Here is a 132,713-nt window from a genome sequence, read left to right as displayed (position 1 = left end):
AAGCACAGGGGTGGCAGCATCATGTTGTGGGGATGCTTTGCTGCAGGAGGGACTGGTGCACTTTACAAAATAGATGGCATCTTGAAGGAGGAAAATGATGTGGATATATTGAAGCAACATCTCAAGACATCAGTCAGGAAGTTAAAGCTTCGTTGCAAATGGGTCTTCCAAATGTACAATGACTACAAGCATACTTCCAAAGTTGTGGCAAAATGGCTTAAGGACAACAAAGTCAAGGTATTGAAGTGGCCAGTGTGTTCGAGCAAGGAGGCCTACTAACCTGACTCAGTTACACCAGCTCTGTCGGGAGGAATGGGCCAAAATTCACCCAACTTATTGTGGGAAGCTTGTGGAAGGCTACCTGAAACGTTTGACCCAAGTTAAACAATTTAAAGGAAATGCTACCAAATTATAATTGAGTGTATGTAAACTTCTGACCCACTGGAAATGTGATGAAAGAAATAAAATCTGAAACAAATCATTCTCTCTACTATTATTCTGACATTTCACATTCTTAAATAAAGTGGTGATCCTAACTGACCTAAGACAGGGAATTTTTACTAGGATTAAATGTCAGGAATTGTGAAAAACTGAGTTTAAATGTATTTGGCTAAGGTGTATGTAAACTTCTGACTTCAACTGTATGTGCATCCTTCAAGCACACCCTTCTCATTAACCTGTGGTGAGTTATTCACAATTTATGATGAACAACTAAGGTTGTATATGTAAGATGGTTAAATAAAGAGAAAATTATTGATTATTATTATATTATTATTTGTGCCCTGGGCCTATAAGAGCTCTTTGTCACTTCCCACGAGCTGGGTTGTCATAAAAACTAATACTCATTCATATGTTTAATACATGTATTGTATAGTGTGTGTGTGTGGCAGGCTTTAAATGATGCCAAAAAAACAACATTTGAGAGTGAGCTGACCCTGGTGCTAGAGGAGGTATGCTAGGAGGGCAGAGGAGACGAGGTTATGGGAGGGGAGATGAGCAGAGAGGAGAGGAGGTAAAGGGAGAACGGAAGAGGAGGTTATGGGAGATTGGAGATGAGCAGAGAGGAGAGGAGGTAAAGGGAGAAGGGAAGAGGAGGTTATGGGAGGGGAGATGAGCAGAGAGGAGAGGAGGTAAAGGAAGAAGGGAAGAGTAGATTATGGGAGGGGAGATGAGCAGAGAGGAGGTAAAGGGAGAAGGGAAGAGGAAGTTATGGGAGGGGAGATGAGCAGAGAGGAGAGGAGGTAAAGGGAGAAGGGAAGAGGAGGTTATGGGAGGGGAGATGAGAGGAGAGGAGGTAAAGGGAGAAGGGAGAAGGGAAGAGGAGGTTATGGGAGGGGAGATGAGCAGAGAGGAGAGAAGGTAAAGGGAGAAGGGAAGAGAAGGTTATGGAGGGGAGATGAGCAGAGAGGAGAGGAGGTAAAGGGAGAAGGGAAGAGGAGGTTATGGAGGGGAGATGAGCAGAGAGGAGAGGAGGTAAAGGGAGAAGGGAAGAGGAGGATGCGTACAAGTAAATGTTTGGGGATGTGAAAGTACCAGTACCTCTCTTTTCTCTATGTGATGGCAGACAGGGAGGTTGAGTGAATACAATCGACCACAGAACCAAATCAGTTCCACAGACGTCCATGTCGCCCATTTCCCTCCTCTCTCCCTTCGTCTGCCCATCGCCTGTTCTGGACCACCTCTGAGAGTCTGGGCTCTTCCTCAACAGAGATTTGTGGTCGCCTTAATGTCCGGTTTTCTTGTCTGTTTGTGGCTTTGTGGCGTCAGTGTGTAAATCTATTACAAATCTGAGACCACAGAAGATTTACCTAAGTAATAATAAATCTAAATCTCCGTTTTCATATTTTTATAACAGTATTTTTGTAGCAATGCAGAAGTAGCGTTGATGGATAAAAACATATGGAACGAACGTGATTGGCAGCACAATGGTGGTACGTGGCTGGTTCAAATCTTATTTGACCCTTTCTATTTGATTCCTGTCCGAGGAATCATACCTTACAAATTCTCGGAAATATCCAGCTGTGAAATAGACCAATATGTCTAGCATGTTAGAGGTGAGCCATAGAAGATGTCCTGGTAACGAGGGGATAGTGTCTGTAAGAAGGAAGAGGTTAGCACAACAACTTTTCCCTGACAGAATCCCAAGGCCACTAATGCTAAATTAACAGTGACCTGTATGGATGGGGACTCACTTTCTCACTTCCCTGACCCTATTCTCACTTCCTGACCCTATTCTCTAGCTGGGAATAGGGTAGGAAGAAAACAGGGATTGGGACTGGAACAGGATGGGAAGGGACACAGTGCCAGGTCTGCTTCTCAGGGAAGTGAGAACGCTGGGAACAGGAAACCCTTCAGAGCACATCACAGTCAGACGGAAATGAATATTTAAATGGTGTGTGTGTGTGTGTGTGTGTGTGTGTGTGTGTGTGTGTGTGTGTGTGTGTGTGTGTGTGTGTGTGTGTGTGTGTGTGTGTGTGTGTGTGTGTGTGTGTGTGTGTGTGTGTGTGTGTGTGTGTGTGTGCTGGAGGGACAGGGGAGGCAGGACACTAGAGAAATCTCTACACAAGAAAAATGATTGAGGGATAGAGACATGGGGTGTGAAGGAGAGATGCAACGAGTTATGGATAGAGAGAGAGAAAGGGAGAGATGTAAAAAACAGATGGTGGAATAAAAGGCAAGAGCGGACGGAGGCTTAGCACAGGTGGGATGGACGGATGGGTGGCTGGATGGATTGCAGTGCTGGAAAACCTCCCACTCTTTCTCTCCCTCTTTTTCTTCTAATGACGTGGCAGTGGAGCCGAAGCCCATCTCTGTTCCTGTCAGTCCCCACACACAGGTGCTCAGTGACAGATCAAATCCTCCTTTGATTTTATATCTCCCAGGGCCCGCCCTGTATTTTCATAATGTTTAAAGAGAAAAGAGTTTTGATTGGGAAACCGGGTGGACATATGGTAGCCATCAAAGCTGGCTTAAAGCTGTAATATGTAACTTTTTGGGCGACGCCACTAAGTTCACATAGAAATGTGAGTTACAGATCTTTCATTCTCATTGAAACCAAGTCTAAGAAGCAGTAGATCTGTTCTATGTGCACTTTTTTATGCTTCATGTTTTTAAGTTTAGTTTTTGCATCTTTTACTTTCGGTTTTGTATGCCAGCTTCAAACAGCTGGAAAATAAATTTCACAGCAACCAGGAAAGGTTGGAGCGATGTCTGCATAGTGCACCTTGAAGACCTGAGAGTGCTAGCATCACTAACGCCCCTGTACCCAACCCTATGCTAACCTGCCTGACTGAGGCTTCCTCTCTCCAGACTCCCCTAAAACAAAAGAGATCCAGAAATAGGTTCCAAAGGAAAGACCAACTCTGGAGACAGAGCACGCATACAGATATTACATTCCCAGAATGAGACTGGTCCTATTTTCCAGGATGGAGGAATACTAAACAAACACACAGAAGTCCTGCAACAAAAGTAGTCCCTGTTTAACATGATGACTTTCAGAACTACTGTACTTCCACAGACAGACAGAGTTTAGGGGAGCAGCAGAGCATCCCCAGTAAGAGTAAACCTCTGCCAGAGACAGCAATCTTAATCAAAGCAGAGTGACATAAAAGTAGTGTAACAATTTTTTTTAAAGAAACGGTATAGGCCAGCATAAATTTCAAACTAGTCCATCCTGGTCTATGCTGGTCAGTGCTGGTTGGATACTGGTCAAGTTGGTCTGACCAGCATGGTCTAGCTGGTTAGGCTGGCCGTCTAGCTGGGCATAGACGGTATACTGGTGACTAGTTTATGCTGGTGACCAGCTTGTGCTGGTATGCTGGTGACCAAGCTGGTCAATGCTGGTCCAGCATGGTCAAGCTGGTCTGCAAAACCACACCCATCATATTTCCCAGCATGCTCTATTGAAGTTAGATTTTTTTAACATGTTCTTTGTTGTGTTTTTGCATGTACATTGATTGATTAACACATTTTATGCTACACGAAGATAAATAGTATACATTTTTCATTCTAGCTGGTACGCTTGTCACCAGTGTCCAAAACACAGCGAAGGCTGGTCATCAGCAAAACCAGCCCTGATCACCAGCATATGCTGGTCTATGCTGTTTTTTCCCAGCAGGGATAGCTCTGTGTATCAAATTCCTCCACCCTATTTCATTTTCATTCATGCTCTGTGAGCGTCCGTGTGTTTCTCCAGTTCTGTTGAGTATCCCAGTGGTGCGTTGAAAGGACTGCCCACTGGTCACACACTGGTTGAATCAACGTTGTTTCCACATCATTTCAATTGAATAGACATTGAATTGACGTCTGTGTGTGTGCGTGTGTGCGTGTGCTTGCGTGCATGTGTAAACAACTATGTATTTTAGTCTGTAGTATGCATATGTGCATACAGTTTACAGTAGACAGTTTACAGTGTGTTTGTGTACATAGAGGTCATAGATCAAGTTGCATCCCCCGGTCAGCAAGGATTTAAGTATAATTTCTGTAACTTTCTCCATCTCTGGTTGCCCCTAATTCTCTCTTTATTTGATGCCTTGGTACAAAGTGATACAATTCATTTTTCATATCTGGTATCTGGTGTACCCATGTACAATTTTGGTCAGGCTATCAGGTTTGAATGTTCGGCCCTAGTTCAAATCAAATCACAATCACAAGTCCATTTATACAGTCTCCACACACTTTACAATTAAAAAATAAGTGTAAAATACTGAGAAACAGACATAGAGACATTACATTGACACAAAACAACACGAAGGAAAATAGAAAATATGAATGTGGGGGGCAAGACAGTACAGGGGCAATACATTGGGTGCAGTGCAGTAAAAACAGTAAACATCGGGGACATTAGTTGTTTATCATGTTTAGTGGGAGGGAGGACAGCTCCACCCGGTGAAAGAAGCCATGGTAAACCAATCATTAGCAGCCAGGCTCCATTATCCCTTCGGGGACATGGGAGAAGGGGACCAGTGGAAGGGCCCGGAAGGACCAAGTGTCCTTGAGAGACACAGGCTCCACTGTGGGTTGCCATAAAGACTATCCATGGATATTGTTGTTAGTGACTCATCGGCCAAACTGTGGAAATTGTAATTGGGTCATTACCACCAATTACAGGCAAGTAGGACTCATTATCTGTTAAGTCGTAATGGTTACTACATTATTATCCCTATTGTCTGTGAATCCGTGAAATACTGTCGGTTGTAGAAAATTGTCCATGATGAAAGCCATTGCCAACGATACTCTAAAATGTGTAGCGGTTTGGTCATTTTCGAGGAGGGTTATTCCCTTTTAGCTACACCGTGGAGGCCCTTGATTCCACAAGCAGCCATTCCTTGCGTGTGTGAAACAGATCAGAGATTGACTTTTGGATTTGGTTTATTTAGAAGATTGATTCCTTCCTCGGGACCCAGGGCCGACCTCCCCCAGTCCTCGCCTGACATCCCCATAAAGCAGAGGAGAGGAAAAAGGCATGAGTCAAAGTAACAACGCAATCCTCCTAGTCGCCACGTTCCAGGATTTATGACCAACCAGTGGGAGAGGCCCCCCCTGACTGACTCCCATCCATGGAAGTTCTGCACTCGAGCAGGTCACGCTCCCGTTCCCTGCACTGCACCTGTGTAAGCCACAGCTACACACCTAAGGCCGGCAGGTGGCTGTTTGTGATGACAGGTGTTGTACCCAGATATGCTAACGCCATTGGCTCCTATTGTTGATGAATTTCAAAATTGGATGGTTTAAAGAAATTATGCAAAAGAGGTGGCAACAAGACAAGCCTCTCAGCTGATTTGTTGATATACTGTAAATTGAGACATTTTGTGACTAAACTTAACAAAAAGAAGAAGAAATGATATTCCAAATCAAGATAAATGACATAAAACACAATGGGAAAAGACTTTGGAGTACCTTAAATTATAACATGGGAAGAAAACCGAATTAATCTCCATCGTTCATTGAAGATGCTGGGTCCTGTTGATATTGACCATAAATTGTTATTGAAGAAACTCACTAGCTATGGCTTTACATTGCCTGTTAACCCTCGCAAGTCTGCCGGCCCAGACGGCATCCCAAGCCGCGTCCTCAGAGCATGCTTCAAGATGTCTACTACTGTTTATGTACCCAAGAAAGTGAAGGTAGCTGAACTAAATGAACTACTTCACCCCATAGCACTCACTTCTGTCATCATGAATTTCTTTGAGAGGCTAGTTAAGGATCGTATCACCTCCACCTTACCCAACACCCTAGACCCACTACAATTAGCATTCCGCCCCAACAGATCCATGGATGATGCAATCGCCATAGCAGTGCACACTATCCCGTAGCCGCGGGCTGCAGCACCTCCAGATAAATAACAATAAAAAAACATGTAGGGTGGAAAACTTTTGCCCACCAAATTAGTGCACTGGTCCTTTATTACTCCTGTACGAACGGAGCAGAGCAAAATACTCATCAGCAGAGCAAGGGGAAATGTCCCACCAATTGAAGTGGATTTATCAAATGACATCAATGAGGGATAATCATATGGATTCACCTGGTCTGTCTATGTCATGGAAAGAGCAGGTGTTCCTACTGTTTTGTGCACTCAGTGTGCATATACAGGTACTGACATAGGTACAGTACACTGGATGTGCAAAACATTATGCTCTTTCCATGACATAGACTGACCAGGTGAATCCAGATGAAAGCTATGATCCCGTATTGGTGTCACTTGTTAAATCCACTTCAATCAGCGTAGATGAAGGGGAGGAGACAGGTTATAAAATGAGACGTTGAGTGTGTATGTGTGCAACTCAATATTAGGAAAGTGTTCCTAGTGTTTGGTATACTCAGTGTACAATGCATTCTGAAAGTATTCCGACCCCTTCCCCTTTTCCACATTTTGTTACAGCCTTATTCTAAAATCGATGAAGTCATTGTTTTCCCTCAGGAACCTACAGACAATACCCCATAATAACAAAGTGAAAAATATTTTTTGAAATGTTTGCAAATGTATTAAAAATAAAAACTGAAATGCCTTATTTACATAAGTATTCAGACTCTTTGCTATGAGATTCGAAATTGAGCTCAGGTTCATCCTGTTCCCATTGATCATCTCTACCTGTGGTAAATTCAATTGATTGGACATGATTTGGAAAGGCACACATCTGTCTATATAAGGTTCCAGAAAAAACCAAGTCATGAGGTCGAAGGAATTGTCTGTACAGCTCAGAGACAGGATTGTGTCGAGGCACAGATCTGGGGAAGGGTACCAAAAAATGTCTGCACCACAAAAGGTCCCCAAGAACACAGTGTCCTCCATCATTCTTAAATGGAAGAAGTTTGGAAACACCATGAGCCTTCCTAGAGTTGGCCGCCCGGCCAAACTGAGCAATCGGGGAGAAGGTCCTTGGTCAGGGAGGTGACCAAGAACCCGATGGTCACTCTGACAGAGCTCCAGAGTTCCTCTGTGTAGATGGGATAACCTTTTAGAAGGACAACCATCTCTGCAGCACTCCACCAATCAGGCCTTTATGGTAGAGTGGCCAGATGGACTCTCAGACCATGAGAAACAAGATTCTCTGGTTTGATTAAACAATATTGAAGTCTTTGGCCTGAATGCCAAACGTCACATCTGGAGGAAACCAGGCACCATCACTACAGTAAAGCATGGTGGTGGCAGTATCATTCCTTAGGGATACTTCCGGGTTGGAGCGAGCGGTCGCATCGCACTTCGCTCCGCAGGTTGTATAACTTTTTCATTACATTTCATTATAGTACAACGGTTGATTTGTCTAATCTTAGCAATTTCTTCTTAGCTAGCTACATAGCCGTCCTTGTATCAGAGATAATTGCATAATTATCGTATTTCGTCGCCCTAACGTAGCCTTCACTGCTATTCGCCCAGGAGCTAGCAAACGCTAGCAAACGCCCACAGATTAGCATCACTGTAGTGCTATTCACTCAACTGAACGACTTGATTAGTTGAGTGTTAGCTAGCTACATAGCTGTCTTTGTTTCCAAGATAATTGTGTAGTTTAGAGTGTGTAGTCTTGGAGTGATTATCTTAATTTACCGAGGTTCGCTAGCCAGCTATTTGTCGTCCTTAACGTAGGAGACTCTGCTAGCTAGCCAACAGCTAACAGCTAGCCAACGTCACCACACACACGTCTACTGAATCGAATTCAACAACCCGGTCGCAGTCACAGGTAGTATCACATTTTCATTTCATTTCATTACAGTACAACGGTTTGATTTGTTTGATCGTAGCTAGCTACATAGCTAGCTACATAGCCGTCTTTGTTTCAAAGATAATTGTGTAGTCTAGAGCGATTTTCTAGGTTAGCTAGCCAGCTATTGTCGTTCTTTTAACGCAACGTAACGTAAACAACACTGCTAGCTAGCCAGCTAGCCCCGAATAGTAGCACTGTAGAAACTATTACACTCAACGGAACGACTTGATTAGTGTAGTGTCAACAACGCAGCTACTGCCAGCTAGCCTACTTCAGCAGTACTGTATCATTTTAATCATTTTAGTCAATAAGATTCTTGCTACGTAAGCTTAACTTTCTGAACATTCGAGACGTGTAGTCCACTTGTCATTCCAATCTCCTTGCATTAGCGTAGCCTCTTCTGTAGCCTGTCAACTATGTGTCTGTCTATCCCTGTTCTCTCCTCTCTGCACAGACCATACAAACGCTCCACACCGCGTGGCCGCGGCCACCTAATCTGGTGGTCCCAGCGCGTACGACCCACGTGGAGTTCCAGGTCTCCGGTAGCCTCTGGAACTGCCGATCTGCGGCCAACAAGGCAGAGTTCATCTCAGCCTATGCCTCCCTCCAGTCCCTCGACTTCTTGGCACTGACGGAAACATGGATCACCACAGATAACACTGCTACTCCTACTGCTCTCTCCTCGTCCGCCCACGTGTTCTCGCACACCCCGAGAGCTTCTGGTCAGCGGGGTGGTGGCACCGGGATCCTCATCTCTCCCAAGTGGTCTTTCTCTCTTTCTCCCCTTACCCATCTGTCTATCGCCTCCTTTGAATTCCATGCTGTCACAGTTACCAGCCCTTTCAAGCTTAACATCCTTATCATTTATCGCCCTCCAGGTTCCCTTGGAGAGTTCATCAATGAGCTTGATGCCTTGATAAGCTCCTTTCCTGAGGACGGCTCACCTCTCACAGTTCTGGGCGACTTTAACCTCCCCACGTCTACCTTTGACTCATTCCTCTCTGCCTCCTTCTTTCCACTCCTCTCCTCTTTTGACCTCACCCTCTCACCTTCCCCCCCTACTCACAAGGCAGGCAATACGCTTGACCTCATCTTTACTAGATGGTGTTCTTCCACTAACCTCATTGCAACTCCCCTCCAAGTCTCCGACCACTACCTTGTATCCTTTTCCCTCTCGCTCTCATCCAACACTTCCCACACTGCCCCTACTCGGATGGTATCGCGCCGTCCCAACCTTCGCTCTCTCTCCCCCGCTACTCTCTCCTCTTCCATCCTATCATCTCTTCCCTCTGCTCAAACCTTCTCCAACCTATCTCCTGATTCTGCCTCCTCTCCTCCCTTTCTGCATCCTTTGACTCTCTATGTCCCCTATCCTCCAGGCCGGCTCGGTCCTCCCCTCCCGCTCCGTGGCTCGACGACTCATTGCGAGCTCACAGAACAGGGCTCCGGGCAGCCGAGCGGAAATGGAGGAAAACTCGCCTCCCTGCGGACCTGGCATCCTTTCACTCCCTCCTCTCTACATTTTCCTCCTCTGTCTCTGCTGCTAAAGCTACTTTCTACCATTCTAAATTCCAAGCATCTGCCTCTAACCCTAGGAAGCTCTTTGCCACCTTCTCCTCCCTCCTGAATCCTCCTCCCCCCCCTCCTCCCTCTCTGCAGATGACTTCGTCAACCATTTTGAAAAGAAGGTCGACGACATCCGATCCTCGTTTGCTAAGTCAAACGACACCGCTGGTTCTGCTCACACTGCCCTACCCTATGCTCTGACCTCTTTCTCCCCTCTCTCTCCAGATGAAATCTCGCGTCTTGTGACGGCCGGCCGCCCAACAACCTGCCCGCTTGACCCTATCCCCTCCTCTCTTCTCCAGACCATTTCCGGAGACCTTCTCCCTTACCTCACCTCGCTCATCAACTCATCCCTGACCGCTGGCTACGTCCCTTCCGTCTTCAAGAGAGCGAGAGTTGCACCCCTTCTGAAAAAACCTACACTCGATCCCTCCGATGTCAACAACTACAGACCAGTATCCCTTCTCTCTTTTCTCTCCAAAACTCTTGAGCGTGCCGTCCTTGGCCAGCTCTACCGCTATCTCTCTCAGAATGACCTTCTTGATCCAAATCAGTCAGGTTTCAAGACTAGTCATTCAACTGAGACTGCTCTTCTCTGTATCATGGAGGCGCTCCGCACTGCTAAAGCTAACTCTCTCTCCTCTGCTCTCATCCTTCTAGACCTATCGGCTGCCTTCGATACTGTGAACCATCAGATCCTCCTCTCCACCCTCTCCGAGTTGGGCATCTCCGGCGCGGCCCATGCTTGGATTGCGTCCTACCTGACAGGTCGCTCCTACCAGGTGGCGTGGCGAGAATCTGTCTCCTCACCACGCGCTCTCACCACTGGTGTCCCCCAGGGCTCTGTTCTAGGCCCTCTCTTATTCTCGCTATACACCAAGTCACTTGGCTCTGTCATAACCTCACATGGTCTCTCCTATCATTGCTATGCAGACGACACACAATTAATCTTCTCCTTTCCCCCTTCTGATGACCAGGTGGCGAATCGCATCTCTGCATGTCTGGCAGACATATCAGTGTGGATGACGGATCACCACCTCAAGCTGAACCTCAGCAAGACGGAGCTCCTCTTCCTCCCGGGGAAGGACTGCCCGTTCCATGATCTCGCCATCACGGTTGACAACTCCATTGTGTCCTCCTCCCAGAGCGCTAAGAACCTTGGCGTGATCCTGGACAACACCCTGTCGTTCTCAACTAACATCAAGGCGGTGTCCCGTTCCTGTAGGTTCATGCTCTACAACATCCGCAGAGTACGACCCTGCCTCACACAGGAAGCGGCGCAGGTCCTAATCCAGGCACTTGTCATCTCCCGTCTTGATTACTGCAACTCGCTGTTGGCTGGGCTCCCTGCCTGTGCCATTAAACCCCTACAACTCATCCAGAACGCCGCAGCCCGTCTGGTGTTCAACCTTCCCAAGTTCTCTCACGTCACCCCGCTCCTCCGCTCTCTCCACTGGCTTCCAGTTGAAGCTCGCATCCGCTACAAGACCATGGTGCTTGCCTACGGAGCTGTGAGGGGAACGGCACCTCAGTACCTCCAGGCTCTGATCAGGCCCTACACCCAAACAAGGGCACTGCGTTCATCCACCTCTGGCCTGCTCGCCTCCCTACCACTGAGGAAGTACAGTTCCCGCTCAGCCCAGTCAAAACTGTTCGCTGCTCTGGCCCCCAATGGTGGAACAAACTCCCTCACGACGCCAGGACAGCGGAGTCAATCACCACCTTCCGGAGACACCTGAAACCCCACCTCTTCAAGGAATACCTAGGATAGGGTAAGTAATCCTTCTCACCCCCTAAAAAGATTTAGATGCACTATTGTAAAGTGGCTGTTCCACTGGATGTCATAAGGTGTATGCACCAATTTGTAAGTCGCTCTGGATAAGAGCGTCTGCTAAATGACTTAAATGTAAATGTAAATGTAAATGTAATGTTTTTCAGCGGCAGGGACTGGGAGACTAGTCAGAATTGAGGGAACAATGAACGTAGCAAGGTACAGAGCGATTCATCATGAAAACCTGCTCCAGAGCACTCTGGACCTCAGGCCTGAGTGCTTCCAACAGGAAAATGACCCAAAGCAGACAGCCAAGGCAACACATGAGTGGCTTCAGGACAAGTCTGTGAAAGTCCTTGAGTGGCCAAGCCAGAGCCAGGACGCGAACCCGGTCGAACATCTCTGGAGAGACCTGAAAATAGCTGTGCAGAGACGCTCCTCATCCCACCTGACAGAGCTTGAGAGGATCTGCAGAGAAGAATGGGAGAAACTCCCCAAACACAGGTGTGCCAAGCTTGTAGCGTCATACCCAAGAAGACTCGAGGCTGTGATCGCTGGCAAAGGTGCTTCAACAAAGTACTGAATAAAGGGTCAGAATACTTATGTCTGAATACTTTTTTGTTTTATGTTTTTTGTGTGGACCCCAGGAAGAATAGCTGCTGCTTCGGGAAAAAGCTCATGGGGATCTGAATAAACCTGTTTCGGTCTGCTTGGAGGAAAATGCACGACTACTCCAATTTGGTTTGCATGAGTATTCTTGTTACTCCTGACCTTTTGAACTTTCCAAATGTGAGATCAGACTCTTTCACTCTACGTCCCCTCATCTCTTCTCCATCTTCTCTCCTCACTGTCACGCAGGTCACTGTGACCAGCTACTGTCACTAATAAATAGACCAGCTACTGTCACTAATAAATACAGAGAGCCTTCTGCCCTTATCCTCAGGACGACTGTCACAAGATGCAGACAAAACAAATGGCTGGTCCCAACCATGACATCTCAAATGATGGAAACCTAGACGGTGTGCAAATAAATTATGTTGGGATCTTCACATATTGTGATGGCTGGCTTCACTTTCCACACACTCACTCACCTAACAGGAAGGAAGACCAGGCGGATCTGTAGCTAGCCACCTGTCTGTGGCAGCTAGTGAGTCCTCCCCTATCTCCCACTTGCCAAAAGAATGAGAGATTGAATAGAACCAGATCAAATCTGTCCAAGGGCAACCTATGGGAAAGTCTGAGGTTAATTTGTCTTCCCGCGGTGCAGCCATTGGCCTAATGCCATGTTTAAAGTGAATCTGAACTTTTACTCAAAACGTCCTCTCTCTCTCTCTCTTTATCTCTCTTTGTCCCTCTCTCTTTCCCCTCCACCTTTTTTCTTTTAGAATTTAGGGAAGGGGGAAACGCACAGCGGATACAGTTGGTTTTCCTCAAACTGGGCAACCAGGAGATTAGCAGTGACAAAGCAAGCCATTAATGACTACAGAGGAAATAGAGAAAGTCCAGAAATGACTTCAAAAAACAAGCTGCTTCAAGGGCTTCCAATTTGATGTTAAAATATTTACTTTTGTCCACCCGTGGGAGGTCTCGATTTCCCGTCCTGCTCTGTCTCTGCGCGCCAGCGGTAAATGAAATCCTTGTTTGTTGCATTAATCTGCAATCCCAGACACATTAGAGCAGCCTGGTAACTGTTTTCAGTCCTCATGCAAACGCAGGGGGTCACGCACGTCATGTCAGATGGTGTTTATGTTTCGGAGACAAATCTAGTGAACTGTTCTAATGTGGGGTAATACACTGGCCTGACCATGTGGCCAGACCATGGTGATATTACCATAGCTCTGAAACTCTGTTTTAGACTCATTCATTTATATAGGCCTATTCCTTCAAAGTGAGGCATGCCTCCATCACAAAGACAGAGGGATGTCCAATACTCGATATCTTGCATAGTAACAGACATTAGGCAATAATTCTCAGCACCTCTCCGTTAGAGTTGTCTGTGTTGAGTTCAGTGCTTCACACTGGTAATGGTCCAGATGATGTGAGTCAATATGTGAAGCTCTAGGGGGGGGCTTGTGAAAGGAACTTCAGAAATGCATTCCATTATTAATAACAGATAGATGTAGTCCCCTGTCTCACACTTATAAGTCGATCACCTTAGATCGAAATGGCTTGTATTGAGCAATAGCCCTGGTTCCCATGGACACAGTAGTATATTTTTTTAGCCTGGGTGACACACTGTAGGATGTGAAATCTGAATCCACTTGAAGCTGGGATGTCCCTCCTACCATTTAATTCGCTCTTCCGAATGTCCATCAACTCCTGGCTGAACCCTACTTCACAGCCACTGTCAAAACACATGCCTGTAATCCTTACATCATAACGCAGCAACTTCATCACTGTAACACATTCAGAGATCGATTTACAGCCATTAATCTGAAATAATTCATAGATTTGAAACAAAAACCACTTTCTGTTTGTTATAGACGGACAATAATATGAGACGAAAGGCGAGTTCCTAGCGACTTCAGGAAGCCAAGCTAGAGCTGTGTGACATTCACAGTGATGGGGGCAGATGCTTTGATCAAGAAAGGCCTTTACAAAATATGCACATTTTATAATTTTCTCTAAATACTGTATATTTTACAATTCTAAGGAAGGTGAAATCTTAGTTAGTTGTTTTATCATTTGATTATACTACATTTCAAGCATTATTCTTAGTTTTTTTTTTAATAGGATGTTTATATTTGTATCATATTTGTACTGTGTACTTGAGCTTGCAGCATCTGATTTGTGATTACACACACCATGAAAAAGGTCAATAAAGCCATGAGTGTCACATATGAATTAATTAGGCTACATATATCCACTTTCACCATAAATGTTTCTTTATTTTTCTTGGCATAAAAGCGCCCTGCTACTTACTGCCCTCTTGTGTGAGGATTGGTTAACACACAATCATTCTGCTGTCAGGGTGGTCAAAATACAACTACTGGTATAATGTATTGTATTTCAAGATTATTGAGAAAAGTTGGAACAAAATGCAGGAAATGTTTCACATACAGTTGTTGGTGTACCTTGACACGGTGTAAATATCTCAAGAATATGCACACCTGTCAATCAGGGTTGGATAGGTTACATTCTTCTGTAAATGTAATCCATTAGTTACTACTTACCTTTCCAAAATTGTAATTAGTAACGTAACTTCTGGATTACCCAAACTGAGTAACGTTATCTGATTCCATTAGTTACTACTTACCTTTCCAAAATTGTAATCAGTAACATAACTTTTGGATTACTGAAACTCAGTAACATAATCTGATTACTTTTAGTTACTGTTGGATTACTTTCCCCTGAAGAGGCATGAGAAGATGACAAAAAAGTTGCATCAAACGCATTTGTTGTGTCATCATAGCGCTCAGGTGGAACAAACTTAAACTTGCATATTTTTGTTTATGCTGAGTTGAATGTCAATGAGAAACAGAAAGGAGTCATAATGTATTTCTTCTGCTTTATGAAGAACCCTACACTTCCCACTGGGCACACCACGTCATTTCAGTGTGGATAACTGGGTACCATTTGGTTGAGACATTGATCACTGACATTACAACCTATGTTCACCCACTCAAAAAGCAGCTAAAAGTTAGTTGAATTTCCAATGTGTTATCACTATGCTTTCAACCATTTAAAAGCACAACCAAATTCCAATGTTAAAACCAATGTCTGATTTATGGTTAATGCCTTTCAAGACGTGAGGCGGATTATTATATCAATTGTCAAGATTTCCACAAACCTGTTACAACCTATGCATTGCATGCTATCATAAACATGCACTCTTTATATGATTTACATACTGTAAGAAAGCATTTTTAGTTTCAGCAACCTCAATGTGACCTCGATGTGTTACTCATTTTAAGGTTAGATGTTACATTAGTTTGTTTAAAGGTACAAATTCAACCTATTTTTATACCAGATTTGTTATCACGATAACATAATGCTGAGTTTGAAATTTCACTCTCAAAACAACAGTTGAGGACTTTTTTCAAATCCAATGTATTTTCTGTGTGGATTCCACAGCACAATACACTGACCAATTACATTAAAACAATGCTGATTCAAACAGTTTGTGCCCAGTGGGTTAGAGGTCTTCATGGGTCCACCCGAACCTGAATACCCAAGACCTGAACCGCAGTAGTGGTGCGTGGGTAAAATTACTGGGGAAGCCAAGCCAGAGATAAAAGCCATATTAAAACCTAAGTGTTGCGATAATTGATTTGTTATGCCTTGACACAGTGATATACTGTATAGGCCTAAGGCTGAAACAGTAAGAAGACCGTGGAAGAATACATTTAACCACACCTTTGTTTTATCACAAATCTGGTTAGATTGCCTACACATACAGAGACAGAGGAGCGCTGTTTCGTTCGCTTTCTCCTGTTAAATACATTCAGCCTCTTGCGATTTGTAGGAAAATGATGAAACACAGAGAGACAAAAGATAAATATGTATATACAGTACCAGTCAAAAGTTTGGACACACCTACTCATTTTAAGGGTTTTCATTTATTTGGACTATTTTCTACATTGTAGAATAATAGTGAAGACATCAGAACTACGAAATAACACACCGGATCATGTAGTAACCAAAAAAGTGTTAAACAAATAAATATATTTTTGATTCTTCAAAGTAGCCACCCTTTGCCTCGATGACAGCTTTGCACACTCTTGGCATCCTCTCAACCAGATTCATGAGGAATGCTTTTCCAACAATCTTGAAGGAGTTCCCACTTATATTGAGCACTTGGTGGCTGCTTCCTTCACTCTGCAGTCCAACTCATCCCAAACCATCTCAGTTGGGTTGAGGTTGGATGATTGTCGAGGCCAGGTCATCTGAGGCAGCACTCCATCACTCTCCTTCTTGGTCAAATAGCCCTTCCACAGCCTGGAGGTGTGTTTTGGGTCATTGTCCTGACCCAATAAGCGCCAACCAGATGGGAGGGCGTATCGCTGCAGAATGCTGTGGTAGCCATGCTGGTTAAGTGTGCCTTAAATTCTAAATAAATCACTTACAGTGTCACCAGTAAAGCACCCCCACACCACACCATCACACCTCCTCTTCCATCCTTCAAGGTAGGAACCACACATGCTGGGGATCATCCGTTCACCTACTCTGCGTCTCACAAAGACACAGCGGTTGGAAGCAAAACTCTCAAATTTGGACTCATCAGACCAAAGGACAGACTTCCACTAGTGTAATGTCCATTGCTTGTGTTTCTTGGCCCAAGCAACTGTATTATTCTTATTGGTGTCCTTTAGTAGTGGTTTCTTTGCAGCATTTTTACCATGAAGGACTGATTCACGCAGTCTCCTCTAAACAGTTGATTTTGAGATGTGTCTGTGAACTCTGTGAAGCATTTAATTGGGCTGCAATATGAGGTGCAGTGAACTCTAATGAACGTATCCTCTGCAGCAGAGGTAACCCTGGGTCTTCCTTTCCTGTGGTGGTCCTCATGAGAGCTAGTTTCATCATAGCGATTGATGGTGTTTGCAACTGCACTTGAAGAAATGTTCAAAGTTCTTGAAATGTTCTGTATTGACTGACCTTCATGTCTTAAAGTAATGATGGACTGTTGTTTCTCTTTGCAAATTTGAACTGTTCTTGCCATAATATGGACTTGGTATTTTACCAAATAGGGCTATCTTCTGTATACCACCCTTACCTTGTCACAACACAACTGATTGGCTCAAAGGAACTACGAAGGAAAGAAATTCCATGAATTAACTTTTAACAAGGCACACCTGTTAATTGAAATGCATTCCAGGTGATTACCTCATGAAGCTGGTTGAGAGAATGCCAAGAGTGTGCAAAGAAGAATCTAAAATCTGAAATATATTTGGATTTGTTTAACCCTTTTTTGGTTACTACATGATTCCATAAAAAAAATAGTAATGAAAATCCATTGAATGAGTAGGTGTTTCCAAACTTTTGAATGGCACTGAATATGTTTTCTTTTTTCTTGCTACATTTTTTGTGGAAGCTTTTCTTCCCCTGGCTTCCCTTGGGATCTATGAATACACGCCAATGCTGACCCGGTAACTGAGCGGGTCCTGGTCCAAAAATCGAACTTTTACATCAGGGTTGGGTCTTGTTTGATTGTCATTAGGTTTAGGGTCTATGTAACTACAGCTGATAAACCTGATTGTCGTCGGGTCCATTCGGAGTTCGGGTCTGATTGTTCTATGGTCCGTTTGACTCTGGGGCCATCTTTTTTTATGATAGGTCCTTTTGAGTCTGGGTCTGATTGTCCTTGTGTCCATTCGGGTGCGGGTCCAACTTTTAAGACCTGATAAGACCTCCACAATGGGTGGCTTAGGTTACATGCTTAGGTTCCGTGATTGCCATGGCACCGTGAGGTCGCCTAGGCAGAGAGCTCTGCAAAATATTTGACATATTTTCATTATTTGTTTATATTATGTATGTTTTTAATACAAAACATTTTGAGGGTCGAACTGAAATATCTGGATGGTAAACTCATGGAGTTTAAGTCATGTTTATTTGCTAGCTAGCTGGCCAATGGTATTTGAATGACACATCATTTCACCAGCTTTTTGTTCCACCTGTCCCGGCTCCTGCAGGATGTGGACTGCAGTGTAAGAGAATGGCAGAGGCTCGACTCATTGGAGACTGTTCCAGACTACTTTCAAGGTGTGGTGGTCTTTTCTGGCACTTTTACAGTCACCGAAGCATCACCCAGCCTACCTGGTAATCCAGCCTACCTACAGTATGGAGGACGAGGAAACTACATGCCTGATTAAGAGTGCCAGGCCTGTCTACCCAGCTAACAATTCTAGGGAGACAGAACGTTTTTGTAATGTTACCCACAATGTTCCCCAGATGTTTGAATGTCTAGTTTTTTGTTTGTTAGGGGGACATTCTATATATGTTAGTAAAAACCTCCCAAAAGCCTTTTTAGCATGTTTTGGTGTTAGAGTTAACATTCCCTAAATGTCAAAAATAACTTAACCAGTGGAAAGTTGAAAGAACATTCCTGTGTCCAGTTTTCTGAGGGTTTGGTATTTTGCTATTTTATTAAGATCCCCCTTAGCTGTTGTGAAAGCAGCAGCTACTCTTCCTGGGGACCACACAAAACATGAAACATGACATATTACAGAACATTAATAGACAAGAAAAGCTCAAGGACAGAATACATTTAAAAATGGCACACACACCCGACATATCAATATATACTGTACACACAAAACATCGAGGTCAAATTGGAGAGAGATGTTGTGCCGTGAGGTGTTGCTTTATCTGTTTTTTGAAACCAGGTCTGCTTTTCATTTGAGCAATATGAGACGGAAGGGAGTCCCATGCAATATTGACTCTATATAGTACTGTACACTTTCTTTCATTTGTTCTAGATTTGGGGACTGTGAAAAGACCCCTGGTGGCATGTCTGGTGGGGTAAGTATCTGTGTCAGAGCTGTTTGTAAGTTGACTATGCAAACAATTTGGAATTTTCAACACATTAATGTTTCTCATTAAAATAAGTGATGCAGTCAGTGTCTCCTCAACTCTTAGCCAAGACAGACTGGCATGCATAAGATTTTTGTGTGTATGGAACATTTTTGGGATATTTTATTTCAGCTCATGAAACATGGGACCAACACTTTTTTTTGTTCCGTGTGTATTTATATTCCCTAACTCTGACATGGCTCATTCTGATATTTCTTAATTTATTTAATAACATTTTGGGGATTTATGTGTATTGTTTTATATTGTTAGGTATTACTGCACTGTTGGAACTAGAAACATAAGCATTTCGCTGCACCATAGGCTACATGACCAAAAGTATGTGGACACCTGCTTGTCGAACATCTCATTCCAAAATAATGGCCATTAATATGGAGTTGGTCCCCCTTTGCTGCTATAACAGCCTCCACTCTTCTGGGATGGCTTTTCGTTAGATGTTGGGACATGGCTGCGGGGACTTGCTTCCATTTAGACAAGAGCATTAGTGAGGTCAGGCACTGATGTTGGGTGGTTTGGCCTGGCTCACAGTCGTTGTTCCAATTCATCCCAAAGATGTTAGATGGGGTTGAGGTCAGGGCTCTGTGCATGCCAGTCAAGTTCTTCCACACCGATCTCAACAAAACATTTCTGTATGGACCTCAATTTGTGCACGGGTGAATTTTCATGCTGAAACAGGAAAGGGCCTTCCCCAAACTGTTGCCACAAAGATGAAAGCACAGAATCGTCTAAAATGTCATGGTCTGCTGTAACATTAAGATTTCCCTTTACTGGAACTAAGGGGCCTATTCCGAACCATGAAAAACATCCCCAGACCATTATTCCTCTTTCACCAAACTTTACAGTTGTCACTATGCATTGGGGCAGGTAGTGTTTTCCTGGCATCTGCCAAACCAAGACCGAGCACGCCCCCTTTCTCATCGACGGAACTGTAGTGGAGAAGGTTGAGAGCTTCAAGGTCCTTGGTGTCGACATCACTAACAAACTATCATGGTCCAAACACACTAAGACAGTGGTGAAGAGGGCACGACAACGCCTATTCCACCTCAGGAGACTTAAAAGATTTGGCATGGGTCCTCAGATCCTCAAAAAGTTCAACAGCTGCACCATGGTTGCATCACTGCCTGGTATGGCAACTGCTCGGCCTCCAACCGCAAGGCACGACAGAGGGTAGTGCGTACGGCCCAGTCATCACTGGGGCCAATCTTCAAGCCATCCAGGACCTCTATACTAAGCGGTGTTATAAGAAGGCCCAAAAAATTGCCATGGTCTCCAAATGGCTACCCGGACTATTTGCATTGTCCCCACCCCACCCCCCATTTGTACACTGCTGCTACTCTCTGTTTATTATCCATGCATAGTCACTTTACCTCTACCTACATGTACTTATTACCTCAATTACCTCGACTAACCGGTGTTCCCTCACGTTGACTCTGTACCGGCACCCCCTGTATATAGCCTCGCTACTGTTATTTTATTGTTGCTCCTTAATTATTTGTTAGATTTATATTTTTCTTAGAACTGCATTGTTGGTTAAGGACTTGTAAGTCAGCATTTCATTGTAAGGTGAAATGTTGTATGTTGTAATCGGCACATGTGACAAATAACATTTGGTTTGATTCGATTTGGTGAAGCGGGATTCATCACTACAGAGAATGCATTTCCACTGCTCGAGAGTCCAATGGCGGCGAGCTTTACAGCACTCCAGCCAACGCTTTGGTTTTGCGTATGGTGATCTTAGGATTGTGTGCTGTTGCTTGGCCATGGAAACCTATTTCATGAAGCTCCCAACGAACAGTTATTGTGCTGGCATTGTTTCAAATCTGGTATTTTTTTCCATAATTGGTCTTTTGACCAATCAGATTAGCTCTGAAAAAGATCTGATATGAAAAGATCTTATGTGATTGGTCAAAAGACAAATTAATAGAAAAAAAAATGCAGAACCGAGCTGCCTGTGTAAACGCAGATGTGTGGATTTTAATTAGACAGTGTAGAGATCCTCAGCTATTTAAAATGATTAAGTACTGATAATGTATGAGGTAGTGGAAATGTGGTCATAATTCATTGTCACATTCGTCAAACTGTACGAATGAGACCAAGGCGCAGCGTGGTGTGTGTACATTCTAATGATTTTAAAAGAATGAACATTGAACAAACGAACAAAACGAACGAACCGTGAAGCTAATATGAATAGTGCAGACATGCAACTAAACATAGAACAAGAACCCACAAACACCAAAGGGAAATGGCTACCGAAATATGACCCCCCCCCACCCCAGAGGTGCAGACTCCTGGCCACAAACCTGAACCTATAGGGGAGGGTCTGGGTGGGCATCTACCCTTGGTGGAGGCTCTGGCTCTGGATGCCCCCCTCCTTTTGCGCTGATCCCTCCGCCTTTGTAGAACCGGACCGTGGATCATCGCCAGAGGCCCGGGACTGGGGACCGTCACCTGAGGCCCCGGACTGAGGATCGTCTGTTCCAAGCTCTGGACTGGGAACTGTCGCCGGAAGCTCTGGACTGGGAACTGTCGCCGGAAGCTCTGGCCTGTGGAGGCGCACTGGAGACCTGATGCGTGGTGCCGGCACTGGTGGTACCGGGCTGAAGACACGCATCTCAGGGCTAGTGCGGGAAGGAGCTACAGGACGTACGGACTGTGGAGGCGCACTGGAAGCCTGATGCGTGGTGCAGGCACTGGTGGTACCGGGCTGGTGACACACACCTCAGGGTGAGTGCGGGGAGCAGGCACAGGACGTTCTGGACTGTGGAGGCGCACTGGAGATCTGGACCATAGAGCTTGGCACAATGCATCCTGGCTGGATGCTCACTTGAGCCCAGCAAGTGTGGGGCGCTGGCACAGGACGCACTGGGCTGTGCAGACGCACAGGAGACACAGTGCGCAGTGCCGGCAAGGGATATCCTGGTCCAGGGAGGTGTACTGGAGATCAGGCACACTGAGCCGGCACCATCCGTCCTGGCTGGATGCCCATTCTAGCCCGGCAAATGCGAGGAGCTGGAATAGAGCGCACCGGGCTATGAATGCGAACTGGATACACCGTGAGCATCTCTGCATAACACGGTGCCTGACCAGTCACACACTCCCCACGGTAAGCACGAGGAGTTGGCTCAGGTCTCCAACCTGACTCAGCCACTCTCCTCGTGTGCCACCCCCCAAAATAATTATTGGGGCTGCCTCCCGGGCTTCCGTGCTAACCGTGTCCCCTCGTATCGTCGCCGTTCCTCCTGCGCTATCTCCACCTGCTTCCATTGCAGGGTCTTGTCCCTTACCATTACCTCCTCCCAGGTCCAGGATGTCATCCACCCATCTTTCTCCCGGGCCCAGGATGTCCGCTCCTCATTAACACGCTGCTTGGTCCTTTTGCGGTGGGTTCTTCTGTCACGTTCGTCCTACGAATGAGACCAAGGCGCAGCGTGTTATGCGTGCATTCTAATTTATTAAAAGAATGAACACTGAACACTGAACAAAATAACAAAACGAACGAACCATGAAGCTAATATGAATAGTGCAGACAGGCAACTAAACATAGAACAAGAACCCACAAACACCAAAGGGAAATGGCTACCTAAATATGATCCCCAATCAGAGACAACGATAAACAGCTGCCTCTGATTGGGAACCATATCAGCCCACCATAAACATAAACATACAAATACCTAGACCTACAAAACCCCTAGACATACAAAAACCCTACACACTACAAAACTCCCTAGACAATACAAAAACTAGCGTATCCACCCTAGTCACACCCTGACCTAACCAAAATATAAAGAAAACAGAGATATCTCATGTCAGGGCGTGACATTCATGCTCAAGGGGTAATCCTACAGATTCCCATCTTTCAATGAGAAACTGATTTTAATTTGATCAGTTAGGGGTGTTGTACCTTGTTGCCATATAACAACATGAACATATATTGCTTAGAATGTCTGAGTAGTGTGAGTACCCTAGCAGGTCTCAAACCCAGGCCACTAGCACCAATGACAGATGCCCTAACCACTGTCCAAATAAGGGATATCTCTAGGGAATGTGCTTATCAGGCCAGCATAGTAAGGGCCTATCCTGAAGCAAACACCAACCCCTTTTCCCTAGGCACTTGTGTAGATCTGAAACAACTGGATATGTGTAAGCAACAGGGTGAATGCACATTGAAGTAAACCTCAGCTGTTAAAAGTACTCAATAAAAATGTTTTATTGATCATGGTGATTCAGGATTAACATTAAAACAGGGTGAAATGCCCCACCAACATTAGACCACTATACAAAAAGCCTTAACATTGCTATAATAAGTAAATCACATCAATGATGAGAGAATAGTCAGATGAACTGCTAACTGATGCAGACATGGTGGCGGAGCAAAAAGATTGGAATGCTGTGAACCTAGGAAGTTGTGAGTTCAAATCCCAGGTGAAGACATACTGAATAATAATTACTGTATAAATGAACATTTCCAGTCATTCTTATCCAGAGTAATTTAGGTTTAAGAGCCTTGCTCAAGGGCATATTGACAGAATTTTTACCTAGTCAGCTCAGGGATTTGAACCAACAATCTTTCGGTGACTGGCCCTACACTCTTAACTGCTGGGCTACCTGCCACCCACAATGCAATCATGTATGTTAAGTAAGTCAATTGAAAACACTGTATGTTAAAAGCACTGCGTTTGTCCCTAACCTTGGCAACAGACTTAGCACTTTGAATGGATAAGTGGTTCACTAATCAGGGCCTTGATGGGCTCTGCAACAGTAAGAAGGTGTGATGTGTAATGAAAACATTTTGGGGGGGAATGTTTCTTTGGGACCATCAGGTGACAGTGTTCTGAGAACAGTGGCAACCATGCCCTGCTATGTTTGGTGGGAAGTTAATGGAATATTCTCCTAACCCTCAGAAAATGTAATTGTCAGACAGCACATCAGCACACAAATATTTGTAGCATATATTGTGACAGTAAATATCTATGATTCAACTGATTGTTTTTATGCGAAAGTACTTACATCAAATGACCAGCAAGGGGCATAATAATTATAGCATTTTATAACACTGCAAATAGAGATAGAATATAGGCACTAGAAGTGTTCTGTGTCAAACGTATTAGCGATCCTACGACCGTTCTATGTATCACATTTCTATTTGCAGCGTCCTGCGACGTAAAGTGTCCTGAACATGCCCCCCCCGTCGTCACTAGTTACCCCAGCCACAAAGTAATAAAACCTGTCTATTTCAACAATTTGTCTTCTTCAAATCTGATGTTAAACCTAACATTAACCACACACCTTATACCTAACCTTAAATTAGGACCAACAATATAATTTTGGTTTCAATGTTTTCAACCTATCTTTGTGGCTGTGGTAACTAGTGGAAACTCCATGCCCCTGGATATGCGATGACGTATGGACAACAAACAGTTGGACTCTAGTAAGCTAACGTTACGTTAGCTAGCACAAGGACGAGGAGAGAAAACAGCTTCTTTGCATTCAAGCGCTTCTCGGGGAACGTCAATAAGCGGCATGTCTTTGTTTTAAAATAACAACCAACAAGGAGATTATTGTTCAACAGTTAAATCATTTGGGTACGAGAACGAAACATGCTCCGGACTATGACGCTTGTTTTTCTCCTTACCTAGTCGAGGATTGTGATGCGAGGTGCTCTGGTGAGACCGCGAACGACATTCGGAAATTATTTTTCTTGAGCTAGAATGATTGACTCAAAAACAAAGCATTTGGGTTTACCGAAAGGTGCATAAAACTACACCGGTCTAGATGTCATTGTCGGGCAACTACTTTAGCTAGCTTCATGCACATGAAATAGTATTTTGCTAACGTAATGGAGGCACCGTGGGTACAGTTTTAGCTAGCTGGTCACCCAAAATATAGCTATAACGTTAGCTAGCTTCCACATCCACTTTTAGAGTGTGCTGACCAACAAAATACAGAATACTGTAACATAAAACGGCTATCCATACACTTTGTTGATATCTATCGTGGTTACCTAGCGTTAAATTAGCTAGCCAAACAAGTATAAACTAGATTGAGACTAGCAGCAGAATACATTGTTTCTCGGTTAGGAGGATTTGTCACGGTCGTTTGACACGAGGGGTTGCCTTTATCTCTGGATAATTTCACAACAATTTACCGTTCATGGACATGTGATATGGTCAATTTATCAAAGTTTTTCTGAAATTACAATTTCAGGCTATAAATATTCTGAACTGCAGGCACCCATCACGTGTCAAACCAGTAAAATTTGCTTGCTTGGAAGTTGTCAATAATGTGCGAAATTATCTCTTGAAATAGTTCTGTGTGGACACATAGCTGTTTTGTCAATCAATTACGTTAACACTCAAAAAGCACTTATATTGTCATTGACAAAGTTGTAAACATTCTTGATGAAAGCATTTATTTGACAAATTATGTTAGCTATTGAAGGATCAAAGACCAACATTCAAAGGTTAGACTGACATCTACTCAAAGGCATCACTTTAAATATCTTGTGTCAAGTATAGAGTTCTCGAATCCAGTCAATTGCCAACACTGTCTTCCTGGAAATGAAAATATGAATGTCGAGGAGCAAGCTCTGGATTTGTGCAATGTCAAAATGAAGAATAATGTTGGTGACAATACTACCAATAACTCGGAAGAGATCATTCCCCGGCTTTCGGAACTGATGGATGGAGATTTGTGTAAACAAGGCATTGGTAACGAAGCCGCCAACATGTCCTCTCTAGCTAAGCTCACAGACAACCCGCGAAGGGAGGACAACCACCGGTCAAAAGAGACACTAGAAATCGACGAAGTGAATGGGAATAAGAACAACAGCGTCCCAGATACCTCTGCAATAGTCAGTTCTGACTTTGACGTTTATCATGACGACCAACACCAAGATGAGAGTATCAAGGATACAACACCATTGTCCCTCATGTTTGCTATTGAGGAAGGGGATGATGGTGGGGATATGGACATTGGTGTGGATTTGAGTCTGGATGAAAGTGGCATTTTGGAGTCAGAACCTACAGACCAGGGACCATCCCTAGCAGAGGAGGCATCCTCAAGCAGTACCAATCCAGATTCATCAACTCCAGACGCTGTCACCGACAAGGAACCTGAGAAACCCTCAGAACAGGAGGACTTGCCACCTGTCACTGCCCCAGGAGAGGTCCTCTCTCCAGCCCTGGATGAGGGGGATGATAAACACAAAAATGGCAAGAGGGTGACTTTTCCTTCAGATGAGGATATTGTCTCTGGAGCAGTGGAGCCCAAGGACCCTTGGAGACATGGTAATTTCTAACACTGTTTTCTAAGCTATATCTGCTTATGTTACTCATATATGTTTAGGCCTTGTATGTGTGGCGTCCTTAGCCTTGCTGTGACCTCAAGCTGGGGATGCCATACAGTGCAGTCTGGTGCTCTTGAACTCTGACTGGCAAAGAGGAACACTGTCACGGTGTACCTTTCTGTTGTCCCTGGCCTAATAGAGGGTTTTGACGCTCACTAGACTTTGCACTTTTAGTGTTGGATTGTAGGGTTGGCGTGATACTCTGAAACATGAAGCGGATATAATTTATTGATGAAAACAGTCTTAATGTTAATAACAAACAGCATTATGTCGTCACCTAGAGTTACATTTGTTTATTTTGCAAGCTATAGCACCCACAATTTGACAAAGTAGTTGTTTATAGGGCCAAGGAGTTCAGTCTAATTTGGTGTTTTCTTCTGCCTTCCATAGCAACCATTAGACCCCAATCTGCAGTCACACCATTGTCAAGTTCATCCCCAGGCAATACATTTCAAGTAATTTAGTAGAGCAACTTACGGTAGTGAGTTGGGCCTATACTAGGGCCTATACAATACCTAGGATTTATATAAATCTATCAGACTCCCTTGTCAAAATGAAGAATTTAATCATCTTACACAGATGGCTTGACATATGAGAATACAAGGTGGGTAATGGTTCCACATGGGCTTCTCCACCATCTCAAAATGAAATGAGTTCCCTCACACAGTTCTCTGTGTGTCTTCCTCATGAGTCAGACCAGGCACTCCTTAAATGCATGCCGTTTTAGTAGTGGGCACTGTTTATTTAGGGAAAACGCCTCAGTATTAGCCTGTGTTGTTGTATGTGGCTTGTAGTGATATTCCTTACATCTGCTTGGTGGATAGAGGTGTATTAATTCTGAATGGACAATTTGTCTTTCTGTTTTGCATACAGAACAAGTCAAGTGTTTGTATGCCTGTGGGCTTATTTTTACAAGGATGCTGCTGTTTCTCTTTCTTGAACATTTCCTGTAGGCACCCCAAGCACTTGCAGACTAGGTTCTTTAATGTAGGAGGGTCAGGTGTGGGTGGGGAGATTTCAGGGGATGCAAAAAAAGCAGCAAGGTTGACATACATTTTCAATCTCAATGTTCAATTGACTTGAAATGATCTGGATAGCTTCATAGTACTTTAACACCAAAACAAACCTACTCAGACAGTTGTGTCCAATGAGGGCCAAGTGGGTGACCTTAACCAGGTCACTAACTGAACACAGTTCAGTTTGTTTTACATGAGTTCCCAGATAGGAATAGAAATACCCTAATTTGTGCAATTAGATTTCACATCAAAACAGGAATTATCTCGATGGGTTTACTCATGGGAAAAATCCATGGCGACGCCCCCCCCGTTACATCACGGCAGTTCTTGAGGTTACGGACATGGCCGCCAAGAAGTTATCAGTTTCAAAGATCCAGTGGCCGGAGAGGGAGGGTGCCAGGGACATCACATGATTCAAGATAACATTCTGCCATCTAGGGTAGATGCATGACTGATATCTTGATTATTGTGTGCATTCCTATATTTCTGTCAATACAATACCATCAGTCATGTCAGATACACTGCCAACAGTAAATAGGACAAAATGGTGGTAGGGCTGGGCGATATGGACAAAATATCACACCACGATGTCTTTGACATTTATGATGGTATTTTATGTTTTTTAATAATAGTTGTAAATATGCTTTATGTGTAGTTCATGACCCTAGGTGGGCAACACATCTTATAAGTGATTTCAATGGGCCTTTCTCCATTTATAGTGTTCAAGCCTACTCCAAGCAAAAATCATTTTCATCAATATCTGCATTTCCTGCACTTTAATGATCATTTCCACTTTGTGCCACAAAGTATGATATGGGCAAACAATATAGGCCCAGTTAATTGGTGAACTATTGGAATCATGGAAATATAATAATTATTCTGATTCTATAGTGTTCGGTTCTAAATAAGCAGAGTAACACTCACGGACGACGAGTAAAGCTCAAACCAAGTTTATTCACCCACTGGACCATGCAGCTGCATAAGACAGAAATATTTACACAAGCACTGGTATTTAAACTTTCCTCCTATGCGGAGTCTCCTCACAAATCTGGCCAGCCAATTACATATCTGTTGCTAGACAGGACTTTAGCGTTGCCTGTTCTTTCTCACTTCATCTGACCTCTGCCTAAATTCCTCACTCTTCCCAAACTCACGGCTGTCCTGTTGACTTGTACCAGACTGTGGCCCTTCTCCTTTCCATAGGATGTCTAACAATGTTCTGACAATGTAAATGTTCTGCATTTCCGTCTCCCACAGTAACATGAATAAGGATATTTCAAGTTTAGAAGTCAGAACCCATCAATAGTTAGAATATAGTGGTCAGCATCTTGGAATAAACCCGGGAGGAATTATTGACAGGGTAAGAACGAATGTCTTTGTCAGTGTTTCCATGTGACCCTAATTGTTACATGACATGTTTTCTAACTTTGTGTAGCTAGCTTACATTCATGCTTCGCCTATTCCTCTCTAAGATAAGATACCGTTGTACAACCATGCTTATCTAGGCCTACACCAGCGCTGGTACCAGACAGTATTAGTTAGCTGCGTTTGCTCTGACTCTTGGAACATTTAGCAATCTAGCAAGCCAGCTAACTGGTTAGCATAAGTGGCTATCACTATTTTTAGCAACACCGTGCAAAGAAAAGACAAACGAGCAGATAGTTTGCAGACCATAAGATACACAAACGTAATAGTGTATAGCAGTGGTTCCCAAACCTTTTATCGTCCTGTACCCCTTCAAACATTCAACCTCCAGCTGCATACCCCCTCTAGCACCAGGGTCAGCGCACTCTCAAATGTTGTTTTTTGACAATATTTATTAAACACTAGAATGAGTGTGAGTATTTTTTTTCTCTGGAAAGTTCCTCCGTAATTGCGCACCCAGCTCACTCGGATGCTTCACTATATCACATTTGACATTGTCCGTAAGCTTGAGTTCATTTGCACACAACAAATAATACATTGATGGAAAGACCTGTGTATTGTCCTTGTTAATGCAGGCAGAGAAGAGCTCCAACTTCTTAATCATAGCCCCAATTTTGTCCCGCATATTGAATATAGTTGCAGAGAGTCCCTGTAATCCTAGATTCTGATCATTCAGGCAAGAAAAAACATCACCCAGATAGGCCAGTCATGTGAGAAACTCGTTATCATGCAAACAGTCGGACAAGTGAAAATGATGGTCAGTAAAGAGCACTTTAAGCTCGTCTCTCAATTTTAAAAAAATGTGTCAATATTTTGCCCCTTGATAACCAGTGCACTTTTCTCGCTGCCCATGTGTATTTTCTGCATTATGCAATAATAAGTTCAGTTTTCTTGCTTTAACAAAGTTAACAATTTTTTCACTGTAGTGCCCAAAACGTCTTTCAAGCCGCCAGGCATTCCCTTGGCAGCAAGAGCCTCTCGGTAGATGCTGCAGTATACCCAAGTGGCGTCGGGAGCAACTGCTTGCACGTGTGTTACTATTCCACTATGTCTCCCTGTCATGGCTTTTGCTCCGTCAGTACAGATACCAACGCATCTTGACCACCAAAGTCCATTTGATGTCACAAATCTGTTCAGTACTTTAAAAATATATTCTTCTGTTGTCCTTGTTTGCAGAAGAGGATGTCTTCCTGAATTGACTCCACATAAATGTAACGGACATGTGCCAGGCCCCGCCATGTCTGTTGACTCATCCAGCTGTAACAAATATAATTCACTGGCTTGTATGCGAAGCAGGAATTATTTCAAAACATTTCCTGCCATGTCACTGATGCGTAGTGAAACAGTGTTGTTTGATGAAGGCATTGCCTCTCTAGCTTTTTTTACCTTTCCCCCAGCATTGTCCCAGCCTTATCTGCAGTAGCAGGAAGAATTAAGTCCTCCACAATAATATGGAGTTTGCCTGTCCTAGCCACTCGGTAGCTCACCATATAAGACACTTCTAGCCTCTTCTTATTAATGGTATCTGTTGCTTTTATACATGTCTTACTACTCGAAAGTTGTATTAATTCTCGCTCAAAAAAAACTCCTGTGGCTTATTTTTCAAATGGGCATGTTTCCTTTCAAAATGTCGTGAGAGAGTAACGGTCAATGTGATTGGATGTTTATTGTTTGACTAGGCTACCTTAACTGTATTTGACATTGTTGTTATTTTGCTGAACACTAAATGGTTTAATTTTATTTTTGGCATTGAAACGAGGCTAAAAAACCTCACTCAAATGTATAGCCCCGTTGGAAAATCTAAATGGACGGTTTGAAAATGTGAATCACAGTTTTATTTGGTGTACGGCATTGCCTACCCAGCATGGGAATAGCCGGTGTTTCCTTGTGGAAAGTAGCACGCCACCAACATTGTTGCATGTTTACTTTTTCATTTAACTTTTTTTTTTTAACTAGGCAAGTCAGTTAAGAACAAGTTCTTATTTACAATGACGGCCAAACCCTGACAACGCTGGGCCAATTGTGTGCCGCCCTGTTGGACTCCCAATCACGGCCGGCCAATCACAGCCTGGATTCGAACCAGGGTGTTTGTAGTGACGCCTCTAGCACTGAGTGCCTTAAACGGCTGTGCCTTAGACGGCTGTGCCACTCTGGAGCCCGTCGGTCTGACCATGCAGAGGGAACTGTAAGAAAATGATCGTTACTCCATTGTCGAGCAACTGCTCTATCCTCTGAGTGACAGAGGGCTTGGTGTGGTTAGTGGCATGCAACAGAGGGGGAGAGATGACTGAACTAGCAAATGGCGTAAACTATAGAAACTGACATTACACGCCAGAGCTGTGTATCACATTTAACAAACCAAACATTGAAATACCGTTATAGAAGGTAAAGTAAATACTCAAAGCTGTAAGTGCATCAATACCTGTATAGAGTCAAATACGGTATACCACCCAGCCCTAAGTGGTAGATATTTCAGGCCAATGTTAAATGAGTTTTAATCATGATGATAACCCGTCTATCGTAAGTGCTGCAGAAGACTGAGCGATGTTGTCTACTGATGTTTTACTCCCTCAACACGTTCATAATTTCCATTTTCACCATCTGAAACATCCAGATCTAGACATCCCAGGAAGTTTGAGGCATGGGCCTAGTATTCATAACAAGCGTGCAGTGTCCTCGATCCCCATCCAATATCCTTGTCTGTCTTTTTTTTCTTTCCTTCCTCTTCTTTGATATTGCATGAAGGAGTAGGCCTAGCCTAGATCTCTCTGTCTCTGTGCGTTTCTTGGTTCAGCTGTCTTTCCCAGGGTCATGTTCACTCATGGAGAAGTGTGTCTTGAGCGGGTGTGATGGGCAGTGACTGATCCAACCGTGGCCCAGGAAATGAAACGTATCTCCATCCCCGCCCCCCCCCGAGCCTCTTCATGGTTCACTTGGACTCGATCATCGTCACCATGGCTCCGGCCTGGAGACTTCCTTAACTCACAGGTCTAGGATCTGCTCTTCACTGCCCAAACCTCATCTAAGCAGTCAGGAGGAACAAACTTGGCCTCAAGTGCTTAGTGCTGCTCTCTCCACCTGGAGCAGACCCAGACACGGGATGCTTCTCCATTTTATTCACACTGTGCTAGACTAGAGGTGAATTCACTAGGTGTTATATTTTGACATCAAAATCAATCAAATCAATCAAACTGTAGGCTCTTATTTCCATAGTGGTTTAGGCCTGTTTGTAGTAGTAGTAGTAGCTACAAGTCATGAAATTGTTTAGCCTTTCTTTGTTGTCTCACATGCTGACATGTTCAGAATGGTCATAGTTTATGTGGCTTCTAGGATACAAGATGCCTTACGAGATGGTGTCTGTTTCGTTTCTGCGGTGCTTGTGGATATAGATGTAGGTAGATGTCACGATGTAGTTTGCCATTGAAATTAGAGGTCGACCGATTAATCGGAATGGTTGATTTAATTAGGGACGATTTCAAGTTTTTATAACAATCGGAAATTGGTATTTTTGGCTGCCGATTTAAAAAATAAATAAATAAATATTCAACTTTATTTAACTTTGCAAGTCAGTTAAGAACACGTTCTTATTTTCAATGACGGCCTTGGAACGGTGGGTTAACTGCAGTGGTGGGCCGTCAGGGCCAGCAAAGCCTTCTCTGCTGGCCTAAACATCATCAGAATATACTTTTAAAAATATATATATTTTCCCACAAATATATATAAAATTATTCCCCAGAGAGTACTCTTCATTTCATAGCTTTCCTCTTGATTGCACTGCTTCCAGCCCCAGGTTGAGATTTGGAGGGCTGGTCTTTGTTAGATCTTTTATCCAATCATATTCAGCCATCATGTGTTGCCAGGGGTCTAAAATCTGCCCTCAGGCCTTCAGAATCAACAGTGCGGGCGCTTGTAGTTTAAAGTGAATGGAAATGAACATCTAGTGTCAACCAATCAGCTTTAGAGTTGGCTATTGTATGCCTGCTGGCTGGCTCCAGTGTTACACAGGAGCCAGCTAGCAGGCGTAGTGCGTGCACGTCTTTTGATTGGATTACCAATATTGAGAGGCAGGTCCTATGGGCAGGTCTATGCAGAACCTCAGAACTAGGAATCTGAATTTGATAAACAAATTAATTTGCGTACTACTAAGCTGTTTTTTCAACCCACAATGGCGGAAGGAGGAGAAGATATCGATTTGGTCGAGGATATAATTATAACGCCATTCTCAAGACGAACTTTTCAAGAAAAGTTAGACATTGTAAGGAGAGGTCGCCCGATGCTACAAAGCCTGTCACAGGCGGGAAAGGGGTTCGTTTGCCACTTTCAAAGTTCCAACGACGAGCGCTATTAATGGCTCGCAGGCTCCGAGAAGCACTGCAATCTGTACTGCTGGGAATGCCTATTATTACAATTGAGCGAGAGAGGCACAGGTTCAGTCAAATCTATGATGACACAGCCCGCATCTCAAGTTCACCCATGCTACTGGACAGACTCGGCTTTCAGCATTATCCTCCATGTCGATAGAAAAGGACTTATTGGTGGAACTAAAACACACAGATAGACTGTACAACAGAGTCATTGAAGTCTTCTTGAGGAAAGAAAGGAGGATGGATTTTGTGTTCAAATAGTCAGTCTTTGGTGAGTAGGCATACAATGCATTTCATTTTTTATTAAATGTGTATGTATGTTTCGCACTTTATTTCGTTAATTTTAAATAGCCTATATATTAACAAAATAAAATGGCCAATAGCCTATGCTGCAAATGATTTGTTTTCTTTCTTTTATTTTCAGTGAATAGTTGTCTTTATCATCACGGTGAAACTGCTTTGGGTGCGACGCAGCGCCTGGTTATACTGCGTTTCTGTATGTATAGTGTCCAGAGCCATAGCATCATAATGATGGTAATAAGAGGTGGATTAATTCTGTGGGACTGTGTAGGACCTCACTGAAGGCCCAGGCCCACGGCACGCCACTGGTTAACTGCCTTGTTCAGGGGCAGAACGGGGCAGATTTTTTTTTCTCAGGGACAGATTTTCACCTTGTCAGCTCGGGGGATCCAATCTTGCAACCTTAGTTAACTAGTCCAACGCTCTAACCACCTGCCTCTCATTGCACTCCACAAGGAGCCTGTCTGTTACGCGAATGCAGTAGAAGCCAAGGTAAGTTGCTAGCTAGCATTAAACTTATCTTTAAAAAAAACAATCAATCAATCATAATCACTAGTTATAACTACACATGGCTGATTATATTACTCGTTTATCTACCATGTCCTGCATTGCATCGATGCAACGCAGGGGGATGATTTAACAAAAGCGCATTTGCGACAAAAGCACAATCGTTGGACGACTGTACCTAACCATAAACACCAATGCCTTCCTTAAAATCATATTAACCTCTTGAAGCTAGGGGGCACTATTTTTATGTTTGGAAAAACATTAAACTGTAAAAAATATTGTCTGTGAGTATAACAGAACTGATATTGCAGGCGAAACCCTGAGGAAAATCCAATCAGGAAGTGCCTCTTATTTTGAAACCCTTCTGTTCCTATGCATGCCTATCCTCCATTTAAAGGGATATCAACCAGATTAATTTTTCTCTGGCTTCCCTAAGGTGTCAACAGTCTTTAGACATAGTTTCAGGCTTTTATTTTGAAAAATGAGCGTGAAAGATCACATTGCGTAAGTGGATAGGTGGAGGCTCTGAGTGAGTTTTTGCGCTACAGAGTAAAGCTGCCATTGTTCCTCCCGCTGTTATTGAAAAACCTACACACTCGGTTGATATATTATCGAATATATATTTTAAAAACTACCCGAGGAATGATTATAAAAAACGTTTGACATGTTTCTGTAGACATTATGAAGACTATTTGGAATTTCCATCTGCGTTGTCGTGACCGCTCTTTCCTGTGGATTTCTGAACATAACGCGACAAACAAACGTCGGTATTTTGGGTATAAAAATAATCTTTATGGAACAAAAGGAACATTTGTTGTGTAACTGGGAGGCTTGTGAGTGCAAACATCTGAAGATCATCAAAGGTAAACGGTTCATTTGATTGCTTTTCTGATTTTCGTGACCAAGCTTCCTGATGCTAAGTGTACATAATGCTATGCTAGGCTATCGATAAACTTACACAAACGCTTGGATTGCTTTCGCTGTAAAGCATAATTTCAAAATCTGAGACGACAGGTGGATTAACAAAAGGCTAGCTGTGTTTTGCAATATTGCACTTGTGATTTCATGAATATGAATATTTTTTAGTAATATTAATTGACTGTGCTATGCTATTCAGCGGTTGCTGACAAAAATGATCCAGCGACAGGGATGGGTAGCGTCAAGACGTTAATGACCAAAGGCTCGTTATTATGTGTGTTATTATGTTATAATTAAGTCTATGATTTATTATTATTATTATTTTTAACCTTTTATTTAACTAGGCAAGTCAGTTAAGAACAAATTATTATTTTCAATGACGCTCTAGGAACAGTGGGTTAACTGCCTGTTCAGGGGCAGAACGACAGATTTGTACCTTGTCAGCTCGGGGGTTTGAACTTGCAACCTTCTGGTTACTAGTCCTATAAATACTATATTAACTACAACCTAAAACCTCTTACCTTGGAATATTGACTTCTCATGTTAAAAGGAACCACCAACATTCGTATGTTCTCATGTTCTGAGCATGGAACTCAAACGTTAGCTTTCTTATATGGCGCATATTGCACTTTTACTTCTCCAACACTTTGTTTTTGCATTATTTAAACCAAATTGAACATGTTTCATTATTTATTTGAGGCTAAATTGATTTTTATTGATGCATTATATTAAGTTAAAATAAGTGTTCATTCGGTATTGTTGTAATTGTCATTATTACAAATAAAAATAAAAAATCGTCCGAATTAATTGGGATCGGCTTTTTAAAACAAAATCATAATCGGTCAACCTCCAATTGAAATACACATCCACTGGGTGTTGTAGAGACTAGCCTCGATAATATTGAAGGGGATTTTTTAATCTGAACAAATTGATAGATGAAACTATTCCCTGCATAGTGTCACCCTGCAGTGAGATTGTACAAGGAGTCCTAGGCTCTTTTGTCCTGGAGCACTTCCCCAGTCCTGGCTGGGGATTGAATGTTGCATAATTTCCTCCAGATTCCTGAACTTCCCATCATGACTCTTAGCAGCTTTGCTTCCTCTCCTCCCTCCTTATTCCACCTCCCTTTCCCTCTCTCATCCTTCCCCTTTCCATCTCTCGTCCATCCTTTCTCCTTCTCTCGGGCATTCGTGGGAAAACCATGTGCTGACTCCTTACATCAGTGGTTCGTTCCCAACCTTTTTTGTATACTGTACCACCAACTGAGTTTAGCTCTGCCCGGAGTACCCCTGACGTACCCCCTCAAGTGCATTAACATTTTTACCAGTAAGCCTACGGTCTCATTAATCTTCTCAACTACCCCTGTGGTTAGGCCAAGTACCCCCAGGAATCCTAGTAACCCTGGTTGGGAACCAGTGCCTTACATTATGCTAGAAGCATGTGGGCTATTGTTGGTTCTTCCATTGACGTATCATACAAATGAGATTAGTTGATATTTGTAAATATTCTGATTCTGTTAGCTACACTGTGTTTTGTTATAAGTGAAAGCAATTTTCCCCTGAAGAAAATAATAAATTGAATGCTGGATCTCATGTCAAAACAAAGAAGGCCCACTTGGAAATTGGCACCAGTAATGAACTGACCCTTGAAGTCTGATTATCCTCTTTAGTGACGTTAGGCTATGTGATGTGCCTCTGGACCAGAGTTGGACCTGACAGGCCTAAACGCTTTGTTGTTGAGCCTGGGCCAACGCTTTTACTTGGCTGAAGTTTGTAGTGTGTTTTGTGTACTGTTTGTACTGTCTGTCCTGCTCTGCCCCTGCAGCTTGAGGTCATGACATGAACCCTGCCCTTTTAACTGTGTCTGTCTGAACTTCAGTCATGGATATTGGGACTGTAGCCAGTGTGCTCAGAGCCCACCATTTTGACCAGCGTGTTTACACGGGGGAGCTGCTCTCCTCCACTTATGAAAACAACGTACCTCTCGGTAGAGGTCGACCAATTAATCGGAATGGCCTATTAATAAGGGCCGATTTCAAGTTTTTATAACAATCGGAAATCTGTATTTATGGACACCGATTTGGCCTATTTATTTATTTATTATTATTTTTTTTACACCTTTATTTAAGTAGGCCGTTAAGAACACATTCTAATTTTCAATGACGGCCTAGGAACGGTGGGTTAACTGCCTTGTTCTATATGCAACAGTTTGGGCCGCCTGGCTCGTTGCGAGCTAATTTGCTAGAAATGTACGTAATTGTGACATAACATTGAAGGTTGTACAATGTAACATGAATATTTAGACTTAGGGTTGCCACCCATTAGATAAAATACTGAACGGTTCCGTATTTATAGTAAACATTGTTTTCAAAATTATAGTTTCCGGATTCGACCATATTAATGACCGAAGGCTCGTATTTCTGTGTGTTATTATGTTATAATTAAATCTATGATTTTATATTTGATAGAGCAGTCCGACTGAGCGGTGGTGGGCAGCAGCAGGCCCGTAAGCCTTCATTCAAACAGCACTTTCGTGCGTTTTGCCAGCAGCTCTTCCCTGTGCTTCAAGCATTGCGCTGTTTATGACTTCAAGCCTATCAACTCCCGAGATTAGGCTGATGTAACCGATGTGAGATGGCTAGCTAGTTAGCGGGATGCGCGCTAATAGCGTTTCAATTGGTGACGTCACTCGCGCTGAGACTTGGAGTAGTTGTTCCCCTTGCTCTGCAAGGGATAACGATGCTTCGAGGGTGGCTTTTGTGGAGTGATGGGTAACGATGCTTCGAGGGTGGCTGTTGTTGATGTGTTCCTGGGGGGGGAAAAAATGGCAGATTAATTGGTATCATCTTTTTTGGACCTCCAATAATCGGTATCGGCGTTGAAAAATCATAATCAATCGACCTCTACCTTTAGGAGTTTGCAGTGTTTAAGATTGTCCCAAAAACTGTTCTTCAGCCACCTCCATCCTTCATTATTTTTTACCTATTACATTTTTTTGTTGTTGCCTGAGATTCTAGCTTCCCACAAATCACCCTTCTTATCGGTTTTAAACAGTGCTGGCCGGCGCTCGTCACAAAATGCCTGCTCACTTATAAATAGACAAGGCCCTGCGGAGAGCCAGTTCAGTTGTACTGTTTTAAGCCCATGATATCACAATCCCTCTGTGCCTGACAATGCCTCAGCTACGGCGTTGAGGCTCAGTGGCATCACAATTACCGTGAAGCCGTCTTTTAAATTGAAATGTCGCTTGTCACCACAATTAATGACAGATCAACAAGTCACTAAGATGGAAGAAAATATTTATCTTGCCTCCTCAGGAGGGGGTGGCTCTTTATGACCTGTTATAATGACACGTTAATTCACTTATAACGGATGTTATGAACTTTACATTTATGTTAAATGCAACAGTTTGCCTGCGTCTGAAGGTGAAATCTTCCCATATGGGCACTTTCTCACTCAGGCAGTGAGAGAAACAGAAGTTTGTCCATTTCCCTCGCATTAGTCTCTCCTTTTAAGTGCCCTCTGTTAATTATTGACCAGCAGGCTAGCTCTGAATTAGCACGGAATCGTTTCATAATCACATTCCATGTGATTCTGGAGCACTTGATTCCCTGCTATTGCTAGATTCACATCGCTACCAAATCCAGGACTGCTGACTTCTCAGGCCCCCCTCCAACTTTCTCCCTCCTGAGGCGTCATTGTGGTTGTGTTGGTTTCTTCTAGACAGCCTGGCCTGGACATTCTGTTCTTGTTTCTCACAGTCATGTGTCCCTGAATGAGTGAGTGGGGCCAGACGTGGTCCAGGGGGAAAAGCAGCACTCCAAGATGGTCAGTCAGCTGCTGGCCTTGGATCAGCCCAAGGATGTCAGCCCAGGTGTGTGTGTGTGTGTGGGGGGGTAGCCACAATGTTTTTTCAATACACGCAATACCGTTAACAATTTAATCAATTTTTATATTTGTTGCTTCTTTTTAAGTAAATACCTTCAGTTTACTTGTGCAATACGATGAAGCAGATCATGTTCATTTCACCTTATGTCACATTATTTTACGTTATGAAGCTTTACCATATTTTGTAAATAGCACAATGGGATAAAGTGGGAGCATATGAGTCCAGTTGTTTATTGAAGGGTTGCGTTTTATATTGAAAGCCAACCATGCATTTTTTTTCTTCAATTGAGTGATCAGGGACGTGCAACTGTAGTTTTCCTTCACAGAAAATGCATTATCGAAACACATTCGCCAGAAAATAGCTTAGTTTTCATCAGATGACAGCAGAAGTGCAATGAGTTTACAATGGAAAACCAATATATTTTCCGCAGACCATGCGTAACCACGCCAGCCCAGGACTTCCACTTCCGGCTTCTTCACTTGCAGCCTTTTCTGAGACCAGCCACCCAGACAGCTGATGAAACTGTGGGTTTGCACAACCAAATTGTTTCTGACAGTTTGTGCAAAAATTGTCTCCGGAAAGCTCATCTGTGTGCTCGTCACCCTCACCAGGGTCTTGACCTGACTGCCGTTCGGTGTCGTAACCGCCTTCAGTCGGCAAAAGCTCACCTTTGAGGGCCACAGGCGAACGGTTTGTTGTGAGCAGAGTGCCCCATAGTGGGGTTACTGTATAGGCAGTCATAAGCTACGGCCAATGAACACACTTGCATTTCATCAATGGTAATTTGAAAGCACAGAGATACCATGACGAGATCCTAAGGCCCATTGTCGTGCCACCATCACCTCATGTTTCAGCATAATAATGCACGGCCCCATGTCGCAAGGATCTGTACACAATTCCTGGAAGCTGAAAATGTCCCAATTCTTCCATGGCCTGGAGCAGATGTCACCCGTTGAGCATGTGTGGGATGCACTGGATCGACGCGTATGACACTTCCAGTTCCCGCCGCTATCCAGCAACTTTGCACAGCCGTTGAAGAGTGGGACAACATTCCACAGGCCACAATCAAAAGCCTGATCAACTGTATGGGAAGGAGATGTGTCTCGCTGCATGAGGCAAATGGGGGTCACACCAGATACTAACTACCTTTTTTAAGGTATCTGTGAACAGATGCATATCTGTATTCCCAGTCATGTGAAATCCATAGAGGCATAATTAATTTAGTTCAATTGACAGATGTCTTTGTATGAACTGTAACTCAATAACATCTTAGAAATTGTTGCCTGTTGCAGCGTTTATTTTTGTTCAGTGTACAGTTCCTATTGTTTGCCTTAAAGTTAATATCGCATTTTACTGGAGAAATGTATGCTGGCTACACCAAGAAAAGTAGCTACACCGTCAGTCAGAGCGCTGTCTGCTGATGGAATGCCGTTAGTGAATTCTCATCCGAATGGAGAGGTGCAACTGAAGCACAGAGTTTCTCTGATGTCTAGCAGAAATGACAATAAGAAGCATTTTAGATCTGAGTTTTGTCTTTAAAAATAATAATAATTTTGCTGCGTGAAAAAAAACGTAGAATTCCGCAATAACGTGACCCCTAAAGTTAACTTGCTAGTTTTCTAAGTAAATGGCAGAATTTAATAAGGTGACGGGGCATCATTGTCCTATCTTTCTGCAGTGTTTGAGAAGTCAAATCCCTTTTGCATGAGTTATTTGTATCTGGATTTCCTCTTTTCTCCTCTGTTCTCGGCCCGTCTGCTCCTCCCCCATCGTCTTCGAGCAGAGCAGACGGGCCCGTTGCCCAATCGACTCCAGACTCCACACAGACACAGCGTGTACACATGCTGCTCCAGAGCCAGTTCTTCTGTCATAAAGCATGAGTCAAAACTTTGTTCATTTGCACAATGTGTCTCGTTCACATTCACTTGTAAATGTCCTAACTCACCAAAAATGACATTAGGTTGCTCCTGCGTTTGGAAAGTATTCAGACCCTTTTTCCACATTTTGTTACGTTACAGCCTTATTCTAAAACAGATTTTTAAAAAAATAATAATAATCCTCATCAATCTACTCGCAGTACCCCATAATGACAGGTTTTTAGACATTTTTGCAAATGTATAAAAAATCATCTGAAATACCTTATCTAAATAAGTATTCAGACCCTTTGCTATGAGACTTGAAATGAAGCTCAGGTTCATCTGGTTTCCATTGATCATCCTGGATGTTTCTACAATTTGATTGGAGTCCATCTGTGGTAAATTCAATTGATTGCACAATTGATTTGGAAAGGCACACACCTGCCTAATATAAGGTCCCACAGTTGACAGTGCATGTCAGAGCAAAAACCAAGCCGTAAGGTCGAAGGAATTGTCCGTAGAGCTCCGAGACAGGATTGTGTTGAGGAACTGATCTCGGGAAGGGTACAAAAAAATGTCTGCAGCATTGAATGTCTACCTAGAGCTGGCCGCCCGGCCGAACTGAGCAATTGGGGGAGAAAGGCTTTGGTCAGGGAGATGACCAAGAATCTAATGGTTACTCTGAAAGAGCTCCAGAGTTCCTCTGTGGAGATGGGAGAACCTTCCAGAAGGTCTGAGGGAAACCTGGCACCATCCCTACGGTGAAGCATGGTGGTGGCAGCATCATGCTGTGGGGATGTTTTTCAGTGGCAGGGACTGGGTGACTAGTCAGGATTGAGGGAAAGATGAATGGAGCAAAGTACAGAGAGATCTTTGATGAGAACCTGCTGAAGACCTCAGACATGGGGAAGAGATTCACCTTCCAACAGGACAACCACCCTAAGCACACAGCCAAGACAACGCAGTAGCGGCTTCGGGACAAGTCTCTGAATGTCCTTGAGTGGCCCAGCCAGAGCCCGGACTTGAACCAAATCGAACATCTCTGGAGAGACCTGAAAATAGCTATGCAGCGACGCTCCCCATCCAACCTGACAGAGCTTGGAGGATCTGCATAGATGAATGGGAGAATACAGGTGTGTCAAGCTTGTAGCATCATACCCAAGAAGACTCGAGGCTGTAATCGCTGCCAAAGGGGCTTCAACTCAGTACTTACTGAGTAAAGAGTCTGAATACTTATTTAAATGTGATATTTCAGGGTTTTTTTATACATTTGCAAACAATTCAAAATTTCATTATTTGGTATTGTGTGTAGATTGAGGGGGAAAAAACAATACATTTTCGAATAAGGCTGTAACGTACATTTTTGGGGGATAAGGTCAAGGGGTCTGAATGCTGTCCGAATGCACTGTTATGTATAACTTCATGAGATTGATTACCTGTCTTTGTAGTTAGTTTTTAGTTTTCACCCGTTAGAATATTTCGCTAGCAGCCTCATGGATATTCGCTCTTACTTGCGTTCATTTTGTTAGCATCCAATGGGCTTTTTCCCTGTTTTATGGCGCCCCCTTCTGTACTAAACCGGTAATATCGTAAACCCTAAGATGAGAGGACAATATGAAAATCTGGATAAACCCAACCCTAGTTTCTATTATGTAAAATTTGCTTAACTACCTCAACGGGTGTTTCAGATGGATTCAGGTATCCATCCACCTATTTTTCCTCCTATGTGGAGCTGTAGGGGGCTCCCTGCTTTGATATGGTTTTTGTCCACCCTGACCCTCCCCCAGCTGTAGGGCTGACCCCATTTAGTCGACTGGTCGGTTGTTTGGCTGTTGGGCGACCAAGATTTTTTTAAGACGAGCAGTTGCAACTATATATATTTTGTACTGCACACGAGACCTCTCTTTCATTCCTGTCTGGACTAATCCATTGCGATCACCAGTTGTACATTTACTGTTAATTCCTATCATTTCTAATCTACAGTGTTTGTTTGATTAGTCATTTTTGTTAATGCATTCAATATTATTATTATTATTATTATTATTAGTAGTAGTAGTATTTTATTGTTCTCATTGTTTGAGGACCGCACAACGTAAATTGACGAGTTGTCAATTTATTCGTTGTCTTTTGTTTGTAGCCTCCTGTCAATCTTGAGTAAGGACGACAACTGATTATGCATAGAAGTAAGCCAAGGCTACCTGGCCTGCGCGCAAATGTAGGCCAATAAATGTGCCCATTTGGGGATCTTGATAGTATTTCTGATTGAGAAGCTCCACAGTGGTGGTGAGTTAAGACAAAGTATGTTTTTCTTCACCTCAAACAGCAAGTAAACAAGTCTGTTTTTACATCATTGAGAATGGCAATAGTTCCTCAACATGGCCTATTTAAAAAATATTTCCAGCTCTCTTTTGATAACCACTAGGCGTAAAAGGGGGAATAAATGTCATGCTCTTATTCGGTGGAAACGTAATGAAATAGGCCTACCTGATGACGTCTTATCCCTTGCGCAAATAGCCTTCAGCTATGTCTGTCCAGAGCTCACTGGCATGGGAAACTGAGGGCTCAGAATATTTCATACATTGTTTGCTAGCACAAGTTTGCCAGGCCCAAGTAAGTAGTTGGTAGTGTTTCGGGTTCTTTGCAGACAGGCCATGCGTAGCCAATGTGATTTCTAGGATATATTTATTTTTATCAGGATGTTTTCTACCTGTAGGCGGTTTTGTATTTGTTGGCTTTATGTAGGCTGTTTTTACATAGTTGCCAATGGCTATAGATGTTAGTTTTAGAATATTGATTAAGATACGAAGACTTAATTATAAATTTAAATGAAACTGTTCCACGAAAATGTACACATGAAAATCAGAACTGGCATGCAGATCAGTAGAAATGGTAAGATAGATTGGCACTCCAAATGGAAAAGGTTGCCGACCCCTAGCTTAACGGCAGAATCTGGAGGAGGATCGGGAACAGGTTATTTTTATTCTTCTGGTTAGGCTATCTTTATCTCTTGCTCACTCTTGTGTCTTTAAAAAATACATGTTTAAAAATTTTAAACAATAGATTGGTCGAAAAAACAGACGACTCTAGGTCTAACAAGATTCTGTTTAGTCGGGAAAGGCCTATCCAGCAGGCATCCATCCAGGCCACTGTCAGCAGAGCTCTGCCCCGTAGCGTAGGCCTTTCTCTCTTTCATGGACCATGCGTTCCTCGCCCCCTGTGACCAGTGTCAGCTGTCATGTGTGAATGACGTTGCTGCCACCCTGTGCAGCATGGTGGTGTGAAATGGCAGGGATGGGGACGGGGGAGCAGGGCGCTATTTAAGACTCTCAACACTCAGTTGTTAAGTAGGCCGTCAGGTCCAGTACCTGCTCCGTTCGTCCAGAGGGCTCCCCTCATTCCACACAGTCAATGGCCTGTGACTGCTGACTGATTGCTTCACCAGGCCCAGTCCTCCTGTCGCTTCCCTCTGAACCCTACGCCCAGTCCTGGGGACCTCTCAACCCTACAAAATGGCTGCTTTGCCATTTCTACTTCTCCTTGTCCCCTCAATGCGGGAGCCGATCGATACAGGTCACAGACTGAAATGGAGTGTCTATTAAAGAACCTGTGATGTTGCATGCCTCAGTGTTGCATGGATTTTCTTTGAGTGACAAGTGCAGTTCCTCATCAGGTGTGCATGGCTCTACTCTTCCTCTCCTAGTCTCCTTTTCGTCTTTTGTCAACCTTGATCATTAAAGACCCATGCCGGTTGGCATGGCTTAGCATGTCTGTGTCACCATGTCATCAACACCCTGAGTCACAGTCAGTGACCCTTCAGCCACAAATGATTAGCTCAGGTGACTTTCACTTTCCATCGTGCACTGACTATGTCATTCCATGCTTTGTCTACCACGCTAATTTGTGTCGGTCATTGCAGAACGTTAATATTAATTGACATCCGAGATCAAAGTTATCTTTCAGAAGAGATGATTTACCAAAGAACATCAAAAGTAATATGCTGTTATCGTCAAAGCAGCATTCAGTTGTTCCCCCTCGCTTTCTTTCTTCCTCCTCCCTCCCATTTGATTGAAAACAATGCTATCCTCTGAAGTTTCAGTCCTACATGCAGTCCGCAGATGACTCGGATGCTCTTGCTAGTGCAGACTGTGTTCATCTGTGGCAGCTTGGCTGAGTCAGGGACACCTGGACCCAGTCCTAGTCCCTTCACAGACACCGTGCCCAGCATAGAATGAGTAGAACGGACATGGCTCTAAAAATCTACAGGGGATTTCACTGTCTGCTCAATAGAAAAGCATTGCTCCACGTGTAGAACTCTGAGAATCAGCCCAATTCTTACAGGTGTTTGATCAACTAACATTCAAACATTGACACGGCCGGTCCACCTACCACAGAACATTGCTTTGAATCTACCAAGTTTAATTGTATGGCACCCAGAGACTGTCCCTCTCAGCACTGATAAGTGTCTCCACACTCCCCTCTACGCTCCTCCCAGCCGCTGTGGTGAAAGGGGGAAAACTCAGAGGAGGAAGGAAGTGAAGGGGAGATTGACACACAGGGAGAAATTGGGGTCAGACTGCACTTGGATGCAGCTAGCTTGGGCAGTAAACCCTTCTGAAGGAGTAGTCGCGTAGACGTACTCCAGAAATGCCATTTTCCCCTCTGTAAAAATATTCAGTTGGGAGCTTTAGGCTGTATCTAGAGGCAAAAGGAGGCATTACTATCAGCTTAAAGGTCAAATTTGTTTACAGCCTGATTTAGATGACCGCTACAGTGCCATCTGAAAGCATTCACACCACTTGATTTCTTTTAAAAGCCAGAATTAAAATAGATTTAAATTGAGGTTTTGTCAGTGGTCTACTCACACTACCCCTATAATTTGAAAGTGGAATATTTTTTTAATGAAATGTTTACAAATGAATTAAAAATAAAACGTTGAAATGTCTTGAGTCAAAGTATTCAACCCTTTGTTATGGCAAGCCTAAATATGTTCAGGAGTCAAAATTAGCTTATGTCACATAAGTTGCATGGATTGTTGAATAACTACCTCATCACTGTACCCCACACAGAATTATCTGTAAGGTCCCTCAGTCGAGCAGTGAATTTCAAACACCGATTCAACCACAATACAAAGCGTTGTGTTTGGGGAAAGTGGCTGCGTCATAATATGGGTATGCTTGTCATTGGCAAAGACTGGGGAATTCTTTTCTAGGATAAAATAAACCGGAATGGAGCCAAGCACAGGCAAACACCTGGTTGTCTGCTTTCCAACAGACACTGGGAGACAAATTCACCTTTCAGCAAGACCGTAACCTAAAACACAAGGCCACTGGAGTTGTTCCTGAGTGGCAGAGTAACAGTTTTGACTTAAATCGTCTTGAAAATCAATGGCAAGACTTGAAAATGGCTGTCCAGCAATGATCACCAATCGACTTAAGAGCTTTCATAGTCTTGATGCGGAAAAAGTTTATTTAATCAATTTTAGAATTCGGCTGTAACGTAACAAAATGTCAAAAGTCAAGGGGTCTGAATAGTTTCCGAATGCACTGTATTCGGAAACTTCCCTGCTGGCCCTTCCCTGCTGCCCTACCAAGACCAGAAACGCAATAGGGACGACGACTTCTCTGTTCAGGCCCCAGGAGAAGCGAGCGGGTTCTGCCTGTTTCACCAGATCTCACTTTAATGGCCTCTAAATGTTTGCCCTCTTCATATGTCAAGGATTATCCCTAGCTAAGGTGTGTGCGCGTCAGTGGATTGGCCTACTCATAAGGTAGTCCTTACAATATGATCGGATGGTTATGATTTGATTAGGATCCCCAGTAGCCAACGCCAATGGCGACGGCTTGTCTTACTGGGGTCCGACAAAAAAACAGACAAAAATACTTTTCATCCTTTTCAAACATTTAACAGACATTTAAATATAACATTTAATTTAAAGACAAGTGGTGAGGTAGATCGTGTGGGAAAGGCTGACCTTTGGTTGGTTTGACCACTTGGGGTTTTACGTCAGTACAACATGACAAGCTGTGTCCCATATTCGACACAGTATATTTGACATTCAGCTTGACTCTTTGCTGTGTGCTTTATGTCTCCTCTTCAGTTGTGTTCAGAGGCACGTTTTCAAAGCCACATTTTCCTGTGCTTGTTGAGGCCTAATCGTAAAGTAAAAGAAGAATGTTATGAGACTACTCTCCCTTTTGGCCTGTGCTTTCGTTCTAGTTCTCCCAACCTGGCTAGTTAGTGCAAAGGCAGTGGTGGAAAAAGTACCCAATTTGTCATACTTGAGTAAAAGCTTAAGATACCTTTTTAATAGATACGGACTTAAGTGAAAGTTACCCAGTAAACTACTACTTGAGTAAAAGACTAAAAGTTTTTGGTTTTAAATATAAGTATCAAAAGTAAATATTATTGCTAAAATGTACTTACGTGTAAATAATTTCAAAGTCCTTATATTAAGCAAACCAGACAGCATAATTTTCTTGTTTCAAAAAAGTATTTACGGATAGCCAGGGGCCCGCTCCAACACTGACATTGTTTACATCGTTTTCATTTACAAATGAAATGTGTTTAGGGAGTTTACCAGATCAGAGGCTATAGGGATGACCGGGATGTTCTTTTGATAATTGTATAAATTAGACCATGTTATTGTCCTGCTAAGCATTTCAAAATGTAGTGAGCACTTCAGTGTGTCAGGGAAAATGTATGGTGTAAACAGTACATACTTTTCTTTAGGAATGTAGTAAAGTCAAAGATATAAATAGTAAATTACAGATACCCCCAAAAACTACTTAAGTAGTACTTTCAAGTATTTTTTTACTGAATTGCTTTCCACCACGGTGCGATGGGATCAGGGCCAAGTGTCGAACGCTTTCTAGGCTAATTCTATGCCGCACCCTCGGTAGAAATGCCGCCTTCTACCCTCTTTCTCAGTACCCTGCCTGTATTCCCTCCATTCTTCACCCCTGCCTCACTTCCACATCTGCTTACCCTCTGTTTTCCTCCTTCCCCCTGTTTTTCTCGCCCTGAATTCTGTGTATTGACTCGGGGTTGAAAACTTATCTAATCAAGATACTTTTGTGTGTATATATAGTGTATGTGGACACCCCTTCAAATGAGTGGATTCTGCTATTTCAGCCACGCTCGTTGCTGACCGGTGTATAAAATCGAGCACACAGCCATGCGATCTCCGGAGACGAGCATTGGCAGTAGAATGGCCTTAGGGAAGAGCTCAGGGACTTTCAACATGGCACAGTCATAGGATGCCACCTTTTCACCAAGTCCGTTTGTCAAATTTCTGTCCTGCTACAGCTGCCCAGTGTAAGTGCTGTTATTGTGAAGTGGAAACATGTAGGAGAAACAACAGCTCAGCCGCGAAGTGGCAGGCCACACAAGCTCACAGAACGGGACCACTGAAGCGCATAGCGTGCTTAAAACGTCTGTCCTCGGTTGCAACACTCACTACTGAGTTGTAGTGACAGCCTCTGGGAGCAACGTCAGCACAATAACTGTTTGTCAGGAGCTTCATGAACTGGGTTTTCATGACCAAACAGCCGCACACAAGTCTAAGATCATCATGCGCAATTCCAAATGTCTGATAGAGTGGTGTAAAGCTCGCCACCATTGGACTCTGGGTTTGGCGGATTCCAGGATAACGCTACCTGCCCGAATGCATAGTGCCAACTGTAACGTTTGGTGGAGGAGGAATAATGGTCGGGGGCTGTTTTTTATGCTTGAGGCTATAGGCCCCTTATTTCCAGTGACGGGAAATCTTAACACTACAGCATACAATGACATTCTAAATGATTCTGTGCTTCCAACTTTGTGGCAACAGTTTTGGGAATGACCTTTTCCTGTTTCAGCATGACAATGCCCCCATGCACAAAGCGAGGTCCATACAGAAATGGTTTGTTGAGATCAGTGTGGAAGAACTGGCGTCAACCCCATTTGAACACCTTTGGGACGAATTGGAGCCAAACCTAATCGCCCAACATCAGTGTCCTACCTCACTAATGCTCTTGTGGCTGAATGGAAGCAAGTCCCTGCAGCAATGTTCCAACATCTAGTGGAAAGCCTTCCCAGAAGAGTAGAGGCTGTTATAGCAGCAAGGGGGGGGGGGGCAGCTCCTTGTTAATACCCATGATGTTGGAATGAGATGTTCGACGAGCAGATGTCCACTTACTTTTGGTCATGTTGTGTTAGGCGTTTTTTTTTCTTCTCAAGATTATTCATCCATTTTGAGTTTTTTTCGTGTAGATAAAAAAGACATCCGTTTTAATCCAAATTCGTAACACGAGCTTCATAAACACAACCAAATTATTATTTTTGCAATAGCATATATGCAATTATTTTGACTGTTTTGAATGTTGACATCCAAAATATGTCAAAGGCCCTCAAGGCCTTTCTCGTGTTAATGTACGTGTTGTAGGCCTATTGATTAGAATCAGCAAGCTAAGCTCACGAGCTGGGAGAGGAGGCTCGGCAGCAAAACTTGACGGTTTTATGAAGGCTGGCCAATACCTACAGTAGTGTTGTAATCGCATAGCAGCCCCAGAGACTGACTGTACAGGTTCTCTCATATCTTTTGTTCACGCCTCGCCTGGCCACCTCACCACCGAGGTGAATTCTGTCATTTTTTAAAACATGTATCCCAATCAGGGGCCGTCTGTTGATGAACAACGTTAGCTTGAGCTCATAGAATATGGTTCAATGGCTCAAATACCTGCATTTGTGGTGAACATTATGGGCTACATTATTCCTGATGGCATACATTTAAATAAGCCTAACTGCATAACAAAGAAGAATAATGGATAAGAACGCAAATGTCCTCCTTTTTTTGACAAATAACTTGTCTTTCACAACAGCGCCAACAAATCTCACAGGTATTTTTTTTTATGGCCTTTGTGCAAACAGGTTATTAATGCCGGCTATAGGTAATCCTGTTTGGGTTGTGCCTGCTGCCTGCACATTTGTTTTGTCTTTAAGGAGGGGTAAAATGGTGTATTTGGCACCGTTTGGCTTGTCCTCAGAGCTCAGACAGACAGCATCTCCCTTTCAAGCTGTATGTTGGTTTTAAAGTCTTGTTTAGCTCCAGGAATTGTGCAATACAGCTCACCCCCACCTTCTCCATACAGTCAGGTTTGTGCTGTAGGATTGGAGGATATTACCATCTAATTGGAAATCAACTGTGTTTGACAGACATCGTTGACTGCAATGAATGGAAGCAAGTCCCTGCAGCAATGTTCCAACATCATCTAGTGGTGATGTTAGAACATATCATTTTTTTGACGTTTAAAAAAATATTTTTTACACATGATCGTTTAACCTATTTAAACTAGACTGGCACTGCCAGAGTTGGGCAGCAGGCAGCGCACAACAGGGCAGCTCACAGCTGGGCGACATGCCAAATGGCCTACCTATTTATTTTTCAATAAATATGTAGGTAGACTTAGTCTACTATTAATGCAATAAGTAGGCCTACAGTGTAGATTGTAGACAGCGGAGAGTGCCAAAAGATGCATTTTCCCTTCTTGTCGCAAATGTTATTTGAATGTTGACTTGTTGGTCGACGCATATCTTTCATGAACAACATTCAAATGAATTTGGACGACCGTAACAGAGTTTTATATCTCAGAAAGTTGTGTTTGTGAATAGGCCAAATAAAAACATGACATGATAATAATGAGAGAGAACCAACAATTGCAAGATAGAAAAATCGAATGGAAGTTTAAACAAACGTGACAAGTTTCTGGCCTCCACCTGACCAAAGTTTTAGGAAAATCCTTGCAAACCAAACAGCCAGAATTATAAGACTAGACTACTGTCAATAAAATGTGCAGTTAACGTTACTTGTACAAGTTAAACAGATGTGAATTTATTGTGGACGTGTTTTATTCATATCCTTCAATTATGCAACCAGCATTACATAAGCTCGCACAGCAGCACTTATGGGAACAAAAAATAAATGTTGCCTATAAAAAATACAAAATAAAACATTTTAAGCTACAAAATAAATAAAGTTAACAAAATATGTATGACAAACTTATTTTCACTGTAATTTATTTGGTTAAGACACAACAGAATATTCTAGCCTGGCTACATTTATTTTGAATAAGACTCATCTGTGAATAGAGGCTTTGAAAAGTGCAATAAAGAGCCATTTGGACTGTTTTTCTTGTCATTTTATATTAACCTACCTAAAGGTTTCTGGCAAGGAACACAAGAATGTTCACCTTTTTCTGTCTTTAATAGACTGCGGAGTGGGGTAACAATATTACCTGCTGTGAGGTCTACTGAAAACAAGTTCAGACGGAATGCTTTTCCCACAGATGTAGATGGTATTTGAGGACGACGCTGGCCAAGAGCGGAGAGCGACCCTCATTCCCTCACTACCCTGCCAGTGGGTCATCATCTCCTCCGATTCCATTTTAGTGTAACTTTGCTTCGCTCTCCCAAGAGACTGCCCAGTGACATCTTCTGTGGTCGACATGCACGCTCAATCTCAGTTGAAATTGTTCTTAATCACCACTGAAAGGGTCTCGTATCACACTGTCGGCTTAAAACGTTTGGTACCAAATCATCGTTCAAAGTTAAGTTTGAGTGACAGGCTGCATTACAGATTGTTTACTGCGTTGCTAGGCAAGGACGATCTACCCCCCCGCCCCGGGTAGGGAAGAAAAATAGACGATACAATCTTATATCAACGATGTTTGGACAGGTCGATGGGGTGACGTGTCATTCCAGGCATCAACCAACCCTTTTGTGCTGCTTAAAGGTGAATTAGTGCTCCATGCTGTTTGCAGTAAAACTCTCAGATTACTGGGGGATGGGAGCAGCCCAGACTTTATGGCCCTGTAGCTTTTATAGCACATCTTTACCTGCTGCTATTTACCTTGAGCTGTTTCCGGCCAGGGAAGCTGTGTGGTACACAGTGTGGCCCTGGCTTCTCAACAGAACACTCTCCCACTCCTACTCCAGTTCCTTACTTGCTGAGAACTAGTTTTCTAGAGGACTGATAATAGGTAACGAAGTGATGATGTCGTGTGTGTGTGTGTGTGTGTGTGTGTGTGTGTGTGTGTGTGTGTGAGGCGTGCTCTGAGAACCAGGGGAGTTTCTCCACCTCTGGGCTGTTGGAATGTGCTACCTTCCTGCGACTCACGTCTCTCTTTCCCCCCTCTGGAAAGAGTGTACACTCACTCCTGCTCGACGACAACCCTGCAAGCTAGGCCTAATGCTTTCCCAAGGACACGTTGTACACCTAAGCATGCACGCACACGTGTACACACACACACACACACACACACACACACACAGAGCGTTGACAGGAGCTGACATGAGCCTCAGGGCTGTTGCAACAGGAGCCACAGGTAGAGCTGAACTGAAAGGGTTTGTGTGCAGGGTGTAATTGGGGTTAACAATTGAACATTAAAAAAAGCAGGTAGCAGTATTAAGTCTACATGAAAATGTTCACTGTCCTGACCATTTGAAGGATGTCTTTGAATCTGCTGTAACAATGTTGGGGGGACACACAAGGAGGCTACACTTTGTAGAAGGAAAGCAAGCGATATGTTCTATGATGAAGTTGAGTGTTTTGGGTGTGTTCTGTTTAAGGAATTGTCTTAATGTGAGGGAGAGGGATGGTGAAGGTGATTTCACAATCTGCTTCTGGATATTTGTTTTTGAAGGGAGATGCTCGATCTCCGTCAGTTTGAGGAGATCTCATAAGAGACACTGTATTGTGTTTTGGAGACGGGCGACTATTGAGACTGCTTTATTGGGTTGCTGCCTGCCCTGGATGTCCAGCCAGGTGATTCTAATACAATACAGCCCCTCCTGGATCAACAGGTGTGTACACACACACATACACACACACACAGAGGTAGACAAGGCAAGCACACGCACGTAGCCTACACTCTTTCTCGCTCTGTCACACACACAACGCACACACACTCACTCACCCTCTTTTCAGACGCGTTTTGTTTTGACTGCTTTTTAAAGCCTTTATCCCTCTGTCATCTGCTCCGCCGTATCCAGATCAGTCCTGATATAGCACATCCTGGGCCTAACAGTTGATGCCCTGAGCCTTTTTCTCAGTGTGTGAGTGAGTGGTAGGTGTGTTGCATAAGCAGCGCAGCTCTGGCTCTGTGCTTTCCAGGGCCCTTTTAGAGCAGGCTGTTGTTCATTCAGTCTGCGTCTGATGGCAGGCAGAGCCTCATGATGCTGATCACTGGTTGGGCCTGTCTGGCCTGCAGGAGAGCTTTAGTTCTGCTTCTAACTGAAATGGACTATCTGTTTTGAATGCATGCGTTCGAGGGAAAGCTTAACAACTGCACTACTAGGTGTCGAGAAACGTGCACACACACATAGTTGAAGTCGGACGTTTACTTACACTTAAGTTGGGGTCATTAACTCATTTTTCAACCACTCCACAAAGTTCTTGTTAACAAACTGTAGTTTTGGCAATTCGGTTAGGACATCTACTTTGTGCATGACTCAAGTAATTTCTCCAACAATTGTTTACAGATTATTTCACTTATAATTCACTGTATCACATTTCCAGTGGGTCAGAAGTTGACATACACTAAGTTGACTGTGCCTTTAAACAGCTTGGAAAATTCCAGAAAATTGTCATGCTTTAGAAGCTTTTGATAGGCTAATTGACATAATTTGAGTCAATTGGAGGTGTACCTGTGGATGTATTTCAAGGCCTAGCTTCAAACTCAGTGCCCCTTTGCTTAACATCATGGGAAAATCAAAAGAAATCAGCCAAGACCTCAGAAAAAAATTGTAGACCTCCAGAAGTCTGGTTCATCCTTGGGAGCAATTTCCAAATGCCGGAAGGTACCATGTTCATCTGTACAAACAATAGTAATCAAGTATAAACACCATGGCACCATGCAACCGTCATATCGTTCAGATGCGTTCTGTCTGCTAGAGATGAATGTACTTTGGTGCGAAAAGTGCAAATCAATCCCAGAACAGCAAGGAGGCCTACAAACCTGACTCAGTTACACCAGCTCTGTCAGGAGGAATGGGCCAAAATGCACCCAACTTATTGTGGGAAGCTTGTGGAAGGCTACCTGAAACGTTTGACCCAAGTTAAACAATTTAAAGGCAATGCTACCAAATACTAATTGAGTGTATGTAACCTTCTGACCCAGTGGGAATGTGATGAAATAAATAAAAGTTAAAATAAATCATTCTCTCTACTTTTATTCTGACATTTCACATTCTTAAAATATAGTGGTGATCCTAACTGACCTAAGACAGGACATTTTTACAAGGATTAAATGTCAGGAATTGTGAAACTGAGTTTAAATGTATTTGGCTGTAGTGTATGTAAACTTCCGACTTCATCTGTGTGTGTGTGTGTGTGTGTGTGTGTGTGTGTGTGTGTGTGTGTGTGTGTGTGTGTGTGTGTGTGTGTGTATACACACACACACACACACACACACACACACAGATGAAGTCGGAAGTTTACATACACTACAGCCAAATACATTTAAACTCAGTTTCACAATTCCTGACATTTAATATACACACACACTTACCAGTGCCTGTGTTTCTATCTCTGTAACACACAGCGTTGATGGTGCTCCCTGGTCATGAGTTATTTGGGCTGTGATTTGGAGAATATGGAGACACGCCGAACAACATGTTTGCACACATCCGTGCTCTCTCGGTCTCTTTAACATACACACGCTTGTAGACACAGTAAGCCTAACTGGGATGTCCCCTGGAGACTCATTGCTGTTGTTTGATTGTCACTTGACCATGGAGGGGTTAGAATGACTGATAAAATCCTCAGGTTTCTTCAAAGCCACTAAGGACAAAGGGTTATCTGTGTGTTGTGGATGCGTTTCAGAGGGCTTTGATGGGTGAAGATCCCAAGCTACAAGAATACCACGGCACCGCCCTGAATTTCTATGGTTGAACCATACTGTATGGAGTCGAACCACACGGAGTCTCTGTGCATTGAATTTCTTTCTTCAACGTTCACCGTCTTCAACAATCCTTAGCCTGGTCCCAGATCTGTTTGTGCTTTTGCGTGATCCATCGTCATTGGCAAGCTGAACATGACAATTCCATTAGGAATTGGCAGGAGAGCAGAAACAGACTGGCACCTAGGCTAAGAGGATGACCGTCCTGCCACTCGGGAGCGGGACTAGAATGACAATGCGGGATTCAGATGAAGGGTGGGGAAGGAGAGCGGGAGGAAGGCAAGAGAGGGGACATTTTGTCTCACCTTAGCGTAAGTAGCCAAACTGCTGATGGCAGGACAAAATATCAGACCTTTATGTCTTGTGTGAGAAACAGACTCGCAGCATATGCATACACTTGACACACACACACACCTGTCTCTTTGTCTGCGCATCTCTCATTAGTCTATCTGAGCTGAAACAACGAGGCTGAATCTGCACCTCAGTCGTCTGAACAGTGAGTCCTGAGAGCGAGTGTCTAGGATGGCAGTGGGTCTCTCTCACACACACACACACATGCGCGCTGGACTCTGTAGAAAGCTGCAGTACAGAGGCACCTCGGAGGGTCTCCACGGTGTGCCCCTCTCTCCACTGATGAGCCAGATGCAGTCTGAATACTCACCAGCCATTTATAGCGAGGGGATCTGGTTGGCTTCGTTTCCTGTCCATTAGTTAAGCAGATTGCAAATCCCATATACTTACTGTGTCTCAAAATACCACATGCTCTCCTTGTGTATGACTCACTCAGCCACCAAGGGAGATGTTTTTAATGTGTGATATCGCTGAACGTTTTCGACCGATTTTCACCCGCCAGTTGCATGTGTTTTTTATGTTTTATATAGAGGTGAGAAGGTAGCCAGGTGAATGTGAGAATGTTATGTCACCATGTTGTCAATCGTACTGTGCTATAATGTCTGTGATGTAAACTGATGTCGTCAACAGGCCACCTTTTGAGTATCGGTGTGTGTGTGTGTGTGTGTGTGTGTGTGTGTGTGTGTGTGTGTGTGTGTGTGTGTGTGTGTGTGTGTGTGTGTGTGTGTGTGTGTGTGTGTGTGTGTGTGTGTGTGTGTGTGTGTGTGTGTGTAATCATGTTGTCACCTTGTTGGTCTAACTCTCTCTTGTTTTTCAGCCCAGAATGTGACGGTGGATGAGATTCTCTCTGCCTACAGACAGGCCTGCGTGAAACTCAACTGTAAACCCATCCCCAAAGTGCTTAAACAGATGCAGGTAAACTTGAATGAAATACACACACACACACACACAGATATAGATCTCATATCCAAAGAAGAAACCCACTCAGGTTAGCCCAAACAAAGTGTAGGCTTTTAATAGTTTGTGGATCCACAGTAACACACACACACTCTCTCTCACACATTCTCCATGCCACTATTTCAGTAGCCTAATAACAGCACTGAAACACTAGACTTAATTCAGGCTTTCTTAGCTTTTATTCTTGTCGTGGAGCTGGATTAAGCCTGTATCTGGACTTTTAAATCCCCAACACCATCACCACCTCATCAAAATCTGGTACCAGTGGAACCCTCTCTCACCCTGGCACCCAATCAAACACCACCTGACCTCAAACCACCCTGCTGGGGCAGCTCACTCACACCCACCGTGGGGATTGTCATGGAGCTAGCTGGGCTTTGCTGACAGCAGCAGGGGGGTTTATGTGCTGTGTCTGTCTGGTTTGTTGATGTTTGTTGTTTTCCGTTTGCTCGGTCTTGTGCTCTAATCCCTAATAAAAAGTAGCTCCTGGGGTCTGATAGGGAATGTTTTCTTTTTTTAAATACCGGTGCCGTGTGTGTGTGTGTCCACACATTAACGTGTTAATGCAAGAGTGGGCATTGTTTGTTTTTCTTTCAGTTGAAAGCCTGTTATGTAAACACTTTGTCTTGGCAACAGGAATGAATGGAGAAACCCGTGAAAGGCCTTTTTCACCTCAAGTGTCTGGGCAGAACAAGGGGAGGGCTCATGGCTGTTTGTACTGGGCTTATCGCTGTCGTTCTACTGTCCAGTAGTCTTCCTTCCTTTCCGTTCGCGTGAGAGGTCGACCAATGCCGCATTGATACCATGATGTTTGCTTGTGAAGAACGAGAGAGAAAATGGACAAAAATGCAATCACAGATGGAAATGAAGAGCCAGACCGAGGCACAGCCATAAGTAGCATAAGAGAGGGTGTGTGTGTGTGACTCCTACTGTAATTTGCCACGGTTTCCTGTCCAGCGACCACACACTCCAGCATGTCTCCGTCTGCTGTGCCGTGTCATTGGAAAGTTTGAGTGTTTGCGGAAGTGCTTGGTTAAATAAAGGTTCAATTTATTTATATATTTTTTAAAATATATATTTACTCTTCAAGACCCACCCCAGAACTCTTTCCGCCCATCCACCTTCCCTTAACACACTCACACATACACTCACACATGCACACAGACATTCTCAAACACACACCCTTGCACAGTACAAACACACACACACACACACACACACACACACACGCATAAGCTAAAGCAGCCTACTGTTAACATTCTGTCGATGGTCAATAGCCTTCTGTTGGTGGTCAATACACACCCTGTTGCTTGCATACAGAAGTATGGGCGTGTTTTTTATTTTTTAAATACCCACTGTAGCTTCCTGAAGTCTCCTGGGCAGGTTTGTCTTTCTCTGTTGTGTGTCTCGTCTTAGGAAGACAATGGGCGTCAGGGTGTGTGCGTGTGGGATGGCGGTTTAAATCCGCAGTTGTGTGAGGATGAGCTCATAGGGAAGAGTCAGAGGGTGAGTGACAGAAGGGGCCGGCAGCGGGATGGCGAGTGCAGCTACACGTGATCAAGTGTTGTCGTATTTGTCACATGCGCCGAATACAGCAGGTGTAGACCTTACCGTGAAATGCTTAATGACAAGCCCTTATCACTGTTGGATGTTTGCGGTTCGCAAACACACATGTTCTCGGTGGAAGAATTGCCTCCCTTTCCTTCTCTCTCAACCCCTTGTACTGTCTGTCGTCTGTCTACCCCTCCTGCACCTCTCTACCTCCCGCATTCCTTGCAAGAAAAACCTTGCTCAATCCGCCTCCTCTCTCTCTCTCGTGTGTGTGTGTGTGTGTGTGTGTGTGTGTGTGTGTGTGTGTGTGTGTGTGTGTGTGTGTGTGTGTGTGTGTGTGTGTGTGTGTGTGTGTGTGTGTGTGTGTGTGACGGAGGCTCAGGGAATCTCCCGTCACCCCACTCAGGCGGCGTTTAGTCATTGGTGAGAGAGAGGGTGACATCACGCACACTTGTGGAAAGACTCATCACTGTGCTAAGCTGGCCTTCTGCTCGTGCCTTAAATAAAGCCCGGGTAACTTTCCACTGTGGGGTTAACAGCCAGTGAATACACTGTCGTCAGTGTGTTTGGCTGCTGGTCTGCTCTGATCCACGGCCCGGTTTTTCTGCTTAGTCATCCTTGAAAGAAACGGCTGTATAAACATACCCGTCCCCCAAAAAAATGGCTGCCAAGAAAGATGTGTTTTTCCCCCCTTTTTAAATACACTTTTTATTTAGTGTGTACTGTGCACGTGGTGTCCGTGTCCGGCCAGGGGCCTACAGGTTACCTACATTGTGTGTGTGTGTGTGTGTGTGTGTGTGTGTGTGTTTTTTTAAGGGGCTCTAGCCTATTCAGCGTCTGTGTGCGGAATACCTGAGCCTCAGTAGCCCCAACCAGCGCCCCTGGGCTTAGACGCTTGGCAGCACTGTGTCACATTTCTGTCTCCGCTGCTCCCCGTCTGCACGAGGATGTTCAATCTCCCCCTCTGTCACACACGCACAACTATAGATGTGTACGCACATGTGCACACACGCTCAAGAATACGCACACTCATAAGGCCACAGATGTTCACTTTGGCGTGCTCGTGACTCAATAAGGTGTATAGGACTACTCATTATTCAGGGACAGACATACCCGCGGCCACACAGTCCTATTGTGGAGGCCTGTGCAGTGCCATATCGTGTTCCCTTTCCGTAGTTTCTCGCTCGCCCCTCTGAGACACGCACACACACACATAATCACCCCAGGTAGTAGAGTGGAGGACCTGCCAATCCCAGAACGCCACGGAGGGTCACACACCATCAGCCCCAGAAAGTCACTCACTCAGCTGAATGTATCTGTACCTGAATGGGTGACACACACACACACACACACACTATGCAGTACCTCAGTGGGTCTTACGCGTCTTCACTGTGTGCTGCTCACACGCACTCTCACATACCTGAATAGGTCTGTCTTTCCTCTCACACTGTCACATTCACATGCATCTACTGTAGGCTCCTGGCAACATTGTATATTGTGCTAATGGCTGTGCATTCTTCATGGCAAGTGACTAAACCAGCTGTAGTTTAAAGTACAATGACTTTTTAATTTTCTCCAGAAGGGTGTGTTTGTCTGGGCTGAAGTGTCTGTCAGTATCGCCTGCAGACAGTCAAAACCACCTGAAGGCTATAGGGCCAGGGGACTATTTACTTTGGTCTGTTTTCCATGGTTTTTCTGCTGTCTGTAGTTTCTCACACTGTCTGTCTGTCTGGGCTGTATTCAGGTCCTAGCAGAGCTTCAGATCCATTCTTAGCTATCTATCGCTGCTGATCTTGGACAGACTTAGCTTTATTTCTCATCTGCAATTTTTAAGCATTGACCCCGTAACCTACGAACGGATGGCCCTAATGTTGCTCTTGGTTGTGTAGATCACATACCCTGAAAACACACTTCGGTGTACTTTGCTTTTATTATGAGGACATAGGTCTGTTTAGCTACTGTTATCAGCGGTGACTATCTGACAAGCAGCCGGTGATGGGGGAGGTGAGGTTATTGAGTTCGTGTTCACCGTGCTGTGTAGTGCAGCACAGTGGGATTTGCTGGGGGGGGGGACAGGGTTGGAGGTGGGCTGGGGAAGGGTGGATTGGAATATCCCCCCCTCCCCCCTTTGAATGCAGTGGCGTTATGATGCTAACTGTGCAGAATAGAATTGGTTGCTGTGGAGTGAGGACACATGCGTCACATAAACAGACTTGCGGGTCGTGTAGAGATGTGACTGAGGGCAATACCCGCCACGGGCCTCTCTAACACATTGTAATCACAATGCGTCCAGCTCAGGTTTCATGGACCTGCTACATTTTAGATGCCACTATTTCCCTTTGATCTCGTGCATCTTATTGGCACAAAATGGCTGCCGTGCGTCAGCCAGGTATGTGTATGTGTGTGTGTGTGTGTAACAACACAGACACACTGAGTTTGAATGGGAAGAGTCGACCTTTACCTATGTAGGGATCTGGGATGTTCAACAGATAAAATGCTGGATATTATTATTGGCCTCATCCTACTATGACACTGGTTCAGATAAGAGAAGAAATGCTTTGTCTGCTGTTTTCCTGTCTGTTCAGGCAGGTCTTGGCTTGATGTTGTACTCTGCTGACGCAAGAGCGGGCGCACACACACACACACACACTTTAATCCCCATTGAGCAATCGTGTCCTGCCGACCTGTTCTTTGTATCAACGATTTAGGTCTGTGTACACAGGAGTTGTTTTTTTTTTCCATTTACGTGGGTTCATATTGGTCCCCTTTTTTATGTGATGAAAGTCAAAGTCTGTCTCTATGGTGACATTGTCCTACTGTGTTGTCTCTCTGAGTGATTGGCTTTGTGTGTCTTACTGAGGGTTGTTCTGTTTCCCTGTGTTTTCTTAGGAGCTGAAAGACCTAACTCATCGAAATGAATGCCTGGACCTTAAAGGTAAGCGTATACTGAATACACACGCACCGCGTACAACAGACACGCGCACACACAGGTCTGTCTTCAAGGCGTGACCGCTTGTGTCCCTCCAGGTGAGAAGCTGGACTATAAGGCGTGTGAGTCCTTGGAGGAGGTGTTCAAGCGGGTCCAGTTTAAAGTGGTGGACCTGGAGCAGACCAACCTGGATGAAGATGTACGTTTATCCACACCCCTCACTCTCCTTCTCCCCCCTTTTTTTCACCCTCTTTCCTCTCTTCAACTCCTTTTCCTCACTCTCATTATTTCCCTCCTCTTATTTCCCTGTCCTCTCGTTCCCCCTGTCTGTTTCCTGTCCCGCTCTCCTCTGGCAGGATGTGCAGTGTCTCCCAGGGTTGCGCGATTACTCTAAGAGCTCTGTGAATGTAAACACCATTAGATGGGGTTGGGTTGAGACGCGGACAGACAGGCGGTCAGGCGCAGACAGACCAGGCGGTCAGAACCGGAGCTCTGCTGTAGGCCAGAGGGACACAAACCGACGCTGCCTAGTCTGACCACTTCTTATTTCCTCAAACACACATTTTGTAGGCTTGGCTCCATGTGCTACTCAGTCAAGTGCTGTAAATGCACACACTTTTTTGTCCATGCTTGCACAGACTATACTGTAGACCTATACGTGAGTGCACATTCATGCACGTGGAGAGGATGGTGCATGCCCCCATTTGCTATCCACATAAGCATGTTCATGCATGCAAAGATACGCCGACAGTACTAAACAAATACATTGTGGTATGAATGCAGGCGCACCCCCCCCGACTGCCCTGGAAATGTCACTGAACTGACTTGCTGAGCTCCCTCACACTCGCTCGTTAAAGACCTTTTTTTAGTGGCTCTCTCACGGAGTCTCTCCCCCAACCCCCCACCGCAGGGGGAGACGGTCAAGTTTAGATGGGGACAGTGGGTTTGTCGGGCTGGCTGTCACTGGCCTGGATGTGGATGGCCCTACCTGGGCGACAGAGGGAACGGGAGCGAAGGAGTGGGTGAATGAGAGGCAGTGGTTGAGACAGAGCCATGGATCAGCCCAGTCTCTCTGTAGTGGGTTGCGTTACCCTTTTCCAGCTGCCTCACTTCATCAGGCTCTCTGTTAATGTGACTTACTGTAGCTACACCAGCCAGCCAGGGGCATCCGTCAGGACTTATTTGTTCAGTTTCTTTACTTTTGGATGGTCGTGGTTCTGGTTGGATAGAACCTGAGGTAACATAGTCTTAGCTCGACTGTTTTGTCTACTTATTTAATTCGAAGACCCTGTTTTGTTTGATTTGCGTGAATTAATTCCAAAGGCACGGTATTATTTGCATGAATGATTCCACAGTTTCTAATGATTTCTGGAGGGTTGAGGAAAGGTTCCCTGTGCAGATTGTGCTGTCCTTGCCCCAGTCATGTGCTAATTCCTAGACTGAGGTCGGCATGCAGATTCTGCAGCCAGCCAGATACTTACCCACCGGGCTCATGACTTGACTATTTCTGCTGTTTCAGGCAAATGGGGCCTCTGCCTGTGTGTGTAGATTCTCTTCTACTCACAATGATCGCCTGCTCATGAGTATGCTGAGTGTAGGTTTCCTGGGTAAAAATCCCAGACCTTTTGGTGTGTTGATGTCTGAGTAGTAGTGTCAGCTTCTACCATATAGGCCTATTTCTCTATTTTCCTTTGTTCCGTCTCTCGCACCAACCAACCAGTGGTCTCACCCTTGAGGCGGTTGGCCGTTTCCATAGTAGCGGAGGTTGTGCACAACACTGTCGGCCCTTCCTCCCATTTAGAACGTATGGCAACACTTGCAGGGAATATTTCTCTCATGATCTTATCTTAGTAGTTGGGATGTAAGACCAGTGTAAAGTGTGGCCAAACATTTGATCCTCCTCTGTCTCTCCTCTCTTCCTCCCAGGGTGCATCCGCTCTCTTTGACATGATTGAGTACTATGAGTCGGCCACACACCTCAACATTTCCTTCAACAAGCACATCGGCACCCGCGGCTGGCAGGCCGCAGCCCACATGATGAGAAAGGTGAGAGGTCTTGACCTCTGGGCAGGGGGGGGGGTTGTTGTGCGATGAATCAATGGCAAAATAGTGGATGTGATGCGTGATGTTGTCAGATATCGTCCAATGAAGTGCTTACTTGCAGGTTACTTCCAGACAATGCAAACAAAGATGAGAAGAAATAAAATAGGAACATAAAGTAAATGGCTCAGTAGAATAGAATACATTTTATGGCATAAGTATAGTACAGGAAGGCACCATTTTATAGTCCAATATTTAGACTTTTGGGGATTACGGGTCAGGTGTTTAAATTCTGCAGTATTTAGCCATCATAATATGCAAGTGATGGGTGTTTTTTTAAAGGACAATGAGTAGAATCCAGCAGCATGTTTAGGGTATTGAATGCATTTCGATCAACTGGATTTGCAACGTAGCCTGTCCCCCGTTTCATTAACACTAAACCCACGTGGGTTTAGAAAGACATCTCCCCTGGGTATGTGTGAGGATGAGACATGCCTGCGGTCTCCACTGAAGCACCCCCTGGGGCTGCAATCGGGCGCTCGGGCATGCAGGAGGTTTAGTGTACGTACACAAGTGTGCTTTTTGGCTTGTGTGTTTGTGTAGCAGATATGTGAAACTCAGTCCTCAGCGCCATGCGCAGTTAAAAGGTCTTTTTCAATAGCGTGATGGGTAGAGATGCTTCAGGAGGGAGGTCATGTGTTTGCAAGGCAGAGGTCCTGAGTTCCGAGGCCTCTTTGAGCCATATCACGGGGAAGCAGTGCTCTCCAAGCAAACCGCTTGACGTACGATACATTCCTGGTTGTGTGTACAGGTGTGTCTGGATATATGGCTATGCATCATCACTAGGCTGGGCGTAGCATGTATTTGTTAGAGAATGTCTCTTTCCAGTGACAGCAAGGTGTAATGCTCTTAACTGGCGCTGTGACGTGGGTCATCACTATCAGAGCTCCGATTACAGATTACGGGAAGTTCCTGGATTATGGAAGAGAGGTCAGGTCACAGTTAAACCCGTGGGGGGGTGTTGTTCCCATTCCCAGGGATGCTGGGAAGATTATCCAATATATTTTCCAAAGACATCCTCTGTACAAGTCTGTTTGTGAGCACATGGGTGTTCAGATATAATCATTTGGTGGGCACTTATAATTGTCCTATTTCACAAATGTGTATTATGTGCAAATTTGAATTTTTTTTTTTTGTTTTTGCATATCCCAACTCTCTCTGAGACACCCTTGGAGAATGGGGTCGCGGCCGGGGTCACGGCCAGTGCCCCTGGAGGGCACATTGACATATTTTTTCCCACCATGTCATCTCGGGGAGTCGAACTAGCAACCTTTTGTTTACTGGCCCAATGCGCAAACCGCTAGACTACCTGCCGTCCATATTAGCCACAGCTGACAGTACGTGGGCTGCAGATCGCAGGCCTCCCGAAGGCACAAGCAAAACTGTGTCTGCCGTTATGGGTTTGTATGTCTACATGGAGGAGACCATGTTTTTTTTCTCTACCTTTTTGATTGTAAGAAGAATGTGCCAGTGACTCATGACGACGTGGGTATGAGATCTAGAGAATGAGGCTCCTTTCTTTGCACTCACAATTCATACAAATAAAGTGGTTTTAGGCTGGGTATCTGTAAAGCACTTTGACAACTGCGGATGTGAAAAGGGATTTATGAAATACGTTTAATTAGAAATTTGATTTAAACATGACTGCATGTGTTTTCTGCCCCCAGACGAGCTCTCTGCAGTACCTGGACGCCCGCAACACACCCCTGCTGGATCACTCTGCCCCGTTTGTGGCACGGGCGCTCCGCATCAGCGGCAGTCTTGCTGTGCTGCACCTAGAGAACGCCGGGCTCTCTGGACGACCACTGATGCTTCTGGGTAACGCTGCGGGAAGATGGGAGGCAGGGCGTCATCACTGTGTTAACCGAGAAGTTTTCCTCATCCTTCACTCATTTGCCTCTCCTTCCCTCTCTCTCATCTCTCCCTCTCTCCAGCCACGGCTCTGAAGATGAACATGAACCTACGGGAGCTGTACTTGGCTGATAACAAGCTGAACGGCCTGCAGGACTCTGCACAGCTGGGCAACCTGCTCAAGTTCAACTGCAACATCCAGATACTGGACCTCCGCAACAACCACATACTGGACTCTGGTAGGGATACAGCTCACTGCTATCATCTCGCTCTCTCTCTCACCTTCTCTATCACGTCATGACAACCTCATAAACCAGTGTTGAGTTTTCCGTCTTGCAGTCCAAAATACAAAATTAGTGCCTCTCCGTCACTTGTTTCCTTGTAACAAATAATCTGGACACGTTTTAAAGAACGGAAGAACCTCATTCTCTAACCACAAATGTCATTTGAATCACAAACTAACCCCACTCTCAAGCCATTACCCCTAACCTCTTTCTCTCTACCTCTCCCTCTGTGTGGTGTGCAGGTCTGGCCTACGTCTGTGAAGGCCTGAAGGAACAGAGGAAAGGCCTGGTCACTCTGGTGCTCTGGAACAACCAGCTAACACACAACGGCATGGGCTACCTCGCAGCTGCACTGGTAAACACACACGCCACAAAATGAGATGCAGCCATGGGGTTGAGGAAACTGTGGTTTGCGTGTGCTCCCTGGACTCTGCTGATTTAAGCAGTCCTGTGTTTTTGTGTCTGGAGCCTACCTCACATCTCTCCCACAGAAACTATGTATAAAACAGACAATGAATCCCTATGGGTTCCCTGTGGAACAATAGACATGCGTTGGCAGTTACATTGGACACCATTCTGAACATGAGGTTCATAACACTGCAGGTTGTACAGTTAATTGAACTCGCTCTGAAGAATCCCACTCCTATGGCTAATGTGACTGATGTCAAGTTTTACTTCCAGTGATATCAGCAGCTGTGCAATGTAACTCCTTGGTGTGTCCTTTCCCTCCCACTGCTATCTCCCCCTTCCCAGCCTGTCTCGGCTCGTCCTATCAGGACAGAGAAGCTGGGTACAGGCCATTATCACTGATCCGGTTGCCAGGAGAACTGGGCCTAGCTTTGAAGGCCCAGTGCAGTCAACATTCCAAGATCAAAACGGCTGCACTCGGCCTGTCTTTTAGCACTGGGCCTTTTTTAGTTAAGCATGGTGGTGACGTCTATATATCCGGGCCTGTCGGTCAGTGGGAGGGTGGTTCATGCACATAGTAGTGGTGCTCCCAACAGTCCTTTTATCCTTGACATAGAGAATGATACTGTTTTGACCGCGTGGAGGACTTAGTCAGCAGGCCTGAGGGAAAGTGTTTTTAGGGCGGGGTGGATGATATTCTGAATATACTGTATATCACCCAACTAGAATGAAGTCTAGTCGGACCCCCAGGTGGACAGGTTTGGTACGACTGATACTTACTTGTCATATCAAAATACAGAAATGAAATCGCAGCAGCTGCTCTTCAAGAACTGAGGAACCTAGAATGATGTCCCTTTTTAGATGTCCCTTTGTCGGGACGTTGAGGGGTGTCTGGAATACTGAGGCCTTCTGGGAATGTTGGCACATAGACACGAGATTCCGGGTCTTCAGAGAGTCCTGTCGGCTAGCGTTCCCATCACGGACTGGATCTAGTGGTGCAGAACACACGCTCTGGACATTCATCTAACGCTCATGCACGAGATCCCATGACTGACTCCGATACACTCTCATAATGGGATAGACATGTACATATAGGCACCACGTACAATACATTTGTTTTTTATATATATATATATATATATATATATATATATATCAGTCAAAACTTTTATTTTGACTATTTTCTACATTGTAGAATAATAGTGAAGACCTCAAAACTATGAAATAACACATATGGAATCATGTAGTAACCAAAGAAGTGTTTAAAAAAATCTGAATATTTTATGTAACCACCCTTTGCCTTGATGATAGCTTTGCACATTCTTGGCATTCTCTCAATCAGCTTCATGAGGTAGTCACCTGGAATACATTTCAATTAACAGGTATGCCTTGTTAAAAGTAAATTAGTGGAATTTCTTTCCTCAATTACATTTACATTTAAGTCATTTAGCAGACGCTCTTATCCAGAGCGACTTACAAATTGGTGCATTCACCTTATGACATCGAGTGGAACAGCCACTTTACAATAGTGCATCTAAATCTTTTAAGGGGGGGGTGAGAAGGATTACTTTATCCTATCCTAGGTATTCCTTAAAGAGGTGGGGTTTCAGGTGTCTCCGGAAGGTGGTGATTGACTCCGCTGTCCTGGCGTCGTGAGGGAGTTTGTTCCACCATTGCGGGGCCAGAGCAGCGAACAGTTTTGACTGGGCTGAGCGGGAACTGTACTTCCTCAGTGGTAGGGAGGCCAGCAGGCCAGAGGTGGATGAGGCAAGCACCATGGTCTTGTAGCGGATGCGAGCTTCAACTGGAAGCCAGTGGAGAGAGCGGAGGAGCGGGGTGACGTGAGAGAACTTGGGAAGGTTGAACACCAGACGGGCTGCGGCGTTCTGGATGAGTTGTAGGGGTTTAATGGCACAGGCAGGGAGCCCAGCCAACAGCGAGTTGCAGTAATCCAGACGGGAGATGACAAGTGCCTGGATTAGGACCTGCGCCGCTTCAATGTGTTTGAGCCAATCAGTTGTGTTGTGACAAGGTAGTGGTGGTATACATAAGATAGCCCTATTTGGTAAAAGACTAAGTCCATATTATGGCAAGAAAAGAGAAATGACAGTCCATTATTTTAAGACATGAAGGTCAGTCAATTCGGAATATGTCAAGAACTTCAAGTGTAGCCACAAAAACCATCAAGCGCTCTCATGAGGACCGCCACAGGAAAGGAAGACTCAGACTTACTTCTACTGCAGAGGATAAGTTCATTGGAGTTACTAGCCTTAGAAATTGCAGCCCATATAAATGTATCACAGGGTTCAAGAAACAGACTGATCTCAACATCAACTGTTCAGAGGAGACTGCTTGAATCAGGCCTTCATGGTCGAATTGCTGCAAAGAAACCACTACTAAAGTACACCAATAAGAAGAAGAGTCTGGCTTGGGCCAAGAAACATGAGCAATTGACATTAGACCAGTGGAAATCTATCCTTAGGTCTGATGAATCCAAATTTGAGCATTTTGGTTCCAACCGCCGTCTTTGTGAGACGCAGAGAGTAGTTGAACGTTCCCACTGTGAGGCATAGAGGAGATGGTGTGGGGTTGCTTTGCTGGTGACACTGTCTGTGATTTATTTACAGCATTCTGCAGCGATACGCCATCCTGTCTGGTTTGGGCTTAGTGGGACTATCATTTGTTTTTCAACAGGACAATGACCCAACACACCTCCAGGCTGTGTAAGGGCTATTTGACCAAGATGGAGAGTGATGGAGTGCTGCCTCAGATGACCTGGCCTCCGCAATCACCTGACCTCAACCCAATTGAGATGGTTTGGGATGAGTTGGGCTGCAGAGTGAAGGAAAAGCAGCCAACAAGTGCTCAGCATATGTGGGAACTCCTTCAAGAATTTTGGAAAATAATTGCAGGTGAAGCTGGTTGAGAGAATGCCAAGAGTGTGCAAAGCTGATAAGGCAAAGGGTGGCTACTTTGAAGAATCTAACATTTAAAATATATTTTTATTTGTTTAGCACTTTTTTGGTTATTCCGTGATTCCGTAATGTTGATGTCTTCACTATTATTCTACATTGTAGAAAATAGTAAAAAATAATAAAACCCTTGAATGAGTGGGTGTCCAAACTTTTGACTGGTACTGTGTATATATACATACACACATACAGTGCCTTCGAAAAGTATTCAGACCACTCAACTTTTTCCACATTTTGTTACATTACAGCCTTATTCTGAAATTAAATAGTTTTTTCCCCCCTCAATCTACACGCAATACCCCATAATTACAAAAGAAAAACAGATTTGGTGAAATATTTGCTATTTCATGAAAAATATTCAACTGAAATATTACATTTACGTAAGTATTCAGACCCTTTACTCAGTACTTTGTCTTGGCTGTGTGCTTAGGGTCGTTGTCCTGTTTGAAGGTGAACCTTCGCCCCAGTCTGATGTCCCGAGCGGTTTGGAGCAGGTTTTCATCAAGGATCTCTGTGCTTTGCTCCGTTCATCTTCCCTCGATCCTAACTAGTCTCCCAGTCCCTGCCCTTGAAAAACATTCCCATAGCATGATGCTGTTACCACTATGCTTCACCGTGGGGATGTTGCCAGGTTTCCTCCAGACGTGACGCTTGGCATTCAGGCAAAAGAGTTTGTTCTTGATTTCATCAGACCAGAGAATCTTGTTTCTCATGGTCTCAGAGTCCTTTAGGTGCCTTTTGGCAAACTCCAAGCAGGCTGTCGTGTGCCTTTTAATGAGGAGTGGATTCCTTCTGGCCACTCTACCATAAAGGCCTGATTGGTGAGTGCTGCAGAGATGGAAGACTCTTCCAGAAGGACAACCATCTCCACAGAGGAACTCTGGAGCCATGTCAGACTGACCATTGGGTTCTTGGTCACCTCCCTGACCAAGGCCGTTCTCCCGCGATTGCTCAGTTTGGATGGTCAGGTCTTGGTGGTTCCAATCTTCTTCCATTTAAGAAAGATGAAGGCCACTGTGTTCTTGGGGACCTTAAATGCTGCAAAATGTATTTTGTGGTACCCTTCCCCAGATCTGTGCCTCAACACAATCCTGTCTCGGAGCTCTACGGACAATTCCTTCAACCTCGTGACTTGGTTTTTGCTCTGAAATGAACTGTCAACTGAGGGACCTTATAGACAGGTGTGTGCCTTTCCAAATCATGTCCAATCAATTGAATTTACCACAGGTGGACTCCAAGTTGTAGAAACATCTCAAGGATGATCAATGGAAAAAGGATGCACCTGAGCTCAATTTCGTGTCTCATAGCAAAGGGTCTGAATACTTATGTAAATAAGGTATTTCTGTCCTTTTTTTTTATTTTTATACATTTGCAAAAAAAAATAGCTTTATCATAATGGGGTATTGTATGTAGATAGATATTTGTTTTTATTCAATACATTTTAGAAAATTGGCTGTAACGTAACAAAATGTGGAAACGGGAAGGGTTTTGAATTCTTTCCGACTGCGCTGTGTACACATACATTTTCAAGGTGATGGATACAGCCCTCTGTTTGTAGTGTGTTGTACTTTGCATCATACGTCACAGTATATTTGCTACCCCCTATCCCATGCTATGTGTAAAATCTGTTCCTCTCTCTCTCCCTCTTTAGCCCTGTACCCAGAGTTTGGAGACCCTAAATCTGGGCCATAACTCTGTGGGGAACGAGGGGGTCCACAAGCTGAAGGACAGTCTGATCGCCAACCGCTCGGTGCTCCGGCTGGGCCTGGCGTCCACCAAGCTGTCTTGCGAGGGTGTGTGGGTGTCCTTATTTAGCTATTTACAGCTATTTAAAATAAAAACCCTCATTGTCTATGTAAACGGAGCTGTTAGTGTGTGAAAGGGCATTGAGCTGAGCCCTGTACCACCACCTCTCCCCCTGTACCACCACCTCTCCCCCTGTACCACCACCTCTCCCCCTGTACTGTATGTCAGGTGCCGTGGCGGTGGCTGAGTTCATCGCCGAGAGCCCCCGGCTGCTGCGTCTGGACCTGAGGGAGAACGAGATCAAGACGGGGGGCCTCATGGCCCTCTCCCTGGCCCTCAAAGTCAACACCTCCCTCCTACGCCTCGACCTGGACCGAGAACCCAAGAAAGAGACTGTGAGAGAGAGGGGGGAAATGGGGAAAGGGAGATGTACAGAGAGAAGTGGGGACTGTATGCAAGTTGTCCTTTGTAATACATTGTCAAGATGAGTTGTGTTGTCCAAGAGGGAAAAAATTGTCAAATTAATTTGTAGGGAAGGGGGGAGTAGGGTTGGAGTAGACAGGGAACATCAATATAGAAAGCCCTGATCTCACCTAGTTCTCATTCCTCTGTTTTCCTTCTGCCTCCCAGGTGAAGAGCTTCATCGATACGCAGCGTTCCCTGCTGGCTGAGATCCAGAACGGCTGCAAGCGGAACTTCATCCTAGCCAAGGAGAAGGAGGAGACCGAGCAGCAGATGCATTCGGCCTCCATGGCCGAGATCGCCACCGAGGACAGAACCATAGAGGAAGACGGAGCTGATTCCGGCGAGCTTGTTGATAACGATGGGAAAGACAGTGAGTGTGAGGGAGGAGAGGAAGGAGTGAAAGACACTGAGCGCCTGACTGAAAGCCAATTGGCAGTGAGCTCTGAGGGAGTGGTGTTGCCTTTGCTTTTGGAGTCCGACTCGGACACGGACGAAGAAGAGGATGAAGAGGTGGTTCTCTCTAAAGCTCCCTCCGTCTCCCCCGCCCCCAAACACACTGGTCCTTCACTCCGGGCGGTGACAACTCAACACCCCCTCAATGCCTCACAGACACCCCCCGTCCCCTCTGCCTCACCTGCTACGGGGTCTGTCATTTCAGGGATCACCGTCACAGAGTCCACGGGGGCCCCCGGTACACCCCCCTCTCCGGGCCGCTGTATCTCTGTGTCGAGCCCCGGGAGGGGCCACAAGATCTTCATGGTGACCAGAGTAGAGAGCCCATCTGACCAACAGCAGTTCCAGGTCCTGGGGAAGATTGGCCTGACCAAGCCCCAGGTCTCCAAAGAGTCGGTGGTGTCACTAGTGAAGGAAACCACACAGCAACCACATCCTGGTTCACAACCCCCACAGGAGGAGGTGAGAACACAACCCCAGGCCGCGCCCACACCACTGACACAGGAGCTGGTCCAGAGTTCAGAGGACTCACAGACAGTCAACCCTAAACCGATGGAGCAGAGTCCTGTTGCGCCAGAGCAACCCCCTTCAAAGGAGACCGTAGTAGAGACTCCTAATGACCCGTCGGAGACGCTAGAACTACCATCCAACCTCCTAACCCAGCCCGCTGAGGAAGAAGTGGAGGGCGTTCTAGACAGTTCTCAACCTGTATTGAGCCCGTTAACAGCAGCCCAGACATCACACTCACCCTCCCTTCCTACAGAAATAGCAGCAGCAACACTAGCATCACCCCAACAGACAGAGCAGATGGTAGAGACAACTACAGAGCCCCGGCTAGAACAGTCTGCTGTTGAGCAGCAGTCCACTGAAGCTGCGCTGGAATGGGAGGAGGGGGAGGAGGTGGTTGTGGAAAAGGAGGAGAGTCAGGACCCAGTAGAAGAGACACTTTGTGAACAGGCGGAGTCTCAAACCGACACAGAGCAGGAAGATGACATGCAGTCAGAACGGCTTCCACAGCAGGACCAGAGTCCGGAACAGGCTCGTGACACAGTTCAGCTACCGTTAGCGCCGCAACCGTTAGCACCTCAGCTAGCTACACAGACTAACACGACGCCCCTGGGGAGTCTGCTTCTAACAGCACCGCTCCAGTCACAGCCTGAAACAGTGCAGCCAGACTCTGAGCTTCTGCCCCCACAACAGGAACCGGCAGAGACACTTCCACAGGCACAGCGACAGGTGGCGCCAGAGAGTCCGCCAGAGCAGGGAGCAACGGAGAGTGTAGCAGAAGCAGAAACTGAACAAGAACTGTATCTGTGGGAGGAACAGCAGCAACTAGCACAACAGGCACTTCCTGTGCAGGTGGAACTGCAACAACAACATCCTGTTCTAGAGGAACTACAGAAGCAGCAGCTTCAACCAGAGGGGCAATCACAGACCACTCTTCCCGCTGAGCCCTCGCCTGTTCCAGCCGAGACAGACACTTCCCTGGAGGTGGAGGGCCGGAGCTCCCCTCCGAAGGCAGAGGAGTCCCCAGACGAGAGCTCCACGGACGAGGTGGAGAGCGTGGAGGAGGTGGTGGGCTCGGCCCTTCCCAACGGCCTGAAGCCAGAGTTTGCCCTTCACCTGCTGGACCCCGAGGGCCCCAAGCCTGGGCCTGGCAGCTGTGTGATGGAGCACGGTGAGTCACAGGCTCTGAGGGAACACCCTGACTGTAGTGGGACAACGGGTGTGACCGACACATGCATACGGTATCCACGTGGTACACTCGCAGACACGTACACAGTCTGACAGAACGTGTGTGTGTGTGTGTATTTTGCAGTGAGTGTCACAGCAGAGCTGAGCTGTGGTCAGGACCTGGAGGAGCTGTTGCTGGAGGCCAGCCTGGAGACTGGGAGAGACGCACCATAGCTGTGTCATGGTACACCTACACTTACTAAATCTCCTGGATCTCTTTACAATGTACAGTCAACACACGTTAGACACGTTTGTGGTAACACACCCCAAAAATAGATTGGCCGATCTATATCAAGTAATGCAATGTGTGCTCTAATGTCGGTCTTATCTGTTTGTTCTGCAGTGGTTCTGTAGGAGAGAGGAACACAGGACTCGTCTCTGTCTCGGTGACTCTGCTTGTTGCTCCTCCGATTTTGTTGTCGTTACCACGAACTCCTCACCACCCCCTCTCTATGAAAACAGAGGACCAGTTGTCATCTAAGTAAAAAGAAAAAAAGACCCAAAACAATAATCATTGAGCTTCGTCACAGCATATAAGGAATTCACTTCAACTGAAACGCGCGCACACTGTAATTGTAAAGAAAGTTTAACAAAATAAACAAGAATGGACACTAAGAAAATCACACTAACCTTTTGCCTGTCACTACATTCCGTCAATCAGGAAACCACGCTCATGCTGGGGGGGAGAGAGAGAGAGAGGGACGGAGGGGGTTTATCACTGCGCTAACCAAAGACACAGGACACACTCTGCTCACCCCCAGCTCCACCCTGACGTGTGTTCTTCATAGTGTCGTGGGTTTGCACACTGACACAAAACCATACTATTGCCCTCTGCTGGACGAAAGAGTGTGCACAGCTGTGTGGGACTCCGACAAAAGGACCCACTGGCTTTGTGTGTCATTCTCTGACAATGACAGTGGGGCACAGATGGTTTTATAACCAAGGAATGTGTGTGTTACAGTTTTATCTGCCCCCCACCACCACCTCGTAAGGGATCTCTGCCAAAGTGATCGCTTTCTTTTCTGTTCCTTCCCCTCCGTTGGCTTTGGCCCCCTCAGGAATCGTCCCCTCCAGTGTCTCTCCAGCAACGCCCTGGGAACACCCAAACCATCTGTCATCTGCCAAAAGCACACGGTCTCAGTCACAAATTATGTTGGGTTTCCTTTAAGAATCAGATAGCGGAGTTACTCCAATCTAAAGCTTTCTGGAAACCTCTGTAAATGTTGGAAAACAAAATGTCTGCCTTGACGGAGTAATGCCGTTCATTACGGAGGAAGTCTACCCTTTTTTCTCTCTCGACTGGACAGTTATCAGACGTTCTTTTCCAGGTGGATTTTTTTTTTTTGGTCTCCGACCAGAGTGATTTAAATGTAGTGTGACACTCAATAGGAGTATAAATAAAAAGCAGGTCTGACCGTCTCTCTCCTTCAAGTTCTCCCTCTTTCTTTTGTATTTTGCAGGTACAACACTGTGCCATCTCATTTCCCAACTCAACACAGGATAAATGTTGCCTTCGACTCGACTAGGTTTAATTCCATCTCTTTTTGTTTTGCTGCTTGGAGAAATCAGTCGTTTTGTATTTATTTTATAGTTGTATGAGCCTTTTCTTCGTGTGATTTATTTTTCTCCCCTTCTCTTCCTCGTTTTATTAGTTATTTTCTGTGGGGTTTGCTTTTAAAGATTTCCCCATTTTGGTGTATATTTCAGATTCAAATTAGAGCAATTATTATGTTGAGTTTCTTTTTTTGGGGGGGTAGATAAGAATATGCTGGGTGGCAGTATCAACGGATATGGCAATAAGGAGGGGGGGGGAGTGCAGTTATGAAAATGAACGTTTTCCTAAGGAGGAGCTACGTGAGGGATGGTTTACTGAGAGACTTCCTGTGCTGACTGAGAGACTTCCTGTGTTGAAACTTGACATCTTAAATACCACTGTGCTAAGGCCACCTAGGAGCGCTGGGGATATTGGTGTTTTCCTTGTAGGCCAGGAGGACATTGATATGAACACAAACAGGTGGGTAAAAGTTTTGAGTGAACACAGGGGTACCTCTGTCTTATACCATCTTGGGACATATGTGAGCCTGAATGCCCACCACTGTGAACCTATGGGCCAGGTACCAACGGCCCTATTCAACCGGTATCTAGAAGGTTCCAGGGTAAGGCAAAAAAAGGTGCTTTCTTACAGTGCAAGAAGAAGACGGGTTTGTCTCAGCTGCGGGATCCTCTGTATATAGGTTTTGGTTGAATAGAGCCCCTTGTCTCAATCCCACTGTTCTGTCTCCCCTGGTCAACCAGGTTGTTTCTCAGCCCAGTTAATCATGTCTGTGCTGCCCCTGCTGTTTGTAATTCTTTCATTTTTAGTCATTTTTAATTATTTGTTAAATTAATCGAAATGTGCTGGTAATCACATATGTATGGCAAATCACATTTGTTCCTCTCTCAAATAAATGCATGTACTTACTAATGAAGTGACGGAGTGTTTCACTGGAAATACTCTCTTTGGGAACTGCATTGGATGTTCTGCGTGGAAATGATTTGGAATTTTCGGAAAATATTTAATTTGACGGACCATCATATTTAGGACAAAGTACTGTAGGTCTGAAAGTCTATTTTGCACTGCTATTCTGCTGGTTAGTACCATCCCATCAACAAGCAAGTTAAATGCTGCTAGTGTTTCCATGTTTCTCTTCTTTTTTTTTCTTTTGTATGTTTAAGCAAATTAGCCAATGGCCATATTCCAGTTATTCAGATGTAGAGAAGAAGAATTTATTGGTCAAGGTGACATGGACCTAAAATGGCTTTCTATACGAGGAAGGAAATGGTATGGCTTTAACTGACAATGTCACAGCACATCAGTTTTAGAGACTCAAGTTTTTTTTTTTTTTTTAAAGGTCTTTGTAGGAGGCCTTTGGTAGTGTTTCATAAGCCTGCTGGTAGTGTTTCATAAGCCTGCTGGTAGTGTTTCATAAGCCTGCTCCAAGAGTGTTCTAACCCACATTTTAACCAATTCTGGAGCTTTGAGACATTAGAACCAGACTAGAGAGAGGAAGGAAGGCAGGCAGGGATGGATGGAGTGAGAGACTGCCTATGCAAAATGACTATCACCTTTGTTGGTATCAGGTTGGTGTGATGATCTCTGGTGCGTCAGAGATATGGAATAAGAATACTGTGTATCTCAATGGTTGTTGTCCTGTCGTCTTTCGTTCGGATGGGATGTGACCTGGTCTGAGTTGTATTAGGCAAGGTGATACTGCTTTGTATTGAAGGAATTAAGAGGCTTAATGTAAGAGGGTACCATGTTACCTGTCCGAGATCTAAAAGACAAAAGTAGTAATCCACTTCACACAGAATCCACAGACATGATGTGGGACTACAAATAACAGTAGTGGAAATCTGATTTGCATACCAGGTCCAAGGCCCAGTACAAGAGCTGACCGATAGCTTGGCCAGACTAGTGACCCCTCTTTCAAGAGAGGTATTGAGAGAACAGGATCTGTTTGATGCTTGCCATTGTTTTATCTAATTTCAATGTATTCTATGGATTTCTATCATATATTTTCTCCCTTTTTTTGCCAATAGGACATGTGTACTGATATAGAGATGGTTCTTTAAAAAAAAAAAAACATTTAGACCACTCGGATCAGCGATCGTGTCCTACTATGACGTGGCATACTTGAAGTATGAAGTGGCATCTTGGCCAGATTTCTTGGGATGGCATGGCTCAATCTGAACTTTCCAAAAATGTGACCAAACTTTAAGATGGGACGTTGAGGGGTGAGGCGGTTCACCGCCCCCCTCAGAGACAGGCTCATGGGGCGTGGGGGATTGTGTGTGTGTGTGTGTGGCGGGGGGTAATTTTTTTTTTTTTTCATTACTAATCTGGTTCTGAAGGAATTCCAGCCAATACTAATCCAACCCCCCCGAGCTGCTTATATGAAGAAAGATCATGAGAAAGAGGAGAGGAGAGGGGGCTAGAGAAAGCCTTAAACATAAACTTCATAAGCGAAACTCAGCATCTCCAAAGCTCCCTGAATTACAGAGGGTAAAAATACATTTAAGGACCATTCTCCTTCTGTACAGTAGACACGTGTGATCTGGATTGGATAGAGAGACTAAGGGCAGGACCTTCTGGAATAAATTTAACTCAACACCCATGCGAACATTAACATGTAATAGCTCTTTTTCCTTCATGTTTCTTCCCTTCCCTACTGTATCTATGCAAGTATTTATTTTGTTCTACTTTTCCCCAGCCCAAACTGCCACCCATGAAAAGGCTTACCACAAGGAAAGCAACACTGAAAACGAATTAAAAGTGACCTTCAGTTCTAAGTCTGCTTTTCTCAGCTTCCCCGTTCACCTTTTCATTTCAGTAAACTTAGAAGTAGTGCAGTGGGTTTCTGCTCTCAGTACACCTCACCTGAAATACATTAGTGTTGTCTTTAGAGTACAGGCAGACTTATGAGGTAGAATCATATAAGCAATGATATTGTGCAATATTGTGACCTGTGGTGTTTTTGTAGATTCACCTACATCTCATAATGTGTTCTTCTAAACTATCTATGAAGGTACAATGTCTTGTTTTTGTTTATTTGGGTTCAAGTTTTACTGCATTTATGGATTTTGTGTATAATCTTGGTTGAAATAAAGGGTTTCCTAATTTCTCATGTCTCTTGGTTTCATGTTTGTTGCCTTGCCTTTTGAGCTAGGATCTTATACACGTCTCCAAACTATAGGGGACCGAGCCTCCATGCTGCCTTGCCCCTCGCCTATGGAATGCTCTCCCTGACCATCCGAGAGCCACTCCATCCATGAGAACTTAAAAGGGCCTTAAAAACCTACTTCTACAGACTGTCATTTTCATAGCCTAGATTGCTTGCCCACTGTTGTTATTATTGTATATTGCATCTATATTTATTTTCCCTGATTAGAGTTTCTGTAATGAAAAGCGTTATACTTATTTCAATGTATTCATTATATGTTCTGTATATGCCCCAGTTGTTGTGTTGATGAGTTGTGTAGCATTTGTAAGACCGAAACCCAATTGACCACCTGCACAGTGTCGACCGTGTCTCTCAGCTGTGTTTAGTACCAATTGTTGTGGTTGACGCTGCTGTAGTTTTCTGTCCCAGCACACTAAGTGAAACCGGAGGTCGGACAGAGGAGTGCCATAACAATAAGTCAACAATCTGGTGTCTAGTTGATCAACTCATGTGGTTGTCTTGGAAAGTTAAGGGTCAGCAGTGTTAGCTATTAACCTATTTGAGTGTCAGTGGACAGACCAATCTCATTCAGTCTCATGTGTCCCTTATGGCAATTGTTTCCATTTGGCAACCAGTGGTGTAAATACTTAAGTAAAAAAATACCTTAAAGTACTACTTAAGTAGTTCTTTTGGCGGGGGTGTATCTGTACTTAACTATTTATATTTTTGACAACTTACTTCACTACATTCCTGAAGAAAATAATAGATACAGCACGGTTTGTTTGTAAATTATGTGCCCTTGGCTATGCTTAAATAAATAAAAACAAGAAAATGGTGTCGTCTGGTTTGCTTAATATAAGGAATTTGAAGTGATTTACACTTGTATTTTGATACTTTAGTATATTTGAGCAATTACGTTTACTTTTGATATTTAAGTATATTTAAAACCAAATACGTTTAGACTTAGTCATGTCGTATTTTACTGCTTGACTTTTACTTGAGTCATTTTCTATTAACGTATCTTAACTTTTACTTAAGTGTGACAATTGGGTACATTTTCCACCACTGCAGAGAACATACCCAAACAGCACTGTCATATCTGTGATGACATGCAGAGTAAGCACAAGACGTTGAAAAGAGGGTAGAGGGAAATTATGCACATCCACAGATGTCCCATAGAATCGACAGGTGCTGGGAAGGCTATGTGGAGTATTATAGGTTATTAGATGATTATTACAGGTTTATAGATGAACAAATACTACACGTTGTTGTTCATATGATATATTATGCTATGTCATGTATTATGTAATATTTTGCAAGTTGTCAGTCAGCCAACCTCTGGACACAGATTCAGTTTGTGTTTTTGCAAAGATTGGATTGAGTGTGACTGCAATGCTGAAAGAGCAGCTGTAACCTGAGAAGGTATGTGAGGGATAACATGCTACTTAATTACCTGCTGCTCTGGCTGTTGTCACGCATACCTTATTCTCTTTTATTAAAGGATCATAAAATCTGTAGGTTCCAACTATTCAACCTTTATAAGGAGTTTATTTTCTAAGGACAGTGGCAAGTGATCCAATGTTTCCTCGCCAGGCCTTTCCCTGGGCCTGAGGAATGTGCAGGCGTGTTGGTATAAGAGTGAAAGGGACTTTTCTGTGGTGTCAACCCTCATCTAGCCTGTTGGCTCACTGGACTGCACCAAGCTCCTGGCAGGGAGGACCTGTCTGAGATGGGGCCCTGGCACCGCTGCATCTACACTGGCATGGATGGAGGGGAAGAAAAGGGCTGTGAGTTCGCACCCAGGTCGGGATGGAATTCTCACTCTGTTACAGAGGGATAGGTTTGTGTTTTTCAGTATGTGGTGCTCATGTGGGTTAGTATGTATCCAGTATGGGGCGCTCATGGGATGGTGAGATGATCTTCTCAATCTAAGGGTTCTCCTTTGTTTGTAATAGCATAATATGTCCAGGGCACGACTAAGCCTCCTATTAGTGATGATGGCATGTCAGCATGACCATCACAACACAAACCTGGACAATCCTGTATGAAGTTCATAGGCTGAGACCAAGGAAAGTCCCTAGCTTGCTGAATGTAAGATGTAATCTAACATGTATTTTGAAGATTGTATGCTATTCATATGCTTCTCTTGCTGACCGTTTGTCAATAAATCTTGAGTTGGACTCGACTCCCGAGTGGCGCAGCGGTCTAAGGCACTGCATCTCAGTGCTAGAGGCATCACTGCAGACACCCTGGTTCGATTCCAGGCTGTATCACAACCGGCCGTGATTTGGAGTCCCATAGGGCAGCGCACATGTGGCCCAGCATCGTCCGGTGTAGGCCGTCATTGTAAATAAGAATTTGTTCTTAACTGACTTGCCTAGGGGCGGCAGGGTAGCCTAGTGGTTAGAGCGTTGGACTACTAACCGGAAGGTTGCAAGTTCAAACCCCCGAGCTGACAAGGTACATACATATCTGTCGTTCTACCCCTGAACAGGCAGGTAACCCACTATTCCTAGGCCGTCATTGAAAATAAGAAGTTGTTCTTAACTGACTTGCCTGGTTAAATAAAGTTTAAACAAAAAAAATTTCATGTGTCTATTCTTTATACTCTGTCTCATCACAACTTGCCATTTGGGTGGCCACAAGAATCCACTCAGGTCTTGGATGTGGTCGCTCAAGCATGACAATGAGTTTTTGTCAAGCATGACAATGAGTTTTTGTCAAGTATTATATTATATTATATATATATATATATATATTATATATTATATTATATTATATTATTATTATTATATTATTATTATTATATTATATTATTATATTATATTATTATATTAAGTATGACAATGAGTTTTTATGATGAATATGACATTATTAGGAACTTTCCCCCTGACGTTAATGACACAGCTTTATTCTTATTGATACTATATATACTGAACAAAAATATAAACGGAAGATGAGATGTGTTAGTCCCATGTTTCATGAGCTCAAATATAAGATCCCAGAAATGTTCCGTGCGCACAAAAAAAGCTTATTTCTCTCAAATTCTGTGCACAAATGTGTTTACATTCCTGTTAATGAGCATTTCTCCTTTGCCAAGATAATCCATCCACCTGACAGGTGTGGCATATCAAGAAGCTGATTTAACAGCATGATCATTACACAGGTGCACCTTGTGCTGAAGACAATAAAAGTTCACTCTAAAATGTGCAGTTTTGTCACAGAACGCAATACCACAGACAGCTCAAGTTTTGAGGGAGTGTGCAATTGGCATGCTGACAGCTGTTGCCAGAGAATGTAATGTTCATTTCTTTACCGTAAGCCGCCTGCAATATTGTTTTAGACAATTTGGCAGTACGTTTAACCGGCCTCACAACCATAGACCATGTGTAACCACGCCAGTTCAGGACCTCCACGTCCGGCTTGTTCACCTGCAGGATTGTCTGTGACCAGCCACCCGGACAGCTGATGAAACTGAGGAGTATTTCTCTGTGAAAAAGCCCTTTTGTGGGGAAGAAATCATTCTGATTGGCTGGGCCTGGCTGCCCTGTGGGTGGGCCTGGCTCCCAAGTGGGAGGGCCTACCCATGGCCAGTCATGTGAAATCCATATATTAGGGCTGAATTAATTCATTTAAATTGACTGATCTCCTTATATGAACTGTAACTAAACAAAATCATTGAAATTGTTGCATGTTGCGTTTATATTTTTGTTCACGATAGTATAACCTTTGCTCAAGTTTCAATTACTTTCACTCAGCATGACCTTTTCTTGATGTGTGGGCAGTAACGGGTTAAATGGGTGGGTGGGCTTTCCTCTTAACCCACACAAGGGAACGGGACAGCAGATTGGGGATAATGAGAGCGAATCCCCTCACATGACAGCGATTATAACCTGGGAGTTTGATGGGCGTGGGAGAGAGAGAGAGGGAGAGAGGAGAGGAGAGGAGAGGAGAGGAGAGGAGAGAGAGGAGAGGAGAGAGAGGAGAGGAGAGAGAGGAGAGAGAGAGAGAGAGAGAGAGAGAGAGAGAGAGAGAGAGAGAGAGAGAGAGAGAGAGAGAGAGAGAAAGAGAGAGAGAAAGAGAGAGAGAAAGAGAGAGGAAAGAGAGAGAGGAGAGAGAGAGAGGAGAGAAGGAGATGAGAGAGAGGAGAGGAGAGAGAGAGAGAGGAGAGAGAGCTGAACACACGAGGAAACGTTTTAATTCGGCAAGCAGAAGCGCGAATGTGGACCCATTACCTTGCCACCATTTACCAGGAGATTATTTGACGCTTGTGATCTACCACGCGTCAAAGGTAAAGAAACTCTAAAACAATAATATAAATATTAATTCACACTATTTAAAAGTGATAGTAGCAAACCATTTGTCAGGGATTTTTTTTTGTCGTCAGACTAGCCTAATTTTAATTGCTCTGATTTAGAAGCACATCATTGCTCATTGCATTAGGCTACCACCGGTAATTGTTTTTCACATTTTGATTGATGTATTTCAGCCAGAGCATGTGTGTGTGTGTGTGTGTGTGTGTGTGTGTGTGTGTGTGTGTGTGTGTGTGTGTGTGTGTGTGTGTGTGTGTGTGTGTGTGTGTGTGTGTGTGTGTGTGTGTGTGTGTGTGTGTGTGTGTGTGTGTGTGTGTGTGTGTGTGTGTGTGTGTGTGTGTGTGTGTGTGTGCGTGCGTGCGTGTGTGCGTGCGTGCGTGTGCTCCAAGCAGGTTATTCATGCTGTGAAACTAATTCCTATATGACTTTTTAGGATCAGCTCGGCTAGAGTGTTATTGAGTTTGGTTTGGACCATTGCAAGGTAACACATTCCACTGAACAAGAGACGTGCTAAAGCTCCTTTGAAACATTTCAAATCAAATTTGTCAATTTATAGCACAGGGCAGATTAGCTAGAACTAAAGGTTACAGGATTTGCCTGCTCTGTAACTTTGTTTCTAACTTAGATAAAAGGGTGCTATCTAGACCCTATAAATGCATTATTCGGCTGTCCCCATTGGAGAAATGGAGAACCCTTTTTGGTTCCGGGTGGAACGCTTTTCACAGAGAGTTCTACATGGAAGCCAAAAGGGATCTCCTATAGGGACAGCCAAAGAACCCTTTAGGAACCCATTTTTTAAAGAGTGTATGTTGTACTTTGGGTAACCAAATAACCGTTGCAACAGTGAACATTGATAGAAAATGCTATACAATTATTACATTAACTTGCATCTGATGGGCTGCTCCATCAATATTGAGCACGAAATGTTACTTTTTTTCATGTGTCTGACAGGTGAGATGGCTTGCAGGTTGGGGCTCCCCCACGGCAGTTCCCTGCACAGATGCATGCTGGTCCTGACCTTCCTGCTCCTGCTGTGTGAGATTGTTGTCAGCCACCTCTGTGACTCCCTAATCACCATGGTGGACGTCTTCCACACCCTCTTCATCCTCATGCACATGGCTCTTCCTCTTGCTCAACCCACCCTGGGCAGAGGCCCCCCAAAACCGCCACCTGCCTCCCCTCTCTCCACCTCCACCTCCATCACCTCCACCCCCACTCAGTCACCTGTCAAATCTCCCCCATATGCCTTAACCATCTCCTGTGTCTCCCCCATCCCTTCCAGCTCAGCTTCCTGTCCCTCTCCTCCCCTCTCAACCCCTGTCCTCACCACCACTTCCCAGTTTCCTTCCAAACCTCTCACCCCTACAACCACCCATTGTTTCTCCCCTGACCACTCTGAGTCCAACCAGCTAACCTCTTATCCCCATCCCACCCTGTCTGTTCCAGCCAACCCTTTTCCCCGACGCTTCCCCCCTCAGGCCTCCCTGTGTGGCCTGTCCTACAGTGAAGCGAGGGTCCAGCCCCTGGGGGCTCTGATCTCAGCTCTCCTGCTGGCTGCCCTGTGTGTCTCTGTCTCTCTGGATATCCTCAGCCACACCCTGCAGCCCCACCCTATACAGCGCCCTCTTTTGGCCACGGTGATGGGGGTTGTCAGCCTGCTCTACAACCTCCTGGTGCTGGGACTCAGCTGGGGTAGCTGGCTTGGGACCAAGACTAGAGCTGCCTGGGAGGGGGAGGAGAGATCTGTCCTTGGTGTGAATGGAAAAGGCACAGAGCATTCTTTGCTTTTATTATTAATGTCAGTGTGGGAGGGAATTGTGTACAAGTTCTGCATTATTCTAGCAGGTTAACTGGAATATAAGCAATGAACATCTGTTTGTTTTTCATTCCAACACACCACAGTCAAGGCCGAGGTCCAGACCAAAGACAGCACTGGAGTGGGTGGAGAGAATGACCTCCGTAACCTCACTACATCTCTGGATGGTGCCTCCCAAGATGGAACACTTGTACTCTGTAACCCTGGAACCTCCAGTGTCCTGAACCCTGACAGTGACTCTCAGCACCCACCCCAGACATCCCTACTCCGTACCGTGGCCCCTCAGGGTCCCCTTTCAGACCACTGCCATGGAGCACTCACACCCCCTGCAGACTCACACACACTCCCTGCAGACTCACACACACTCCCTGCAGACTCACACACACTCCCTGCAGACTCACACACACTCCCTGCAGACTCACACACACTCCCTGCAGACTCACACACACTCCCTGCAGACTCACACACACTCCCTGCAGACTCACACACACCCCCTGCAGACTCACACACACCCCCTGCAGACTCACACACACTCCCTGCAGACTGCAGAACTGCAGAGACACCAAACAACTTCCCAAATCCAGAGTCCAGTGGCTGTCATCCAAAGTACCCCAACTCTGAGGTGTCTAAGTGTGTGGGACACAGAGGTGAGAAATGTTATCTTTCCTGTCTTTGGCCTTCACAGTACATTTTGGTATTTGGTAGATGAGTCATTTCTATGCTTGGGGAAGATGTTGCATTTTGTGGTCTTAGGCGGGAAGTTGAACCCTTGTCTGGAATTTAACAGCAAATCAAAAGGAGGACTAGGGTGTAGATCAACTTTAATATTGCAGATAGATTTTGGGTTTATTCAATTTAATGGTTTGCATCATTTCTAATTCCCTTTTATTATGGTTTTATTTAACCCTACACTCCTCCCTCCCCTGATTGGAGTAAACTAACACGCAACGATACTTGTACTGCTACTTACAGCTATTTTCACTCATGTATGGTACATGTAGTTAAAGGATTATGCATACTTATATGTCCCTAATTTCCTCTTCCTGCAAATGCTGGATTTCCAATCACAGCGGCCAATCCACCATTAATTCTGATTTGAACTCCAACCCACTGATGTCCACAGATTAACCCATCTTTCCAAGTATATTACCATTTTGCTATTTCCTTTTGCAATTACATCCCTCTATATTACTGCAACGTCTTACGAGGCCTCTGAACCTTACCGATATTGCCCTATAAAATAAACACTTTACCGAAGACTACAATGGTATTACCCATTGACTGATTGTAATTTTTCAGATCCCCCCCCAACAATATTTTGGTCCATCTGAACCCTGATATTAGTACATAATCGTTCCTGGACCTGACTCCATAAGCCAGCCGTCGATGGACAGTGCTAGAATATGCTCTATTGCTTATGTTTCCTCCAGGCTGCACCGGTCAGACAATGTTGTGTATATATTTATCATTCTTTTTGTAGCAAGTATAAAATATCTTAAGATTGCAATGAATGGATGAATGTGTGTCAATTGTTGTTTTACATATCAGTTCATAGATCCGATGCCAAGGTATTGGGACATCAAAGACCTGTTCCCAACTGACTTTCATTTGATGGCATTGCTGTCAAAAATTTGAACCTTAGAGACTTAGAACTATATCAGTATTTTTTACTAGTGGGCTGGGAGTATCAATGTGTAGTTCACACATGCATAATCTATGAGCAGAATGACTGTTTTACCTCAATTAGCCACAAAATCCCTAGTTTTGAAAGCAACTTTTTTTCTGGAAGCTGTGCTGCACCATTCTCCCCCACCTGGGCCAGCCCCCCACTAATTTGAGTTCAACCAATGAGCACGACAGAGAGAGCAATGACGTAGCACACATATCTGCACATTTTTGGCTCGTGAACACTACTTTCAGAACTACTGGGTGCTGGCTATACAAAAGTGAAATATTTTTAAGTGAAACTGAGATATTTTTCAAATGTTCTATACTTATAATCTTAAGCCATTTAATGAGTGGCAGACAGACTAACTATTTCAGTTTTGTCTAGTTCTTCCTGCCTTACCCCCTTTTTATCTTGTCTCCTCAGATAATCAGACAGACCCCACCACAGTCTCAGCCCTAAAGTCAGAAAGCCCCACAAGGCTCAGAGTTCAACTTCCCGCCTTTCTCCCATCCCTCATCACCCTCACCCAGGCACTGCTGGGCTCCATCCTGGCCCTCACCAACGGGCTTACCCTGCTACTCCTGGGCCCAGACTGCCTGCATGGCTCTGTGGCCTGTGGCCCCTTCATCTACCTGGACCCTGGCTTCTCCATGGTGGCTGTGGTGGTGCTGCTGGCCACCGCTCTGCCCCAGGTGTGCCGTTACGGTTGGCTGCTGCTCCAGGCCAGCCCATCCCAGGTTTGTGTGTCTGATCTGGGCCGACGGATCGCCAGTGTGCCAGGGGTGCAGGCGGTGCACGACCTCCACGTGTGGCAGCTGACAGAGAGCTGCCTGGTGGCGTCTGTACATGTCCACTGCCACGCTGGGTTCCAGATACACAGGTTTTTATCTGTTTTTATAGTACAAAACAATGAATGTTGATGTTGTGGAGATGGTGTTGGAAGGTCCGTAATACAGTTACCTCAATATGCATCTATTCCCACAGGTGTGGTGATCTGATGTCGGGGGTCACCAAGGTGTTACAGAGTGTAGGTGTGAGCTGCTGTACCGTACAACCAGAGTTCCTCCTCTCCACTCCCTCAGCCAACGGCAACATGGATAACAACAACACCAACCGCACCATCATCCATAGGGAGATTCCCCCACTGCCCTCACACCTGGCCTGCAGCCTGGCCTGTGGGAAGGGCTGTGTTGGGAGGATGTGCTGTGCTCCTCTGGAGGAAGGGTCTACAGAGCCACTGGCACCCCCTGCTGGGGAAACTGAGGAGCCTCACGTGCTGATCATAGAGAACGCCTTTCTTTGAGGGAAGGACCTTTGCCCTAGGATGTATCTCAGTAATGAAGAGTGGGCTCCTTGCCTTCTTTCCTTCATATGAATGTGATGTGAGATGTTGAGGACTGAAGGGGAGTAAACCACTTTGGGAAATTAAGATACAGCCTGGGGAATGAATATAATATATTATTATTGTCAGAATATTCTGAAAGACTTCGTCCCCATGTCATTGAGGTCATTTTAGAAAGCTAGATAGCCTAATGTAAGAATTAGGCTCTCAGGTAAAGAGTAGAAATCACAGTAGTCATTATGCTTGTGTGTGTGTCTTGGGATGGGATAATTAACATCATTCCTATGGGTGCTCAGAAAGTGCCTGTATGTTTACTGTATATAATGTATAATCTATGCATGTAGTACATCATTATGCCGGTATTGTATTTCATTGTATTAACACGGTGCCATACCAAAGACACAGTAGGTTGTAAGCCAAGTCACTCACCCTATGAAGAATTGATTCAATAATGCCATTTCAAACATATTTTCACTTCCATTATTGCGCATTGATGACATAGTTCTGTCTTGTCATTCACATTTTGTGTACATTGAACGTTTAGGTTCTGTCAAACGATCACAGGAATGAATCGAGTTAATGGCATCAGAATTTTTGGGGAGTATTTTCACCATAAACAACAGAAATCACAGAAATCACGGAAACATACAGCTAGCTATTAATGCTCCCAATGTTTAAGTAGGCCTTTAAGTGTGTTTAAGTATCAATCTTATCAATGTTCTAGAAGTTTAACACTTTCTCACACACACAGACACACACACACACACACACACACACACACACACACACAAACAGCTTTAAGTGCTGTTAGTTTGTTTTTATCGCTTTGAATATGTAATGAGTACATTGGTATAATCACCGTAACACAACATCATTATATCTTTTCAATGTAGTCGTTTTAACAACCAGCTAATCCAATAGCAAACAATGCAAAGTACATGTTTCAAATCGCCCTTAGAAGTGCTGAAAGTAATATGCTACAGTACTGTAAATTACAGTAGATTACACCGTTTTCACATTAGGTAATACACTTACGTTACCCAACGAAATTGACAGAAAATCTATCATTTCCGTAATACAGTAATCAAACGTGTGATCAATGAAGACATCCTCTACAATCATTCATGCAAAAAAAAGATACAAAATATAATACCAACATAGTACAACTATCTGTAATCAAATGTAAGAAATTAAATTAAACAAATTAAATGAATGAAAATAAAACATAACGTTTAGCACACATTAAATAATAAATAATAATAATATGCCATTTAGCAGACGCTTTTATCCAAAGCGACTTACAGTCATGTGTGCATACATTCGACGTATGGGTGGTCCCGGGAATCGAACCCACTACCCTGGCGTTACAAGCGCCATGCTCTACCAACTGAGCTACAGAAGGACCACCATTCATTTGCATCAAGCCTGTCTTGAGCATTTAGCCATAAATTATCATCCACATCACAGTGAATGTCCTCATTCTTCATGCACCGTGGGAAAAACCTTTTGGCATGGCGAATCCAAGCTTGACATTGGTCTGTATTGATGTCGCATGCCTCATCCATGGCTAATACTAACATAGGGTGTAATCATTAGTCCAACAGTTGCAAACGAGAGTTTCTATTGGACAAATTCAGGTATGTTTAACACCGTTTGGTTTGCTTCCCTTCATGAAATGTATTTCAAAAGAATCAGCCGAATGAATACACCCCTGATCACGTGTAAACACAGTTCATTTTCTTAGCAAGCAGGTTATGTTCCTTCTCGCATCTATGCGCTCTCCTCTTCGTACCTTTTCCCTTTGCTTGTGGTCTTCAATGTACAACACATCAGCTATATGTGATCAGGCAAAAAAAAACTTTCCAAGCCAAACCATATCATAACCACTATACACAGCCTACATCGTTGTCACCATATTTGCTAAAGTAACATCATAGTCAACATAGCTAATAGACCTAACGTGTTAGTAAACCCGTTACAGTGTACAGTCAGTATGCAGTTTAGCACTTACACTGGCAGGCCCCGGTGGCAATACATTTATCAAACCAAAAGCTTACCTTGAGTTGGAAGACTTCCAGTGTTGTGTTGGAAAGTCAGCATGCTAGCTAACATAGCATCCTTCTGTTTGAGCAAGGTGTTTGAGTAAGCTAAACTAGCTAGCTGCATTTGCTAGCTGAGTACTGTAAGTGAGACTGAAAGTCAAACAAATTGTGACCGACCGCCTTGATTCATTTTTATGTAGGAAAATTTGAAATTGTGTGTTTTTACATTGGATTAAAGCAGAGACACAGAACTACAAAATTGTGAATCATACACTGCATTTGAGGAACAATTGGAAAGTAATTGTACTTTGAAAATTGATAAACTTGTAACCTCACTTTTGAGAAAATGGCCTTTGTATGTTTAGGTACCTACTTGAGAGTGATTCTTTGTCTACACCCATTCAGCATTGTTCATGTTCATGCCCATCTCTTTAAGGGTTGATCCGAGCATTCTGCCCTAAGAACAGCAGTCAAGTACCCAAGCTAACTGGTTAACGTTGGCTAGCTTGCTAGCTACTTCTAGACACAAATGAGAGAACAGTTCACTGACCAGTTTACTCGCCCTAGCAGAGCTGGTTAGGCTGTTTTTATGTTATCCAGAGCATTGGTGACTGCAACTGTGCTGCTGGCAACAATTTACACTTTTTTGCCAACGTTTACTGACACTGGCCATATTCAACGGGTGTTGAGTGTTCGTAAATTTGTCAGTTATTCTGCGCTCTGGCACACTCAGACGAGAGTGCTCTGACATCAGAGTAGATAACCAGAGCTAATTTACCAGCTACGTCTATCAACAGTTGTCGCAGTGACATTCTATTGAAATGGTTACTTGCATAGTGGAGTCTTGTTGAGAAATGTGCTAGCTAGCTAAACAATGAACCATAATCCCAACTCATGACGTTACTACCCTGCATGAATCTGCAGGTAGCTAACCAACCAGGTTCAATGTTAGCTAGATAACATTAGGCTATAACTAGAAAAGCAAATGGCTCTGAGATACGAATAATAAGATCATACACTTTCCGTCAAAATTCGAAATGTGTAATATCTGAAAATGTAGCTAGCTAGACGAGACCTTATACATCATGGATGGATGCTTCTCCCTGTCACGGATGCCATGGTTGCCTTTAGTTTGAAGATGTAATCCGGAGACACGTGTTATCTCCATCTCTTTAGCTATCGTACTCTAATTCCACTGATTTCAAAACTGTCCTCCAGAAAAGTGGAGAGCAAAACTTATGCAGTTCTACTACGATATATATATATATTTTTTAAAGCTGGATTAGACAAGATTACCCACACATACTGACCAGCTCAAATAGACAGAAGCGTGCTATATGGCAGACCAATACAAACTCATCTTTTGACATGTCCAGCCGACTCATTATCTCAGCCAAACATGGCTAGTGGGAAGGATGCTGCCTTTTTCTGTGGCTAAACCATTTAGGCTCGTAATTTAACAATTTCATTCATATTTACATACAAGTTTGTTATTAAGGCACATTAAAGTTCACATGTTTCAGAAGGCATTTCTGCCCAAAAAATGCATTTTGATTTTAAAAAACTGTTTACGTTCAAATGACTCTCCTGTGGAGTAGTGACCCCGACATATGCCTAGTTTCCTGAAACATGTCATAATTACGAATTCTCTCTCTCTATCACTCTTTTGCTTGTCCTTCATTTTGTGAGAAATTAATTTGTTAAAAACTGTTAAACTATTGTCTTTCTCTCTTTGAGTAAGCTACTCGCTGCATGTTATGCACTGCTAGCTGTAGTTTATGCATTCAGTACTAGATTAATCATCTGATCCTTTGATTCGGTGGACATGTCAGTTCATGCTGCAAGAGCTCTGATAGGTTGGAAGAAGTTTTCTGGAAATTGTCATAACTACTGTGTAAGACTTCGGAAGGGGGTGAGAACCATGAGCCTCCTAGGTTTCGTAATGAAGTCAATGCACCCAGAGGAGGACGGAAGCTAGCTTTCCTCCGGCTATACCATGGTGCTACGCTATAGAGTGCTGTTGATGCTACTGTAGACCTTCATTGCAAAATAGTGTGTTTTAATAAATTATTTGGTGACATGATTATATTTAGAATAGTTTTATCCAAAAACGATCACTTCTGAAATGTTAAACAATTTTCATTTTTATGAAACTCACTGAGGAGGATGGTTCTCCCCTTCCTCCTCTGAGGAGCCTCCACTGGGAAGAATACTGTAACATGTTGTGTGAATTTACTTGCATTACAATATGCAATTGACTGTACATGTAAAGCATAGTGCATATCCTGCAGACTTTCCGGTTTTCTTGGCGAAATGTTCTCATGATCGAATTGACAGTTGATCTTTTCAGATTGGGCTGAACTAATCTGCTGCCTCTGCCATGGTAAGGCCTCTGTTTACCACATGGTCAATGACAGTGGCCCGGACTTCATTAGACACAACAGTTCCCTGCATTCTGCCTCCCTCTCTCTGAATACCACCTCTTTGACAGGGCCCATGCCCACCTCTTTGATGGGGCCCATGCCCACCTCTTTGACCTCTTTGATGGGGCCCATGCCCACCTCTTTGACAGGGCCCATGCCCACCTCTTTGACCTCTTTGATGGGGCCCATGCCCACCTCTTTGACCTCTTTGATGGGGCCCATGCCCACCTCTCTGACAGCCCCATGTCCGCAAACTCTTTGATTTCTTCCTCTCCCTTGCTGTCTATCCTGCTCCATGTTGAAATCAATTAGCAATAACCAGTAATCATTATGTATGGTTATCATGTATCATACATGTAATTTAGATCTTTATACTTTACAGTAGTCATTATGTATGGTTATCATGTATCATACATGTCATTTAGATGTTTATACTTTACAGTAGTCATTATGTATGGTTATCATGTATCATACATGTCATTTAGATGTTTATACTTTACAGTAGTCATTATGTATGGTTATCATGTATCATACATGTCATTTAGATCTTTATACTTTACAAACACACATTTTATTCCTGTAGTTCTCAAAAGCCATATATAGTAGACAAACCAGTTTAAAATCTATAGGTTTACCAAACGGTTAAGTGGTTAACCATCAAGTGCAGTGATGATCAAATGTATTTAAACATGAGAAGAGAATCATGTGAAAAGTATTGTGAGCATTGCATTGTGAAAGGAATATACTTTGTATGAAATGTATTTCTAGATGAAACACTGATTAGGTTTGGTGAAAAAAGTTACCCTGTGATTTTGTGTCGGTGTACTTATTCAATCGTAAATATGCTTAAAGTTTTTTTGTTTTTTTTATGCTCTGTTTTGAGTTTTGTACCAAGAGTTGTGAAATTGTACCACATACTTGTGAAAATAGTACTAAAGCGATAACAACAATGTTTCTTAATTCCCAGTTCCGAATTCCCAGTAGGTTTGAACGCGGCATAAGATGCTCCAACGCGACATAATCATCTCATTGGCGGTGGTGAGATAAGAGATAGTATGTCAGACTCAATTGCAATTGACTATCATAGCCCCACATTAAAAAGTCTGTGATGGTGAGATGAGAAGACAATCAGAAATATTGTTAAAATGTTTTTCAATTGACTGCCCATAGCCCCAAATAAAAGAGTAAAAATTGGTTGTTAATTAGGCGACGTCATTTCTTTCACATTGTTGGGGTCACAAGATTGGGTGTTGGCGGGCCAAAACAGTTTGGGAACCCCTGTTTAGTATATACAAATATACTGCATGATCCTGAAATATCATATGGATTGCTTTTATATGTGTGCCTATCTTCACCAAAGGCACTGGAATAAAATAATTTTAACCAAAGACATTCTGCTTCCTTTGTGCACAAAACATCTCTGAAATAAATGAACCCACAAATGAGAAAACCAATGTCATGTTCTTTCTACGTTAGAGACACTGATTACATAGCCTAATGTATTTTTATTTTTTATTTTATAAGTCAGTTAAGAACAAAAGTTGAGGACAAATTCTTATTTACAATGACGGCCTACCCCGGCCAAACATGGACGACACTTGGCCAATTGTGCGGCGCCTTATGGAACTCCCAATCACAGCCGGATGTGATACAGCCTGGATTCAAACCAGGGACTGTAGTGACACCTCTAACACTGAGATGCAGTGCCCTAGACTGCTGCAACCACTTGTGCATTTTGTCAAAATGTCTCTTTATGATGGGCAATTCTACCTTCAGTGTCCTGCCAACCATATACAGTAATAGGCCTACATTTACAGTATTTTTCCATAAGATACCTCACTACAGAGATAATAAAGTAAGATCATTAGGTGGGTGCTTACATTGGTCCTATTTTACACATGAGACACCCTTGGGGAGTTGGGTCAGAGCCAGGGATCAGACATTATTTGACGGTGACCCTGGATTCAGACTATAGAAACTCCACCCCTTTTGTTATCAACCAGCCAATAAAATCTGAGCTATTTTGCATTATTTCGAAAAATCCTCCTTTAACAACAAACTTCGTTTAATATTTGTATTTATTTCATTATAGAGTCAGCAAAACGCTTGTTATTTTCAATTGAGCAAATCCTTACATTCCCTATACTAAATAGTAATGGTTGCTTTCGACACAAAATTTGGAAACCGAGACTGAAACACTTATGTAGACTGTCAGGTATAAATTGTCACTGGAAACTCCCTTTTAAATGCCCGGATGAGCCTCGGTGGTCCGAGGTGCAGGCTTCAAACCTGTAGCTACTTAGCGGCAGAGTGGTTCAATTCCACCTTTCGGGCGTGATTTCTGACCACGAAATTGTCTTGTCTTTGACCCCCCGCTTATAATATTCATCGCAGTTCGCTGATAGAGATCTACGCAACAACAAAAATCCATTCCTTGTAAGAGCTCTTGAAATTAAATGGCTACAGTTCTTGATACTTACTGTTTTGTTGGAAGGTTTTATTTCAACATAGTCAGTCATTAGTCATGCTTTCTAATACAGTTTGGTATTGATATGGTATTGTAGCCTAGCTGTCACATTTAGAGCTTTAGGCCAGTTACTGAAAGGCCGTGGGTTCGAATTCCCGACCCTTGAGCAAAGCACTTGACTGCTTCTGCTAAAATGACGAAAAGGAGATGAAACGATGACCCGTTAATCAAAAGTCAGGTGCTGCGCGCGCCGCGGCCCATATGGTTTGCATCCTTCAACGAACCAGACCGGATATACATAATGACTGGCAAGCCCGATAGCCAATCACCACTTGAACGTATTTTTTCTTAACCAATCAATGTTCTTGTTAGAGTGAGTGGGCGGAACCATCTTTTACGGAAATGTGTGCATGTCCTTGATTATGAAGTAACGTGGAGAGGAATAAGCTTCATCTGGTGGTGTAATTTGTCGCGTATCCAATTCAAAGGTAAATTCCTATTTGAGCTGAGTAGAAACTAGCATTTGGAACAATTTTGGAATTCTATTATAAATGGCTTCATTGCTGTCCAATCTAGCTAGCAACGTGTGGTATTGTTCGCCGTTGACTGCCGGACAATCCAGCAGCAACATAGATAGCTAAATTAGCGAGCTACACCGACCTTACCTTGATGTTGTCTAACAACGAGTTTAACACAAGCACATTTAAATGCAACGATATTCCTTTAACGAAATAAGAAAGGACCTGTAAATAAGACTAATCTTTGCCCTATGATATTTTTATGTTTCCCTAACTAGGCGTGTGTCAACACCAGCTCAGTGACCATGCCTCTCCACAAGTACCCCCCAAAAATCTGGGAAGCCATGAAACTAAAGCAGGGGATCTATGCCCGCCTCCCCAAACACTACCTCCGCTCTCTGGAGGAGACCACGCAGCCCACCCCGGTCCACTGGAAGGCCCTGGGAATCAAGTACAGGGCCAATCCCAAAACAGGGCACAAGGAGCGGGTACAAGACGTCCCCATCCCCATCTACTACCCCCCAGAGTCCCAGGATGGCCTATGGGGAGGTGAGGGATGGATATCAGGCTTCAGATATGCCAACAATGACAAAGTGAGTACTATGCAGGGCATTAATTAACATTTGTTTTGTTCCCTGTATTCACATACACACTTTATTCTATATCTGAGCATGTATCATAACAATGTATCTTTCTTCAGCTCTCCACCAGGCTGGAAAGAGTCTGGAAGCCACAGCTGTTCAGCAGAGAGTTGTACAGTGAGATCCTCAACCACAAGTTCACCATCACCGTAACGGCTCGCGCACTAGACCTCATTGATGCTGCCTACGGCTTTGACTACTACATCCTGAGGGTGAGAGAGAGGAGGCTGCATGTTGTCATCTTTAGCTATTGTGTGTGAATATATGTAATTCCCCAACGTGCAGTGTTTTGAGAAGATGACACTTAACATGGGTTTCATCATCCAGTGACTTGATTTGATTCTCTTCCAGACACCAAAGGAGGACCTGAACTCCAAGCTAGGAATGGACCTGAGGCGGGCCATGCTCCTGAGGCTGGCCTTTAAAGACACCCAACTCTACCCAGAGGACCCTGCCAAGAGGGAGACCATCTACACCAAGTACAAAGTGGGTTCGTTATGTTTTGGACCATGACAGTTTGAAGTATCAACAGACTTTTTTTTGTTTTGACCGTTCATCAAGTTGCTATAGGAGATGATGCAGGAGTTCATAAAGTCAGTTTGTATATAGTTAAAAGATCTCATTACATTATCTCTCCCTCTCATTCTGTCCTCACCCCTCTTCCCTTGCCCCCAGCAGCAGTTTGAGATCCCTGCAGAGGAGGCTGAGTGGGTTGGCCTGAGTGTGGATGAGGCTGTGGAGAAACAGAGACAACTGGAGCACAAGGTAACTGCATCGTTTCAGTCAATAAGAACAGGTGTCACTCAGTAATCACCCTCGATATCGACACATTTTTAGATTGTATCTACTCTGTCCCATACTCTCTCTCACTGGACTCTTATTGTTTTGTGTCCCAGGAGCCGGAGCCTCTGTTCAAGAGCTGTGTGGAGAACCTGGTGAAGGAGCTGGCCATCCAGAAACTCTCTGAACCACAGCTGGTGGAGAAGAAGTAAGGGTCATTTTCTGAGGAGCACTAAGGTCACTTCCTGTTGACAGTGACACTTTGTCCCATTGAAAGACACTTATTTATTCAGGTTCTATTTTTCAGCAGCAAATTTGGACATATCTCCATCTGGGTTGTTACGATGTAAATATTCGCCATTCCTCTGTTTGATAGTGAGACTTTCCTTGATCAGTGATATCTCATTTGTCTGAGGAATAAAATATTCACATTTCTTGATTTGTTTTTATTGACAATTTGATGCCTGTGGTCCTTCTGTAGCTCAGTTGGTAGAGCATGGCGCTTGTAACGCCAGGGTAGTGGGTTCGATCCCCGGGACCACCCATACGTAGAATGTATGCACACATGACTGTAAGTCGCTTTGGATAAAAGCGTCTGCTAAATGGCATATATTATTATTTATATTATATGCCTAATCTAGACTGTCATACTCCAGTTTATCCTCTAGATGGAAGTGTTTTTCAGTATCAGAATTTAAGAATGATAGAAGACAGCCAGCAGCCTCTTTTATCAAAGGTGCTTGCGCACGGAAAAATACTCTAAACCTTGCTTGTGGCAGTTTTCCCGTATTGATAAATGTTGGACTTAATGGGGAAGTGTGCGTATCGCAGGTACAGTTCATACCATATGCAGAAGATTCACATTTTCTAGTGGTTGACCAATTGTATTGCAAGCAAATATAGTTATTTTTGGAGGAAGTGGAGGTGTTTGATTCATGTGTATTGTAATAATGTTAGGCTAATAAAAACATGTAGGTCTAATTGTAAAACGGATACATCAGGAGATCAAATAGCAGCAGGAATCCTAATATGTTTTGATTTGCTTTAAAACATTTTTTTATAGGCCTAAATTATTGTCATGTTGTAGGACGTGTCTCTCCTTTTCAGCCATGACTGGTTTATCCCTGCCACACAACGAATAGGTAGTTCCACAAAAAGAGTGCCTTTTTTCATCCCTTTGATAATTTAAGTGGAAATTGTGCACCAATATTGAATTTTAAAAGCCTGTTATTAAATGAAGTGCCCTTTTTAATATAGACCGCATGGAGAAGTCAATACATCTGAATAAAAGCTTGCTAGTGTCCCTCCGTCAATTCCTCCGTTCCTCCGTCATTGTAAAGCCCTAGATATTTTGTTGCTTTGGCAAATTAATTTCTGAAGATAATTAGTTAGTTATTTAGTTATTCATTTACGTCTCTCCCCCATTTTAAGGTCAACCCTGTTGCGTTAACTGAACTCACTTTTTAATATGATGAAACTATTTCTTTTTAAATATTTATTTCAAAAGAAACATTGAACATCTATTAGTCAAATCATAGTGTAAAAGCAGGTGAGCTGGTTCTACTCTTTGGGAATTTTGTGGTGGAAAAGTGAGCGGGTCGAGCATACAACGTTTTTGTGAAGCTTGGATTCAATTGCCACTCCCTGTTGCACACAAGGTTCCAAATCATCAACCTTGTTACTTTATTTGGCACCTAGTAATGTTTTTATATTTAACCACTTGCGTGTTCCAGGCGGAGTTGTAATCCTCATTCACAAGAGCACAAAAATACACTGAACAAAAATAGGAATGCAACATGTAAAGTGTTGGTCCCATGTTTCATGAGCTGAAATAAAAGATCCCTGAAATTTTCCATACGAACAAAAAGCTTATTTCTCAAATTTTGTGCTCAAATTTGTTTATATCCCTTTTTAGTGAGTATTTCTCCTTTGCCAAAATAATCCATCCACCTGACAAGTGAGGCATACCAAAAAAGATGATTAAACAGCATTACACAGGTGTACCTTGTGCTGGGGGGCAATAAAATGCCACTAAAATGTGCAGTTTTATCACACAGGCATACGCATACGCTACGGACAACGCTACGGACAACGAACACAATTGTATTTTATCCATGGCCATTTGAATGCACAGAGATACTGTGACGATTGTCGTGCCATTTATCCGCCGCCATCACCTCATGTTTCAGCATGAGATCCATGTAGCAAGGATCTGTACACAATTCCTGGAAGTTGAAAATGTACCAGTTCTTCCATGGACTGCATACTTACCTGACATTTCACCCATTGAGCATGTTTGGGATGTTCTGGATCAGCGTGTTCCAGTTCCCACCAATATCCAGCAACTTCGCACAGCCATTGAAGAGGAGTGGGACAACATTCCACAATCAAAAGCCTGATCAACTCTATGCCCTTACCTTTTGTCAAGGTATCTGTGACCAACAGTAGCATATCTGTATTCCCAGTCATGTGAATAGATTAGTGCCTAATTAATGTATTTGACTGATTTCCTTATATGAACTCTAAGTCAGTAAAATCTTTGAAATTGTTTCACGTTGCGTTTATATTTTTGTTCAGTGTAGTATGGCTCTAATTTATCTATAAAAACATGCACGTGCAGTAGAGGTCTTAACGGATAAACCTGTACCGAAAACCTGCGACCCGATCCCCGATCCGGGACATGAGCGGGCCCGGATCCAGAATTCGAAGTCATGTCACACGTCTGGGTCGGATCTGATGTGATCGTCATGGGCCGTAAGTAAGTGTAATTTTAACTGATTTGTCCAGAAGGGCCGGTAAAGATTTTCTCAAACTCTTGTTAAGTTAGATGGGGAGCGGTGGTGAACAGCAATTTTCAAGTCTTTCCATTTTGAATTCAGGTTGTAAGGCAACAAAATGCGGAAATAAGTCAAGAGGTATGAATACTTTCTGAAGGCACTGTATGTTCCATGCCACAGTTTGATAAATCCCAATCATTTGTTGCGCACGCAAATCCTACAATCTCCACCTATGCCAGATTTCAGTACGAAATGTACTCAAGGCTGATAAATGAGGCCCCATGTCATTAATCTAAACACAACAGGCAATAACCTACAATAATTGAGTCTTAAACAAATAAGCTCATTTTTCTCATTACAATTTGTATATAACAATTTGTGTTTTGTCCCACTCTCTGTCTGTCTGTGATTTTTGGGAGATTACAAGGACCATAAGGCAAGATGGAATTCGTCTTATTTACACCACACAACCCTTAACTCACTTAAATGGCAGATAGACTACATACACCCTTGTCTATGAATTCCCTTATATGGAGCCAATGACATTATTGAAAAATAAGCTGCTTGGGTCTTCAGTAAACACAGTTTATTTTGTGGCTTTCGCTTTCAACTCCTTCAGTGTGCCTGCACAGGTCCGCTGTAACGGTTTCCATTACACAATGGTGTGTGGTTAAGACACTTGTAGGGCGGGGAGTCCCTGTTAGTTGGGGGACTCCCGTGGGTGGAGTTACCTAGCAACAAAGTAGGAGTTCGCAACAATTATCTGTCTACAGGTTCATCCTTACCTTATAAGGATAGGCGATGTTGTATGCCGACTTAAATTACCCTTACTGTAAATCTAATGTATGATAGCACTCGTTTTCCCCATAGGCCCATACTTTAAAAAAAAAACTATCTTTATGCCATTACACAGGCAGAGTCTACAATGGGAATGCACAGTATGCAAACTAAGCAATAAACAGTGAAATATACTATGTGTGGAGCATCGTTCAGGGAATCTTCGTTCAGTGTCTTTAGTTATTTAATTTGATTGTAGAGATAGTGAATGGAATGACAGTGTTGTAGTATACTATAGATTTGAATATGGATATGTGACTTGAGAGCTTCTCAACTACTTTGAACTTGACGAGATGTGAGAATTGAGTGCTTTGTTCCATTCCCTTATGATTATACGCATACGCTACTGTTCAAAAGTTTGGGGTCACTTAGAAATGTAACTTTTTTTAAAGAAAATCAATTTTTTTTGTCCATTAAAATAACATCAAATTGATCAGAAACACAGTGTAAACATTGTTAATGTTGTAAATGACTATTGTGGCTGGAAACGGCAGATTATTTTATGGAATATCTACATAGGCGTACAGAGGCCCATTATCAGCAACCATCTTTGCAACTCTGCCTTGAAGGCCAGCATCCCGGAGTCGCCTCTTCACTGTTGATGTTGAGACTGGTGTTTTGCGGGTACTATTTAATGAAGCTGCCAGTTGAGGACTTGTGAGACATCTGTTTCTCAAACTAGACACTCTACTGTACTTGTCCTCTTGCTCAGTTGTGCACCGGGGCCTCCCACTTCTCTTTCTATTCTGCTTATAGCTAGTTTGTTCTGTGAAGGGAGTAGTACACAGCGTTGTACGAGAACTTCGGTTTCTTGGCAATTTCTCGCATGGAATAGCCTTCATTTCTCAGAACAAGAATAGACTGGCGAGTTTCAGAAGAAAGTTCTTTGTTTGTCCGTTTTTAGCCTGTAATCAAACCCACAAATACTGATGCTCCAGATTCTCAACTAGTCTAAAGAAGGCCAGTTTTATTGCTACTTTAATGAGAACAACTGTTTTCATCTGTGCTAACATAATTGTAAAAGGGTTTTATAATGAACTTGGATTAGCTAACACAATGTGCCATTGTAACACAGGAGTGATGGTTGCTGATAATGGGCCTCTGTTCGCCTATGTAGATAGTCCATAAAAAATCAGCCGTTTCCAGCTACAATAGTAATTTACTACATTAACAATGTCTACACTGTATTTCTGATCAATTTAATGTTATTTTAGTGGACAAAAAAAAGTGCTTTTCTTTCAAAAACAAGGACATTTCTAAGTGACCCCAAACTTTTGAACGGTAGTGTACGTGTTTCCACTATGTCATTGACTGACAATTGGGTCAGTTTATAGATTTCTAGTTTTACTTGATAGACCTAAAATAAATAGTAATCAAACAGTCAACAGGTGATGACATACATTGAGTATACTAAACACTAAGGACACCTGCTCTTTCCATGACATAGACTGACCAGGTGAATCCAGGTGAAAGCTATGATCACTTGTTAAATCCACGTCAATCGGTGTAGATGAAGGGGAGACAGGTTAAAGAAGGATTTTTAAGCTTTGAGACAATTGAGACATGGATTGTGTATGTGTGCCATTCAGAGGGGGAATGGGGAAGACAAAATATTTAAGTGCCTTTGAACAGGTATGGTAGTAGGTTCCAGGCGCACTGGTTTGTGTCAAGAACTGCAACACTGCTCACACTCAACACTTTCATGCGTGTATCAAGAATGGTCTACCACCCAAAGGACATCCAGGCAACTTGACACAACTGTGGGAAGCATTGGAGTGAAAATGGGCCAGCATCACTGTGGATTGCTTTCGACACCTTGCAAAGTCCACTCCCCGATAAGTTGAGGCTGTTCTGAAGGAAAATAACATCTATTTTAGGAAGGTGTTCCTAATGTTTGGTATACATGTTCTAGAGGGACTGTTCATTATGAAGGTTGAGTCATTTTGCATTCACACTTTTCCCCTATTGTAACCATTGTGGTTCAGGGGGAGACAACACGATCAGCTAAATTCAGAAGATAGCATCTTGTTTGCTAATTTTTTCCACACAACGATCAGCCAGTCAGCCTACCAGGCCAAAATCCCCTTGAATCCCCCAGAGAAACAGCTATGTAGGCCATCTCTAAACCACAACAACACCATAGACTGCATTTATACAGCCAGCCCAATTCTGATATTTTGCCACTAATTGGTCTTTTGAACAATCAGATTGTTAATTTGGCAATAATTGGAGCAGCCTTTGTGACTGGTTGTGTTCATGTGGCCCATGATAAATTACAGCTGCTAAATCCCACTGTGTAGGGCCATCAACATTCAGTGATCCCAAACCAAGGTTGGGTAAGGTACCTAAAAATGTAATCTGTTTGACTAGTTACCTGTCCAAAATTGTAATCAGTTACGTCACTTTTGGATTACCTCAATTTAGCAACGTAATCTGATTACTTTCAGTTACTTTTGGATTACTTTCCCTTTTAGAGGCATTAGAAGAAGACAAAAAGGATCCATCATAGTGGTCTTTGACTTGTGGTCAGACTTGCTCAGGTGGAACAAAGTTGGGCTTTTTTTCAATGTTGAATTGAATGTCATTGAGAAAAAATAAAGGCGTCAATGTATTTTTATTTCGCAAACATCCTATCGGAATGTAGAAGTCATCCATGAAGTAGTCTAGTTTTTAAAAAGTAAATGTAATCTGATTACAATATTTTTTCTGATAACCTGACAAATACAGTTAGTTGTTTGTAATCAGATTACATTTAATGGCTCACATGCAATCAGTTTCTCCCCAACCCTGTCTGAAACCAATAGGAGGCAGTAGAGAGTCTGCTAAAATAGAGTGCAAAGGAAACTGTCAAGTTGTACCACTTCCAGGCTTAATCATGGCTCATCCTTATAGCAAACTCATTACATTACATTTAAGTCATTTAGCAGACGCTCTTATCCAGAGCGACTTACAAATTGGTGCATTCACCTTATAACATCCAGTGAAACAGCCACTTTACAATAGTGCATCTAAATCTTTTAAGGGGGGGGTGAGAAGGATTACTTTATCCTATCCTAGGTATTCCTTAAAGAGGTGGGGTTTCAGGTGTCTCCGGAAGGTGGTGATTGACTCCGCTGTCCTGGCGTCATGAGGGAGTTTGTTCCACCATTGGGGGGCCAGAGCAGCGAACAGTTTTGACTGGGCTGAGCGGGAACTGTACTTCCTCAGTGGTAGGGAGGCGAGCAGGCCAGAGGTGGATGAACGCAGTGCCCTTGTTTGGGTGTACGGCCTGATCAGAGCCTGGAGGTACTGAGGTGCCGTTCCCCTCACTCCTATAATTCTGTTATACGGTAATTAAGTTTCATCCTTCAACATGATTTAATTTAGGACAATCTAGTTTAAATTAATTCTATAATATTCTACAAAAATATTGAATAACATGTCACAAAGATTCAAATTGTCTCACACACAGGTTACATTTTAACAGAGAGAGGAAAGGTTAAACGTCAACTTTGTTATGTCACACATTCTCATTTGCATGCAAACACATTTGCAGGACATACAGTAAGTGATGTGTGAGTAAGACGAGGAGATATGGGGATTGTTGTAATGGCCACACAGGACATTTCATCTACCTCAATCAGCATTTTTATAGATGGGAACTTTCAATATCCAAGCCCCTTACTAGCTGCCAATGCTTTGTACTTGCTCACTCACTTCCCACCATTGTCCTTATATTACAGGGAATAACCACACTGAGAGGGTAGCTGCAGGTTACTCTCTACAAGGTAACCTCATGTCTATGCTTTCTTATGACTAACCAAAATACTTGAAAAGCTCTTCAGCATGAATCTGTAGAAATTTTACGTTACAAAATCCCAAAGTTAATTTCTGGCCAAGTGTGCAAATTCTCCTAAAGCTAGTTTTAAAGTGAATTCAGACCAAAGCAGGATAAACTTGAGCATGTACAGTAGGCCTAAAGAAATCAAACCATTCATGTGAGTGTGTATACTTTAGTCAAGTATGAAATGTACTATAGTCAAGTTTGAAATGTGTATTGATTTTACCTCTAGTAATACTCATCAGGGTGTGACTAACTGTGTGTACATGCGGGAATGAAACTTTTGGCTGTGAGCCCAGTGTGGGGTTTCCCTGTGGCTTCATGCCACGCTTTTTCCAGTGTTGGTCAACAGTGAAAAGCACATTGTGAGATACACCTGCTCAGACTGGGCCTGTACGTCTACAGGAGGAGCCATTTAACTGGGATATCCAGCTTCTGTGTTATTATTGAGCTTATTAAACAAATGTACATCGTCATATTGTTCACCGTGGACCTGTAAAGATAGATCCATTGAGGCTTGTGCCGTTCAGCAGATAAGGGCGGTGTGAATTGTGCCTCTCTTTCACTGGGTTGCTTTCAGTAGGCATAAAAAAGGAGCAAAACGCCTAAACTTCTCTCCTGTAAAAACATTTGAAGACGTTGTTACTGTTTGTGCCTAATAAACAGGACCTGGGTGAAAGCTTGAACTGCTGCCGAGATTGGGATTTTACAGAGGCCTTAGAACTTCCTATAATGGCCCTCTGACTCAGCAAAAAACTGAACACGGGGGATTAAACTATGGCGGTTTAATAAATACATCCAAATAGAAATGCTTCAAATTAAACGAGAACAAGTTTCAGCGGTACAACACACAAGCTGTATGGGAGAATGAGTCATTGTTGACTCAGTGAAGCGCCTCATCAAAGCGCTTCCCAAGAAACTGATGAGCTAACATAAGAGCATTTCTGCTTTTTCATTGGATAAAACACCCAGTTACATACAATTCAAATAATATATTTCTGTGTATTACAATAATTGTCAAGTCACAACAGTCAAGTCAGGTCCCATGTACACGACTGGGCAGGTTGTGTGGGTGAGTTTAGGGGAAGTCACGTTGTTTTTGGAGTAAATGTGAGTGAGGCATTAGGAATGTGAGGGGGATGGACTCTGACCGGGCAAGAAAAGCTGGCTGCTAAAAATAGGATTGCATTAAAAGCAGCCGAGCCTGAACACAACAACGGACCCAGGAGGGGACACACTCGTTCTCCCACAGCCGTTGTGTCTTTCATTCAGTCCCCTCTCTTTTTCACTCTCCTTTCTGATATTGGACAGTTTGCTTTTTACATTTAGTAAAAACCTACCATGTCAATTATATTAAATATGAAATAGCCTATAAAACCAACAATAAAACGCATTTGAAGTGACCAGAGTTTAAGATGACGACTTACAATCATTTTATTTTTCATTTTACTAATGACAACAATCAAAACGCTAGTGTGAAGGGAGGAGTCTGGCATACAGTATACAAAGAAGCTGTGGATCTGTTAAGAATCTGAACATACACTGAACATGTTTAACTGAATAGGACTTACAGCAACACGACAGAGGTAGACACTAGGAAGGACAGCGCATTGGACTATGGTCGTTTCTACTGTACATGAATATTGGTTATTACAATGAACAGAGTCAACAGGTGAGCCAGAGGTTAAAACTGATGTCAACGTTCAAAAAACGACAGATAACAGACAATGACTGACTACACAATAAAGAATATATCACATATGGAAAGTGAAAAATAAACAGCCTTTGATAGATGGTCCCTTTTACTTAACAATTTCTCCACAGAGAGGTCGTTTTCAGGTTGTCTTGCACCGACAGTTAAATGCTTAGGGCTCGATTCAATCTGTCGTGCTGAAGATCCTCGCTACAGCACAATATACATTTAAAGGCAATGATGGCACATTCGCAGAGACTGCATTCATGGTAAACGGTGCATATGTCGGCTCAATTGGAAATGACCTTTCATGTTCAATCACGCTATAGCGCTGAACATCCGCGATATGGATTGAAACGAGCCCTTAGTTATGCTTTCCTTTAGTTGAATCCTCAATTCAGGGATTTCCTGCAGGTCCTTGTCGAAGTCTGCCTCAACCACAATATATACACAGACGGAGCCTGACAAGGAAAACTGACAAGGCAGACAAGAGTTGAGTTTAAGTGTCCATTTTGTATTTGGTCAGAGTACTGGATGGTCCCCTAATCACCACAGGTAGTATTGACAATGGGTAGGTAGGAACCATTTTTAACATCCATGGCTAGCCTATTGGAAGGGCAACTCGCCTCCACCAGTATCACTCTGGTCCCCCCGGAGGCGCTAAAGCTACATGCTAAAGCTACATGTCATCTGTGAGTGCTGTGCTGATCACGGCTATTAGCCTTAGGCTAACGTTAGCAGCATGGTGAAGACAGACTTTTTGAAATGTATTCTTTTAGGGTCTGGTAGTGGTCGTGTGTGGGAAGGAGAGACAGGGGTCTGGATTATAGCCTCGTCCAGCAAGGCCTTTGGGGGAAAGGGGTAACCACACCATTAGGGTACAAGGTGCCTCAGCTACTGCTATTACCGTGTGTGTCCAAACTCTCATACTGTACTATGTTTGGGTGAGAGGACTGTCACAGGGTACAGAGTTAGGTCCCTACATACCCTAAACTTCTAGTTTGAGGAGCAACACAACAACAAAAAACTTAAAGTTCAGGGGTTACCACATTCAGTCTTAAGGGGGTATGTTTTGCTCTCATAGGTCCCCCTCTGTCTTCACCGGGACCAAATCACACCCCTCGTTATCACACTGACCCTGAGGGGCAGAGCCGGGGAGTGACAGTGGGAAGGGCTGCATCAGAGAGGCCTGATTCTCGTTGACTAGCTGGTTGAACTGCTGGTCGTTATAGTAGCCCAAGTCCTGCCCAGACTCACACTGGTTGGGGTTAAAGTTCATGTCCATGCCACCTGGGACAAAGAGGGAGTTGACCCCCTGGCCAAAGCCAAGGAGGGCAGGGTCATGGAACAGAGGCTCCAGAAGTAGAGAGAGAACACTGATGTCCTCTGGGCTTATGCACTCATTCAAGAAGCTGTCCTCCTGGGTGTCACTGTAGTGGATCTCCCCCATGGTGGAGGCCCCAGACTGGGTAGGAGGATGCAACTCCTCTGGGACCAGCCAGTTATCTGCTGGGGTGAAGGTGAATGGCTCGAGTGGCTGCGATTCTGCTGCAGCCACATTCTGAGCTGTGGGCGGTAGAAAGGACTTGTGTTAGAACACCTTACTGGCACTCAGCTGTGCAGTCATTTGTTTTTGTGAGGCTGCTGTGTAAGCAGCCTTCATTGTTCTCTCTTTCACTTTCCTTTTTACTTTCTGTCCTGAAATAGGTTGCAGAAATTGAAGCTAGAAAGAGAGAGAGAGAGCCGAGGCCAATCCTCACCTGCCACACAGGATCTCTCTGTGAAGCTGATGTCCGTCTTTATCTTTCTCTTCCGCTTCACCTCATAGGGATCTGAACACGGCATCAAAACAGAAAAGAAGAGGAAAAATAAATCACCTAACATGTTATAACACAGCATTTATGATATCATATATAACATCATAAGTTGTATCAACCTGTGTTGTTGGGCTGGTAGGTAAACGTGACGGGGTCACTGTCCATGTGGTCAGAGAGACGGCGCAGGAAGACTTTTACTTCCACTTCCTCCCCCACGTCCTGTTCCCGGTAGGACGGGGTCTTGAACACGATAGCGATCTGCCGGTGGACGTCTGTCTGGGCAAACTCCGCCTTGGCCTCCCAAGACCCCCTCTTGAAGATGATCTCTATGTCGTCTGAGCGGGCAACACGCGCGTGCGCGCACACACACACACACACACACACACACACACACACACACACACACACACACACACACACACACACACACACACACACACACACACACACACACACACACACACACACACACACACACACACACACACAATCAGCTTGTATCGTTCTCCAAGCTGTTTGACTTCAACAGTGTATTTCCAGAGAGGTGTCATCACACGTCATGTGTCACTTCCATTTAGTTGTTTTAACAGGAGTTTACTTCCCCATTGTATATTACAACTTGGGAGTCTGGCTGCATCTCACCTTTCTGGACTTTGTCGCAGAGCATGTAGATCTCAGTCTTGCCGGTGCATGGCCCTTTAACAATGTTCAGACGGTTGATCTTCAACTCAGATGTGGTCGTCGCCTCTGTGAACACGCACACACACACACACACACACGCACACTGAACACCTGCTGGATCGTTCAGGAAGTACATTTACATAGCTGTGGTCTTACAGTGCTGTGTCGCATCACGTTAGAGGACTATGTAAAGGCAGTCATGTGTAGGTGGTTGTGTCAGTGTCAGGAGGATGTTTGGGAGGGGATCTTACTCTTGTCATAGACGGGGTTGGACACTATGGGGTTCAGAAAGTCCCTCTTTCCATCCACCCACTCCAGCTCACACTGGAAACACAGCCGCACCACGTTCATGTCCATGTCCTCGATGCTTTTAGAGTGGCCCGCTGGGAGGACAGAGGAGAGGATATTACCCTACTGCTAATGACAATACAACTTTATTGTACAATAATATTGGATGTGTGTAATTGGATACATTGTGCGTGTGCTTGCGATGTGCTTAATGTCAGGGCTCTACTCACTTTTAAAGGGGTCGATCTTCTGATTCCGTCTCTTCTCTAGAGAGGCATCCAGCTCCTTCCGCCTGACACACTGGATGCCCAGGTTAGCGAAACTGCAAGATGCACACAAAACATGGTTGGTTACCAACCATTAAAAACAGACATGTTTACACTAACCCAGTGCACTCTCCTAGCAAAGCACCCCAAAAACGGTGAAGGAGGAATGAGAAAGGAGGGGGATATGGGCCTCTGGTGGACAAAGGGAGAAACTTAAGAAAAGAGAGCGATGAATAGAGGAGAGAAAGAAAGGTACCTGTGACGTCGGTTGCTGTGGGGGTTAAAGCAGACGACACAGATTCCGGTACCATCCGCACAGTCTTTACCCACAAGGCAGTGGGGGTGTGGGCGGTACGGGTAGTCTTTGGTCACCAGGGAAACAGTGACCATCACTTTTTTTATGTTCTGAATGGGACCCTGGAGCTGAAAGAGGGAGGAGAAAGGGGGAAGAGTGTGAAGAAGAGAAAGAAATGGGGAGAGGGACAAAGAAAGAGGAGGAGGAGAGAGATACTGTATGCATCAATCAAAGCGAGATATGCATCAACCAAACCTTCTTTCTTCCTCCGACACAAGTGAGAGCATGATTAAAACTGAGTAAATGTAAGGTGAACAACCAAAACTGATTCAGTGCTCGAACTTGTCTGATAGTGTTAATCTTAGAGAGCCGCGGTCTGAATTGTAGTATGTGGGTGGGGATCAACAGTGTTTAAATCAGACAAAGATGTGGATTTGTGGGGTACTTTCTATTTCAGTTACAATCAATCCCTCTCCCTCTCCCTCTGCCCCTGATCCTTACACTTGAAAGGCTCTACGTGTTGAGGGCAGCCAAACCAACAAGGGGGGAATTCTGGGATAGGTGGTACATTCCGTTAACCCTTCCACTTCCCACACAGACAAACACATCCAGTGCATGTTAGGGATGACATTGGGAACACAATTTGCAGTAAACAAATATAAGGACTAGGTTCTATTCTAATAAGACGTTATAGCAAGGTTCTGACTGAGTGGTCACGAAGATGTAACTTATCACAAGAGTAAAGATGTTAACTGCAACTGCTAAGTTGTTGTAAATTAAAATACAGCCAAATACAATATGAATCTATTGGGTACCTCTATAGAAGGCAGGGTCTTGTTGGAGTCCCCACTGGAGGCCCCTAGGATGCTCCCGGCCGAGCGGCCCTCACACTCATAGCGGAACCTCATGCCTCTCTCCTTGGGCTGCTCCACCACAGCCAGGGTGGGCCTCTCCAGGATCTGCTCCAGCAGATCAGTGTCTGTCTGGGCCTGTCGAGAGGGACCCGCTGGCCCCCTGGAAGTCCCTGAACCAGAGGATCCCCGTCCTCGTCGGTTTGAGCCCGAATGAGAGACCCCACGAGTGGGGTGAGGTGCTGCCATATCTCTGGTGCTAGAGGGGTGCTGGGGCTGAGGGAAGAAGCAGGGTGCCTGCGGAGAGACATAATTTAAAGACAAAGGCCATGTTTAAAAATTCATGTAAAGAACACAGCCCGACAACAAACAGTTAACTTTGTATCCAAAAACATCATCATGACGGTACTGAGAATAAAACGGTTGAGGGCGTTTTCAAAGATAACCTGCATTGTTAGCATTTATCTACATACTCCCTCTCAGTACACCACTTTCTATGTCCTCATTTGACACATTCTGTTGCCATGCCCCCCTCTCAACCGTTAAACTAGAGAGCATCTCTTCCGTTTTTGGTAAACCCCTCTATACTTCCGTCCTCTCAGGCGACGGAAGTTTTTCATCCTTCATGCCTCCCTCTCTCTTGCTCTCTCTCGGTCTGCCCATTTCTCCTGGTTTCTCTTATACGTCAAAGCGGTATACTTATATCAGTAAAAAAATGGCCTGTGTTCTTTATAGACAGAAGCAATCTCTCTCACACACACTTTGCCCTTAACTCTCCAAGTTCAACCACATACCTTCTAATTAACAGCCCGTTTCAAGAATCCCTAGAGACCAGCAACAGGAAAAGCGATTCGCCAAAAACAAACCGGAACAAAGAAAAACAAGCTGACCGACTTAAGGGATCGCCTTAAACTCTTTGTTATTACAAGCCGTCCTACAACTCAAGTCTGTCTAAACAAACCACCAGAAGTGGATAAGGCTGTATGAACAAAAAGAGGTGTGTGTGAGATCAATGTGCTCCACTTTAAAGTAGCGTCTACAGGCGGTTTGTGTGTGTGTGTGTGTGTGTGTGTGTGTGTAAGAGTGATATTATGGGCATGCCTTAAAGCCTCTACACAAAAGCAGCTTGGATCGAGCCAATCGAGCCAGGAGCAGCATGCTCAGGAAACAGGAAGTTGACATAATCTACAGCAGATCGACCAATTAGAAAAGCAGAAAAGCCTCAGAATGTGAACTTCCACCCTGAAAGGGTTGGCCCCCGGAAGGAAGGGAATTCAAAAACGAAAGTTGGAATCAGATGACACTCTTTCTCTCCTTTTCTGCCACCTCCCCCACGAGAGGAAACAACATGCTGACGGGGGTGTGTCAACTCAGCTAACAGTCTATTCCAAGGCACCACTTTGACACACAGACACACACAGACCACAATTGTCTCACTGTGAGTTCCAGACTATTTGAGAACAGCAACCCAAGGCTCAAGGACACCTTAGACTTCAAGCACCAGTGAATCGAGGCACCACGCTATGTGCCGTTGTGCACATTCCTTATCCATAGAAACTGTCAGTAGTTGAGTTTCACTTAGCCCCGAGGTGTGTCTGTCTGCCTTGTAAAAAGCGATAGCACACATCCCTGATAACACTATACTTCAGATCAACCCATTAGCTGTTTTCTTGACTTTATCTCCCAGCTATTACAACAAACTGAGATACCAAACATTAATAGTGTGAACTGATGCGACCATAAAGAGTACCTGAGAGGCTGCAGAAACAAATCAAATCACTAACTAACCACTACAAGTCGACCTCTCGGTTTTACCTATTGAACTCTATGAATCAATGGCCTAACAAAAACGACAATTTATTGTACATATTTTCCTTCAAGAGTGGCTGAATATATTTTTGCATTAGATCCCGAAAGGCTTGGTACTCACCCTGGAGGTTGTGCCCCTTGGCACAAGTACTGGGGGCGTTGAGGAGGGTGTCTGCCTGGGCATGACCCTGTGGTTCTGGGCCTGGAGGTCAGAGTCTACGGGGGGATGAGGAGGTCCAGGGAGGCAGAAACCAGACTGGACATGACAGGGAAACTCCCGGTCTGCAGAGATCACCTCCTGAATGATGTCTAAAAAGTAGAGGGAGTGGGATGAGAAGCCTGCAAAGGGAGCTGGTGTGTAGGTCATCTGAGTGTGATCTTTGTCTGTATGTGTGCAGTACCAGCTACATTAAACCACGAGCATGATGCATAGGCCACCTATGTATGTAGACTATAGGCCTACTAGATATAAAACATTTTTAAAAAGTATTTCAAACTGTACATTAATAATAAATAGCCTACTCACCCAAGTCGATTGCTGGTGTACAAAGCAGGAGAAGAAAAGTGAGTTAACTCATGAATAATTACTTTGTGACAATGTTATACTATAGGTGTAACAGGCCAGACTAACTACATGTATGACAATGACTGTAATAGTATAACAGGTAAGTGAGTATATGTATTACAATGTAATAGTATATGTTTAACAGGTAGCCTAAGACTAGTGCCCAAGACTAGTGTGATATCTCAGAAGTGGGTGTTGGCCCCTCTACTCAACTGTCAGTCACGCTTGGGAAGACAGAATGACAACACAAACTGCCAATTGAATAGCATGGCAGTGTACCGTTTAAACTGTAGGTTCACTTGTCTGGGCCCCTGCAGTCAGTCCCCTTTTTGACACAGACCCATGACAATGCGTTTCCTTTACACTATTCTGTATATCTGTATAAAATACGTATGAAAAGTATACTACTGTCCATGCCAATGTGAATGTCGTGGGACAACACACATCAGACACCGTAGGTGCATAACTCCGATTTAGTTTACGTAAAAGAAAAGTCACTTACTTGAAGTGCCATTTTGAACACTCATGTTTCTCATGGCACGTTACGATGTTTGTCCTGGAGGTGGAAAGCTTGTTCGAGTAGTTTAAAAAACCCAGACACAAACACAAGTCTGTCCTATTTCCCCAGACCGATCATTGCGTGGCAACGGTAGGAGACAGCGATCAAAAAATCGCTCTCGGATATGCTTCAATTGGCCTTTCGTTTTTAAGAAGCATACGACGTCTGGGTGGAAATCCCCTTACATCACCATTTGGGGAAACCCCCCAGCGGCAGTGTTGTGCTGGCTGTAGCCATGTACAAACGTCAAATACCATGTACAAACGTCAAATAACGGCTCACTCCATCACCTATATTTAGCAAACTACTGTAGCACAATAGCCGCCAGTGCAATGTCCCGAGTGGGATTATTGTTTTTATCTAATACATTTGTACATTTAAACATTTTACATCTAAACATTTCTAAAAACCTGTTTTAAGCTTTGACATATGGCTGCTACTAAAGGGGTAGATAAGTTCAATAGTAATATCCTCTAAAACGCTCCGGTGACAAACAAACTCTGCTGCCCTGTTTCCAATCGTCCACATGGCTGGGAGAACCTAATTCAAGTAAGTAAGTAAATACATTTCGAAAATAACTATGTATTATTAGCTCATTTGCTACAGTGCAGGCTATCTCAAATGAGCTCGCCAGTCGGTTAGCTACCTAGCCATCTTCACATACTGTATAGATAGCTAGCTAAGTGAATGAAATATCACCATCTACCTAACGTCATATTAGCTAGCTATCTTGATGTATTTATCGCTGTAAAAAAAACTCAAAATGCATTCGTAGGTAGCTAGCTAACAGCCATGGAGGACGGTGAAAGGATAGCAGCCCCAACCGTCAGTGAAAGTAACGTTAGGCTATTCTGAATAGGACATGTACTTTTGTGTAGTTCCTGTCCCTAGAAGTGAGGATGGATATAATAGCAACATAATATTCAGTGTGGTGTAATTTGACTACAATGAAGTTTGTTTCTTGTGAGGTTTTCTGTCCTCAGATAAAGAGAGCTATGAAAGTCTGTCTACATATGACGAAGTCCCAAATGAAGAGCAGTGGTTCTCAGTCCTGGGGACTCAAAGCAGTGCACGTTTTTGTCTTAGCACTGCACAGCTGATTCAAATAATCAACTCATCTTCAAGCTTCAAATGGTAAAAATGTATTCGTTTGTGAAGCTATCCTTGATATGATCCTGTTAATGTTATATGCTACACATGCATATATGTGTGCCCATGCATCTTTCAATCCAATTGTATCATGATTTGTTATCAGGGATATTATACTTTATTTATTATACTTTAGTAATCCACAATGACCTGGTGATGTAAAAGTCCATATTCCTACAGATACCTTGTAACTGCAGATTCCTTCAAAACGATTGCCTACAGTTAATGTGTAGGGCACAGCAAGGTTGGGTGACTAGGGCCATCTGGGACTGCCTGCTGGAGGAATTCAGGTGTGTGAAGGAGAAATTCAGGTGTGTGAAGGCTACCTGTGTCCTGCATAACTTCATGAGGATAGACACGAGGACCAGGAGGGGATCTGCAGCTCGACACCGTGTGCCAGAGGAAAAGTCTGCTGCTCTGCAGGATGTTTTAAGGATGGGGTTCAACAATGCAGCAAGAGAGGCCATCTGTGTGCAGGAGATCTTCACCTCCTACTTCTTTCGAAGAGGGTGCTGTTCCCTGGCAACACCATAGATTACACGATGCACAACCAAAGGCTCTTTTAAGAGCCATTCACATTGCAATAAGAGTATTCTTCCATTTACTTAGCTATGTCAACTGCAGTTATTCAATTCCCAGTTCCTCTCCCTTTGATTTCTACTTCTCAGGTGAGGGTGCTGTTTAGGTAAGAGTGTGATGTTTGTACAAAAACAAAACAGGCTATTTTAAATCACCCATATTGAAATAATGTAGAACAATTAGACACCCTATAACCCACAACTACACACTCATGTATCAATCTGATTGATTGATTGTGTTGTGCATTAAGCAGGCTCAGGTGTATAACTGTGGCTCCTTCCACCTTCAAAGAATAGGCAAGAGTGCCAACTATGGAGAATAATAAGACACTTAATTATTTCTATTACTACGCTATATTGTTTGTTCTTGTGTTTCCGTTCATGTGTTTCAGCATAAAGTACTCTGCAGCCACTTAGTGTGGTGTGGACACCAGGTGAGGCCACACACACAGATTCCTGTTGAAGACTGTCACGTTAACTACCTTATTTTCTCAATAAATAGTCTCTCTCATTCACTTCATCCCTCTCTCCTCTTCTCCCTAAATCCTCTAGGTTATATCAGCTGTATCGGTGAACACCTCCCGCATCTGAACTGGCTACATAGAGGGCACTTGGTCAGGTCAACAAGAAGTATTATTAAAGAGATGTTTTACATTGAAATACAGATAGAGATGTAGTTGTCCCAGAGTTAATGATCCAAGGTCAGTTTTGCATTTAACCTGATGATTATGAGGACTAACAATGTTAGTATAAAAAATAAAAACAAGGCTTAAACATGCTATCTCTCTCGTCTGCAGATATGTTTTGATGTGAGAGAGGATGCCAACTCCCAGTCCCATCATCGCCACCTCATCCGCTCTTAAGATAAGTGTCTCTAGTCGGCCCGAAGGTTATGAAATTGTGATGAACTGAGATAATATTTGGGTAGCAATGATTCATCAATCATATGCTGCCTTCCCTCCTCCTATGTTCTTACCTCTTTCCCTTTGTCTTTTACATCTCTCACCACCTCTTTCTTCCTCTGTTTTATAATGTACAACAGATGTACATTGAAGTACAGATTGAACTTGCATTTATAATATTACAAATATATTTATGCATGTATTTATCCAACACTTGGATAATGAACTTCTTTCAATAAAGTGTCACATTCTCTACTGGTTGAAATTAAGTCTCTCATTTGATGAAATACTACACCTATCCTGTGTTCATCAGATCAATGCAGATGAAGGGCATTAGATATCGAGATGAACCGGTTTTAGAGTATTTACATGATGCATAGGAAGTGTAGTGTACTGTTTCTTAAATTATATTTCTGTATGAATTATATATGAATTACAAATCAGCATTTAACTAGTTAAATCCTGTTTCTAGTCTATTAGTTACAATGTGTAACCATTGATGCCCCAGGACCTAGATTGGTAAACACTGTTGAAGTGTATAATTGTAATACATACATGCAGACACAGTGTCATTCAAAGACTGGAATTTAATACTCTTAGTATTGGATATGACTGGATAATGATCTAAAAGACATTCATACCTGAACTGCACCTTTATTTGCCAAGGCAGAGTACATGATCAGTGAACATATTAAATGTACAGGCTACAATGTGGGGATCTCATGCTTGGTAATAACTACATGTATATACGACTTGCATCCTTGGTACAAAAAAATGTTATATTCTACTCAATCCATAGGCTTCATTAATGTCATTTAGAGTGTTTTGAAGTTGATACAACTGGCTATGATAGCTGAGGATCATAGCTAGGTTCTGAACTAATATGTATACCAAATGTTTGGGTCCATACACAGATCGGCTAGTTGGCTAGCTACACATCCATAGGCATACAGTTATTTTTATAATCCACTGCACAATAAACTGGAACATACAGTTGAAGTTGGAAGTTTACATACACTTAGGTCGGAGTCATTAAAACTCATTTTTCAACCACTACACAAAGTTCTTGTTAACAAACTATAGTTTTGGCAATTCTGTCAGGACATCTACTTTGTGCATGACAAGTAATTTTTCCAACAATTGTTTATAGACAGATTATTTCACTCATAATTCACTGTATCACAATTCCAGTGGGTCAGAAGTTTACATACACTAATTTGACTGTGCCTTTAAACAGCTTGGACAATTCTAGAAAATGATGTCATGGCTTTTGAAGGTTCTGATAGGCTAATTGACATAATGTGAGTCAATTGGGGGTGTACCTGTGGATGTATTTCAAGGCCTACCTTCAAACTCAGTGCCTCATTGCTTGACATCATGGGAAAATAAAAAAAATCAGCCAAGACCTCAGAAAAAAATTGTAGACCTCCACAAGTCTGGTTCATCCAATTTCCAAATGCATGAAGGTACCACATTCATCTGTAAAAACAATTGTATGCAAGTATAAACACCATGGGACCACGCAGCCGTCATACCGCTCAGGAAGGAGACGCGTTCTGTCTCCTAGAGATGAACGTACTTTGGTGCGAAAAGTGCAAATCAATCCCAGAACAACAGCAAAGGACCCTGTGAAGATGCTGGAGGAAACAGGTACAAAAGTATCTATATCCACAGTAAAACAAGTCATATATCGATATAACCCGAAATGCCGCTCAGCAAGGAAAAAGCCACTGCTCCAAAACAGCCATAAAAAAGACAGACTACAGTTTGCAACTGCACATGGGGACAAAGATCATACTTTTTGGAGAAATGACCTCTGGTGTGATGAAACAAAAATAGAACTGTTTGGTCATAATGACCATCGTTATGTTTGGAGGAAAAAGGAAGAGGCTTGCAAGCCGAAGAACACCATCCCAGCTGTGAAGCACAGGGGTGTCAGAATCATGTAGTGGGGGTGCTTTGCTGCAGGAGGGTCTGGTGCACTTCACAAAATAGATGGAATCGTGAGGGAGAGGAATTATGTGGATATATTGAACCAACATTTCAAGACATCAGTCAGGAAGTTAAAGCTTGGTCGCAAATGGGTCTTCCAAATGGACAATGACCCCAAGCATACTTCCAAAGTTGTGGCAAATAGCTCAAGGACAACAAAGTCAAGTCAACAAAGTGATTTGTCATTTGCCTGCCCCCCTGTTTTTGTAATAAACTTATGTTACTTTGAAACTGCCTGCATGTGGGTCTTCTCCTGAGCCTTGTCAGTATCACTATTATAAGGCTGTGAAACCCATAGCCGAATGGCTTCAGTCTGGCAACCCTCAGAAAATTTGACATAGCCTTGTATAAAATGCATTAAGAAAGAAATGGTGTAATGTACACAAACAATTGTAGCCTTGTATTAAATGCATTATGAAGAAAATGGTGTAATGTAGGCTCCACAAAATGCGTTATGAATAAAATTGTGTAGGCCTACTGTTGCCTACACGAAAAAAAGGGCCATTCTGACTACATGCACCAGTATCCCAAAGTATTAAGTGAAAACAAGCATAGAAAACAATATTGGTGTTCATTTTTTTAAAACAACGACGTAAGGCTACTATTATTATTTAGGTGACAACCTGGTTTATGAAGAATATTGGGTTGTTAATGCACACACACACATATATATATAATGCACACACACATATATATATATATATATATATATATATATAAAACAAAAAAGGCACCATTGCCCATCATGCATTGCTCTAATAACTTCAAAAGTTTGTTCCAAAGTCTGCCTCCCAAAAATGTATTTTCCAATGAATTAATTCACACAGAAATGTATTTTCCTTAAAATTAATTCGAACAAAATGTGTCTTTTCACACGAATTAAGCGACACAAAAACACACAAAAATGCCTAAAATCTGCTGAAATACTAATTCATATTTGCACCACGAATTGAGTGTGAGATTGTGTTGTCTCACACAGTTGCCACCCGCCTCCGCCGTGTTATTCAACAATAGTTTAAATCAATATAGGTAACTGTTTTCTAGAAATCTGGGGTTTTTCCTGGGTTCAGTCTCATTTAAATTCTGTGATGTCGGACCAGGCCAGGGCTCGGGCTTCAGCTCACCGGGCTTGAGTAGGATCGGGATCTAATTTTCAGTTCTGAGGAGAACTCTAAAATTGCATTTGGGTCTCAGGTCTCGTGTGCAGTCCGGCAGTGTCAATTATGCGTGTGCTTAGAAATTATGGAGACTAAAGGCTTCCATGCAACAACCTGTTTGGATAACTTGGCATTTTATTTTTGACAATCTGCTGCCCCGTATGTTTTGTCTTTTGTGTAATTGCATTAATGCGACATTGCCACCATTCGCAATTTGCATCAGGGGCGTAGACATGGATGGGCCTGGGTGGACAGAGGCCCACCCACTGGGGAACTAGGCCCTCAGGCCCACCCAATCAGATTAAAATGGTTTAAGCATTGTTGTGGACTTAGACCATCAACAAAAAAAAAATGTAAGTGTGATTTTGAGTGTGAAAATCTGAAAAATCAATAGGAAAACTCATTAAAACCCCCATAGGAAAACAGGATTTTTCACACAGGGTTTCCTTAGCTGGGTGTGTCATTTGAGTATTGAGTATAAATTAGAGTATACACTTCTCCAGACACCACTACACCACTGCATAGGGCCGATGGAAAGACAGTAGTCACACACAGCATGATGTTAAAGGATAAGCAGTCCATAAACTCTGACATAACATTCCAGTAGGGCCCAATCATAAGAATACAAAAACACTACCATTAAGCATTTCCCATATCGAAATGTACAACTATTACTTACAATTGCAAAAAATATTTCACGTTTAGCACACAAAGTAACCGGTGACCTGCAGTTTAAAGAGGAACTGACAGCATTTTAAATACTTTGCAGGTATAAAACAAACAGACAATCATAATATCAGTAAAAAATATCAAATTCCAAGTTTATGCTACAAAACCAACTTTAAAAAAGGTTTTAAAAATAGGTTATATATTTGACTCAACGTTCCATGATGTACACTAAGGCATTGTTGTGTTAGGTTCTTATTTTTCAGAATAAATAACTCACAGACTCTAGTGAAGCTTTAACCAAGTTTAATTCTGCCCAAAGGGTCTGTACAGCTGTAATTCAGACATCCAAACATTTCTCTCCATCACTGATATATATATCTCACTTAAGACACTCCTCCTTCTCTCCAATCCTTACATCTTATGGTGCCACAGGAAGAGGGTAGTAAAACCTTTATTACTCCCTTCAGGGGATCTGACCTCACCTCCTGACCTCAACCCCTCCTTCGCCTAGTCCACAGATGTCCATCTGCCTCCCCTATAGCAATCATTTGACCTCCTCCCGTACACCCAGCACATTCCACAGCCACTCTGTCTTTTTACAGATCTCACTCCTTAATATTAATATACTATGCGTCTGATCTATCATGTCTTTAATATCTCAATGTTCAACATTTCAAATCCAACAGTTGGCAGAATAGATGGATGCAGTTCAATGCATTATTAATATAATTCACCAATACATTTCTTGGTAGTTCAAAAAATATTGCTATCAGGTTGTAAAATCACAGCTGGCCTGGTACATTATTTTCTGCCTCCATTCGGGATGAACTGTTTCAGTTTCAATGACTCAATAATCTGGCCAAATGTAACTAAGGCTGGGAATGTCAATACAAACTAGCAAGGTCAATAATCACAAGTCAATCATAACGTGGCTAATAGACTAGCGTATCTATTTTATGTAGAAAGCATAAAATAAGGAATACACACAAAAGACAAAGTGTCACAAGTTAAAGATACAATTGAAGATTAGAAACAACTGCAGTCTTCACAAACAGTGTTGTCGATTAGAGTCTTAAAAACAGACAAGGGCACTAACTCCCTTAACTTTAAAATCTTCTGAAGCATGTTCCAAGATGACGGGGCATTATGGGGAAAATATGTTTCCCCCATTTCAGTTCTAGCCTTAGGAACAGACAAGGACAGCAGCGAATGTGAATGAAGACTATATTGAGTGACTGATCTGGTCAGTAAAGAACAGCGATACAAATGCTTTGTACACAAAAGTGTACCAGAGCTTTAGCCTCCTGGTGGAGAGAGAGTTCCATTGCACCATAGCATACAAATCACAGTTATGGGTAAGTGATCTAGCGTTTGAAATACATCTTAAAGCACCATGATACTGAGGGTATTTCTTTAAATCTTAGCCACCATAGAAATGAAAGCAAGTGTTTCACATGAAAATCAGTAACTAGTTCGTTTTAAAACCTGTTAATTATATTGCTCAATATTCTGTCATAACCTCATTGTCATGTTCATTCATCCTGATGTTGTTCAAGAGTTTAAGGTACTTGCTGAGGCATATAGACAATATCACCATAATCCAGCACTGATATAAAAAAAAGTTCCTTGAACAATAACATTTCTGACTAACTTTGAAAAGCAAGATTTGTTCCTGAAATAGAAACACAATTTCAACTTCAGTTTCTTGGTCAAGTTATTATACCCTAACCAAAAACCGTGGATAGATGGCGGCTTTCATGCAAAACTGAAAGCGCGAAGCACAGCACTCAACCATGGAAAGATGTCGGGGAATATGGCAGAGTATAAAAAGTGTAGTTATTCCCTCCAGAAGGCAATCAAACAAGCAAAATGTCGGTATAGGGCCAAAGTGGAGTTTCAATTCAACGGCTCAGACACGAGACATGTCCCTTCCCCTTCATCTATGCTGATTGAAAATGATTTTAAAAATGACATCACCTGGGTTTACCTAGTCAATCTATCATAGAAAGAGCAGGTTTTCAATGTTTTGTACACAATGTATGAGGGATAACATAAAGCAGTGTTTCCCAAACTTGGCCCTGGGGACCCCAAGGGGTGCACATTTTGATTTTGATTTTGATTTGCACACAGCTGATTCAAATATTCAACTAATCCTCAAGCTTTGATTATTTGATAACTGTGTAAATCTCTGTGGTACTCTAATTAAGACAAAACATTTTCATTAACCTAGCACCATTAAAACACAACCTGTAAAGTGTTGGTCCCATGTTCCGGGAGCTGAAATAAAAGATCCCAGAAATGTTCTATACGCACAAAAAGCATATTTTGTTCAATTGTTTTAAACAAATGTGTTTACATTCACATTTCAGTAATTTACAGTAGAGAGTGCGTTAATATTTTTTTATGTACCTGCTCAGCCCACAACCCTTGCACTGAGCTACATGGGACTACATCCCTAAATCCCCATTAGTGAGCATATCTCTTTTGCCAAGATAGTCCATCCACCTGACAGGTGTGGCATAGCAAGAAGCTGATTAAACAGCATTATCATTACACAGGTGCACTTTGTGCTGGGGACAATAAAAAGCCACTCTAAAATGTGCAGTTGTCACACAACACAATGCCAGAGATGTTTCAAGTTTTGATGGAGCGTGGAATTGGCATGCTGACTGCAGGGATGTCCACCAGAGCTGTTGCCAGATAATTGAATGTTCATTTCTCTACCATAAGCCGCTTACAAACATCATTTTAGAGAGTTTGGCAGTAAGTCCAACCAGCCTCACAATGACAGACCACGTGAATGGCGCCATATGGGCGAGTAGTTTGCTAATGTCAACGTTGTGAACAGAGTGCCCCATGGTGGCAGTGTTATGGTATGGGCAGGCATAAGCTACGGACAACAAACGCAATTGCATTTTATCGATGGTAATTTGAATTCACAGAGATACCGTGAAGAAATCCTGAGGCCCATTGTCATGCTATTCATCCGGCCCCATCACCTCATGTTTCAGCATAATAAGGCAGCACGGCCCCATGTTGTAAGGATCTGTACACAATTCCCCGGGAAGCTGAAAATGTCCCAGTAGTTCCATGGCCTGCATACTCACCAGACATGTCACCCATTGAGCACATGTAGGATGCTCTGGATCGAGATGTACGACAGCGTGCTCCAGTTCCGGACAATATCCAGCAACTTTGCACAGCCATTCAAGAGGAGTGGGACAACTTTCCACAGGCCACAATCAACAGCCTGATCAACTCTATGCAAAGGAGATGTCACACTGCATGAGGTAAATGGTGGTCACACCAGATACTGACTGCTTTTCTGATCCACGCCCCTACCTTTTTTATGACGGTATCTGTGACCAACAGATGCATATCTGTATTCCCTGTATTGTGAAACCCTAACGAAAGATCTAAATAATTTAATGTAATTAACTGATGCATGGTAACATCTTTGAAATGGTTGTTTATATATTTTTGGTTTATATTTTTGTTTATATTTTTGTTCAGTATACATTGTTTACATAGTAAAACAAGCCTATTTTGGGTTCTGACGATGTACGACATTTGAACTAAGCCCATGAGACAAATTATAGTTTTTAATAAACAATATGTAGATAGATATACAGTGCCTTGCAAAACTATTCGGCCCCCTTGAACTTTGCGACCTTTTGCCACATTTCAGGCTTCAAACATAAAGATATAAAACTGTATTTTTTTGTGAACAATCAACAACAAGTGGGACACAATCATGAAGTGGAACGGCATTTTGCATAATTTTGAATAATTTTGAATAATTTTGCACGCCCAATTTTTCAGTTTTTGATTTGTTAAAAAAGTTTGAAATATCCAATAAATGTCGTTCCACTTCATGATTGTGTCCCACTTGTTGTTGATTCTTCACAAAAAAATACAGTTTTATATCTTTATGTTTGATGCCAGAAATGTGGCAAAAGGTCGCAAAGTTCAAGGGGGCCGAATACTTTCGCTAGGCACTGTAATTCATTTAGAAGTCCAAAAATGGATGCACCAATTACAGATTGCAACAAAACATGTAGTCAGGCTTTTGTGATAATATTACAGAAAACCACTACCCAGACAGACAAAATATGACTTATCCTGAGATATGGCTCACTAGAGATCATAAAGATGCTTTCTCTGAAAGCGTAGAAGGCCCTCATTGTTCCCCATTATGTTTGGGTTAGTAAAAATGTGTAGAGTGGCTCTATTTGCCCACAACAAGCATTTTTCACCATTCGGAATGACGAAAGAATCCATATGTTCTTCTGGAATATGAACACAGAAATTCTGTACAGTTTGAACTCTTATTATGGTGACGGAAAAATTACAGTCATGGTCTTGAATTGGAATCTAATTTTTCTGGTCTCGGTCTCTGACTTCTCCGTCCCCCTCCTAGTCTCAGTCTTGACTCAGTCTTGTCCCCCCTCCGGTCTTGGTCTTGACTCGGACTGGATTCTCTCCGGACTTGGTCTTGAATCGGTCTCGCTTTAGGTGGTCTCGAACACAATACTGGAAGTGGGTGTCCTATACTCAAGGCCAATTTTCTAGAGTGCTGCTTGATCTAAAAGTCTATCTGGGAGAAAATCTGCCCCGTGGTTTACCAGTAACAATGGCTATTTATAGTGGTGTTTGCTTTACTTCAGCTATATACTGTATTGTCATTTTCAGCTGCACAGTTAGTACTGTAAGCCCCGCCCTGCAACCAGTTAACAATGGAGGAGCTCCTCTTTTGTGTGAGTGTGCGTCAGACGAAGGACAACTAGAGCTCTCTTTCGTGTCTTTTCTATCGCTTGGCACTCTGTTGGTAGAGGATGTGTGCACAGGTAAGAAAGTTAGAATCTCTTTTCTATCATGTGAACTTTCTTGTGTAATTGGGTATACATTTTGTGTATGTGCATGCTAAGGTTAGTGAGTGCATAAAAGTTGTCTGTCTGTTATTCATGCTGTGTGTGTGCTGACACCCTGCTGACTGGCGTGTGTCTCTCTCCCAGTGCCGCGCTACAACTCCGTATGGCAAGGATCATCAACGAGATTCAACCGTGGACTGATTTTGTTCTTGAGCGGATGGTCGGGGGGCCAGAACATAATTGCAAATCATTTGTAGACTGCAAATTGGCTGCAAGAAGCCCAAACAGATATAATATTTGATTAAAACATACAAATGTCAAACCTTCCTTTTGTATATAATTATGTGTCTCTCTATTATGTGTGGAAATACTTGGGAACAGATATCCCAAATGAAAATCACTAGGGGCTGATATCCTGGTGTTCTTCAATGTCCAACAATGAAAACAAAACATGGGGGCCAAATAAAACCACCCGGAGGCCAAATTCAGCCCACTGGCCACCAGTTTAGGGAACCCTGCCATATGGTATAGAGGACCATGGGGTGCTATGGTGTAACCAGACCTTACACAGTGTGGTGGAGGATGGGCACCAGTGCTCCCCAGGTGGCCACTTCTTTCTGCCATCCCATGACGTGTGGATCACTCATTCATATCAACAATCCAGTAACAATCCAATAATTAGATCACTTCATATTCCGCAGACTGTATCCATCCTGTTGATGCAATGTCTTGAAATGTGTGTGAGTGTTTGTACTATAACTATGGAAAATATTTTCCAATCCACTGTCTGAGACTGGGTGTGCATATTTGTTTGCTTATGTGTGCAAGACACAGATGGATTTAATTGTGATTCAAAAGATCATTTCCAATACCTCAGGATGTGGGAGAATTCTGTGAGCCTTCACAGACTACCACAGACATTTTTCAAAATGGCGTCTTCCACTGCAGCCAAAGGTCTAAGAGTCCCCTACTGTTCTGTACTTACTTCCCCTTTTTTCAGTCAGAGGCATTCAGCCAGGGATGTCTGCTTTTGCGTCTCCAGGAAAGGGGTCAGACAGTAGGGAGCTGTTTTTGTTATGCTGTGTGACTTGTGCTTGGCCTCGGTGTGTGACTCCAGGAGGAGGCTGGTTGATTCTTGTTTGGGATTTGTGGAATCTTACTAATGTACAGTTGAAGTCAGAAGTTTACATACACCTTAGCCAAATACATTTACTCAAGTTTTTCACAATTCTTGCCTTTTAGTCCTGGTAAAAATTCCCTGTCTTAGGTCAGTTAGGATCACCACTTATCACCACTTATTTTAAGAATGTGAAATGTCAGAATAATAGTAGAGGGAATTATTTATTTCAGCGTTTATTTCTTTCATCACATTCCCAGTGGGTCAGAAGTTTACATACACTCAATTAGTGTTTGGTAGCATTGCCTTTAAATTGTTTAACTTGGGTCAAACGTTTCGGGTAGCCTTCCACAAGCTTACCACAATAAGGGCTAACCCACACGGTTTTTCAGTTCTGCCCACAAATGTTCTATGGGATTGAGGTCAGGGCTTTGTGATGGCCACTCTAATACCTTGACTTTGTTGTCCTTAAGCCATTTTGCCACAATTTTGGATGTATGCTTGGGGTCATTGACGATTTGAAAGACCCATTTGCGACCAAGCTTTAACTTCCTGACTGATGTCTTGAGATGTTGCTTCAATATAACCACATAATTTTCTTTCCTCATGATGCCATCTATTTTGTGAAGGGCACCAGTCCCTTCTGCAGCAAAGCACCCCCACATGATGCTGCCACCCCTGTGCTTCACATTTGGGATGGTGTTCTTCGGGTTGCAAGCATACCCGTTTTTCCTCCAAACATAACGATGGTAATTATGGCCAAACAGTTCTATTTTTGTTTCATCAAACCAGAGGACATTTCTCCAAAAAGTATCCTTTGTCCCCATGTGCCGTTGCAAACTGTAGTCTGGCTTTTTCATGGTGGTTTTGGAGAAGTGGCTTCTTCCTTGCTGAGCAGCCTTTCAGGTTATGTCGATATAGGACTCGTTTTACTGTGGATATAGATACTTTGGTACCTGTTTCCTCCATCATCTTCACAAGGTCCTTTGCTGTAGCTCTGGAATTGATTTGCACTTTTCGTACCAAAGTACGAGCGGTATGACGGCTGCGTGGCCCCATGGTGTTAATACTTGCGTACTATTGTTTGTACAGATGAACGTGGTACCTTCAGGCGTTTGGAAATTGCTCCCAAGGATGAACCAGAATTGTACACGTCTACAATTTTTTTCTGAGCTCTTGGCTGATTTCTTTTGATTTTCCCATAATGTCAAGCAAAGAGGCACTGAGTTTGAAGGTAGGCTTTCAAATACATCCACAGGTACACCTCCAATTGACTCAAATGATGTCAATTAAGCCTATTAGAAGCTTCTAAAGCCATGACCATAATTTTCTGGAATTTTCCAAGCTGTTTAAAGTTAGTCAACTTAGTGTATGTAAACTTCTGACCCACCGGAATTGTGATACAGTGAAATAAACAATTGTTGGAAAAATTACTTGTGTCATCCACAAAGTAGATGTCCTAACTGACTTGCCAAAACTATAGTTTGTTAACAAGAAATTTGTGGAGTGGTTGAAAAATGAGTTTTAATGACTCCAACCTAAGTGTATGTAAACTTCTGACTTCAACTGTATGTTCCCAGTAAACGTTCTTCATTAATGACTGAAATAAGCAGGAGGTTTGTGAGAAAAGTGCTGTTGAGACTGACACACTTGAATGTACTTTAGTTTTGACTCTGTGGCTGATTCTAAAATCATTCCCTCATCCTCACACCTCCATTTGCGCGTTCACATACACCTCAGCCATATACGGAGGGAGTGAACATTATCGAGGGTGTATGGGGCGAATTAGACTCTCATATAGCCACTTCGACCGAGCCAGCAAGGCTGCCAGCTCCAGAGCCAAGTGGCATCCCAACATGCACTGCGTTATGTTTGGAGTTTTCGTACAAAAGAAGAGGCGTGTCTAATTATGAGCCCTGTTTATTATGTTTGTGTCTGATTGAGGCATGACACATGAAACAAAATACATCCCAAATGAAATGTTTAACTGTTACTGAAGTGAAGATAGTGTAAAAACGACAGGGGAATTAGTTCATTTGCATTTCATGCTTGTTCTATTATTTAAATGTGGAAAATGAATTGCTTCATTCAAGTCACGGGTGTGGCCTGAAGTTGAGGGGTTTATTGATCCTCTCGCCTCTCTTGAAGACACCCTCTGAGTTTCATCAGCAACACGTGACAACGGAGGCCACCTCCGAGCGAGTTGGTAGGATTGAGTGGCTAGTTTGGGATCAGTGGTTGAAAAAGTACCCAATTGTCATAAATATAAATGGTAAAGTACAGATACCCCCCAAAAACTACTTAAGTAGTACTTTCAAGTATTTTTACATAACTACTTTACACCACTGTTTGGGATTCACTGAATGATGTACAATGGCTTCAAGATGCCGACCAAAAGTAAACATTTGAATAAACTGCCCTAACCAAAAAAAAGGTTATCAAATTAATTGATTAGCGAAATGGATGGCCTCCCCTCTTGAGTACTGCAGTTGGTAATCTCTCTTCAGCCCTCAATATGTTGATTCAAGCAATCAATGGGCTAAAACTAATCATTCTTATAGCTAGACTCTCCAGATTGCATTTCCTTGAGTGCTATATTCATCAAAGTATAATGGGTAAAATCCATGAAATGATAAATAATCTGTACAATATGGCTCTGAGTTCACCCAACATGACAGCTCTCTTTCTATTGGGAGGTCAAATGTTTTCTCTCTGCACAGACACAACAGGTTGGGAAACATGTCCTGCTGTGGAGGGAAGGTGTACAACCCCAGCAGCGGCCAGATGAAGTGCTGTGCAGGGACTCTGTACGACCTGCAGGTTCAGGGCAGGCTCACAGAGGATACCCAGTGCTGTGGGAGTGTTCTGATGGAGGCCGGCTCCACCCAGACCTGCTGTTCTGCCCCAGGGCTAGACCTGCTCTATCCTACCCAGCCAGGGTTCACCTGCTGTGGGCACCGCTACCCTAACACATCCCTGTGGTCTTGCTGCGCGGGGGTACTGTACGCAGGGCCTGAACCACACACCACCGGCAAGAACGGGATTCCAGTAAAGTGGGAACAGGATATAATCCAAACTTGATTCCCAGTCCTGAGTTACACTGAAGTTTAAAGTTTAGAATGAAGTTTAAAGCATAGAATGAAATGAAACATTACTCAATACTTTGACCTTAAACCAGAACAGTGGGAAGCACTTTAAACTACACTGAAGAAAAATTAAAACGCAACATGTAAAGTGTTGGTCCTATGTTTCATGTGCTAAAATAAATCCTAGACATTTTCCATACACACAAAAAGCGTATTTCTCTCCAATTTTGTGCACGTGTTTACATCATCCCAATTAGTAAGCATTTCTACTTCGCCAAGATCATCTCACCACCTGACAAATGTGGCATATCAAACTGATTAAACACAGTGGTGTAAAGTACTAAAGTAAAAACACTTTCAAGTACTACTTCAGTCGTTTTTTGGGATATCTGTACTTTACTATTTCTTTTTTTGACTACTTCACTAAATTCCGAAAGAAAATAATGTACTTTTTACTCCATACATTTTCCCTGACACACAAAAGTACTCGTTACATGTGTAATGCTTAGCAGCACAGGAAAATGGACCAATTCAAACACTTATCAAAGAACATCCCTGGTCATATCTACTGCCTCTGATCTGACAGACTCACTAAAAACACATGCTTAGTTTGTAAATGATGTCTGAGTGTTGGAGTATGCCCCTGGCTATCTGTAAATAAAATAAAAACAAGAAAATGGTTCCATCTGGTTTCTTTAATATAAGGATTTTGAAATGATTGATACTTTAACTTTTAATAATTAAGAATATTTTAGAAAACACATTTACTTTATATTTAAAACCACATACTTATAGACTTTTACTCAAGTAGTATTTTATTGGATGACTTTCACTGGAGTCATTTTCTAATAAGGTATCTTTACTTTTACTCAAGTATGACTATTGAGTACTTTTCCCACAACTGATTAAATAGCATGGTCATTACACAGGTGCACCTTGTGCGGGGGTCAATAAAAGGCCACTTTAAAATGTGCAGTTTTATCTCACAGCACAATGCCACAGATGTTTTGTGCAATTGGTATGCTGACTGCAGGAATGACCACCAGAGCGGTTGCCAGAGAATTTTACGGTAATTTCTCTACCATATGCTGCCTCGAACATCGTTTTAGAGAGATATTGGTAGTGCGTCCAACGGGCCTCACAACCGCAGACCACATGTAACCACGCCAGCCCATGACTTCCACATCTGGCTTCTCCACCTGCGGAATCATCAGGGGGGGTGCTGAGAAATATTTCTGCCTGTAAAAAAACTCAATCTGATTGATTTGGACTGGCTCCCTAGTGGGTGGGTTTATGCCCTCCCATGGCTGCACCCTGGCCCAGTCTTGTGAAATCCATTGATTAGGGCCTAATGAATTCATTTCAATTGACTTACTTCTATTTCCTTATATGAACTGTAACTCAGAAAAATGTTTAATTATTGCATTTTTATTTTTGTCAGTATACTTTCGTTTTGACACTGCACAGTGGCTTCACAACGCTGATCAGAAGCGTGTGTGTGTGTCCAATTCTGCTAGGGACAGTGGAGTGTCTATGTTAACTGACAATAAGCTTAAAACTAGCATCTTTATGATCTCTCATGAGCCATATCTCAGTGTAAGTCATATTTTGTCTGTCTGGGTAGTGGTTTTCTGTAATATTATCACAAAAGACTGACTACATGTTTTGTTGCTATCTGTAATTGGTGCATCCCTTTTTGGATGATCTTTTTTAATTATAAATAAACTAAACTTAATTATAAATAAACTAAACTTAATTATAAATTAATTAAATAGAAACATCCTCTCACTGTCAACTGTGTTTATTTTCAGCAAACTTAACATATGTAAATATTTGTATGAACAGAACAATATTCAACAACTGACACAAACTGAACAAGTTCCACAGACATGTGACTAACATAAAATGTATTAATGTGTCCCTGAACAAAGGGGGGGTCAAAAATCAAAAGTAACAGTCAGTATCTGGTGTGGCCACCAGCTGCATTAAGTACTGCAGTGCATCTCCTCCTCATGGACTGCACCAGATTTGCCAGTTCTTGCTGTGAGATGTTACCCCACTCTTCCACCAAGGCACCTGCAAGTTCCTATACATTTCTGGGGGGTGGCCCTAGCCCTCACCCTCCGATCCAACAGGTTCCAGATGTGCTCAATGGGGATTGAGATCCGGGCTCTTCTCTGGCCATGGCAGAATACCTACATTCCTGTCTTGCAGGAAATCATGCACAGAACAAGCAGTATGGCTGGTGGCATTGTCATGCTGGAGGGTCATGTCAGGATGAGCCTGCAGAAAGGGTACCACATAAGGGAGGATGTCGTCTTCCCTTTAACACACAGTCCTGTCTGGTCCAGTGACGGTGGGTTTGTGCCCATAGGCAACTTTGTTGCCAGTGATGTCTGCCTTACAACAGGCCTACAAGCCCTCAGTCCAGCCTCTCTCAGCCTATTAGGGACAGTCTGAGCAGGGATTGTGTGTTCCTGGTGTAACTCGGGCAGTTGTTGTTGCCATCCTGTACCTGTCCCGCAGGTGTGATGTTCGGATGTACTGATCCCGTGCAGGTGTTGTTACATGTGGTCTGCCACTGCAAGGACGATCAGCTCCCTGTAGCGCCGTCTTACAGTACGGACATTGCAATTTATTGCCCTGGCCACATCTGCAGTCCTCATGCCTCCTTGCAGAATGCCAAAGGCACGTTCATTAAGATGAGCAGGGACACTGGGCATCTTTCTTTTGGTGTTTTTCAGAGTCAGTAGAAAGGCCTCTTTTGTGTCCTAAGTTTTCATAACTGTGACCTTCTGTCCTGCTAGGCAGGGAAGGGCAGGGACCTACCGTCTGTAAGCTGTTAGTGTCTTAACGACCGTTCCACAGGTGCATGTTCATTAATGTTTATGGTTCATTGAACAAGCATGGGAAACAGTGTTTAAACCCTTTACAATGAAGATCGGTGAAGTTACTTTTTACAAATTATCTTGGAAAGACAGGGTCCTGAAAAAAGGACAGTTATTTTTTTGCTAAGTTTATATACCCATTGATTCTTGAAGAATATAATTTGTCTCATGGGTTTAGTTTAACTGTCATACACCATCAGAACCCAAAATAAGCGTGTTTTAAGCTGTGAACAATGTACTTGTAACCAAACTCTGTATAGCCTCAAAACATGGTTAAAACCATTTTAAGCTCATGGAGTCTGCATCCATAGCCGTCTCTGAATTTGAGTGGTTACATTTCTCCAGCCCCATCTCTCAGCTGTTTACCAAAGACAGTGGCCCTGCGTATTTATTGCCTGGAGATTAAAGGGGCAATGGTACTAGGTTAATGATGTTTGTATTTTCTATAAATAGAGTACCACATTTTGTGCCATAACACCTATAAAACCTGGCGGGCAAACAGGGAAATGGTTCCAATTGTTTTTCCACCATTCATTTTTCCCAGAGGATTTTAGGAACACTTAAAATAAGGGTTGTGTGGACTCCCGAGTGGCGCAGCGGTCTAAGGCACTGCATAGCAGTGGTTGAGGCATCACTACAGACCCAGGTTAGATCCCAGGCTGCGTCACAACCGTCCGTGACCGGGAGTCCCACAGGACGGTGCACAATTAGCCCAGAGTTGTCCGGGTTAGGCCTAGAGGTCGACCGATTATGATTTTTCAACACCGATACCGATTATTGGAGGACCCCCCCAAAAAAAGCCGATGCCAATTAATCGTCCGATTTTATACATAATTAACACTTATTTTAACACAAATAAAATCAATTTCGTCTCAAATAAATAATGAAACATGTTCAATTTCGTTTAAATAATGCAAACACACAGCGTTGGAAAATAAGGTAAAAGTGCAATATGTGCCATGTAAAAAAGTTTACGTTTAAGTTCCTTGCTCAGAACATGAGACCATATGAAAGCTGTTGGTTCCTTTTAACATGAGTCTTCAATATTCCCAGTTAAGACGTTTTAGGTTGTCATTATTATAGGAATTATGACGCGTCGACTATTTCTCTTTATACCATTTGAATTTCATATACCTTTGACAATAGTCAAGGATGTTCTTATTGTATTGGCAGCCTAATCTCGGGAGTTGATAGCCGCTATCAAATCATAGACTTAATTATAATATAAACACACAGAAATACAAGCCTTAAGTCATTAATATGGTCAAATACGGAAACTTAGCATTTTAGTATTTTATCGAACGGGTAGCAACTCTAAGTCTAAATATTGATGTTACATTGCACAACCTTCAATGTTATGTCATAATTATGTAAAATTCTGGCAAATTATTTATGGTATTCACACAGTTCGCAACGAGCCAGGCGGCCCAAACTGCTGCATATACCTCGACTCTGCTTGCACTGAACGCGAGAAGTGACAATTTCTCTACTTAATATTGCCTGCTAACATGCATGTAGAATGTATGCACACATGACTGTAAGTCGCTTTTGGCATATATTATTATTATATATTATTTATTTTAACTAAATATGCAGGTTTTAAAAATATATACTTCTGTTTATTGATTTTAAGGCATTGATGTTTATGGTTAGGTACATTTGTGCAACGATTGTGCTTTTCTTGCAAATGTGCTTCTGTTAAACTTCACCAAACGGGTGATGATTTAAGTAGGCTGTGATTCAATGATTAATTAACAGGCACCGCATTGATTATATGCAACGCAGGACAAGCTAGTTAACCTAGTAATATTATCAACCATGTATAGTTAACTAGTAATTATGTTAAGATTGTTTTTCATAATATAAGTTTAATGCTAGCTAGCAACTTACCTTGGCTCCTTGCAGCCACAGGTCCTTTTGACGCTGCACTCGCGTAACAGGTGGTCAGCCTGCCACGCAGTCTCCTCGTGGATTGCAATGTAATCGGCCATAATCGGTGTCCAAAAAGGCAGATTACCGATTGTTATGAAAACTTGAAATCGGCCCCTAATTAATCCACTATGCCTCTAATTATCGGTCGACCTCTAGTTTGGCGGGGTGTTTTTTTTTACTCGAGCGACTCCTTGTGGTGGGCCGGGCGCCTGCAGGCTGACTGGTCGTCAGTTGAACAGTGTTTCCTCCAACACATTGGTGCAGGTGTTAAGTGCGGTTTGGTGGGCCTTATTTCGGAGGACGCATGACTCGACCTTCGCCTCTACCGAGCCCGTTGGGGAGTTGCAGCGATGAGACAAGATCAAAATTGGGGCGAAAAAGGGCTTGATGTATAGCGTAGGCTTACCCTGGCATGACGTTTTGATAACCTTTAAAAAGCCTTGCCATGGATTGCGCATGTGTGCCATTCAAAAGGTAAAGGGGCAAGACAAAAGATATAAGTGCCTTTGAACGGGTTATGGTAGCAGGTGCCAGCCGCACCAGTTTGTGTCAAGAACTGCAGCGCTACTGGGTTTGTCGTGCTCAACAGTTTCCTGTGTGTATCAAGAATGGTCCACAACCCAAAGGACATCCAGCCAACTTGACAACTGCGGGATGCATTGGAGTCAGCATTGGCCAGCACCCCTGTTGAATGCTTTCGACACCTTGTAGTATCCATGCCCAGACTAATTGAGGCTATTCTGAGGGCGTTAATGTCTTAGGTGTCCTTAATGTTTTGTGGACTCAAGTGTGTGTCAAGGTGGTCCTGCTTGGAGTGTGAATGTTATAGAACAATTGAAAAATCATAAGTCCAGGCAAAAATAGTTAAATCTGCTATTACTAGACACTTTGACATCAGTATTATTAACATTACAACCCGAGATTCTGTCGTTTCAGAACATTCAAAATAAATTCAAGTGACTGAAAAACAGAAATCAAGCC

General features: G+C 43.3%; 5 protein-coding genes, 1 long non-coding RNA gene and 1 other non-coding gene across 11 annotated transcripts in view; 5 read left to right on the top strand and 2 right to left on the bottom strand.

Annotated features, from left to right (window-relative positions):
- The first annotated feature begins 24,448 nt into the window (after positions 1-24,448).
- On the top strand, positions 24,449-77,083 carry LOC118396815 (protein phosphatase 1 regulatory subunit 37-like). Of its 2 annotated transcripts, none has more exons than XM_052467292.1 (13): positions 24,449-26,354; positions 55,790-55,887; positions 60,370-60,415; positions 60,508-60,608; positions 62,336-62,455; positions 64,177-64,327; positions 64,444-64,599; positions 64,887-64,999; positions 69,676-69,817; positions 69,999-70,165; positions 70,401-72,366; positions 72,508-72,606; positions 72,766-77,083. In XM_052467292.1, exons 1-12 carry the CDS (start codon positions 25,634-25,636, stop codon positions 72,594-72,596), a joined length of 3,870 nt encoding a protein of 1,289 aa, XP_052323252.1. In that variant the 5' UTR covers positions 24,449-25,633; the 3' UTR covers positions 72,597-72,606; positions 72,766-77,083. The 2 variants fall into 2 exon arrangements, with proteins under 2 accessions (XP_052323252.1, XP_052323253.1); XM_052467293.1 differs by lacking the exon at positions 24,449-26,354 and adding an exon at positions 38,753-38,816.
- Positions 77,084-81,175: 4,092 nt separating this feature from the next.
- Positions 81,176-87,500, top strand: LOC118396814 (uncharacterized). The gene is made up of 6 exons (XM_052468748.1): positions 81,176-81,413; positions 81,869-81,916; positions 82,387-83,202; positions 83,338-83,898; positions 85,344-85,800; positions 85,905-87,500. Exons 3-6 carry the CDS (start codon positions 82,392-82,394, stop codon positions 86,221-86,223), a joined length of 2,148 nt encoding a protein of 715 aa, XP_052324708.1. The 5' UTR covers positions 81,176-81,413; positions 81,869-81,916; positions 82,387-82,391; the 3' UTR covers positions 86,224-87,500.
- A 5,475-nt stretch (positions 87,501-92,975) lies between these two features.
- On the top strand, positions 92,976-93,062 carry trnastop-uca (transfer RNA opal suppressor (anticodon UCA)). Its single transcript has one exon. It is a non-coding gene; the product is annotated as a tRNA-Sec (tRNA).
- Positions 93,063-93,531: 469 nt separating this feature from the next.
- On the top strand, positions 93,532-95,567 carry mrpl28 (mitochondrial ribosomal protein L28). 2 transcript variants are annotated; one of them, XM_035791607.2, is made up of 6 exons: positions 93,532-93,682; positions 93,991-94,305; positions 94,413-94,565; positions 94,705-94,839; positions 95,032-95,118; positions 95,250-95,567. In XM_035791607.2, exons 2-6 carry the CDS (start codon positions 94,018-94,020, stop codon positions 95,343-95,345), a joined length of 759 nt encoding a protein of 252 aa, XP_035647500.1. In that variant the 5' UTR covers positions 93,532-93,682; positions 93,991-94,017; the 3' UTR covers positions 95,346-95,567. The 2 variants fall into 2 exon arrangements, with proteins under 2 accessions (XP_035647500.1, XP_035647498.1); XM_035791605.2 differs by having other exon boundaries at positions 95,029-95,118.
- Positions 95,568-103,976: 8,409 nt separating this feature from the next.
- Positions 103,977-111,821, bottom strand: LOC118397123 (transcription factor RelB). Of its 3 annotated transcripts, XM_052467291.1 has the most exons (10): positions 110,794-111,821; positions 110,389-110,576; positions 108,423-108,755; positions 107,569-107,735; positions 107,277-107,368; positions 107,010-107,141; positions 106,720-106,824; positions 106,197-106,412; positions 106,021-106,092; positions 103,977-105,826 (listed from the first exon to the last, which is right to left on the bottom strand). In XM_052467291.1, the coding sequence occupies exons 2-10, from the start codon at positions 110,449-110,451 to the stop codon at positions 105,339-105,341; spliced, it is 1,668 nt and encodes a 555-aa protein (XP_052323251.1). In that variant the 5' UTR covers positions 110,452-110,576; positions 110,794-111,821; the 3' UTR covers positions 103,977-105,338. The 3 variants fall into 3 exon arrangements, with proteins under 3 accessions (XP_052323251.1, XP_052323250.1, XP_035647497.1); XM_052467290.1 differs by lacking the exon at positions 110,794-111,821 and having other exon boundaries at positions 110,389-110,765; XM_035791604.2 differs by lacking the exons at positions 110,389-110,576; positions 110,794-111,821 and adding an exon at positions 109,253-109,549.
- Positions 111,822-122,006: 10,185 nt separating this feature from the next.
- On the top strand, positions 122,007-123,036 carry LOC118396926 (uncharacterized). The gene is made up of 2 exons (XR_004828283.2): positions 122,007-122,685; positions 122,854-123,036. It is a non-coding gene; the product is annotated as an uncharacterized LOC118396926 (long non-coding RNA).
- Positions 123,037-132,591: 9,555 nt separating this feature from the next.
- The window catches only part of LOC118397122 (putative lipid scramblase CLPTM1), a 19,280-nt gene continuing 19,158 nt past the window's right edge, over positions 132,592-132,713 (bottom strand). The window contains exon 15 of the mRNA XM_035791602.2: positions 132,592-132,713. This exon is cut by the window's right edge and continues 850 nt beyond it. The gene's annotated coding sequence lies outside the window, so the exon portion shown is untranslated.

Source organism: Oncorhynchus keta, chromosome 18, assembly GCF_023373465.1.
Source record: "Oncorhynchus keta strain PuntledgeMale-10-30-2019 chromosome 18, Oket_V2, whole genome shotgun sequence".
Lineage (NCBI taxonomy): Eukaryota > Metazoa > Chordata > Actinopteri > Salmoniformes > Salmonidae > Oncorhynchus > Oncorhynchus keta.
Note: the sequence above shows the minus strand (reverse complement) of the source record. Positions and strands in the feature narration are given on the sequence as shown.

Bases quoted from the DNA above. Each gene is read 5' to 3' on its own strand.
- LOC118396815 (XM_052467292.1), top strand. From the start codon at position 25,634: ATGAATGTCGAGGAGCAAGCTCTGGATTTGTGCAATGTCAAAATGAAG. The intron at 64,600-64,886 runs GTAGGGATACAG...TGTGGTGTGCAG, and splicing joins CAACCACATACTGGACTCTG to GTCTGGCCTACGTCTGTGAA. The intron at 72,367-72,507 runs GTGAGTCACAGG...TGTATTTTGCAG, and splicing joins CAGCTGTGTGATGGAGCACG to TGAGTGTCACAGCAGAGCTG.
- LOC118396814 (XM_052468748.1), top strand. From the start codon at position 82,392: ATGGCTTGCAGGTTGGGGCTCCCCCACGGCAGTTCCCTGCACAGATGC. The intron at 83,203-83,337 runs GCACAGAGCATT...AACACACCACAG, and splicing joins CCTTGGTGTGAATGGAAAAG to TCAAGGCCGAGGTCCAGACC. The intron at 83,899-85,343 runs GTGAGAAATGTT...TTGTCTCCTCAG, and splicing joins TAAGTGTGTGGGACACAGAG to ATAATCAGACAGACCCCACC.
- mrpl28 (XM_035791605.2), top strand. From the start codon at position 94,018: ATGCCTCTCCACAAGTACCCCCCAAAAATCTGGGAAGCCATGAAACTA. The intron at 94,306-94,412 runs GTGAGTACTATG...ATCTTTCTTCAG, and splicing joins GATATGCCAACAATGACAAA to CTCTCCACCAGGCTGGAAAG. The intron at 94,840-95,028 runs GTGGGTTCGTTA...CCTTGCCCCCAG, and splicing joins CCATCTACACCAAGTACAAA to CAGCAGTTTGAGATCCCTGC.
- LOC118397123 (XM_052467290.1), bottom strand. From the start codon at position 110,634: ATGACCTACACACCAGCTCCCTTTGCAGGCTTCTCATCCCACTCCCTC. The intron at 108,756-110,388 runs GTGAGTACCAAG...GTCTCTCCGCAG, and splicing joins CAAGGGGCACAACCTCCAGG to GCACCCTGCTTCTTCCCTCA. The intron at 106,413-106,719 runs GTGAGATGCAGC...TTGCCCGCTCAG, and splicing joins CTGCGACAAAGTCCAGAAAG to ACGACATAGAGATCATCTTC.